General features: G+C 37.6%; 14 protein-coding genes across 29 annotated transcripts; 6 read left to right on the top strand and 8 right to left on the bottom strand.

The window, feature by feature from the left end:
* Positions 1–1730: 1730 nt before the first annotated feature.
* On the bottom strand, positions 1731–3793 carry LOC137580059 (uncharacterized). The gene is made up of 2 exons (XM_068293974.1): positions 3770–3793; positions 1731–2414 (listed from the first exon to the last, which is right to left on the bottom strand). The coding sequence occupies exons 1-2, from the start codon at positions 3791–3793 to the stop codon at positions 1731–1733; spliced, it is 708 nt and encodes a 235-aa protein (XP_068150075.1).
* Positions 3794–15252: 11459 nt separating this feature from the next.
* On the bottom strand, positions 15253–27979 carry slif (slimfast). Of its 3 annotated transcripts, XM_068293881.1 has the most exons (4): positions 27816–27979; positions 27564–27723; positions 17308–17926; positions 15253–17242 (listed from the first exon to the last, which is right to left on the bottom strand). In XM_068293881.1, the coding sequence occupies exons 3-4, from the start codon at positions 17921–17923 to the stop codon at positions 16029–16031; spliced, it is 1830 nt and encodes a 609-aa protein (XP_068149982.1). In that variant the 5' UTR covers positions 17924–17926; positions 27564–27723; positions 27816–27979; the 3' UTR covers positions 15253–16028. The 3 variants fall into 3 exon arrangements, with proteins under 3 accessions (XP_068149982.1, XP_068149981.1, XP_068149983.1); XM_068293880.1 differs by lacking the exon at positions 27564–27723 and having other exon boundaries at positions 27816–27978; XM_068293882.1 differs by lacking the exons at positions 27564–27723; positions 27816–27979 and adding an exon at positions 21304–21458.
* Positions 27980–37874: 9895 nt separating this feature from the next.
* Positions 37875–39370, bottom strand: Ssl1 (general transcription factor IIH subunit 2 Ssl1). Its single transcript, XM_068293802.1, has 2 exons — positions 38922–39370; positions 37875–38861 (listed from the first exon to the last, which is right to left on the bottom strand). Exons 1-2 carry the CDS (start codon positions 39317–39319, stop codon positions 37928–37930), a joined length of 1332 nt encoding a protein of 443 aa, XP_068149903.1. The 5' UTR covers positions 39320–39370; the 3' UTR covers positions 37875–37927.
* Positions 39371–44691: 5321 nt separating this feature from the next.
* mas (masquerade) lies at positions 44692–48453 on the top strand. The gene is made up of 8 exons (XM_068293975.1): positions 44692–44800; positions 44858–45007; positions 45064–45387; positions 45442–45597; positions 45670–46593; positions 46660–47617; positions 47686–47963; positions 48035–48453. The coding sequence occupies exons 1-8, from the start codon at positions 44692–44694 to the stop codon at positions 48355–48357; spliced, it is 3222 nt and encodes a 1073-aa protein (XP_068150076.1). The 3' UTR covers positions 48358–48453.
* A 1341-nt stretch (positions 48454–49794) lies between these two features.
* On the top strand, positions 49795–57250 carry nab (NGFI-A-binding protein homolog). The gene is made up of 6 exons (XM_068293976.1): positions 49795–50191; positions 54624–54896; positions 54963–55873; positions 56658–56749; positions 56822–56897; positions 57002–57250. The coding sequence occupies exons 1-6, from the start codon at positions 49795–49797 to the stop codon at positions 57248–57250; spliced, it is 1998 nt and encodes a 665-aa protein (XP_068150077.1).
* A 3273-nt stretch (positions 57251–60523) lies between these two features.
* On the bottom strand, positions 60524–71432 carry LOC137580063 (ovochymase). Its single transcript, XM_068293977.1, has 12 exons — positions 71320–71432; positions 69481–69686; positions 68813–69416; positions 68537–68748; positions 68388–68459; positions 68061–68182; positions 64552–64781; positions 62196–62365; positions 61847–62135; positions 61382–61775; positions 61238–61313; positions 60524–61163 (listed from the first exon to the last, which is right to left on the bottom strand). Exons 1-12 carry the CDS (start codon positions 71423–71425, stop codon positions 60636–60638), a joined length of 3009 nt encoding a protein of 1002 aa, XP_068150078.1. The 5' UTR covers positions 71426–71432; the 3' UTR covers positions 60524–60635.
* Positions 69959–70573, bottom strand: LOC137580039 (uncharacterized). The gene has a single exon (XM_068293957.1). The coding sequence runs from the start codon at positions 70571–70573 to the stop codon at positions 69959–69961; it is 615 nt and encodes a 204-aa protein (XP_068150058.1).
* A 273-nt stretch (positions 71433–71705) lies between the features above and the next one.
* Akh (Adipokinetic hormone) lies at positions 71706–72277 on the bottom strand. Its single transcript, XM_068293822.1, has 2 exons — positions 72182–72277; positions 71706–72118 (listed from the first exon to the last, which is right to left on the bottom strand). The coding sequence occupies exons 1-2, from the start codon at positions 72251–72253 to the stop codon at positions 71942–71944; spliced, it is 249 nt and encodes an 82-aa protein (XP_068149923.1). The 5' UTR covers positions 72254–72277; the 3' UTR covers positions 71706–71941.
* Positions 72278–72436: 159 nt separating this feature from the next.
* Positions 72437–75968, bottom strand: Ras64B (ras-like protein 2). The gene is made up of 3 exons (XM_068293655.1): positions 75744–75968; positions 74713–74800; positions 72437–74378 (listed from the first exon to the last, which is right to left on the bottom strand). The coding sequence occupies exons 1-3, from the start codon at positions 75822–75824 to the stop codon at positions 73969–73971; spliced, it is 579 nt and encodes a 192-aa protein (XP_068149756.1). The 5' UTR covers positions 75825–75968; the 3' UTR covers positions 72437–73968.
* A 123-nt stretch (positions 75969–76091) lies between these two features.
* On the top strand, positions 76092–77323 carry RfC4 (replication factor C subunit RfC4). The gene is made up of 2 exons (XM_068293821.1): positions 76092–76372; positions 76441–77323. The coding sequence occupies exons 1-2, from the start codon at positions 76202–76204 to the stop codon at positions 77269–77271; spliced, it is 1002 nt and encodes a 333-aa protein (XP_068149922.1). The 5' UTR covers positions 76092–76201; the 3' UTR covers positions 77272–77323.
* Positions 77324–77397: 74 nt separating this feature from the next.
* On the top strand, positions 77398–91063 carry ens (ensconsin). Of its 12 annotated transcripts, none has more exons than XM_068293809.1 (15): positions 77398–77477; positions 78289–78345; positions 79898–80154; positions 80249–80391; positions 80867–80985; positions 81633–81899; positions 82978–83118; positions 83804–84151; positions 85881–86054; positions 86110–86279; positions 86338–87261; positions 87324–87554; positions 87621–88006; positions 88085–88248; positions 88340–91063. In XM_068293809.1, exons 1-15 carry the CDS (start codon positions 77429–77431, stop codon positions 88354–88356), a joined length of 3447 nt encoding a protein of 1148 aa, XP_068149910.1. In that variant the 5' UTR covers positions 77398–77428; the 3' UTR covers positions 88357–91063. The 12 variants fall into 12 exon arrangements, with proteins under 12 accessions (XP_068149910.1, XP_068149909.1, XP_068149911.1 ...); XM_068293808.1 differs by having other exon boundaries at positions 80252–80391; positions 83804–84469; XM_068293810.1 differs by having other exon boundaries at positions 80252–80391.
* A 631-nt stretch (positions 91064–91694) lies between these two features.
* On the top strand, positions 91695–101759 carry Chd64 (calponin 3). 2 transcript variants are annotated; one of them, XM_068293651.1, is made up of 3 exons: positions 91695–92022; positions 100379–100720; positions 100825–101759. In XM_068293651.1, the coding sequence occupies exons 1-3, from the start codon at positions 91969–91971 to the stop codon at positions 100993–100995; spliced, it is 567 nt and encodes a 188-aa protein (XP_068149752.1). In that variant the 5' UTR covers positions 91695–91968; the 3' UTR covers positions 100996–101759. The 2 variants fall into 2 exon arrangements, with proteins under 2 accessions (XP_068149752.1, XP_068149753.1); XM_068293652.1 differs by lacking the exon at positions 91695–92022 and adding an exon at positions 100248–100285.
* A 470-nt stretch (positions 101760–102229) lies between these two features.
* On the bottom strand, positions 102230–109308 carry Sms (spermine synthase). 2 transcript variants are annotated; one of them, XM_068293649.1, is made up of 4 exons: positions 108884–109308; positions 107413–107524; positions 104012–104134; positions 102230–103941 (listed from the first exon to the last, which is right to left on the bottom strand). In XM_068293649.1, exons 1-4 carry the CDS (start codon positions 109166–109168, stop codon positions 103358–103360), a joined length of 1104 nt encoding a protein of 367 aa, XP_068149750.1. In that variant the 5' UTR covers positions 109169–109308; the 3' UTR covers positions 102230–103357. The 2 variants fall into 2 exon arrangements, with proteins under 2 accessions (XP_068149750.1, XP_068149751.1); XM_068293650.1 differs by lacking the exon at positions 107413–107524 and adding an exon at positions 104586–104694 and having other exon boundaries at positions 108884–109304.
* A 283-nt stretch (positions 109309–109591) lies between these two features.
* INPP5E (Inositol-3-phosphate synthase) lies at positions 109592–113614 on the top strand. The gene is given in 6 exon segments (XM_068293898.1): positions 109592–109947; positions 110246–110291; positions 110350–111237; positions 111239–111990; positions 112061–112975; positions 113489–113614. Coding segments are annotated over 4 exon segments (2253 nt in total). The 5' UTR covers positions 109592–109947; positions 110246–110291; positions 110350–110760; the 3' UTR covers positions 113598–113614.
* The last annotated feature ends 294 nt before the right edge of the window (positions 113615–113908 follow it).

Raw genomic sequence — 113908 nt, forward strand, 5'->3', positions numbered from 1 at the left:
TTTGTATTTACTTTTTTCGCTACTTCTGGGATACAATATTGTAATTTTGGCTGCCTTTTCCACCGCCAAAGTCAAAAGCAAACGAAAGAAAACACAACACAAAAAAAATGCTGCAAAAAAAAGTGCACAGCGGAGGGTTAATGGGTGGAGGGGCAGGTGGTGCGGTCGGGTGTGGGGCGGTGACTGCAAACTCGAATCAGAGCAAAGCAAAAAAAAAAAAAAAACTTTAAGCAAATAAATGCAAAATAATATAATGAAAAGTTGACCGTAAAAAGATGGCCCCTGTGCCCGGCCAGCCTTAGACTATTCCTGGTTCAGGATCTCTGGGCCTGGAATATCAAAGGAGGCAAGTCGTTGCACTTCGAGTGCGCCTGCCATGGGCGTAACACCAAAAGGGAAAACGGAAAATTCGATTCAAAAACAAGAAAGTCCTTCGATCCTGATACAAGAAACAATTGTATATAGTTTACTAGCAAACCTCGTCTCAATAAAATGTGTGAGTCTAAGGCCATCAGTAGCATTTGTTTATCTTTAGGAGAAACCATTTTCAAATCTCCTTAAACACACACCAAAGTAATATTGGACATATTCAGGTTGAAGAAACTGTGAAGCAACTTGTTAATCTTGCGTCTTCATTCAAATGTGATTGCGAGACAAAACACAGGCCCAATTGATACTTACTTGAAGGCCAAGCTGGCTACGTTGATACTTCATAATTTGCAATGGTTGCACCAAAAGACCGCCCGATTGTGCAGCCTATTGAAGGATCAACTTTATCCCATTTTAGATACGCCCAAAAGCTGTTCGATTGTTAACATATTTACTTAACTAAGTACCTACTTTTAAGACTTGACAGAGTTAAGATGATCAAGAATCCAACGATTATCTATAGTAACATTCTGTCCTTTTAGCTTAACAACTACCGATCGAACATTATCCCCCATGGATTTGCTTATTATCAATTTAAATTTTATTGCAAATAAAAAAATTTAAAAAATTATGTTTATCACTTTAAGTCATTTTTCTGGAGAATCGTATTTATATGTGGAAAATTAAGGGCCTGATAGTTGCAGAGTATTAGTTCCCCTTCTTATGACTACGCTCATGTTTTGCTAGTGCGCCTAAGAGCACACACTTCATTTCTAAATAGAATTTTGCAATTCGCCAAAAGTTTTTTTTCCCCTTTTCTTTTTGCCTTTTATGCCCTTGCTTGCCTTATTCCGTTTTCTTCTTTTTTGTTCCATTTGCCCATTACTTGGCCATTGATTTCAATTGCATTTTTTTGTTTTTTGCCTTTTTAGCCATTGATAAATTTTTTGTTATTTTGGTTGTTTTTTTTTTTTTTTTTTGCCCTTTTTGTTTAGGTTTCCTTGGCTCTTTCATTTACCAATAATTTAATGTGCAATTTAACAAGAACAAAAATTGCAAATTTCACTTGAATATTTTCGTTTTGTTTTTGATCACTAATGATAATTGAGATGGATCTGATGCTTTTTAGAGTCTGTTCAGACCCTGTTTAGCCCTTGTAATCAGTTAACGGAGTGTGTTTTGTTTTTTGTGAATAAACTTTTATTATTCCATATGCTGGGTGGGAGAGTAAAAAAAAAAGAATTAAATTAAGTGCAGAGTTGACTTTAACTCTTTAACTTAATGTGTGTACTATCAGGATCAATTTGGTTCAATATTCCTAAGAGGTTTTGTGGAGATTCGGATCGGACTGACTGACTGACTTAATGGCGATAACGATAACGGATGCGGCGCACGGTCTTGTAACGGTAACCATCCTTGGCCAACTCAGTGCCCTCGGGCTCAGCAGCCTTAACCTCGGCCACAGCAGACTCGGCAGCAGGTGCCTCAACTGGGGGCAAGTATTCACCATTGGTGGCAGCGGCTGCGGCCTCATCGGCAGCAACAGCCTCAGCTTCACGACGATGACGACGGAGCTTAAGGCGACGCACAGTCTTGTAACGATAACCATCATCACCCAACACGGTCTTCAGCTCAGGGGCCAATTCAACCTCAACTGGGGGCAGATATTCGTTGCTAGGCTCAGCGATCTCAGATACATCACGACGATGACGGGCACGGAACTTCAACTTGCGGACAGTCTTGTAACGGTAGCCATCATCGGCAACTTTAGTATCACCAATGGCGGCAGCATCGACTGGTGGCAAATATTCCTGGCTGGGGCTATTGTCCACAGGTGGCAAGTATTCCTGGTTGGGTACCTCACGACGATGACGCAGTTTCAGGCGGCGGACAGTCTTGTAGCGATAACCGTCGTCGGACAATTGAGCTGCCTCAGCCTCGCCAACGGGTGGCAGATATTCGGCAGATGGTTCAGCAGGATCGGCAGATTGAGCAGCAGCAAAAGCCACCACCAAGCAGATGGACAGGACGCCAATGAAAAGTTTCTAATCAAATAGAGCAAATTAATAAAAGAAAAGGAAAACATGATTAGATATTTTTTATAGGCTTACCATTATTTTGGTAGTTTTTCTTTAAGGTAAACTATTCGTAGATGTTTCTATGTCGAAGGTATTGAACCCAATGATGTCTTGTTCCAATTTGCTTTGCTTATTTATAGGAGGCAAATCATATCGAAATGGATCAAAATCATCGTGGACTATCTCATACAGGTTTTCATTACCAATCTCCAAATAATAAATGTGAGAGAGAAAAACAACAAAACGCAAAAAATACAAAAAATAGCAGAAACATAACATATATGAAGTGAAGTGCGCATCAAAACCAACGATGACGACTATGATGTTGACGGGGTCTCTCTATTAACCACTTAAGCCGATGACGATGGCTCGAACACGAACTTAAAACTCAAATGTGTCCGCCTCCGTCTTTGGTCTTTGGTTTTGGTCTCTACGCACTTGAGTACAATTATTTTTGGATCAGGTTTTCAAACCAACAAGAATTCAAGTGTCTTAACAATTTGACAACAAATTTGCAAGTTAAACTGATTTTTATCCCCCCCCCATTTGGAAATGCTTTTCTTATGCCCATTAATTGAATTTTCATTGGCATTTTGGCAGTTTTTGCGCTAATTTTGATTATTTGGTCGGCACTTAAAGAGAACCACTCAAGAGAACCAACCACTTGAAACAAAAGAAAAGAAAAAGAAAACAAAAAAAAAAAAAAAAACAAAACTGTTCTGACTTCTTCTGACCTTGAAATGTTGCCACATTTTACTTGTTTTGTGTTTCCTGGTCCAAGCTAAGAGCCACTTGTGGTTATTAAGTAATTAAAATTATTATTATTTAACGAGATCGTTTTGTTAACAATGCTTTTGCATTTAGATCGAAACTAAACCAACCATTAACTTACCTCTATCTCTCTCCCTCATTCTCACTTGAATCTATTTTTGTGGCCCCCCGAGAGCACTTTACATTTTGAGTTTCAGCTTTGATTTATAAATAAATAATTCGTATATACTTATTAAAAGATCTTCGATATCAAAGAGCAACATAGCCCATCATTTAAGAAACTAGGGGTTTCTTTCTTTAAAACAATTTTTTTTTAAGGACAATTGTTAATTGAATTATATAAAAAGTGTAAAAAACAACAAAAAAGTAGTTCAGTTGAAGTACTATTTTCCAATAGGTTATCATAGAACTCCCCTGTCGTATTAAACTGATCTTTTCAATTATTGTTACTCTAATGGGAAAGTAAAAGCCTTTCGTTTGATTGGTTTCAATTTGGTAACTTGAACATAAATAAAAACATCAATAATTATTGAATTCGCCCAGATACATACATTCGAAAAGACCAAACGACTCATTCGGTTACGAGTTCATAGAACAAGGTAAAAAAAAAGTTTAAAAACAAATAGAATAAGATATGTCTCTAAATTGAAATTAAAAATTAGTTAAACAAGCTTATCACCGTAATATTTTCCTATTAAACTACTTAAAGTAGGAATTTTAATTACTTGAAACTAGAACTCATATTCCTGAACACAAATGAAAGTTTTGTTGAAGTTTGAACTGTATTCGTGCACTTGATTCATTGGTTCACAGTACTTTTTGCCTCGGTTCACAGTACTTTAACTTCGGGTTTCATGGAGTAATTCGTGTTCTTATTTGATTAGTGAACTTTTTCAATACCTTTTTTTGTTGATTAAATAGTCGTAAATGAGCTCGATCTCTGATTATTATTGACTCCTTTCACGGAAGAGAGTGTTAAGCGTATCATTGGCTAAGGAGCCATGTTTATTTTTTATGAGTTGCTTATACCCCTAGCATAACTAACTGTAGATTCATTTTTAATATTTTTCTCACAAACACGATTAGTTTTATCGATCTAGGTTCATAGGTTCATATTTATGAACCGTATGTGTCTCGTTTAAGAATCATACTTTGATTCATGAACGATTCTTTTCAAGACCTAGTTTAATCAACAAGAGGGTTCAAAATTGACTTATCAAAGTGATAAAAGAATATTTCCTATGCTGGCGGTGGATTTGTGACAAATGGTGGTAACTATTAACGAACCAATTAAGCAAAAAACTTTAACTCGTCATCCAAATTAGCAAATGATTTTTTAACTTTGACAAATTTATTGAGAATCCAATATGAGAAGAGGTCTGATTTAATATTAATTCAATTCTTTTGCCCTTTTCGCTTAATTTAGTTGTTATTCCTAATTTACAAATGTTTATGGCAATCTGCAAATTGTCAGCCGCTTACCAATTTGATAAAGGTCTAAAAACGGAGATCCAACAGATGATTCTTTAAGAACCGCAAATATATTGTGTGGACCGTTGCCCAGATATGTCAAATATCTTGCCTTTTGCTACTCGAGATGTTCATATTGAATCTTGATACTTGGACTAAAATTTCTGCCCCCGCCAGCCACTTTAGAAAATGAAACACTGTAAAACAATATTGATAGGCATTAGTTTCATATGTATTTTATCTGTAAACTTGAGTCTGACAATTGAAATAGTATAGAGAGCTAAATAATAATAGCAGACAGAAGAAAAAATCAAAGGCCAGTCTATGCCTCTTCTCTTTGTATACATGTATGTGTATATAGTGACGGCTATATCTGTTGCTGCATCTATATCGCAGCTCCTCATCAATTCCATAAATTCCAACCAATTTATTTTTGACAAACAAAAACGCACAAATGCAAAATATGTCGATCAGCAGCACTCGACAAACACAGACGAGAGAGTAAATACAAATACAAAGACAAACATAAACACATACATATATACACCATAAATGCGGCCAAATGATGACAGCCCAGGCCATAATAAAGCAAATAATATGCAGCAACCGGACCAAGTGGACAGACAACGAGCCGAAAAATTATGCATTAAACACACTTTCGGTATTTAATTGCCGCACCTATACAGCTTTCCCACATCTAGCGAGGATATCCACCTATGTATGATGCCCTAGCCAATGCGGTGCGCCAGCCGTTTGTTTGCACTCGCTTGGCATAAGGACAATGCCAGGATAATGCCTTCTCGTGCATTAAAATGAAATTAAATGGATGCTCTGGCAATTTATTGTATGTACATACATATATGTGGATACATCCATACACACATATATATGTACATCCATACATACATATATATGTAGTATGTTACTCAGACCTTTGCCTATAATTGTTGTTGTTGTTGTTGCTGCTGCTGTTGTTATTATTATTGTTGTAAAAGCATTGCTGCTGTTGCATATTTTATAAAGGCAGAGGGCAGTAGTAGAAGTAAGAGCGGGACATGTGGGAGCGGCTGCATTTCATTTTGTTTGCATTTCCGTTCGTGTCGGTCGTATTCCTCTTATTCTCTCTTTTTCTGCAACTATCTCCAAACCCCGCTCCTTCCGTGCATTTTTTGTTGCTAGTCAATTTAAATCGCAATTTTGGCCATGCCAGCGACAGGTCGTATGCGTAATATGTGTAACAGAAATAAATGCAATCAGAACAGCAATCGAAAGAGAAAGAGCATTTAATGAAATCAATTGCAATACAACTCTTTACCTAGTCATCAGAAAAATAAATAATATTAAATGATACTAGACAGCTTTCGTTTCGATTTGCAAGTGTAAACGGTAGCCAAAAGTGTTCACATTGATCTCTCCCTTGAGAGAGAGAGAGTCTCTCTATCATATGAAATCTGTTTCTTCTTGGCATTTTGAAAGCATACTTTGGATTTGAGAGAACAATTAAATAATATCAATTAAATTAACCATTTAGCACCACAATAAACAAAGGTGTCAAATTTACATTCAACAAATAACACAAAGTTTCCAAAATTGTCTAAATTTGGTTTAAAACATAAGATCCGGATATCTCTCTATGATATTTATGATATCGATATTGATATTAATTCATATAAAAAAAACTTTGATCGCTGATTAGTTTAGAGTTTTCTTATCTCAGCCGATTTTCAAGTCTACTTTTGTATTCAACACATTTGAATAAGATGAAATAGGGACACTTTATTTGATGGCGTTACATTTATAATTATGTAATATAATATGAGCGATTGTCAAGGTCGGCCTAAATGGTTTTACCACTAGATGAATATTTAGATATATTTCGACTAGCAAAACTATGTGCTTATTTTTAGCATACCCTTAAAATCTATGTGAATCGGAGCCAATCTTATGTACCTCTCCTGAATGCGAGAATTGCGACTGAAAAGCATTTTCGATTCATAAAGTGATTGTTGTCATTTTGTTAGAGTAACAAAATGCGAGTTCTGTGTTCTGTGTGGCTCTGGCTGTAGGCTCTGCATATGTTTGCCTTTATCTGATTATCCTGCTTATGCGTGGTCTCAGTTCTTGTGCTCCTTTCTCACTCACTCTCTCTCTCTCTCTATGGCTGCCTTTTGCCTTTGACATTGCCCATGATAATGTGTCATTATATTAAAAGCCTTGCAAATATGTACATATGTATGTATGTACAAGCATGTACATGTACGCCACCTACCGGCCAGAGGTTGCAATAGCAAACTTTCAACTCCCTTGACTACCATCTACCCTTGGAAATTTCATTAGCGTGTTTCTGCCGATGCTTTTGTGGCCTCTATCATCTCTCTCTCTCTCTCTCTCTCTCTCTCTCTCTCTCTCTCTGTCTTCGACGTTCTTCCCTTGGTCTGTTGTATTTGGTCGTAAAACTAAGACGCCAATGGGAATATGCTTTAGTGTATATGTATTCTTATGCTTTGTGTACGTGAGTGTGTGTGTATGTGTGTGTGTCAAGTGCAGCCTCAAAGTAGGCAATTAATTTGTTAATTGGCGTGAATATTGTTAGCCAAATTGATGGCAGTTGTCGACATACTATAGCTAACGGAATCGTTGAAAAGAGAAGCATCTCTTCGGCTGAGTAAATTGAGTTTTCGCACTACTCACCATAGAGCCTAAGACACAAAACTAATTGGGTCTGATAAGTGGATTTCGGCGTATAGAACTTGAAATGAAATTGATTGATAGATAGATAGACAAATAGATAGAGATGTATGTATGGCCCTAGGTGTGGTATATATGTAGGTAAAAGACACAATTAATAGAGTGCCACCAAAGAGTTGACCAAAATTATGTGATTAAACTTCAACAGTTGTTGGAATCTTAATTAAGACCCAATATTCGCTCTCCTTCTCTATCTCTTACTCTCTTTGTCTCTAATGATTGACAAATTCAGTGTGACTCACAAATTTCAAAGAAAATGACTTTATTTGATCTTAATTTAACCTAATCATTTCTTTACAAGATGTAAAATGGAAATTTGTTAACTGCATACCTTAGGGAGCTAATGTTCCCCATTTCACATCTCTACAGCTGGCACTGGAAATTTCATCTAATAAATAAAAAAAAAATAGTATATTTTTTGTAGTTTGTAGCACAATTAAACTGTTTCTCATTGATATCAAAAGAACTAGACAAATGGACTAAATGAAATATAATTTAACGTTGCCTGCAATGGAAGAATGTTGCTTAATTTAGAATCAAATCAGATGATTAAATCACACGCTAAAGCTGAATGCGGGCCCATAAAATCTCAGTTTAAGTCAGCTTCAGTTGTCAATTTTATGATCCCAAAAGGACATTCGTCCTTATCTGGCCAGTTTAAGTGCTCAGACATGCAAACGAGGGTAGGCCAAAAAAGATGTCACTCATTTTTGAAGTAAAAACCTAATTTCTAACGATTCGTTTTTCTCCTAAGTGAATGAAAAAAATTGACAACTGAATATGTTAATGGTTATGGTTAAGGCTACCCTCGTATGTGCTGTTAAATGTACACACAATCCTATTTATTTTAAGGCTTTACAAATCCCTATATATACAAATATACTTATATGCGTTTTACAGAAAAAAAAAAGTTATCTTTATTTCCCTTGTTATGTTTATAATACATATTTTTGTTTGTTGTTTTGGCCATTTCTCTTATTGTTGTTGTACCTTTATGTTTTATTTATTTATTTATTTTTGTTTATATTGTTCATGTTGATGCTGCTGTTGTTGTTGTTGTTGTTGTTGTCACTGTTAATGGCATTTTGCAACTTAAAATTGTATTGCAGCATTTTTTTGTCAAATGCCTTTTCATTGTTTTTATTTGCCTCAATCCTTACCCCAAAATACACAACAAATACCGCTTCATGTCATATATAGCTGGCCATTTTATGGCCTTTTGATCTTTTCATTATGGTCATCAAAATACATAAACCCCAAAAAAAAAAAAAAAAAACATACACACACACACAAAAGCTACAGCAACAACAACCGAAACCGACCCCGCCTACATTCATTCTGATGATTTGATTACACGCAAAATGGGGTAAATGCGATTTTATAGCTTGTTAAGGAAAGCATCGAGGGGGAGTTAGGTGAGGTGCAACAGTGCGTATGATGAATTTGGTTAAATGGCTCGATGCGTAGTCAAAAACTAAAATGCGCTTTAACCACATTTCCATACATACATACATATACAAATATATATATGTATATATATATACTTAGATATTTGTATATATATATTTATTGCTATTTATTTATATACTTATTTATGTATATCATTTAGGTTTTAGCATTTATTTAGCCTAGCTGCCACCTGATATGCCTGAATAAATATGGAAAATTGTTGATTTATTTGGTTTTGTGCATCAAGCAAAAGGCGTGCGCACCAAAATGCAATTAGTAGCAATGACTGCTAAGTGTTTTTTCTCAAATATGTATGTTTACCGTACATCGTCATTGACTCGAAAATGATGTCAAAATCCAAATCAGCAAAGAGAAACAGAAAGCATATTAGATTTGTGGACTTGCTTTTAGTTTAACGATTTTCATGATTAGTTGTGATCGATTGGTTTTTCGGTTACAAATATCTAATAAATATATTTATCTATTTTCTTACATTTTAAGGCAAACACGAAATATTATTGTTATTGGTTGGGTACTTATGAAGCCAGAGTGAAAAGACTGAGGTCCTTTATAAAATAATTTGTATTGTTTGATCTATATTTGTATACTCTATTATGTTGCAATAGTTACAGGGTGGCAACTTGGCATATGTCCTTGTCGTTGCCATTGCTCTCTGTCTGCCTCTCTCGCTCTCTTTCTCTCAGTATATAAATGTCATGTACTTGCCTCGAGCACCTGTCATCATCATCGCCATCATCAGTATCAGTATCAGCAGGTAGATGCAACATCATTACCACCGCATGACATGCCACACGATGAGTTTTCACTGAGCCTTGCTATCCCTTTCTAGCCACATATGTTGTCGGTTTGAAGGGAATGAGATAAAAAAAAAAAATTGTTTGTGTAATGGTACTTAATTCACCAAATCCCTGACCCGCTGACAGTTTTTCATGCCTTTTATTTATTTACTATTTTTTTGCATTTTTCTTTTAACTTTTTTTCTTTTTTTGTGTTGTTTATCCGCCATGAATGTCAAATAATGTTTTATATACTATTTTGTCGACCCCATAATGCGCGGATTATTTTCTTAATTGATGTTGATCAGCCTATTATATGCACATCTCCTGACATTGCCCAATATCTCCCCTGTCCCGTTTATGCATCTACATACATACATACATACATATCTATTGTAAATTTTCCTATGTAAAAATATATTTAGTATGTGTCTCTTTCGCTTGTTGTCGCATTGTTGAAAATTAAATTTACAAAAAAACACAAAAAAAATTACCTAGTCCCGCAAGTTGCGGTTTGTGGGCAAAAATTTTCAACGCGCTAAAAGTTAATTTGATTTTGCCAACCGCATGTACAAATTTTTCAAACTATCTGACTTTGTAATATTGTTAACTTTTTGCCAAACATACATAAAATGCAAAATTTTAATTCATTTCATTTGAATGGTGTCAAAGTGGAATAAAATAAACATACATAGAGCAAACACACAGCATTAATTGTGGCTCAAAAGGCCCTTAACGGGTTGCGGTTGGGAAGAAAGCTAACGGACAAGGAGTATGATGTGGTATTAATCTAATCGTTGAACGGATCTAGAAAACTTTTAAAAAACAAAATCTAATAAGCAAACAGTTAACGGTCATTTTTAAATCAGGAATCCATTCAGCTCCCAAATGTATACAGTAAGCAGGTCAAGAATTCAATTTTTAAAACATATAAAGAAGTTTTGAGATATTTTGTGGATAAAAAAATCTCTAGAGCAAACATTGCTTGTAGATATTTTTTAAGTCATTAGGCTAACAAAAAGTTATAAATTTATTGCAAACAATGAGTACTTTTCCGGACCATGGCATACTCAACTGGGCAAAGTTCTCCCCTTTAGATCCGCGGTCATGATAATGTAATGTGATGTAATAGTAGGACTGTACTTGCAATATTTCATTGTATAATATAAACATAACAATGTACTAAAACTGGATTATTTTAACCTATTTAAATATAAACATTCTTTAAGATTCCTTTGCTAATTTGGAAAGCAAATCACTAGATATCAAAATGTTTAAAATTTGCACCCAAAAGTAGGCTAAAAGATTGTGGTTGAGTTTAAAGAATTTTTCATCTCTAACATACTTTTCTTGGTTGATCTTAACTCAATTCAAAGAAGTTTTGGTATAAACTTGTGTCAGTAGATGAAATTTGGTAAAAAAATCCCAATTTGGATTTCAGAAAATGAAAATTTTTGGTACTAGAGAGTTTTGTCAATATTTCATCACTTCTAACTCACTAAATTTGATGATTGGATTCGATGGTTTAATGGTTTATGCAACTTGGCAACGTTTCCTGTTGCTTATTTTCCGGATGGCCAATGCGTGTTGTGTCCAGTGCATACATTTTACAGGATTAAGCACTTAACAGCAATTTTACGCACGCATTTTAAATTAATTATACATTATTTTATAAATAAATGAAATGCATACGCACACGCAGAGCAAAACTTTTCCAAATGATGTGGTGTGCACCCTTTGCACACTCACACACAGGGCCACCACACATACGCACACTAATACCTTACCTCGTATTGGTATTGCAGCAAATCGTTGCATCCGTTGCCCGAGCGAAGAGGATTCAAACAACAACAACAACAAACAAAAAATAAAAAGGGAGAAAAAAAACCACAAAACGAACATGTTGCGCTTAAAATACTTTGCTAATTTTTCGCTAATATTTACCAGGTTGGCCCCTGGATGTCAGAGACGAGCTGCAACTACTACACCAACACCATAGCGCCAGTAGCACACCTTCTACTTGGTTTCAGTTTCCTCTATGCATCTCGTTATCAATGTTGTTGTTGTTGTTGTCGGTCGTTTGGTTTGTCTGCCTGTCGGAAATAACAAATATTTAAACGTATTTAATTAAAACTCACAAATGAAACCGCAAACGCAGAGCGAGCGTCCCAATGAGTGAATGTCCCCCCGTCCGCCCTCTTCCCTCTCCCATTCCCCAGGCGCTGCGTGACTCTAGTCTCTTCAGTGTTACATTCCCTCTCCGGTCATCCCTTTTTTTGACCAAATGCTCAAATTATTGTTTATTTATTTACCGTTACAGTCAGTCATGAGAAGGGAGAAGGGGATGACCTCCCAAAACCGCCTTCCCCCTTTATTCCCCATTTGCCATCCATTTGGGTTTTCAGACATCTACGGCTCTTCTATGTATGTTGTATAACTCCCACACACCCCTCCCCACTCTCTTCCACAATTCTTTTTTGAACATGTTGGTGATTTTTGGCATTGCATACTGTTGGGCTGGCATTTTTATTGGATTGTAACACAAATTTTATTGCATTCTCAAAAGAGTGCGTAAATAACAGGTAGAAAACATTCGGAGTATCTAAAAAAATTATAGCTAAGCTTTAGCTTTCTTCTATCTTAATTTTAATTTGAATAAATCTAGCATTACCTTTAAAATATTTTTAGTATTCAACGCTTTTCCATAATTAAAATTATTTTTAATTCTCTTTTTTGTTGCAGGTGAGTTCAAAGTAAAAATGAATCTGATGGGTGTGTTAAGAAGCGAAGAATCTCTAAAGCACGGCCCGGATACCTAACATGTTGTTTACATTCCACGTCCACTTGGTTTAACCTGATTTGACTTTCTGACAAATATACATGAAAAAACATTCTAAAATTGTTTTTTTCATTTGAAAAATGTTTGCGTTTTTTAAACTTATAACTTAAATATTTCATATACTCGTCCTAAGGCTTATTGCATTCTGACAATGTTTTATCTGAAAATGTTTTATCTTAAATGGAATTTCAGAAGATATTGACGACATACACAATGAATTTACTGTAAAGTAAATTTTTGTTCCAAAAAATAGGCAACGAAATATTTTTTAATTTTTGAATCTTAAACAACTTTGATGAAAAAGTAATAAATAAATGGTAAATAGTTATTAAAAATCTTATGAATCTTCAAATTTAAAATTGAAATCTATTTCGAAATCAAATCTTGATATCTTGTCAAAATTCAATAAATATTGCCCAATTTAAAGGGCTTACATATTCAAATTGTCAATATGTATGTATGTATTTAAAGAGTAAAAAAAACTTCGTTATTTTTAAAAATATTTAGCCTGACCCTTTCGATGTATTTTCTTCTCTCTAAATTGCTAAAATGGCACCGTGTGAAAAATTGCTTCATTCCGCATATGTGCACTGGCAAAGACTCGGAAAAGTCAAAGTCCCTTTTATACTCGTCCTCCCTCTTAAGCATTTGATATGCTTTTAAAATGCATAAATTAATGCTGGCAAAAAAAAAAAAAAAAAAAAAAACACACACACACAGAAACGACTAAGAGTAAAGCAACAAAGCGAAAAGTAGAAGAGAGGAGAAAAACACAAACTAGAAATGAAAGAAAAAAATAAAAAACCAGAGGGCCGGGGCTAACTTCGACCGCGTCAAAGTTTGTATACCCTTGCAACTTTTTTGGTAACTCTTTCCTTACCTATTAGCCATCAATGTGGAAGAACGTTTTATCTAAAAGGCTTATGCTTGCGAAATCATAGGAAATAACGAAGATATTGATCAAAGTCACTGTTTTCCACCGATCGTTCCTATGGGAGCTATATGATATAGTCACCCGATCTTTATCAAATTCGGCACAGTCATTAACATATATATTAAATTAAGAAATGTTTAATTTAAAAGCAATCGCGTTAAAAGTAACGAAAGTGTTTACAAAAGTCACTGTTTTCGACCAATCGTTCCTATGGGAGCTATATGATATAGTCACCCGATCTTGATCAAATTTGGCATAGTCGCTTATAGGCGTAGTAAACTCTCTAATATTAAGTTTCACGACAATAGCTCAGAAAATAACGAAGGTATTGAGAAAGTCACTGTTCGTGACTTGGCCGTTTGTATGGGAGCTATATGATATAGTCACCCGATCTTGATCAAATTTGGCATAGTCGCTTATAGGCATAGTAAACTCTCTAATATTAAGTTTCACGACAATAGCTCAGAAAATAACGAAGTTATTGAGAAAGTCACTGTTCGTGACTTGGCCGTTTGTATGGGAGCTATATGATATAGTCACCCGATCTTGATCGAATTTGGCATAGTCGCTTATAGGCGTAGTAAACTCTCTAATATTAAGTTTCACGATAATAGCATAGAAAATAACGAAGTTATTGAGAAAAGTCACTGTTCGTGACTTTGGGGTTTGTATGGGAGCTATATGATATAGTGGTCCGATCCGGCTGAATCCGAGATATACAACGCCTGCAGTATACACAAGCCTACGTGCAAAATTTCAGCTCTGTAGCTCTTACGGTCTAGGAGGAGTTTGCGTTGATCCAGACGGACGGACGGACGGACGGACGGACGGACGGACATGGCTAGTTGAACTCGTCTCGTCGTGCTGATCAAGAATATATATACTTTGTATGGTCGGAGATGCTTCGTTCTATGCGTTGCACACTTCTGACCAAAATTAATATATCCTTTTTGCAAGGGTATAAAAAAGAAAAAGAAAAAGCAAAGTGCATATATGCAGTAAGGAGAGTGTATATCTGTTTGTATGTACATATGAAGCTAAATCCAGGCCAAAACAATTTTATTTTCTCAGTGACCATTTGGCACCAGACAAGATCCTTTTTCTCTGTGCCTTATGTCCATGTGTGTCTGCATATGTATGTATGTGTGTGTCTGTATGTTTGCTTTAGTCAAGCAACTATTGTCTGGCTTTTTGGCTACGAGTTGAAAATTCGCCAGTTGGTTCCGTCTTAGCATTTGAAGATGCCAACTTAGCCAGTTCTTTTATCATGTCTATTTTTAAACTTATGAAAGTTAATTTTTTTTCCCACTACTTTCTCTCTTATTAAAGCTAAAACTAATTATAGTTTACTCTCTTAATTATATGAGAATAAATCTCTCGTTCCTCTCTGTCCTTGGCACAAAATGTCGCTAACTATTCTAGTCTATTTCATTCCTCTAAGAATCAAGCTGTGTCTTTCTAGCTGAATTCAATTGGCATCACTGTGAAAGTGATTTTATATAGCTCGTTTTGTCGTTGGCAACTAAGCTGAGGGGCAAGGATGCTGCTTATTTGCCACTTAACTAAGCTGAATGGAAAACTGGATATCAAAACGAAATGAAGTTCCTTCAGTTCTCATAGCACTTGGCCCTGAGATTTTCAAATTTAGAGTTTTGTTTTATTTTAATTCTTTTTGCTCCTGGTCTCTTTCTTCTTCTCTGAAGATTCCTTGAAAACTTTATTCCTAATTGGCCTATCGTTGATAGATAAAAACAGATAGAACTGATACGGATAGAATCAAAATCAACAATACTGCAATTCATTATACAACATTTGATTTTTATTAAAAAGACAAAAAAAAAAACAAGCAATTTTTATAATGAGGAAAAGGATATAGGGGAAAAATTCGTTTACATGGGAACACTTATTGCCTAACTGTTGTAGGGATTGCTTTAAAGGAGGGGGGAGGGGTTGGGACTAATACTAAAATGTATCTTATGATTGTACAGATATAATTATTATTATCATTATTATAAAACTCTATGACATTATAAAATATTATACAAATAAATTGTGACAAAATATAAAATTCTATATACATACATATAAGTGTATTTACAAATATCACAACAAAATCGGGGGAAATGAGGAAAATTCAAGGAAAGGAAGAAATATAATATGTTAAATCATCGAAATCATCATATATATGTATGTATGTATGTACACACTTGTAGATTGGATATAACGAATAAAAAAAAAAAAAAACAAATTGAAAATTATAAAACATAGCTAAAAGTAGTTTTGGGTGAATAATAGAATGAAAATATTTTGGAGGGGAGTTTTCATGTTTTTCTTTTGGTTTCTTGGGGCGGATGGTGAAAAGGAAGGGTATAGGGTGGGGGGGCGTATAAAAATAATGGTTCTGGCATCGGAACCATTTAATTTTTAATACGCAATCTATTCATCTCTCTCACAAACACAAACTAGCTGAATGTCAAAGATTTTAGCTGGAGTAAAGGTTTAAGGGGGTGTTGGTTAGGGAAGGGGGTTGCTTGGGGTGGGGAGAGGTCGAATGGTCTCTCATTTGATAATACTTAAAGTTTCTCAGAATATTCATAGACTGTCGGTATTTCGTGGCTCTTGCCATTCTCCGACTGCGGCTTCCAGTCCGGCTCGAAGGCGCGATTCTCATGCTGCTGCTGCATGGCCGTGGCAGATGCCTCGGCATGATTCCGAGAGCGCTCTATTTGTGTGGAGTGACGCAAACCGTAGGTGAAATAGATGACATAACCGATAAATATCCAAATAAGGAAACGTATCCAGGTATACAAATCCAATTGGAACATCAAATACAAATTGATAAAGACACTGAGACATGGCACAAATGGCACCAATGGCACCTTGAATGTCAGCTCAATGGTGGACACCGGTTGCATGCCAATCACAATGCAAATAAGTATCAAAACGGCACCGACCAAGCTAAGTGAGACAATGCCCCCGGTGCTGCTTATTTCCAGGGCTTTGGCAAAGGAACACCAAACCAAACACGTTATGGCAAACACGACAATGCCAATTTTCGTTATGGACGAGGTCATTTCGGTGGGCTCCTTGTATGAGTTGCCATTGTACAATTGACGGAATACATTAGGTGCTTTCACAGTAACCTCACGGGTCATATCTTCATCTTGATAGCGCAACACCAGGACACAAATCGCCACTATAGTGTAGGCCAAGAGAGTGCCAATTGACATCATGTCGACCAATTGATCCAAATTGAAAAGTAATGCCATAATTGCTGCAAATATTCCCGACACAATGGTGGCCAAAAGAGGTGTTTGCGTATATGGATGAACCTTGGACAGACGTTTGAATAATATGCCATCCTTGCCCATAGCATAGAGAATACGTGGCAATGGGAACATGGCACCCAAGAGACTTGTACACAATGCAAATACAGCGCCAATGGTGACAATCCATTTGATAGTATGCCAGCCGACTTCATCAAAGGCATGTGGGAATGGGGCATCCTTGTTTTGTAAATAATATGGCAACATCATGGTCAATACCGTCGAGACACCAAAATAGGCCAAAAATATAATTATCAATGAGATGACAATGGCCAGCGGTATATTACGCTTTGGATTGATTGCCTCCTCGCCTGTGGTGGCAATGCAATCGAATCCCACAAAACCAAAAAAACATTTCGCCGCACCAGCCATAACACCGGCAATACCAAAGGGCATAAATCCGCCAGTACCAAATCCTTCGGGCACTTCATCAGCCGGTTTACGCCAGTTATCAGGATTGGCTAAAAGTTATAAAAAAAACCATAAGAATCGGTTTTTTTTTTCGTTGAAACTTTATTATACTTACAATTCATGGCTCCAGCGACAAGAACAATGCCAATGGTCACCAAATTGACCAAAGTGAAAATATTATTGAGAAAACTTGACTCTTTGGCTCCAAATGCCAGCAATGCGGCCAATAGCAATATCATGCCAAAGGATAGAAAATCCGGATAGTCACCCAGGAAACTCACATTGATGTGCATCGATTCATTAAGAGCATGCGACATACTGTTATTGATAAGAGAATCAAAATAGCCACTCAGACCGCGGGACACCGATGCTGTGCCGATAACATATTCCAATATCAAATTCCAGCCAATGGTAAAGGCCACAAATTCACCAATTGTCACATAACTATAGACATAAGCACTTCCAGCCTTTGGTACACGAGCGGCAAATTCAGCATAACAGATGCCAGCAAAAGCCGATGCAACGGCCGCAATTAGAAAGGATATTGTCACAGCCGGGCCGGCAATATCATAGGCCACCTGACCGGCCAACACATAGACACCCAGACCCAAGGTGCTGCCCACTCCCAGTGCCGTCAGATCGAAAAGGTTGAGGACACGAGCCAATGGCGATTCACCTTCGTTGACATCGTCCGTCCTGCGGCGGGTTAAAGAGTTCCAGATTTTTGACATCGCCTTCAAATAGAAAAGACAAATATGTAAATTTAGAACAACCAAAGTGTGTATTTCTTAAACGATAGCATATCTAATCTTCTTATGTATGTATGCCCCAAAGTCTAGCGATAAACGACCGGCAACAGTTACGACTATGACAACCAAAAATCACTTGAGCTCAACAACATTCTTTTGTGGTATGAACATACACAAATTGTATACAGCATTCTCATTGGCATTGGCAAGGCCAAACACGGCTAAGAAAACAAAATGATAAAAACAAAGCCAACTACGAAAATCAACTAAGAAAACAGAATTCTATTTGCTGTTTTGTTGCAATCGGCAATTGATCTTTGTTTTAACAAAAGCTTTAAACTAAACTATTTATATATTAAAACAAGTAGAAAGAAATAATTACTATTCAAAACCAAAAATTGCAGTTTTAAGAATAAATCAAAAGTAAAGACGAACTTTTAATTGCCTTCAAAGCCTTTTGATTGTTAAATATTATTATTGAGTATATGTAAGTATAATTAATTAATTAGATATTGTTTAGATATGTATACATATATCATTGTAAATTGGTTTTTTGTATGCCTTTCAGAGCTTCTAAGTATAATAGATATGTTTTTTGGATTAATGATGAATTAAAGTCTCAACGAGATTCGGCCAACGAACCTCAACCGGGTGGGTATATATTATGTATTTGTATAGGTATTTACATATACATATGTATGTATAATATATATGTATATATGGCACCAAAAGCTTGTTAGAGTTTTACTTTCAGCGCTGTTTACTTAGTTGTTGAACTTGATGGTGGCGGCATGTGAAGTGCATTAACTTTTAACTGAATGACAGCAAGAAAAAATAATAACAAAACAGAAGAGAACATAAACACATTGAAACGAGATTGAGAAATTGAAATGATTATTGCATTTGTTATGCACGAGATAGAATATGCAATATAATTTTAATGTAATTGGTGGCAATGATGATGGGAATTTTCAAACTGGCATATCAGTTATAATAGCAAGAAATTATTTACAATATGCTTCATGATCGAGGCCTTTATAAAATTGCTAATCAAATTAACAATTTTATTTAATATTTTTGTTGTTTTTTTCGTCTTTCGTTTATTAGTACCCATGTCAGAATTTACAATGTGCCTACTACTACTTTGACATATTTCGAATATACTTAGTTATTTTGTAGATAAACATCGATAAGCTCCTCAATAACTAGCCCCCACGCGCCAACTTACTACACATACATGTATACATACATATATCCCTTATCTTATCAATAAACGCATTTTTATGTTGTTGTTGTTTTTCTTCTTGTAGTTAGATGGATTAACCCACTTGGACTTAACACTTGAATTAAATGTAATTGCAAGGGTAACACCCAATTGAAGTGATCCAGATTTATGTACATACATACATATGTTGTCTGTCAGTCGAAAGAATATATATGCTGACATTGAATAAATATATCTATATACCTATTAATATCGTCAACAAGCTAATTTTTGGTTTCTCTCATATCTTATTTGTACATGAAAACCTAAAACCTGTTGCCCCCTTATCAATCAGACGATTAATGAAGGTTGCAGCAGCGTTTCCAACCATTTTTGGGAACACATACATATAACACAAACACACACACACATCTATATATTTTATTTCAAATCATCATGAACAAGGTCAGCTAACTGTTTGGCTAATATATCCATCATTTCATTTAATTAATGAAATCAATTTTCAACTATGCACATATCCAGTTAGATCGAGGTCATAGTCTAAGATGATTTTGTTTTGGCATGACCTTTGTTTGGCCAATTTCAGAAGTAGAAGTCTTTAAAACAAAACTCATCTCTATCTATGGGTTAGAGAATATGCATATTTTTTAGATTTATGACTTAATTAATACTGAATGAAATATTATGACTGAATTGTCATTTGTTTGTTGTGTGCTGTTACGTTTATTGTTATTGATTTTTTATGTCTTTTCTTTCCATTTGATTTAGCAATAAACTTTTGTTACACAAACAACGAAAGGGGGCAGAAACTATTTTGTTATTGTTAAACAAATTCTAAAATTTGATTTATAATGTCGTTAAATTAAGTCTAAATTTTTAACTTAGGGGTTAACGAGTCCTGCCTAACTTTACTCATATCCTTTAACTTCCAAAGAAAACTTTTAGATTCATAAATAATTGTTTTAATTTTTATAAGTTTCTTGTAATTATAGAAAAACTATATGTTTTATACCCCTCCCAATGTTTGATAGTTAGTTATTCCAAAAATCATTTTCAAAATAAGTTTTTGAGAATATTGCCAATATATTTTTTTTGTACAGTTTTCTATAGTATACAAATTTGGGCTAACAAAGGACTCTTTTTTTTACAAAGGGGAAGCCCATTAACGATTGATAATGACATGAAGGAAGTGTAGATTATAATTATTAGAAAGAAATGGAAATAGTTGGTGTCAATTTGAAGCATTTCACATTCATCAATGCCCAAGAAGATAATCTAATCACAGCTCAAAGTTTATAGCCAACATTTTTCAATATCTTGTCGAGTTGTTGTTGTCGCACTTAAGTAATTGCAATCAATATCGATAGTGCCAACTCTGCTGAAGGTGTGGCCAAAAGGAAATGATGAAGAATGAAAAAAAAGTAATAAGCTAACAAAAAAAAAAAAAAAAAACTATGGCTAAATCTAGTTAAACTAATGCGAATCTCATGCCATAGTTGCATGACATTTCATTATATTTTGATAATTTTTCTCTTTTTATTATTTTCAAACTGTTCTTTGTCATAAAAAAAAAAAAACAAAAACGAAAACGAAAAAAAAAAACATGAGTAACACACACACAAGAAAAAAAAAAAAGAAAGACTGGCTGAAAAGAAGAAGAAGAAGTATAAAAAAAGAAAACTTGGTACATTTCACCATTTTGTAGATTGTAAATTGCACAATTTTATGAGCCGTAGGCCATTAAGTTTTATAATTATTCTCTTTGCTTTTCGGTTTAATTAAAGGTGTTAGGCAGAAAATTTATAATTATTCTCTTTACTTAAGATTTTAGACGGAACATTTATCATTATTCTCTTTACTTTAGAGTTTAGACAAAACGAACACATTTATAATTATTCTCTTTGCTTTGGGTTTAGACAAGAAATTATTTGACTGGCTGTTTTTAAGCTTATTTTTTTCTATTTTTTTTTCTTTCTTCTTCTTTTTCGCCCTGACTGTCGTCTCCTCTATCTTTTGTTTTGTAGCCAAGCTAAGTTGTTGTTTTCTTTCTATCTCTGTTTTTTTTTTTGTGATCCTTTGGAATCCCTTAAGATCCCTTTAGATTCGTTTTGTTTAAATTTTGGATTATCACACATACGTTTTGGGTTTTGTTTTTGAGATGTTTTTTTTTTCACTTGTACAAATTAGTTATTGTTAACCGAATGTTGGTTGCTAGACTCTTGTTGGATATCGAAATCGGTTTTAAGTTTTAACTGTAGCGCTGCTCAATATCATCGACCGCGCGCGTAGCGCTCCAAAGTCGTTCTGATCGTGCGTCTGTTGGCAGTGGAACGCTTAAAGCTTTATTATTATTTTTTTTTTTCACTGTTTTTGTTTTTTTGCCAACAACAACAACAACAACAGCAGCAGCAGCAACAGCGGCAAATTGTTAACAACTTTTTCTTAACGAAAGCAACACAACACAACACTAACATCGACATCGTTTTGGATTTCCGGTTCAAACCGATTTCAACGCGGTATGTGTATATATACATATATATGAGAGAGGGAAAGAGAGAGAGATATCTCTGTGTGAAGGGATTTGATTAGGGATTTTTGCATTTGTTAATCCAACTCCCACCTCTTTTGCTACGAAGACCTCTCTGACGTCACAAGGATAAGTTGTGCCATTGTACTTTGTCTCTGTTTTTTTTGTTTTTGGTTATTACTCCATCTCACTCTCCTCGCTCTCGAACATTTTTACTCTCACTATCTTTCTCTCCAGAGTGATGACAAGCTCGTGCCATTGATTAGTTATAGTCTCACATGGAGGCCCCCACCTACATACATGTGGGTATATACATACATATATAAATATCAATGTTAGGTGGGTGATTTTACAGCCCACTTGTTGTAACCCGTCGTCTACATACTATTAAGAGCGTGGAGTCTTCTGATAACCAATGCATTTGGCTTTGAGGCATTCAGACACGTTCGTTAACTGGAAACGATTTGGGCAACAACAACCCAAGAAATTAACTTTACATATCTGTTCCTTGTATTATTGATTCGTCAAATGTAATAAATGTAAACAAAATTCTTTTGTATATACATATAACAAGTAAAGAAAACCTTGACCCACTCTTGCCATGAAAAATCGTAAAAGTATTAATTTTATTTATTATAGATGATCATTGATCGTATATCATGTAATACACTTGAAGAAAATACTGACTTTTAAAGAAATAAATAGAAGGTTACCAATTTTAAGGTCTGCCCTTGTTTTCTGCCAGTGTAACATGAAATTTCACTTAAAAAGCGCAGAGAAAAAGAATCAGTCATGGAAAATTTCCATTAAGTCCAACTCGAATTCTGGCTTAAACCATGGCATTCCACCTCCTCTTCCTTCCCCATCCTCACCACAACTACCATTACGACTGGGCTACTAACGACTCTTTGGGACAAATTAAATTGCCTGACCGGGCCAAAATCAAAAGCAGCAACAAAAAATTCAAAGTTCAGCCTCAGCCTCGAGCAAGATCAATGACTCTCTCTGCCCAAAAAATAAAACAGAAAAATATATATAAAAAAAAAATTCTCGAATGCAGAGCCAAACTTGAAAAACAAATCACGATGTGGCCCGCAAGTCGGTGTAAAAAATAAAAATAAAATAAAATATGTACATTGCCAAAGCGAGTTTTGTGGACGGTCGTCTCTCTAACCATCTATCTATCCAACTCTTTCTCTCTCTTGCTTTGTCACTCTTATTTGATATAGTTAAGTAGGCCTAGTTATTTTCCGAAACCAAATCCAAATCCAAAATGAAATTGAAATTGTAATGCGACACCTGCGATTACACATAGCCATCTAAACACACACTCACACACACACACATATATAGGCATGGCTCATTGATTTCTCGGTTTTATTTGAACTTTGATTAACACCCAATCAAAGAGCAATTCAGATCAAAAATTTTATTGTTGTTGTCGCTGCTGCTGTCGATGTCGATGATGGTCTTTTTGACGTCAGTTGGCTAAATGATTGTGACGTCACATTGGCCATAGATCGATTGAGCTATCGATTAAGCCGACTAATTTAATGCTTGATTATTTCTAAATATTTAATCTACTGATTGCCACCTTTCCACCACACAACACACTCTCGAAACCAATTTAAGTTTTCACACCTTTTTACAAGGTGTCTGTCTGCGTCTGCCTCTGACTCTTTGTCTGTCTATGTGTCTGTATTGTGTTGTCATTATAGATTAATGTATGTTAGGCAGATAAAGCATGAAAAAAAAAAGAAACACCATTATTAAGAACTTTAAATACCCTTACCATGTAAATAAATAAGTCAAAGAATCAACGAGTTTTCTTCACAAATTGTGCCATATAGAATTCAAATCATTTTCAGTTCAACTGAGTTTCGATTCGACTGCATTTAATGTTCTCCATGGCTCAATGTTTGCTTAGTGGTTAGGGTATAACAATAATATTTAGTTAGTTGTACCATAGACAAATGTGGTACAAAATGTACACATATTAACTATATAGTACATGCATCAATATCGCTTGAATATACATGTGTAAATATGTATGTGGGAAGAATGTGTCGATGTTGTCGTTGTTGCCGATTGAAATTTATGAGCCAAAGTCATCATCATCATCATCGATATTGTGTATTTGCATTTGAATTTACGATTTCGCAGCAATTGAACTGTACACAGCTTGGAATTTATGATTTCCCATGAAGATATTAACAGAAAAATGATAAGGGCATGTAAGGATACGCAATGTATCCCCACAATAAGCATTGAGTGGGGGTTCACCCCGTCCCCTCATGTTTGTTAGCGATCATTTTATCAGGTCGCACGTTTTTTAATTACCACAGCTCAAACATTTTTTTTTTTTTAGTTTGGTTCTCTAATTTTTATTATTATTACAAGTATGGGTCGTAAATATATTTCATATGACTTCATTTCTGTCTCATTGGCATCCGTTTAACTTTGCTTCTCTCCACCTTTCATTTATTGGCTCTTCTATTGCGGCCGACATGAGTGCGGATCATAAAAATATATGTATGTACATATATAAGATTGTGCGTCTTGAATGTAGTTCAATTGGTGGTTTTTGTGAATTATATGCAGATAAGTGTTTAAGAGTATATTCTATTTCTATTCTCAGCCAGACAAGCAAAGTTTAATCACTTGAGAAATTCCTTGCAAAAAAAAAAAAAAAAAAAAAAGAGGGGGAAAAAAAAACAACATGCGTTGGCTTAGTGCAAAGTCGGCCTCTGCCTATGGAGCGTATGGGGCTGTATAATTTTTCATACGTCTAATATCTGATGCAATTAAAGTAGGCCCCTTCATCCATATGGCAATGCTTGAAGTTAAAGGAAGATAAGCCGATAATTTTCATGTTGGCCCCAGACTCGTGAGGTGGCCCCACTTGATAGCAAAAGAGAAGAAAAAAAAATAACGGAGTAACTACTTATAGTATTCACATTATCTGCAAACTTATCTAAGGTGTCCCTTTCGTAAAATACTTACTATCTACAAATGTCTCTATATATATTTATACATATGTACATACATACATATATTTATGAATAGATGCGATATATATATGAAATGGAAATCGATCGATAATACTGAAATGCTAAATTGAATTACTTTTGGATTACTCAAGTTGCCATTTTAATTACTAAAAGTCACTGAACTCATTACACAACCCTTACAAAAAGAAACAACAACGTGCCTAGAAAGACGTTTACACTAGTCTACAAAATTAATCAACATTATTGTAATCTACTATGATATTTGACAACAAGGAATTAATTGATATTAATAATTCACTTAATTAAACCGTAAATTAACATTATTATTTGTAGTAGATTTTAAAAGAATTTTTAAGGCTAAAAGATTTGGCGTTCAGTTTCATAGGCATTTCAATACCGAATCGAATTGGTAACGGTAATACTTAGTGATGGGCCAAAGATTATGTTTGATAAATTAGTTCACTGAATCGTCTTTTGTCGAGTGAACAAGTTTATTTACCCAACTACTCATTTATTCACTTATTTTGCAAATTATTCACTTGTTCAGTTAGCTTAAGCATAACCAGCTCTTACAGTCAGTGATCTAGTAAAGTGTTCTCTTATTAAATAGTTAATTTATTCACTCACTAAGTTGATTTGGTATTAGGCTGATTCTTTAATTAAAAATAAGAAAGGAATACATGAAAAAATACGAGAAAATGGTTTTTTCATGTACTTCAGAGGCAGTGAACCAGTACGTGAATGAACTGAGCCACCGAGTCGGTGAGAAATTGAGTTACTGGGTGAACATGTGAGTGAGTCGTTCATTTTTGCTCACTTACTTATCTAGTTTCAGTGTGTAATGAAAATTGAACAAGTGAGTCAGTGAACTAGTAAGTCACTAAACAACTGAGTCAAGTGAATCAGTAAGTCACTGAATCATTGAGTAAACAAGTAAGGGAATCAATCTTATTCACTCACGAGGGTCACTCACAAGTGACCCAACGGTAATTGGTTACCTTATTTTTAAAGATTATCATCAAGTCTATTAAATTAAATAATTTTAAGTGATTTTCATTTTCTTTAATTGGGAAGTGTAATCCAGCCATTTGTTGTCTGACCTTTTGAAGCTGTTCCTTCATTTGCAATCTTGAAATAAACTGAACTTTTGTTGCTCAGTGTTGAAGCCATGTGAACCAGCCATTTAACAACTAAACCTTTTAGATTTACATTTCGTTTTGTCCATTTTGGGTTGTGATTTTTTTAATGTTCTTTCTTATTTTTTCCTGTGTTTTTTAATGTTGATTGTTCTGTGGCTCTCGTAAAGTTTCAATTTGGTTAGAGTAGAATGTTTTTGCATACTTTACGTTATTAACAATTTTTCATTAACTGACGTCTGTCAGGTGGGGAATTGCTTGCCGCGGTAGCATTGATGATGATGATGGAGCCCGGGAGCAGTAGACGCGTTTGCGTCACCATATTAAGATTGAATGCGGGAAAGCGGATGGGAGGAGTGGTGAGAGGGTTCTTCTTCTACATATATATAACAATGGTTTGTATTTTAATGCGGCTTGTTGAGTGCTCAGTGCGGCTTGCAAATTGTTTGTGACTTTGAAGCAGCGCGTTCCATGGGAGTGCTTGCGAAGGGGTAAGTATATATGTATGTATGTGTATGGAGAAGAAAGAAGGACTTCTCTTAAACAAATTCGCAAACAAAAAAAGAAAAAAGGCACAAGCCAGTTGCGAGGGTTACTCAAGCGAGCTAATTATGTAAATGGGAAAATTCTGACAAGTGAAATGGAATGAGTTGGCCTCCGCCTTAAAGAAATTAGAAATTAGAAAGCAGGTAAGCTCATAACTACTGCAATATACATCCATAGACTTTCCTTGATGATATCCCTGATATCTGTCCATTACCCCATTTAAAATATCTTTGACAAGTGCCTATCAGCATTTACATTGTATTAACCGCAATCATAGGCGTCACGAGTCAAGTTTTTGTTTATGTGTTATACCTGATAAGATATTATTGCAAGATTATGATCTTTCCCACGGGGGTAAAATTTTATTATATTAGTCCGCGCGCCGTCTTATCATCATCATCATCATCATAATCATTGTCGGACCTTCGTCATTTAAAGAGCATTGTTTTTGCTTTCCCCAGAAATGTTTTTCAAGTATTAACAAATTATATAGATTTTGATTTCAATCTTTTTTTTCCCCCACTTCTTTTGTTCTATTGCTGCTTCCTACATTTAATCCATGACCACAAGAAAAAAGGTTCTGTTACCAAGTGATTTTTCCTTTCAATACCTGAACGCAGCATTATGGTTATCAATTCTCGAGTGTGCCGCCTTGAAGTGATAACACGAGTTATTTCTTTTTTTCATTCTATAAATCGCCTGCATGTAGTAAATCAAATCAACGTGTTGCGGGAATTACATAGATTTGGCGCAAAAACAAAAAAACCCTTCCGCCACCCCTCATAAAACACCTGGAGGGGAAACTTTTCGTTCTTATTGTTAGACTAAACACTCCCGCTCAAAGTAATAAGGACGAAATTGTCATATGATCTTTTCATTATGCTCTTTAGACATTTATAATTAGCCACTATCTAACATTATCGATTATGATCTTCATATAATAGATTTTTACAGGACTTGAGAAAATTCAAAACTCACAAGACTATAATTTTGTTGACTGAATGTTAGTCATAACTTAATACACACCCTAAATATATAATATATATCACAACTTCACCATCTATGACGTCATTAAGGTGTGCGAATAGCGTGAAGCAAACACAACACTTAAAACGGTTAATTTAAAAAAATTATATATCACAGAACCGGCCAAAGATAATTAAAACCAAACACAAACCTTCTTTTAATATTCTAATGATTTATGTGTGTCTCGTTATGGATTGTATGGAAAACCTTTTTTTGTTTGTTTTTCTGTGTCCTTCACTTGATGGCACTTGACTTCAAATATTTCCCGTAAGACACAATCACTTTGATTTTATACGTTTTATGTCTCGAGACTTGATGAAATCAGCAAACAAAACCCAATAAATACATGTAAAAGTTGTTGAAAACAAAAAATACGAAAAAACAAAAAATATAATGTACATACAAACGTTTCGTCATACGCTAAATGTTTAAACAATAAAACAAGAACGAAAACCGAATATTAAAAAAAATCAACAACAATATAATGAAGTAAAGAAACAATTTTAACGTATGAAAATAAAACAAAAGCTGCAAGCCAAAGCTAAGCAAAGCACACGGGGCAAAGAAACTGTGTGAAAGATATTTGCCAAGAAAGTCGAGAGAAAGACTATCAAAAGAGAAGACAAGAGTCAAGTGGAAGTCGCCAAAAGAAATAGAAACCAAAGAGAGTTACAGTTTAACTAAAGGCAAAGAGGTTGCCAGATCTTAATATATACATAGAGACTCGAGGGGTTGTGTTAGTGGTTCTTCTTGAGAAAGAATTCCAATAAACTATAGGTTTTAGTTTCAACCTCTATCTATGAATTTCTATGGTTGATCGTTAAAACTTTTTTGGAAAGGCATATTGCTTACAATCTACACGCAGCATTTGGAAAATTGTTTTATTAGAATTAACCTTGATGATTATATTATATATAATAAATTTATTACCGAATTCGCAAAAGGTTATGGAATAAAATGACTAATATTTGATATTGATAGATTTTTTTCTATATGAACTTTATAAATATTTCGTTTCACACGGAAAGTAATAGATTTTGGGGCGAGTTGTAAACAGTTTCAAGTAAAAATGGGAAAGTTGGCTGAATCTTGCCTTTACAGACGAAACTAAATTTCAATCCGCACTCTCAAAATGGTTTCGGTTTTCCAACATTGAGATACCCTAGGATGCCAAGATGAAATGCAACTTTTTCTTTTAGTCTTTGGTAATTTTTGATCTAATTGGAAATATCTTTATATCAGAACATTGATAAAACAATATAGATCCAGAGGGCAGCGGTTAAGTCTATGTAGCTTTGCAAGTCTTTTGTCAGTTGTTTACTATAAATAGTTATCCAATTTTAAATAACATTACAAATCAATCGCAAACAAGTTTTTCTGACCAATATTAGTTTTTCACCAATTTTTTCCATGGAAGCTGTATGATATACATAGTCATCTGATCTTTTCGAAATTTGGCACAGTCAGTAATAGCTATGACTGATAAATATTCATTTTTATAACAATTATTAAGTAAAAAACTAAAGTCAATTGATGAAATGGGGGAGCTATAAAATATAGTCAACCGATCTTGATGAAAAAAAAAAAAACAAAATTGAGAAAAGTCGCTGTTGGTGACTTCGTAAGATGTAAGATATAATATAGAACTTGATTCCATTGAAAATTAATTATATTTAGCAATATAATTTTAACTGATATATGATTAATACATATCTAGTAATCATTGTTCTATGGTTAGTCACAAGTACATATAAAGTCGGCTGAGATAAACCTACATATGTGCATACATACATATGTATATTTTGTTCTGATGATCTTTTTATAGTTCGTAGTCTTTGGGACTTGCTGCTACACACCTATGATTCAACTCAATTAATAATGAGTACGACTATAACTGTATACAAAAGTTCTACGATGACACAATTTCAGTTCTAGGAATCCGACATTATTGCATTTATATATAAGTCGAGGTGACTTTTATATATTAATTATCGCTTATCGTATGCAGAAAACGTGTTTAGTTTTACATATTTCCCTGATTTCAATTCCGTTAGTGGGAACAACCTTGCACTAATGGCGACTCTCACTGCATCTGTGTTTGGGAGCTACTAAATGCCGTGAGGGGAATTTTATATGAACATCTACATACATAAATATACATAAGTACTGAAGGTAAACGGGTTAAGGTTATCACGTGCCAGCTGCAATTAAAAAAACAACAAAAAGTAACTAACTTTAGCTTTCAACTTTAACTTGATCCCCTCCCCTCACCCTTCCCCATTGCAATCCCCCTTATCTACCATCATACTGCAGATTACAACAAATAGATGAACAAGAGATAGAGAAAGAGGGAAAGAGATGCAGTTAGACAGACAGAGACAGAGGAGTGCAAGTTTTTCATAGCTCTTCATTGGATTTGCATTTTCTCCCCAGAGTTTTCACATTGCAAATTATCAATTAACCAATAATAATTAACAAACTTGTTCGCACACATTTTCAAATATTAATATAATTTCAAAGAGATGTTTTTTTTTTTCTCTCACTAATTGGTGGGTGGGTCAAAAAGGGGGTTGAGAGAACGGACGGTAAATGGGTGAAGGAAAAGAGGATTATTAATTTCAATTTCAATTTGAATTTTGCCGGAAGTTATTTGCCTGCCGTCTGTTTTTATTGTTTACTTCTGTCGACTTTTATTTTTTTTTTTTGTTTTTAATGTTGATCATATATAAAAATGTTATATTTGTTTGCCTTTTTGTTTTTTTTTTTTTTTTTTTGTTTTTTGCGGTTTTTCTCTTTTGTAGCCAGCAAACAAAAACGTACAAAAAAAGATGGGAAATCAGCTTATTTAATTTGTACAATCTATACATAATTAAATTATAATACTATCTAATTATTTAAATATATTTTTGTTATCTGGTTTTAATTTTATTTTTGTGTTACGCCACAAAAGAGCCAATATATATTCCACTCCATACATATTCGTGTTCGATATCACGATTTCTCTTTCAAAAATCGTCCGAAAAGTCACTAATTGAAGAATTTACGAAATATGAAAACGATAAAATTGCATTTTCAACGCCTCTTTTTCTCCTGCAGTTAAATTTAAATTCAATTTAACATATTGGAGAGGTAAAAATAATGCGATAACCCAAAATCAGAGTTTGGCACACAAGAGCTCTGGTCAAAATGCTAATTCAAGCTGCTCCTTTAACGCCTGCCACCTTTTTTGTTTGCCCTATACAGAGAGGAGTATATTGACTATTTGTCAATACTTAATCCTTTTACTTAACACTTCTTAAGGCGTCAGCTCCTTTACATTTGATCAATTGTTAAAGAATAGTTATCAATCTCCCATATACGTACCATTTAAGTTACATTGAGAACACTTTCAATTATAATCACGTTTAGTTTTGGTTTCACTAGAAAACTTTTCCACCTCAATTTTCGTTAATAAATCTACACACTTTTTCAACCATTTGAAATTAAACACAAGGCCAAGCCGACTTTACTGAAAATGTTACTATTCCTCAGCTATTCACTTTTCCAACAAAACACTAAAAATGTGACATGAAATTTGAGAAGCGCCTTGCACTTTTTGAGATTTGATAACTTGAAGGATGATTCATTGTTCATTCATTAGTCAAAGTACATGAATGAGCAAAATAGGTAAACTTTACCCAGTTTACCATATCCGAGATTCCGTCTTTAGTATTTCTTGAACTGATATCTGCCAATGACGGGCAGTAACTCCTATATTACTAGCTTTTATTTATATTGGTTCGACAGATTTGACTTTAATTTGAAATTCAACTTGTTGAAATCTAAAGAAGGTAATGCTTTCATGTAAAACTAAGTTCAATCAAAGCCTTAAAATGTCCTACTTAAAATAGTTGACCATCCTCTGGAACGAACTCATGAAAAATATGTTAAAAATCGGTTTACCATAAGTCAGAACCGCAGTGAACCGCAGTAATATATGTACCTATAATATATAGTTATATATATGTACATACATTACTGGCAAATCAGTTTCTGTCACTTTATTGAAACAAGTGGTCATATGAACTGGTTATTGAAAATTAAACCGGTTTAGGTCACATTCATTGATATCGCTTTATATATAGAAATATATTTGTGTGTATTTGTCATATTATGCGTACTTCTAAGATGGCTGCATAATTTATTTTGAAATTAAATTTTAATGACTGATTACAAATCAACCACTTTAATATGCATAACAACAATTTTGGCCCAAAAACTTCCTCTATATAATGCAAATAACTTTATCATAGACCAGCTAACAAGCCAAAAGGCAGCAACAATCAATGGCATCCGCATCCGTCTCCTTTCCGTCTATGCCTTTGCCTCCATCATATCAACCAGCCAGCCAGGCCGTCCTCTGTATTCTCCCCAACTCCTTGGTAGCCTCAAATATGCCTCAAACAAATAACTTAACAAGTGATTAGCCGCACACAAAACTTTTGCCAGCATCAAAGTCGAGCTGAGTCGTCGCCACCCTTCAAGTGTATATAGCCTCTTCCTTTCCTATTATCCCGATTGGCCCTACCTACCGCCATTCTATTCAACAATTTTTGGTCCTTTTTCAGCATAAATTATTATTACGGCAAAATTTTGTGTGTTAGTTTCTTCTTAACGCCTAAGGGGGAAGAGGTACAGGAGGCGGCAAGTAGAAAAGACGAAGCTAATGAAAATTTTTGTCTGCATTCATTTTCACCAAAACAGCAAAAATCAAGAAGAACAAAAAAAAAAACCGGAATACAAGCAATTTTGGCAGGAACAAGCCCACGAATTCCTCAATTAGCAGACTCGACTCCGAATCAGAATGTTGTTAATTACTTTCAATTGTCAGTTGATGTATATATATATATAAGGTATATTTGTATATATGTACATATAATACACGTGATATTAACTAATTCATTTGCACTTTCACACACCGAAACGAAATTGGCGAAATTTGTGGGGCTCGATGCGGAAATGCATCTTTTCATTTCGTAGTAGGTAATTAACTGGTCAGACGATTCAGATTTGTTGCTCCGACTATTTTGTCATTCATTTATTCATTCGGTCGGACAGAGATCGGTCTAATTTAGAATGCACTTAATGAATGTGCATGCTAGTTACGAGATCTACTTAATGATGAATTGGCTCAAGGTTGGCAAAAGAAAGAAAGATAGAAGCAAGGCATCAAGGAAGTCAAAGCCAAGTCAATTTATGCATATCATCCCTTTCCGATTCCAGTTTCAGTCTAGTCTAGTCTCGTCTAGTCCCATCCATGTATGTATGTACATATGTCAGTCTAGACATCATTAATTTTAAATATTATTTGACAAATCTTAATTATTGAATGGCAACAACAACAACGAGGAGAACAACTCAGAACATTTGGAATATCATAAAGGGTTTAATTTAGCTAAAACCAGTTTGCTACTAGTTTAAAGCAGTGCCATTGATTTAGCTTTAGATTTTTATGGTTCTTATATGTATGTATATACTATATAGTATATATATGTATATATAGACAACCTCAACCTACCTGCGATGACTTCAAAATATGAAACAATAAACTCTAAACTCTCCAGGCACGCACTTGAAAATTCACACACCAACGCACACTCATACGTATCTACTATATATATCGTAAAACCACCTGTAGTAGCACCTCGAGAGCACAAGTTAAAAAAAAAAAAACAACCACAACAAAAAAATGGCAAAATTTTTCAACGTACACACAAAAACTCAACGGACCGAAAGCTATGAATGTTGGCGATGAATGAACGAACTCTCGTGAACGATCAGCAGCAGCAACAGACAAAAGTCCGCCAAGTTGGCATAGAAAAAAATTAACTGTGACAGGCAGCAACAACAACAACAACAACAATAGCCACAACAATTATTTGGTGGGGGCTGGAAAACAAAAGAGAAACAACACACAAAAATACCTATCATAATTAGTAAGCATAAAAAAAGTTCTAAAACTAGTCAAAGCTGACTTCAGTTGGAAAGCACTGGGAATATTCTCAACCAAATTGTTCAAACATTTTATCGATTGATCAAGAAGATCTGAAAGAATCTCGAAGGCTTCCACAATGAACAATAACCATATACATACACACAGTTATAATTTATAGAGTTCAGTTGATCAATCTATTGAGAAAATTTTGTGGGAGTATCTCCAACGGTTTATTTTAAAATGATTTTTGATACAAAGCCCCGAATGCAGACCTGTGGAAAAAAGACACCTTTTTAAATTTTTATACCATACACCCATAGGGTGAAATGGTATATTAAAGTCGCCAAAATGTATGTAACAGGCAAAAGGAAGCTTCTCCGACCCTATAAAGTATATATATTCTTGATCAGCATCAACAGCCGAGTCGATCTAGCCATGTCCGTCTGTCCGTCCGTACGTCCGTCCGTCCGTCCGTCCGTCCGTCCGTCCGTCCGTCCGTATGAACACGCAGATCTCGGAGACTATAAGAGCTAGAGCCACCAAATTTGGTATGTATACTCGTGTAGTATGCACATGTTCAGAGTTAATTGGAATTTCGGCCACGCCCCCTTACGCCCCCAGGAATCACATAAAACTGTTTTTCTTAAAAAGTATGACAGCTAGAGACATCAAATTTAGTTTGTACACCCGATTAGTTAGTGCGCAGAAATTAACTGTTCAAACTTTTTGCCACGCCCCCTTACGCCCCCCGGAATCACACAAAACTGTTTTTCTCAAAAAGTATAATAGCTAGAGACATCAAATTTGGTTTATATGCTCGTTTAGTTAGCGCGCAGAAACTAATTGTTTAAACTTTTTGCCACGCCCCCTTCCGCCCCCGGAATTTACATAAAAGTGATTTCCTTAAAAACTATGATAGCTACCGACAGCAAATTTAGTATGTAGACTAGCTTAATAGACGCGCAGATATTGGCTATTTAAACATTTTGCCACGCCCACTTCCGCCCCCGCAAATTAAACAAAACTGATTTTATCAAAAACTAACAAAGCTAAAGTCACCAAATTTAGTATGTATACTGGCATAGTATGCGCGGAGAATTTATATATTTTCACATTTTGCCACGCCCACTTCCGCCTCCATAATTTAGAAAAAAACGATTTCCTCCTTTAGTTTTTTGACTATCGCATTTAAATTTGGCAGACTAATTTATCCTTTCTATTTCTACCAAACTACCAAATTTTATTGAAATCGGACTAGAAACATGTAAAATATGCGTATGAATGTATTTTACTACGCGGTCCACAAGGCCAGAATTGGACGTTGGCTAGTAGCGGCGCTAGAGTGCTCGTGTGTTTGTAGAGTGAGCGAGATAGCACATAGTATAAGACATGTAAAAACAATTTAATAGACATACATTTGGTCTTCGAAATTTGAAATATTTGTTTCACCAGGTGTATGGTATACCCAAGTCGACGAGTCGACTTACTTGCTTCATTTTTAATTGATCATACACCTTTGGACCCTAAAAAGTTTTAGGTCTAGTAAAACTAAGATAAACTGCATACCACAAATTGTTAATTTGTCCCCAGGATCATATTTGGAGCCAATTAAAAAACTCAAATTTTCAAAACTCGTTATAATAAATCAGCGGCATAAATAAACATGAAACAAAGTGACAAAATAAGGGCATAAACGATAGAATCGACATGACACACCCTAGCATCATTTATTTTTATTTTTTAAAAAAAAGCAAAAAGCTTCCAGCAGGATACCTTTTTATTTTTAGTTTACTTTGGAGACCGTGAACTCTTTGAACAGCCCTCTTATCAAAAAAAAGGTTTTGTTTTTTAACTTTATTTTGTTCTTAATTAAAAAAAAAGAAACATAATTTGAATAGCTCTTTCCGTTTTTAAATGATTCTTGTTTTTAGGAAAAGGTTCGAAAAACAAGCTTCCAACAAACAATACAACAATAAGACACAACTGGAAATCAGAGTTAAAGTCCAAAAGTTAAATCAAAACAAAGCTAACATTGATAAATCTGACCAGTATTGACTTCTTATCTAAGGATCACATTTTAGAAGAGGGAATTACACATTCTCAGGCAGCAAAGAAAATTTCACTATTTTTGTAATGTGGGAATGTTGTGTCATTGGCAAATCGGGTTCTGGGTTATTACCTATTTTCTAAAAGCCATTTAAGTCGAAATTGAATTTTCATTTCATTTTCACTTCCAATTCTAATAAATGTCTTATGATAAATGAAAATCCAATACTTTAAAGTTAGAACCTTCTTAAGAAAACTACAAAAAAATGAAGCAAGTAAGTCGACTCGTCGACTTGGGTATACCATACACCAGGTGAAACAAATTTTTTTAAATTTCGAAAACCAAATGTACATATGTATGTCTATTAAATTGTTTTTACATGTCTTATACTATGTGCTATCTCGCTCACTCTACTAACACACGAGCACTCTAGCGCCGCCACTAGCCAACGTCCAATTCTGGCCTTGTGGACCGCTTAGTAAAATACGTTCATACGCATATTTTACATGTTTCTAGTCCGATTTCAATAAAATTTGATAGTTTGGTAGAAATAGATAAGATTAATTATTGTGCCGAATTTGAATGCGATAGTCAAAAAACTACAGGAGGAAATCGGTTTTTTCTTAATTATGGAGGCGGAAGTGGGCGTGGCAAAATGTTTAAATAGCCAGTTTCTGCGCGTCTATTAAGCTAGTCTACATACTAAATTTGATGTCGGTAGCTATCATAGTTTTTAAGGAAATCACTTTTATGTAAATTCCGGGGGCGGAAGGGGGCGTGGCAAAAAGTTTAAACAATTAGTTTCTGCGCGCTAACTAACCAAGCATATAAACCAAATTTGATGTCTCTAGCTATTATACTTTTTAAGAAAAACAGTTTTGTGTGATTCCTGGGGGCGTAAGGGGGCGTGGCAAAAAGTTTGAACAGTTAATTTCTGCGCACTAACTAATCGGGTATACAAACTAAATTTGATGTCTCTAGCTGTCATACTTTTTAAGAAAAACAGTTTTATGTGATTCCTGGGGGCGTAAGGGGGCGTGGCCGAAATTCCAATTAATGCTGAACATGTGCATACTACACGAGTATACATACCAAATTTGGTGGCTCTAGCTCTTATAGTCTCCGAGATCTGCGTGTTCATACAGACGGACGGACGGACGGACGGACGGACGGACGGACGGACGGACGGACGGACGGACGGACAGACGGACATGGCTAGATCGACTCGGCTGTTGATCCTGATCAAGAATATATATACTTTATAGGGTCGGAGAAGCTTCCTTCTGCCTGTTACATACATTTTGGCGACTTTAATATACCATTTCACCCTATGGGTGTATGGTATAAAAAAAAAAAAAAAAACACTGAGTCAGTTTTGACCAAAAAAGAGTGGGTTTTTATAAAATGTTCTTCAAATTGATGCAAAATATTGTATTTCTCAATCTTTTTAAATATATAGTCATAAAGATAACAATGCTTATTTCGATATCAGAATCGTGACCCTTTTTTTTTGCCATGACCTACTGCAATATAAAAAAAAAGCTACAAAAATCAACCCCTAATCAACTAAAACTGATTTGAATATATTAAATATTATTGTTTTAATTTTTTTGTTAATGTATTACAAGCAAACGCCAATTAAAAATACAAAAATGGAAGAAAAGTGCCCCTTAAAGTGTGCAATAATGCAGCCAAAGTGATGTTTAAGAAGCTTTGCATACTTTAGAGGGCAATATGTATCCCTATGTGAGCTATTGATTAGGCTTGAGTAGCTCATGAGTAAGTGAGTCAAAATGAATGGCTCACTGAGCTGAGCCACTCACTTGCTCATTCACTCTTATGGCTAATTTTGCGTTCAATGAATAGATCTCAAAGATTGTTCATTTTGTTTTTAATTTTCTGTTATATTTTATCTTATAATTTTGTTAAATTCCCAATGAAGGGTAGCTACCTCCCAAAATATATTTCAAGTTCAATATATTTTCAAGTTCAAAGAAAACAAATTTTTAAATATGTTTTATTTTTAAATGGCTTAAAATGTAGCTTATTTTACTATAGGGTCATGAGCTATCAGCAAGTGAGCCAAATGAGTGAGTTGGCTTACTTCGGAAAAAAGAATGAGTGAGCCAATTCACCTCGATGAGCTGCTTTTACCCAAGTCTACCATTGATTCTAAAAAGCAACCGTAATAGTACATTGCTTAGATACAATTGTAAATAAAGATCTGCTAGAGTTTCGAATCAATCCCCTTTTTTGGCTAACTTTATTACCACAAAGTTCAAAGTGGTCTAATCTAAAATCTTGATTTTCTGATCGGATTCCCATGAATTATCGATTTCAATTTTAAAAACTAATAGTTAATGAGTTAACAAATCTCTGATGGTTTTTTAAGAGCATAAAACACAGAGTTTTTGACCGCAATTAGTATAATTTGAATGTGATTCAAGTTTAAGATGGTTTTATTTTATTTAAAAATGTTTTTGTTTTTGTAATGTTACATGTTAAATTGACGCCGCTTCGAGGTGGGTGGTGCAGATTCGTCCATTTGTTGTTGTTGTTGCTGCTGCTGCTGCTGTTGATGAGCCTGCGTTTCGCCATCTTTGCTGGAGCCATGCTGCTGCGCCTGATAGACCAGACCGGCTACACCCTGAGTGCTATTACAACCAACACAGGCATGCAGGGTTTCGTGTATGAATATATCACAATCGAGGCAGAAGACCTCCTTACAATGGATGCACTTGTATACAGTCTTGTCTGCCACTGCAGCAAGGAGCTTGGCACAGGAGAAGCATTCCGTTGGACCTGGCAGTTGATCGTGGGGCATCTCTTGGAAATTTGGCACCGGAAATATATGATGATAGGAGCGCGCCAAATGGGGAGCAGATACCAATGTGAGATCGCAGGCCTGGCATTCCACAGGCAGTTCACAGTATTTGCTATGGCATTGCGGGCAATAGTGACCTGTTGTGCTTAGCTCGCTGGGCTCGTCCGCATTCTCGATATGGCACATGCACATGGACAGGGGGGCATCTTTGCCATCTGCCTCGTTGCTTGTGCTATGCGGAAAGCCCATGCGAATGAGGGAATTGTGTTGTGTCTTGGCAGCGGGTGGAGGATCTACTTGCGAGAGCAATTGATCCCGGAAATGGGCATCATCCAGTACGGCTCCGTATGAGCCCATTGTCTCTTTGGCCAGATAGCGGGCCACATGGATTTCCGCCGACAATGATATGACAGAGCAGCGTATGCCCTCCTTTTTCAGTTCATTAATGGTTGAATTGATGTCCACTGGGTCACACGTAGTCAGGGAGCCCATTATGATGACAATCTCTCGCGAAGCGTGCGATGGCACCACTTTGAGCGTCTTCAGAGCCAAATCCAAGCCATTCTGTAGTGATGGTTCGCTAGTCAGCACAACATTTGCAAGGCTGCAAAGTGGAAAACCCGAAATGCCATTATAGATTCGAATTGGAGTTGTACAGACTCACCTCTCAAGAGCCTTGAGATGAACACGCGAGGTGCCAGTCAGTTCTGTGATTTTCTCCGCCCGCTTAGCCTTTAGGGCTATAATGCCCAGCTGACTGATGGGATTCTGATCGAAGAACTCATCAATGAAAATTTCCAATAGCTTGAGAGTGCAACGCAGGCGTGTTGGCTTCAGATCTGGGACACTCATAGATTCGGAGCAATCTATGACTAGGAAAACGTGCCTCATCATTCCAAGGCGATTTTGTTTGGTCTTCTCGACCTGCCTTTGGCGTTTGGCCTTTTGTATAATGTCCGCGATGGCGCTATCCAGCATGCCATCGTCGTCCTCCTTGATGGCCTCCCATGTCTTCTCATAGCCAGTTTCCCAACGGTATTCTTTTTGGTCATCTTCTTCCATGTCGAAACTCAACTTCAATAAATAAAACAAACACCGGCAGCGGTAGAGCAACAACTAGCATTGCCAGACTGACAAAACGATAACTTATCGAATGCAAGTTGTTTATCGATGCGTGCGGACATTTTTCTTCACATATAGAGGGCGCTTTATATACTTGTGCAGTGCTGCCAGATTAATTGTTTTAACATAACGGCGGGTAAATTTGAAAACTATTTTGGATTCTTTTGAACGAATTATGAAGTGTTGAATGCCAAAAGAGTAAACTAAAATTTCAGATGTACCTCAAAATTTGAATTTAAGCATCAGCTTATGACTAATATTTTTCATGGAAACTATATTTTTCCTAAATTATGTAATAGAAATTTCTTATATTCTTGCCCATAGATCAATGCATTTTAGATTTTCAATTTTAAATATATTTTAAGCATTAGATGAAACAATCAATATGACGATAATATTGAATTGTCAATCAATTGATTGCTAAGTGCGATCGCTGTTGGTTTATTGTTGATGCTGTTAATTAATTACCTCAAATATTGATTTCCATCTATTCTTCAATTCAGAATGCGTCCTTTGTTCCCATGACAAACCCTTGCTCTGCCCCTCATGAACATGACCCTCAATATGCAAATTGAACACAAGAAAACGAAAAAAAACACAAGCTACATCAGCATCAGATCACATCACATCAAATCAGATCCGATCAGATCAGACATGACCTTTTGGGGTGGCGAATTGTAACATAGAATATGAGGGTTAAGGGCAGACAGTTCAATGATTTAAGGAATAAGCTGAGGTTTCTCTTTCTCTCTCTCTCTCTCTCCCCCTCCTCTTTCTCGCCATATGTGTCAAAGGTAAGTGAAATCTACTTATTGTTAGTCAAAAACGAAACACACACTAACCACAACAAAAGTCGATATTTTGAATAATGCATTTGGTTTAAATAAACAATTTATTTATAATCAACTTGACGAGAGATTTTTCTTTAAATTTTCTTAAGGAACTCACTTGTCTCCATGCTGACTGACTAATACGATGTTTTTTAAATGATCCCAACCGATTTGACTATATTTTTCATATGATCCTGTCGCCCATAATTCATTCTATCCCATTTTACTCATCATTTATCTAAAGTTCTCACGATAAAAGTGAAATTTACAGCAAAACGGGATGAGCAGAAAAAAAGACTAGAAACCTCCGTTTAAAAATGAGGAAAAATCGAAAGAAAAAAAAAACGCAGATACCGAAAAAGGGTTTAATCAATTTTTTTTAAATAGGACGATTAATGTATAAAAAAAGAGAAGAAAAAACGCAGACACAAACATGGACAGGGCGACCCTCGGCTTTGTTCAGAATTGAAAAGGAATCATCACGGACTCGGGCGAGTAATTTGCATACGCAGGACGTGGAATCACGGCGACCAAAAACAGCAACAACCACCACCACCAACACACACACACAGACACAGTCTCTGTAGGACCTATCCTTGCTGCTTGTTCCTTATCTATTTGCCTTGGCCAGGTATAAAATATACACACACACATACACTCACACACAGAGAGCTCTTTGGTCTCACACACGCATGCAAAGAATGATAAATAATTTTTTTTTCTCATTTTTTTCTGAACTTTTTTCACTTTTTTTTACCACTTTCGGTTTTTTTTCTGTTGTTTTTTTTTTTTTTTGTGAGGATCGTCAGGATTTTATTCAAATTTCGATTTGAGACTGTCGTGTGAAGATTTTTGCCGGCTGTTGTCTGTCTCTATCACAGAGCCTGGGAACATCCGATTCAAGTAAATACGCACAAACTGCGCCTAGAGGCTAATTATCCTAAGTTATCTTAGAAAAAGAAAGAGTTGGAGGATATCTTTTAACTACTACGAGTCCATGGCATTACGCCTAAGGATTATGCAAATTGGTCGAAGCATGCAAAAATTTCCATCTTAGTTTCTCATTAGGGTTAGGTTGCTGTTCATAAACAATAATTGCAATTTTACAATGTTTGGCCAACAGGCCAATGTCAACAGCTCTCAGGTAAAGGGGGGGGATAATCTTCTAGCAAAAATATATTAGCATATGTGTATATGTGTGTGTGTAACTGATGTGTTTTACATTCGCGAAAACCAAACCACTTGAAATTTGCATAACTAAACCTCATTCTCTTGGAGTGAGTGCCAAAATGTGGATGGCAAATGATCCTAATCCTATAAATGGGCACACTCCGGGTGGTGGTGAGCAGATTGGCAAAAATCCTTAAGGGTTGTTGCCAAATCGCAGCACTCAACGATCGAAGGTGTGATCCGCAATTCGAAAGCAATTCGATCCTTATTTATTGCCTGGCCAATGGAGCAGGTAAAGCCAGCCAATCAGTCAAGGCAGAAGGCAATAACCAACAGGTGGCCGAGAGAGAGATAGCGAGAGAGACGAACGACGAACGAAGAGAGTCAGGTACTTCTCTTTAATGGCTCTTGGCTTCATGTTCTCTCTCTCTCTCTGTCTCTTCATTTTGTTTTGCTCACTTTCTCCTCGTGGTCCAAGAGTCCAGAATTAGTTGGGCTAGCCTGTGTATGGTCTTTGGGGTCTGACTTGGTCTGCCAGCAGCAGCTTACCAAGCAATGAGAACCTTGAGCGTTTGGTCAGTTTGTTTTTGGCTTTCGCAAGGTGCAGTCGCCCTCATCCTCAACGGTTAGTTACTTTCCCCCGGGACACTTTGTTCTTTCTTTTTTTTTTTTTTTTTTGAGTGCTTTGAGTTTTTTTTTTTTTAGTTGTTTAGTTTATATTCTTTTAACTTCTCTGTGTGTGTGTGCGAGTGTGTATGTGTGCGAGTGTGAATGTGGTTCAAATGAGAGAAGAATCTAATAGTTGTCGTCTTCTGAGTAGTTCTTCTGGCTCTTGCAAAAGTTAACTCCTGCATCACCTGTCACAAGCAGCTTTCCGAGCTGTTAGAAGTGTGTTCTGCCGATCTTACCGTTATAACAAACAAACAAACAACAACAACAACAAAAAGTCGCATAACTTGTTCATGTGAGAAGTAGAGCCTTAGGCCAAAAAACTATGACAACTTTTGTCGGTCTATTTGTCTATGAATTTGTCTCGGGACTTTTTTTTTTTTTGTTATTTTATGGAAGTGCTAAAAACGAAAGAAGCCAAAAACACAAATGAGACGTTCTTTTTTTAATTTTTTTTATTTTTTTGCAACTACAACTAAACAGAAATATATATAGAGAAAAGTAGCCAAGCCAAATATGCGTATACGTATCTACATAAATGCGTGTGTCTCTCTCCATCTGTGTGTGTGTGTGTGTGTGTGTGTGTGTATATATAGTATTTACCGTTAAACTGAAACCGTACGATCAACAGATACATTTCTATCTAACCATCTCCATCTCTATCTATGTATGTTTGTTTGTTTTTCCTAAAAAGAATTTCTTTCATACGGGGTTTTGGTTCTCGTCTGAGACTCGATTTGGCTTTGGCTTTGACTTTGACTCTGACTTGGCATGGCTTGGACTGGCCCAATGTGAAATTCAAATTCAGCAACTGGAATTTCAAGGCATAATTCACATGCCAAGAACTTAACACCGTCGCGCCTTATGCATCTGACCTAGTTTTACCGTTCTTTTTATTTTTTATTTTTCTTCTGTTTCTCATTTCTGTGTGTTCGGGCTGGTTCGGGCTTCATTCTTTCAGTTTATTTTCTTTTTGGTGTCGGACTTGGTATTCATGATGGCGTAGGCGGGGGTAAGATACAACACAACACGTTGACAGCCAAACCAAACTGACCAAAATGAAGTGGGGAGAAACGTCGAGAGTGGGTCTGACCCCAAATCCATTTGAATATATAGGTAGCGTTTCTTCCTCTTCAAATCGAGAGTTACGTGCCAGAAGCAAAAAGGTTCTTGGTCGTTTTGTTTCGTTTTAGGGAGCGGTTTGTGGAATCTATGTATATATGTAGAACTATGTATGTATATATGTAGATATCAGATATCTATTGCAACTCTTGCAACTTTATTCATGTCACTTTCTAATGAGAGAACAACACTTGAACTAAGTCATGCTTTTTAGGTTTTAATTGTTGTTGGTTTGTTTAGGAAATTTCCGGTTCATTGTAGAAAGCTTTTGACTTGGCACGTGATCCATCCATCCATCCAGCCATCCATCCATCCATCTATCTAGTCATTTGTAGTCAGGAGTTTACGGGCTGCCGGCCGGGTCTGCACTTTCGCTAAAGATCTCGATCTTTAAGGTTTCATTTCGCTTCGTTTCGTTGTGTGTGTGTTTCTGTGTGTACTTACTTTCTATTTCATTCATAAATGGTTGTTAATTGTGCGATCTAACAAGAATGCCATTACTTTTACCCCATTGTAAATGACAACACTTAAAAGTTAGTTACTTTTACTGTAGGTAAAGTAAGATCCAAGATCTCTCATGACCTTGTCTTGGGTCGATATTCAAATGAATGATAACCTTCAAAATTATAACTTAATCTAACATCTTTCTACTTGAATAATGAACTTGTCATAGGGTATTATAAAGTCGTATTTAATCTTGAGGATTTAAATGTTTTGTTTTTATCACTATATCTATATATGTATGTTAGTACCATATACCTACCATAATTATTTTGCATTGAGCGGAACCAGTTTATGTTTTCATTTCCATTTCCATTCTTCTTCTGGTCAACCTAAATACATAAATTTATGAAGAAAGAATTTTTGGCTTTGGGTACAAAGGGGGTTCTTAGTATTCAGTTCTCATATTCGTATGTAATAATAAAACAAAGTTGGTATTGGAATTGGAATCGGGAACTAAGAACGGGGATTGTTGATATTGAATATTGGAAATGGTAATGATGGATGTATAGAAGCACCTGCCGCAGAAGAAGCGAAATAAGAAAGAACCAAGAACCAGCTCTACCACCAGCCATACCCATAGCCATACATACATATATGATATCAGAGAAACTGGTTTTCTTTTTCGAAGTTAACCAGAGCTCCTCTTATCAATTGCCAAACAAGAAGAGAATAAAGATCATTTACAGCTTTAGCAGAGCTCTTTCTAGGCCAATGCTCTTAGCTTGTGGCAGAAGGTCCATCCAAGGTGCATCCATCCATTCCACCATTACCAGTCACAAAGATGCAATGATTATGCTTAATTACGTCACCGCCCTCCACCTAGAGTGGGGTTACATGGGCAGATGATTCATTCTGTCTGGACTTTCACTTGACAAAAACATTAATTATCACACAATGTGAATCTTCTCTTCTCCTCTATCTACTTTGTGTTTCTCTATGTGTGTGTGTGTGTATACATATATACAGATTCTTGTAAAAGCGATGAACACATGTTGACAAGTTCAAAATAATTGTGCAATGACAAAGTTTTCAAGTGTCCTACTAACATTGTGTCTCAGCCTGTGGTTAAGCCAACTGCCATTGGCTCAGGCTCAGGATGATTCTCTTGCTGGAAGCTTCCTCTCGGGTAAGTTGAATGCAATAAGCCACAAAAGAAGATGTAATCAATGGTGTTATTTGCTAGGCCTTCTGGATACCATAACTAGCACAGCCGATGCCAAGGATTGTCCTGGCGTTTGTGTTCATACCTTGGCCACTCTCATCTGCTATGAAGTACTTGACGATGTGCCCTGCCCATCGCCCAGCATGAAGTGTTGCATTGAGAATGCACCAGGTGAATACGCGAACGTTTCAAATTGATTATGGAAATAACATATGTACGTGTTTAAGGTAAAAATGTGACTGCTGTAAGGGGAACAACCACACCGAAAACCATTACCACTAGCCCCACTAAAGCCACGCCGAGTAGTACAACTACGCATAGAACCACGCAAAAGACAACACAAAGGACGACCCAAAGAACTACTTCAGCAACTAGCACTAGTACGACAGCCAAGCCCAAGCCGAAGCCACAGACTAAGCGACCGTCTAGCACCACTTTGGCTCCAACGACAACAACACCAACCACCAAGAAGATAAGCACCACCAAAAAGTCCACGAATAGCAAACCTAACAAGGATAAAGATGACAGCACCAAGGCAGATGACGAGAATAGTAAGTTCCAAGGGACACTTTTTAAAGTAAATCTAATTTAAATCTATGCCACAGAGGATTGTACGGGTGTTTGCGTGGCCGATCGTATTGCGGAATATTGTGAGGCCTATTTGACCAGTGATGGTTTGTGTAAAGAAGGCACCAAATGCTGTGTCTCCCTGGATGAATACTCCAACGGCAAGTTGCCGAAAGATATCTATATACCAGCCAGTAAGTCGAGAAATTGAACAAGAAATAGCAAAAGAAATTTCATTCTTTCTTCTCCTCCACTCCCACTTATAGAACACATGGGAAATTTGAAGACCAATCAGACAATTGCAGAGAAATCCGCTCCACCATCGAAATCCAGTTCAAGCAGCAGCAGCACAAGCTCATCCACAAGCACCAGCAGCACGACGAGCACAACTCCAGAGCCAGCACGGACAAATAATAATACTCAGAAACCCACAAAACACAAGAAGCATCCGCCAACAACAACGACAACGACAACGACCACAGAGGCGGCTGCTGAAAAGGAAGAGGATGATGATGGGGAGCAGGAAGATGATGAGGAGGAAACCACATATGAGAAGACACGGCCAGGCCAAGGACAAGGCCAGGGGCAAGTTCTAAAGGAATGCGAAGGTGAATGCATGAATGGCATTTTTGCCATTTTTTGCGATGACATCGATTCGGAAGCCTTCTGTCCCGGCGAGGGCAGTTGTTGTGTAACTGGCAGTGCCTCGGAGGCCTCACCATCGAAATCTCCCGTGACCACAACGAAACCGGCTACCAAAATAGCCAAGAAACCAAGTCGACCAGCCTCGCCAGCACCGCAACCAGCGCCAACCACGTCTCTGGGTGGTGGAGACTTGCTACAGACAATCATATCCTTTGCCGAGAACACACTAAATTCACCAGCACCACCTGCACCGCCACCACAGAGTCCACCACGTTGTCAGGGCTTCTGTCTGCTTAACATAATGGCGGCATTCTGTGAGCGTCCCTCCATTCTGGTTTCGACCCCAACGAATTGCGCCAAGGGCTCAGTGTGTTGTGATAACTCAAGAGCAGGGGCACCAAAGCCAAAGTTACCGCCACCCACACCATCGCCTACAGCACCACCCACAGCGCCACCCTATGTGCTGCCCAATACACCGAGTCCCGATCTGCGAGAGGAATGCCCAGGCTCGTGTATAGTCAGTTTGCTGAGCTTCACCTGCTTCAGTGAGTAGTTCAAAATCCAGTCTAATCCTCTTCAATGGTGACATTTTGACATTTGTATTTCTTTAGAAAACGCCGAGATGACCGATCTATTCAGATGCAAGCGATCGGGACAGATTTGCTGTGCACCAAAGAGTAAGATACTGGAAAAGCAACAATTCCAGACACGCAACGATACGGCCTCCTACTATCCGCCACCACCACCACCGCCGCCCATGGGTCCACCACAGGCATATCCACCACAGGCACCGCCACCACCAGCATATCCCTACATGACCAATCAGCCACCGCCGCCGCTACCACAGCAACAACAACAACAGCAGCAACAGGGACTATCTGGTCACTTGCCGCCACATCATCCGAACCCTTATCCACCAGGACCTCCGCCTTCATTGCCCAACTATGGAGACTACTATGGATCTGGACCTGGCTTGCCACCCCAACCGCAGCCACCGACCACAACGCCACCGACGACAACAAGCACATCGACCACACCACGTCCACATGTCTATTCCAAGTATGTTTGCGGGGTCAAGGGAACCCTGCGAACAGGCCGCCGTCTAGCTCGATCCCCGGCTCTCTCACTGGTGTCGTATGCCCGAGCCAAGTACGGAGTGCAGCGAACTGCTCGTCAATCAATGGCCACATCGCCATCGTATGCCAGCAGTTTCAATAAATCCAATGAACGCCTTATTCTCGGTTCGGCCATTGTGCCCATTCAAATACACAACGACAAACTGGGCGATCTGGTTGAGACGGGCAGTGTCCAAAGTAATCAACTGCGCTCCTATCACGATGATGCCGAACCCACTGATCTTGTCTATCCGGATTACTATCAGCAATCGATCTATATGAACTACAACAACACCAGCAATCGACGTCGGGCTCGTGTTGTAGGTGGCGAAGACGGTGAGAATGGTGAATGGTGCTGGCAAGTGGCCCTGATCAATTCCCTCAACCAATATCTATGCGGTGCAGCACTCATTGGTACCCAATGGGTCCTCACGGCTGCCCACTGTGTGACCAAGTATGTGGAATTCCTGGCTAATCCAATTGCCCTAAGAAATATTAATGAAATCACTCTCTATCTCTTAGCATTGTGCGTTCCGGCGATGCGATCTATGTCCGTGTGGGTGACTACGATTTGACACGTAAATACGGAAGTCCGGGAGCTCAAACTTTGCGTGTGGCCACCACTTACATACATCATAATCACAACAGCCAAACTCTGGACAATGATATTGCCCTGCTGAAGCTACATGGACAGGCTGAATTGAGAGATGGCGTCTGCTTGGTCTGTTTGCCAGCACGTGGAGTTAGTCATGCGGCTGGCAAGCGATGCACTGTGACCGGCTACGGTTACATGGGCGAGGGTAAAACCACATTTATTGGACTCTCTCTCTAGCTGATCTCTATGTAAATCACTTTTGTTTTGCTTTTGCAGCTGGTCCCATTCCTTTGCGAGTACGCGAAGCGGAAATTCCAATTGTCAGTGATACGGAATGTATACGTAAAGTGAATGCTGTTACGGAGAAAATCTTTATATTGCCCGCATCGAGTTTTTGTGCTGGCGGCGAGGAGGGACACGATGCCTGTCAAGGCGATGGCGGTGGTCCATTGGTATGCCAGGATGATGGCTTCTATGAGCTTGCTGGCCTTGTATCCTGGGGCTTTGGTTGCGGACGTGTCGATGTTCCCGGTGTCTATGTGAAGACATCATCGTTTATCGGCTGGATTAATCAGATTATTAGCGTGAATAATTTATAATAGGTGTCTATATAACTAACAAACCATTCCCCTTTAAGCCTTTTCCCCCAACCCCCAACAAACACACACAAACACACACACACACTTTCCACACTCTACGACTGTTAAAGTTAAAATCCCATCCTAGTGTAATCTATTCATACTTAATTCTAAATGAAACGAATAATAAAATAACAAAATTATATAAAAATTAACCCTTTAATATATACGATTAATCGATAAAATCTTTAAAAGTATTTCCCCCTTCCTCTTACTTAGAGTAGATTAAAAGAAAAAGAAAACATAAAACATATTGTACACTTTTTGTATATACCATAAATATATAAAATACAGAAGAAAACAAAAAAATTGTTTTGCATATCCATGATTTCTAGAACGTTAAAAAATTTCAATTTTAACGGAAAAAGAGAAAAAAAAATATTATAATTTCGAAAATGAGAAAAATAAGCTACAAGGATCTTGAGAAATACTCCCGGGCAATGAAAAATTTGAGAATTTGAGTTATTCTCAGTAGGCGGAGCACACACACAAAAAAAAAAAAAAGCCAAAAAAAAAACTCACTCAAAGGAAAGCAAGAAATGAACTTGAGGAACCCAAAGACTTTTAAAGTCTCTGACTTGCTTCTAACAGGAGACCGAGACGCAGAGGCTCGGGTTGTTGCTTCCTTTGGTGGAATCTGTGTAGAAAAACTTACCCTCATGATCAACTAGAAGCGCCAATGTCTTGGCATTTCTCTCTCTCCCTCTCCCTCGCTCTGTCTCTCTCTCTCTCTCTCTCTCTCTGTCTCAGTGTCTCTTCTTGGTCTTTCTCCCTCTCTTGGCATGGACATCGGGTCTGTCCTTTTGAGTGTATGTATGTGTGTGTGTGTGTTTTTTTAACCCTTTCGTCTGCTGCTGCGTGATTTTATGTACATGTTTTTCTTCTCTTTTGAAAGTATCTCAAAGATGTTTCCCTTGAAGAAAACGAAAGCGGTCTGTGGCTTGGTCCGTCGTCGTCGTCTTTGTCGTTGTCGTCGCCGTCGTCGTCGTCATCGTCAAAAAAGGGTTCCCGAGCTGTCCACGCGGTGGCTCAACAACAGAAGTTCGTCTGGCCTCGAGCTAAGCGGATGACAAAGATCAAAATCCTAGAGCGCGCTCTCGTGAATTTCTGTGCTTATCAAAAACTATCTTCAGCGACAAGAAATTTGTTTAACTTAGTCAATTAGTAGATTCTCTTCTTCTTGGTAGTTCGATTTAGTGCATCCCAAAACAAAAAGTCTTTGTTTGTTTTTCTTTTTTTTTTTTGTTCTTTGGTTTATTTTTTTTTTTTTAATATTTTATTTGAAATTTTTGCATGCATTTTGTTTTGATTGTTTGTGTTTGTGCCTGGTTCTTGTTTGCATCCCGTTCCCGTTTTCGTTCACGTCGTCAGCAATTTGTTCAGAATTTGTTCTTAAAAATGGAGGCAAACTCTCCAACCACAGTGACAGCAACAACACCAACATCAGCAGTAACCACATCCATGACCATGGTGGTGGCCTCAACAACGCCCTCGCCAGCTGCCAGTACCAGCAGCAGCAGCAAATGTCACAGTCAATCCCAGACGGCAGCTGCCTCAAGTTGCTCTGGAACGCCCACAAATGTTGTTGCCACATCGCAATGCCAATCCCAATCCCAATCCCAGTCACTGTTAACCACCAGCATTGAAGCCTGCAAGCAGGAGGATGTCAATAACTTATCCATGGCCAGCGGACTATCGGAGGGTCAACGTTCACTTTCGGGTGCTCCGTCGGCATCGTCCAGTCCCATTTTAAGCCCACAGGGCAAGATCTTTGGACGCAATGCAAATGGAACAAGTGAGTATTGATTAAAAATGCATAAATTAAGTTTAAATTAATTAATAATCTGGGCCCCAAAGAGTTTTTTGTTTATATGGTTTGATTTTAATTGAACTTTAGTCTATTATATGTATTAAGGACAATGGAAACTATTTCATATACATATATAGTTGCCTGATCCCTAACATACTAGATATTGATTTTAACTCAAATCAACGGTTAAAATTTTAACAATGTTTTTGGTATTCAAACATTTTCATATCATTTAATTTTTCTTGGGAATTTCACTTAAAGTTAGTCAAATTATTAAAGAAATTATAATTTGACTTTCAAAATAGAATTTCAAAATTTGGTTAGAATTTTCACTCAAAACTAAAATGTAATTATTCAGTTTTTAAACTACTTAATCCTAAACTGTTCAGGTGAGACGGACCTTGACAGATTGAGGACAAGGGTGTAGCCAAAAATGGGCAGGGGTGGGCAGATGACCCCCCCTTAAATTGTCTTCATTCAATTCAAGATGGAATTTTGTTAAATTTTTGTTTTTCAATAATTATATAACTTCATTTATTTAAAGATAATAATATACATAAGATACAAAAATCGCCTAATTAAAATATTGCCTACATCCTTCGTAGGAGTTAAAGTTGATGATCATTTGTGAGGGTTTTCATTTTAAATCTTTACTTTCAACGACCAAAAACAAAATATATATATATACATATGTGTCTAATAAATATATATATATACATACATACATATATAGAGTTCGATCACAAATTCCCGATTTTCCGTTCAGCAATTTGAGTAATTTTGAAAGAAGGCATTTTGTCGGTATAGGGAACTGAATAGTTGGGGCCTTAAAAAGATTTACTCGAGACTCCCCCGTGGATCCGTCCACATAGCAGATGCTTCTAGTGCTTTCCCGCGCATTTTTCCGTTTTCAAAATGTCCAAAATGTTTTTATTGAGCGCTTTTTGTAACGGAATTTGGACTTCCTGATGACAATAGCGAGAATAGAAAAGGGAGAACTATAAAAAAAAAAGTTACCTTTATCAAATTGTTTTGTTTGTTTGTGTGTGTTTTTGGCGCAATTATAGTTCTTTTGCGGATTGAGTTCCGGTTTCCATTTCCTTGGTGCTGCAAAAAAAAAAAAAGCTACAGACTTTGAGAAAGACACCCGAAAGACCCGAAGGGCAGGACATAGGGCAACTGTTTTGCATATTTGAAATGAAGTTCAGGTAGGCAAATGGCAAAATATTATCCAATGAAATGTGTCTGTGAAGCAGGTATAACGGTTATTCCTTACAGCCGTTAGATTACCTTCAAGATGATAGGCTACTTTTCTTAGGGGTAACGAAGGACCGAAAATAAAAATATAAAAGAAAAAACACTCACCCCAGACGCTTAGGGGAGAAATGAAGGTAGAAGACGAACCCCTCAGCCAACTTAGGACTGCCTTTTACCTATACACCTCCCTCTCTCTGCTCTCTCTCTCTCTCTCTCTCGTTCGCACTCTCTCTAGTTGTTGTGCCTTGAAAATTCTCAGCATCATCAGCTCAATTCTTGATGTTGTTGCCTTCTGTCAGAAAATGTCGCCACATTATGGTTATGGATGTTGTTCTTCTGGCCCTGTCCTGGCATGGCATAGCATTTGCCTGGTCCTGGACCTGGACCTGTGCTGCTGGTGCTGATGCTGGTGCCAGAGCCATTGGCACGTACAACCAAGTTATTGCCACCAATGGAATTTTGATCGACAAGAATTTGGTCGTTTAAAAACTTGGCTTTTAATTTATCGTTGTATATGAGAAATAGTTTCGGTTACTTGGCCACCATTGCCATCTAAAGAAAGATGAGAATGAACATCCAGAAACAGTGTGAGGAGAAGAGGTGATGCTTGTGGTGGAGGTGGAGGCGCAGCTTGTCCGGCGTCTGTTTTTTTTTTCTTCTCTCTCTCTCTTCTCTTCATCATCATCTTGGCATTGCCCATAATCGAAGCGATCGCACGATTGACTGTTCCAAACACACACACACACACACACACATAGAAATATACGCACACCCAGACTCAATTTCTGTCTGCCTGATCTTAGTCCTTGGTCTTGGTCTTGGTCTTGGTCCTGGTCCATTCCCTGTTGGTCGCCTGGGCAGCTGCTTGGTATGTGGCGTCGAATGTCATTATTGCTTTCAAGTGCCAACTAAAAAGCTACTGCAGTTAATTTTTTGTCCATTTGCCATTCGCATAAAAACAACATATTTAGCAAATGACAACAACAACAACAACAGCAAGAACAACAAAAAAAAAAAAAAACATTGAAAATGAAAAGAAGGAGAGAACAAAAAAAGTAAAGAAACCCCAACCCGCAAATTAAATAAATAAAAAATGAAGCACAATCAGTAGACGAGGCAGGAGTAGGACCGATACCCGGACCAGAAGGCAGCAAAAGAAAACTAAACGACTGCAGACTAAACTTGGCCGAGTGACGATCAGGCCAAGAAATTGTCCCCAAGTTGGTGGCAAGAAAACTTCCGCGACCTCCTTCCCCTCTCCCCACCCACATCCCTTCTCCACCCATTTGCCATTATGTGTATTTGTGTATTGAAATCACGTCTCATTTATTTATTGCTGCAAATGCATTCCCCCCCTTCCTCCCTCTTCTTGCGTAAAAGATCGGATTCTGCGTTAAACACCCGGCCCCCGTTTAGAATGCTCAGACCCCTTTAGAAGACGGGAAGTCCAGCTATAAATGTTATTAACCCTAGAAATAACTAATACTACACAAAGATAGAAACAACATTTGAAAAGAAACAATTGCATAATTTTCTGTAATATGGCCTTAAATGTCTTCCTGAATTCCTCGAGGAATGTTCAGTTCCTTAAAGAACGGTTTGAAGTTTGCAAATGATCAGTATTATTTATTGGCAGCTCCGTAAAGTGAATCTCTATAGTGATCTCTATAACTATTTCAAATACCATCAAGTTGTATCATCAGCAGAAGAATTCTAAGCAATTCCTAAACACTTAAACTAGTTGAGAATTACAAAGAAAATTGAACATGATTTTCGATATGAAAATGAAAACTAATTAAAAGTACTTCAAAAGTTCTTATCTCAAGGTTATCTTGCATAAGATTTTTTTATTTAAACCAATCGAAAAGTTTTGACAATTAGTTAGAGCTTGATATTGATAGGAAATATCTTTTGAAGAAATCTCTTAAAACTTAATGATAAATAAGAAAACAAAACTTTTGACTATATCGAACCTAAGATCCAAAATGAATAATCAAGAATGATAAGAAATATGAGAAGAAATTTTATAATATTGACTGACAATGGTCTGTCATGGGTTAATTCCAACTTGTCGCAACTCTCTGAGTGAGTACCACCAAGTGCAACATAGTATTTTTTGTTGTTGTTGTCGCTGTTGTTGTTGTTGGTGGATGCGCCTGTTGTACCTTTTAAAGAAAAGAAAATAAAAAAAAAAGTAAATGAAATCAAGAATCGATGTTATAATTTAGTTGGCCAGCTCGTTTTTCTATTAATTAAAGTTGAACTCGTCTTGCGCCATTTTCTACCCATCGTACCCAATACCCAGCAGCTCGTCATCGTCTTTGTCGTCATCATCGTTCTTGTCGCCATCGTGAAATATTCTCACATAATTATTTACGATTTGACATAATCATCATGATGATCGTCAGTCCGCAGACCATGGCGAGTACTATCGCCCGTCATTAGGATGGGTAATAAATTGCAAAAGGCCAAGCCCAAGATCGAAACCAACAGCAATTCGGTCTAAACAGATGCACAGGAATTGAAGGCTTCTTCTTTCACACGGCCAGAAATTAATTCAAATTAATTTTTTTTTTTTTTTTTTGGGTTTTCTTCTTATTTTTAAACGCAAAAAAAAAAAAAAACGAAAAGATTGAAACCGAAAGTGATAAAACCCAAGAAAAAAGTGAAAAAAAAGATTAAAATGATCCTGGCAATCCTTGGACGATCTACGAGCATGCGTGAAGAATTTCTAACGAGTTTGCCGACGCCGCGCCGTGAAGCCGATATCCTTGAAGGACACAAAACGCCAAGAAAGGGTTGCTCTCGCTTATGCAGATGAGATCGTTCCCAAATGCTTTGCCTAGTCCTTTTTTTTGAGTTCTTTTTTTCGATTGGGTTTCGTTTTCTCATTCTTGTGTGTGTCTGCGTGTGTGTGTGTGTGTGTGCTGAGAAAGGGTTAGGGTCCAGACGTCCGTCGAGTTTTTTTTTCTTTTTCGTATAAAAAAAGCGAATTTAATTAAAATTTTTTCTTATAGTCTCGCAACATTGTGAGAACAACGACTCGGCGGGGCCAGAACTCTATAAATATCATTTTTTTGCTTTCGTTTTTTTTATCATGTTTTTTGGTTATGAACTTGGTTGATTTTTTTTTTTCGTTTTTAACTTTTCTTCTCCATAGTGATCACCACATCGAGACCGAGCAATGAGGCTGAGGTGCAGCTGTATCGTGTGCTCCAGCGTGCCAGTTTGTTGGCCTACTATGACACACTCTTGGAGATGGGCGGCGATGATGTGCAGCAGCTGTACGATGCCGGCGAGGAGGAGTTCCTGGAGATAATGGCATTGGTGGGCATGGCATCGAAGCCATTGCACGTTCGTCGCCTGCAGAAGGCCCTGCATGAGTGGGCGAACAATCCATCCATTTTCCAGGGACCCATGCTGCCACATTTGGGTATGCCCAGCCGCCGTCAGGAAGGAAGCAAAATGATGGCAATGTCTAAACTTATGAATCTTTCAGGTCTCTGCGAGACGCCACCAAAACCGGCATTGGTCTTCAATCCGGACACAACACCAGCATTGCCACGTCAAAAGTTTCCCTCGTTCAATCCGTCGGGTTCGGCTGCTGGTTTTCAGGGATCAAGTGCTGGTGCTGCAGCTGCTGCTGCTTCCATAGCAGCGGCTGCCCATCTGATTGGAGGACCAGCAGTCATCTGTCCAACAGTTAATCCCGCCACAGTCATACAGAGTCATTCCCATTCGCCCCTTGTTCTGCCCGCCAGCAATCCATCTAGCAATTCGAGCAGTGCTCCTCCAGTCGTGGTGGCCACTCCCTGCGGCAACGCCAGCACCGCTCATCAGGTATCCTCCAGTTCCCCGCAATTGACGCCTGTGCTGACTGAGATGCAGGTTCAGCGCATTACCATGTGCGCCGAGAAGATTGCCCGCCAGTTGCCACAGCGTGAGCCACGTGCCCAGACAACCAAAAAGCGGACCACACGCGAACTGGAGCAGGTGATAGCCATGAGTGAGCACGATCCGCGCCGCATGGACGAGATACGTAAGTATTCTGCCATTTATGGCCGCTTCGATTGCAAACGTCGGCCAGAGAAACCACTGACCCTGCACGAGGTGTGCGTCAATGAGGCGGCTGCCCAGTTGTGCCGCAATCCGCAGACCATTTGGCTGCTTACTAGACGCGATGAACTCTTTCCCCTGGCCCGCCAGATAGTCAAAGATGCCGGTTTCGGTCATTCGGCCAGCATTGCCCGCTACGGGGGTCTGCTCACCCAGATGCCAGTGCAGGGGGCACAGCATAGGCACAGTGTGGCCATCGATGTCGATTGTGAGTCCAGTGATGCGGCAATGCCCATTAAACGTCAACGACTCTCCTCCACGGAAGCGGCCCAGCTGCCCGTGGACATGAATCGGGTAAGAAAGATGCCGCTTGATAATGTAGAGCAGTAAATACCGGGCCATTCTGATCTTGATGATCGGCTGGTGAAGTGCTTCAGCTTCAGCTACAACTACAGCTTCTTAATCCATTAATATGCTTTTGCAGCTTTCTCCCCCTCAAAAATCAGCACAAAATCCTAATACTAATCTCTTGCCGTGAGGTTCTTTTTAGAATATCTGGGCAAATGTTATCATGGGGTATCATTGGGTTTGGATCTGGGTTGGATGGGAATTCTTAGTCCTTGTAGACTTCTCTCGCTTAGTGAGAGAATTTGTGTATTATTGTATAAAGTTGCTTTTTGTTTTATGTGTTTTTTTTTTTCTTTTTAAAACTAACCCAAACAGTATTTGACTTGATTAACTTTTTTTTTTTAGTTGTTGATACTTTTTACTATGATAATATTTTATTTACCTATACATACTTAGTTAGTAGCCTATCTAACGTAATTCTCTTAGAACTGTTTAAATGTATCTTCAAGTTATTTAGTGGTTAAACGTTTGCAATATTTCTGTTGACTTTAATTGTACATTTATTACATATATATTTATAAAATAAATCCCAGAACATTTTTTTGAGAACCAACGAACCTCGTGTATTCCTTCAAAATTTGCCAAATCGCTTATCGCTATCAGCCTCGCTTTGAAAACAAAACAAAAAAGAAAAGACAAAATGATTCCCCTTTAGTGCAATTAATCTTCATTTACAAATATATATATAAATATATATATATAAATATAAATATCGATTAAATCCAAAAAGGAAACTGTGGAGGACTCACGCTATAACCTATTTGCCATGTACCAGAAGTTTGCCAAGCCGCCATTTGATCTAACTGAAATAGCCAAGTTCTCGTGAGTGAAGTTCAAATAATATCTGTTCAGTTATCGATTACTATATATCATTATGATTTTTGTCTCCAGTAGCTTGGGCAAAACGGCTGATTTCGAGGACAACGATTCACGCTTCTCGTTTAGCAACTCCAGTTCGCCGCCCATGCCAGTGAGTATGTGTTGGAGCGCTAAGCGTTTAGACTCTATTCAATTCGAAACTCTAAAAAGTAAAGTGAATATCCATCCTCCACCCCCTCCTACCCATATACACAGGCCACCCACCATTGCAATGGTATGGAAAGTGAAAGATCACCCGTTTCGGCAAAAATGGAAACAACGCAGAGTGACCTAACCGTGGAATCGGTGGATCTAAGTGGCTCAACAACGGCTCTAACGGGTGTCCATGTTATATCCGCATCCGGTGATAATATCATTGCTGTGGCAAATCCTGCTCTTGCCCTCAGTCCAACACTGAATGAAGTTTTGGCCCTGAAGAGGAATGCAGCTTCGCCTGAAGCTTAGTTTAAAATGAAAATTTAATCATTTAAGAAATTATATTTATACAACATTCCAAGTGCAATTAAAATAAATTATTCAATTTCGTTGTATAAAAATTTAAATTCTAAACAAGAGTTAAGCAAATCAAGAATATTTAGTTTTTGTAATCTCTGTGATCTACTCTAAATTTTTTTTTTTATATTAATAAAACTATATTCCAATATAAATACATGTCATACTAATTTTGAAAACAAATCGAAGAAGACATAACTTATCCACCAATTATTATTAACATATCCTAATTTCATATCTAAGATGAAACTAAAACGTTATCCCAGAATACAAGCAATTCTAAGGACCACTACATAAGTATCTACTTATACATATATACATATAAGTATATAATTTTAGACAAAATTCCATTAGCAGGTTCTCTTAACCCTCTAACCGGACAATTCATGGCTTTTACCAACAAAATCTGGAATATGATGATGCTGAATATGAGGCAAATAAGCCAAAAACTGAAGTTAGACTTCTTTGCTGTTTACGGATAAAAATTAAATATTTTTGTTCATTTATTGTTTAAACGATTTGATTTTAAAAGCGTTTCGTCGTATCGTTTTCCAAATATTTCTGTGTTTGATAAGAATTTTCTATACCATGATAAATTTCCCACTAATCCTACTTTGAAAGAACTTTTCTATATTTCTCATGAGTTATTTTTCAATCAAGTAATCTTCGATCACTAGTTTCTATGGCAGTTAAATGTTATAGTGGTTCGATCCGACGAATTGTTAAACTTTTTAAACATCTGACCAAAAGTGTATAAAAAAAAAACACGGATAAACATTTTTTTAAAACTTTGATCAATGGATATTCTAGGGTTCATTTAAGTACAACAGAGTACATCATCTATTATGAAACGAAGATCGGTCAGATTATGGAGCTCTTATTGAATTGTTCAATTCAATAAGGGAGAAGGGGTAATTTTCAAACGCATATGTAGATTTAGCCCCCGGCTCCTTTACCATAGTCGATGCTTCTGGATTGCCTGTTATCTACTTTTGTATGTCCCCAATTTTTATGGCTTCAGTTTTTGAGATATAGGTAGCAACTTGAATTTTGATGAATAAGTTAATTACATTAAGGCCTATAAGATCGATAGTCCTATCTTATGAAAAATTCTCTATTTTGCTTATTTCTCTAAAACCAAAACTGCCGAAACGACTCATAATGAAACTTAAAAAACTTAATAATTTAATGAATTTATATCAATATCATTTATAAACTACAATTTCAACACCAAATAAGAAGAAAATTTTGCAAAATAATAAGCAAGTCTGTCTTTAAGCGAAATATTAGCCCTGTACGACTAATAAAAATCGCATTTGATTAGTATTTTCTAATATATCGATCGTAAAAGAAGGATTTATTTATTTCTCGTTTTTAGAACTTTCTACTATGTATGTTGAAGGTTATTGAATGCCATGATCGGTTATTAAGGTAATATAGACACACAATATAAGATCATTTTTGAAAAACTGTTTCATATTGATCATAAAGGTTTTATTCAATGGAAAGTACACATGTAAATACAAATGTTTGTTATTTTTGATTAATTTTTTACTAAGGAATAGGAAAGATAGCCGTGCTCAATAATTAAGAAACTTATCCTTAGAAATTCTGCTATATTTCCGAACATTTTTATCAGATTTGCTGGAAATTTTCGCAAAGTATATCAAAATTTATATTGACAACCTAAAAATCCAAAATCGAATAAATATACTCAAATTGTCCAGGCGTAAATAGCCCCTTAAATACATAAATCATACTTAAAACAAAGCAAAGATCATTTGAAGACTCAATCAACATTTGGTTATAAATTTGCATTTCTATTATTTCACCGACTATGAAATAATTTAATAAAATATTTCAAATACTTGTGAGCTATTGAATGGTTGTTAAATGTCTTTTTATGTAGATTATATGCTTTGATTGGCTCTTTATTCCCACAAAGAGCACAATTGCTTGTATGGAATTGGCCATGCGATCCCGCAAAATCAATAAACGAGTAGAGTAAAGATCATGTTGACATTGTGTTTATATTTGCAATTATGGGTTATCCTTTTGTGTAGCTCTTGACTGCACCGCAAAAGACAAAACCTGAATAAATTCAACCCGAGCAACCCTTGTAAACCTTTCCGATCCCTAACACCCATAAGAGAGAACGGTTTGCGAAAAGTAGGGTCATCCCTCTTTGCCAATATTCGCAATTGCAATTGATGAAGACATCTCGTTTTCACTTCTCTTCTGGCTGGGAATTAGCTAATGATGAAATTAACACCCTTCTTAGGTATTAGGTATGCAAATTTTCGTCATTCTTACCTCGTTTCTTTTTTATAGCTGGCGAAAATCCTTTTCGCATGCAAATTTTTAAGGTTTTTTTCTGTTGGCTCAGATGACCTTCTTGTTGATAAATGAACGATCGATCGTTCGATCGAACATGATGATAAGGAGCAGTTGTTATGATTGAATAATAATTGAATGGAAAAGAGGTTTTTCGAAAAACAGAAAATGCAGTTTAATGAACTCGGCAGAGGCACTGAATCATCTGCCAGATGATCCCGATTTGAATCACAATGGGAGGTTGTTTGATGTGGCGGGGGGCAATTCAAAGAAAGGCAACCACATGCCATGTGGTAAAATGTGAGCGTTGAGGGCGTTGTTCGAGTCGAAAAAAGGATTCGTTTTACTTGAATCTTGATCTTGGCCTGGGGTTTGTGGGCGTACAAGGGGAGAAAGTGAATAAGTGAGTTCAAACCCTTTCTTTGCTTGCTTCTCTGATGGCGCCAACTGATGCCCGAAAATGTAGAAAAAAAGAAAGTTGAATAGGGAAAATCTTTAGCTCAGTCACGCGTTTCATACTACATAGCTATGTAAATCCCTCTTGGGGTGAATCGCAGCTTTTGTGGCTTGGCGATGCAATTAGAATGCAGTCCTTGTCCTTGCGCTAGTCCTGCATATTTACATATGCTACCTTCCCTAGGGTTGCTTACCTAAACCTCCAAGACTGCAAGACGTTCTTCATTACTAGCGCAATGATTGATGAAGCGTCCTGCCATCAATTTGCATAAGTCTTAAAGGGTATCATGCAGTCAGCCAGGCATGCGATTTGAGGATTAGGAGACCGAAGAGTGTCATGAGAACAAAGACCAAACGACAAAGAGAACTCACGCACAGTCAATGTCAATATTTGCACTTCTAAGTGGAATTTCTTTCGTTTTTTTATCCTTTTTTATTTGTTATATTATGATTTTGTATATTTTAAATTATGGCTTAACCTTAGGGACTAGGTCTACATAGAGCTTAGAATGGCAATTAGCATTTACATTACATATTTTTATTTCTTTCATTGCGTATTCTGTACCATCTCGGTAATCCAGGGCATAAAGTATTGGATGCTGGTGTACACTCCTGGTACTTCGGGTCGCGCACATCCAATGCCATAGGATACAACACCAATTAGATAGAATCGTACAGCCTTCTGATAGTCCTCCGGCACCATCAATGGTCCGCCAGAGTCACCCTGGCATGTATCCTTGCCGCCAGTTAAAACGCCAGCACAAATGATAGCCGGATCGAATTGATCCAATGTGAAGCTACGATTTTGTTTCTTATAACTTTCACGGCACTGTTCGTTCGGAAGGACAGGTATCTGCAATTCGTTCAAAACAAGTGCCGAATCACCGCCCTCCAAGGTCCTGCCCCAGCCGGCGACAAATGGCTGATAGCCTACATATGATTTGCGCAGCAAACTGGGAGCGTTGGGCATACAAATGGGTCTGATCTTGTTCGTAAACTGAACATTCCTCTCCAAAAAGAGTATGGCTATATCACTGCGTCCATTGCGACGATTATATTCCGCATGGGCCTTGTACTAAAGATGTGGGTGTCAAGAGAAACCAATTTAGATGGAGATACATAGGTAAAAGGTCATTAGTTGAAACTTACACTGGCTACTGGTATATCCACATGGGTTGTCTCTGTTTCCGTGCTCAAATCATGTTCTCCCAAACGTACAAATGATCTGCAAATTAATTACTTGTATTACTTATGGGTATTCTAATTGCTAATTTGTCGGTTCATTTTGCTTACAGACTCTCTATGATGCAATGGGCCGCTGTGATCACATGACGAGCTGTTATTAAGGTGCCACCGCACTTGAATGGTGTCACGGAGGCATCATCATAGCCAATAAGAGCTATCCAGGGCCAGGCGCCTTTGCGACTGACCTCGCCACCGACAATCTTCTTGTACGAATTCAAAGTATAGCCGCAACCCTCTTCCAAAGTGACAAAACGTCGTGGTACCTCATTCGTATTAACTGGCCGAGGCGGTGGCGTCGTTACCTCCACCTGGCCATTTGGACAGCAAACCATGGATCCAATGCCACCGCATATCCTATTCAAACCTTGCAGATAACTGGCAAAAGTTGGATCCGTTTGTTTGACACGCAATTCATTTAACAAAGAACTGCAGCTCTTAATATCTGTGGGTATACCATAAATATCATCCTATACTAAATCATTCGGGTAAATCAGAGAAAGACACGAAACTTACCTACACAGTCGCCAATTTCTGTCTTGGGTGTACGACAGGCTTTACCACGAGGCTCCACTATTTGTGCCGAGGTAGTTGGCGCTTGGGTTGTTGTTGTGGTTGTAGTTCTTGTTGGCAAGAATGGATTCGGCTGCGGCTGTGGCTGTGGCTGTGGCTGAGGCTGTGGCTGAGGCTCAGGATCCGGTAGCGGCTGCGGATTTGGCCAAACAAATGTGCCCTCTGTGGTAAAGAAAGGATTGGTGGTGGGTCGCGCTGTGACCGGATTATTTATCGGTCTAGTACAGCAAACCTATAACAATAACTTATATAATATGACCCAAGCAGATGAAAAATTAAAGAGTCACCCTACCACCGGATCCCCATTAAAGTTGCGTGTGCCGCAACTTCGTTGCAAGGCAATCACATAACGTTGGGCCGTATTTCTATCGGTGATCTGGAAGACATTTGCCACCTGGGGACAATAGCTGAGGGTCACACAACTGCCATAGTAATTTTCTGGAGTAATGCAGTTCTGACGAACTGTAAGAAAGTATTTTGTAATGACATTAAATACAAGATAGAAGAAAACAGAAAGTAGGTAATGTTAGTTTAGCATCTCGATATCTGGTGTTAGTTAAAAAAGTTAATAAAAGAAACATTAAAACTAACGTTAGATTGTTAATAAAAAAAAAAATCCATTCATTGCCTTTTGGCATAAACAAACTATAAAATGGCACAGTTCACTAGATTATGATGAAACGTTTGTTAAATGAAATTTAAATTTATTCTTAACAAACGATTTCATTTTGGAAGTGATCAAACATCAGAAGAGAAACAAATTAAAACTATTGTTTAAGTTTATAAATATGTTCATCTGAATTCTTAAAATCAATTATAATTTATCAAAATGAAATGATTCACTATGCTTAACAGGACTTTATATTATTTTGATAGAGATGCAGCTTTGATTGGGCAATATTGTCAATATTTGTTTCGAATATTTCTTATTTTGGCTTCCTTTTTGATCCTGGAAATTCATAAAATCATCGGCTTTATCCGATAATAATCTCAGTCTTTATTTAATGTTCTAGAGCATTGCATGAATAATTTTAAGACTCCAAAGAGCTTTCACTCATTTGAACGAGTTCATGAAACAAAGTATTTGGTATTCGAAAAAAGTATTTGTCATTTGATTTTGTGAGTTGTGAGTCCAGGAAGTCTTTACCTGTCAAATTACCTAAAGTAAGAACTTGAATTACTTGGAATGAGAATAAGAGTACATTTTGAATTCATTTATGTATGAGTTGGACTCTATTCTATTCGTTTTTGTTTGACTAAGATTTACTAGGGACTTTGTCTAAAAGCATTCGTTCAAGCGTCAAATGTATACAACTTTGGACCTAAAAGAGTTATTAATATTATGCATTATTATGTACTTGGTATAAGCATTAAGAACTATGGCCATTAGCTTAGAAGATAACTACAACCAGGGACTCGAAGCCGGGCTAATGAGACAAATCATAGAACTATTTTTCTTATAAAATGTATTAAGTTCATTTTATCAATTTCTCATAAGAATATGCTTTAAATTTTCGTTTTCTATTGAGTTCAAATAATTTGTGTATTTATAAACACAATTAAAGCATTACTTAATTACAATAGAAGTCTGAATTCAATGTTCTTAATGTTTTTGGTATTTTTGTTGTGGTTGACATAAATCTGAGAGTAAATGGCTCTAAGTAGTAGGTTCTTTGTTTCACATGTTCATATGAGGTACTGACTCAATGTGAAACATTCTACAGACATTCGAAAAAAATATCTTACTAACGAGGGGTTCTAATTGAGTAATCTAATAAACTACCGAAAATTATGGGCTAGCTGCCGCTTTGGCTTATATACTTTGGCTACTCCTCCTCCTGCTATTTGCATGGACGCACTTAAAATACATACAATAATGTGCCACTCAACACAGACACAGGCACAGATGAAAACCTAGAGCCAGCCGTAAATTTAGATCTCTAAGGAAACGCCTTTCTGGTCATACAACACCTGTCCGCATCCACTGCTCCTGACCTTGGCTGGCCAATCGCAATGACAGTGATGGCAATGACTGGTTTTTATTTAATTTTTTCGTTTACGAACTGATACCGAAAACTGAACTCGACTTGGAGCAAGCAAAGCAAAAGCGGGATGGGGGAAAAACCTTTCAAAAAAACAAAATAACAATTTATAATAAATGGCTTAAATTTTTGTTTTTCGCCAAATTCAAGACGAGTTTACTTAGCCAGACAACAATAGCAGCAGAGACTACAGTATGTATGGGTGTGTGTGTGTGCGAATGCGTGTGTATGTGTGCAATTCATGTAAGACAAAACGAAAGACTGAGGCAACGAACTTGCTTATGAATATACATATAAATAAATATCGCTTATAAATTCATAATCAAAACTATTATTTAGTTTGATTTAATTTCATATTTTGTCATTTGGTTATAATGTTAATTGATAAAACTGGTTTTGGGTTTTCGTTTCGTTGCTGCTTGTTTACTTAATTAAGATGCCGGATTAGTCGTAAAAACACAGAAATAAAAAAAAAGAGCATTTCAAAAACCTTCTAATTAACTAAGAAAAAAAAAAAACCAAAAACAAAACAAAAATCACATCCAAAAACACAAAAACATCAAATAAATAATAAAAAATAAAATATAAATGTATATATGTATATACCTTGCCTACGATCAAACTGGGCAAAGGCTCGATTTGCTAAGAGCAACAATTGAAGACTGACGACGACTATTGTTAGCACAACACTGTTTCGCGGCGCTAATTGCATGTTGGATGATGAGATCGGATCGTAAATCGATATCAGATTTTGCCGTATACTTGTGTGTTTGTATTCTAAACTCTCGCGACGACGTTTACACTGTTTGACGAACGTTATCAGACTAAAGCCGAATTATATATGGTGAGCAGCTTAGCTAGCCGACTGACTTTACTTGACTTGACTTGACTTGACCGTTTCCCGTTTCGTTTTGCAAAAAAAAAAAAGGTCTCTTCGAGCTTTGGACGAAATTGAGACTCGATTGCCGACCGTGGAGAGATTGAGCTGAGCCATTTGGCCGCCTGAGCTGGCCTTTATATGTGTGCCGAACTGACTGAAACCGAGACGTTTTGCTCAGCCAGCAACATTCGGCTGGAAAGATGATTCCCATTCTCATTCCCATTCCCATTCGCGTTCTCAATCTCAATCTGAATCTCATGCTCAGTGTCAGCCTTAGTCTCAGTTTTGATTTGCATACGAATTGAGAGCACTTCATTTCTAATTGATACGCTTTCTAAGCATATCAATTAAAGCTCTATAAATATGAAATAAAAAACTAAAAAAAAGCACCGTTGAATTTTGTGATTTTTTTTGCAAGTTTTCTATAGGATAATCATTAAGTTTCTCCTTCACCCACACGCCGGGGGAGCGGGGGCAGTTGGTACTATTATACAATACTATTTTTGCTGTACCCCTAATTAAGTGGCTTATGGCAATGTCTAATGGATCTAATGATATGGCACAACTAAAAATTATCATGGCAAATTTATAATCAAGTTGTAAATAAAACTTAACCTTGGCCAGCAAAAACTCAAAAAAAAAAAAAAAGCGACTAAATGTGAGAACTTGTACTAATTTATACAATTTGTCATTGAGACAATTTGAAGAATTTCAGATGAGTCAATTAATTGCAGCATATGAAAAAGGCAAAAAAGGCGGATTCAATCTATATTTGTCAGACAGACAGAATTATGGCTCCACTTAGTTGGGAATCACTGTAAGCCTGGCGACATTCTATCGAGATTAGAAGAGTCGACTGATTGAATGATTACACATATGTACATACGGTTTCTCTTCTAACTAAATTAAGGTGCTAAGTGACTGTCAACTAAGTTTTTTTTTCTGTTTGCTTTACGTTGAAGGGGACAGCATAGACGTACAGACAGACTGATCAGTTGGCAAGCGGCCTGTTTGGAATTCAGAATAGCCCGAAAAAAAATAGCCAATTGAAATGCGAATAATGCAGTCGAGAAAGGCAAAAAAAAAAAAAAAACAGTATAAAAACGACATATAAAATTAAATCTATGATGAGTAATAATAATTCAGAACGCGCTTGACATTGCCATACACAAAACACAGCAGGAGTCCTAAAGCCAAGGGAAATTCCAGTCATCAAGCATCGCGAATCACTCCTTTTTGTTTTTGGTTCCGGTTCGAAAGGCAATAGGCTTCAAGTGAGATATCAAAGTAGCAGCATATTTTGAGCAATATACATTTATAGTTGTGAATTGTAACTATAAGTTATATAATTATATACATCAAAGGTGGGAAAGCGGGACAGAGAGAGAGAGAGACAGAGAGAGAGAGAGGAGAGAGATAGAGCGAGGGGGAGTTTTAAAATGAAACGATTTAATCGTTCATTCCGGTTTTTGAGTCGGGGAAGTCATTTGCCTTAACTAACAATAAACAATCACTTGTTGAGAGATTACAAAATTCTCTCATCTTCATTTTTTATGTCGATTATATGGGTGTTATACTATATTCTTACACACAAAATCTACATACATATATAAAGCTAATAAATACTCGCAAAAGGGTAATCTTGTCAAACAAAACAAAACTGATACAATAACCAGTTGATTGTTTTTTGGAAATTCCAGTTTTCAACTTGTCAGCATGTAAATATTTGTTTTATTCATGTCATATCAAATTAGAATACTTCCGATTTTTCGATACTTTTGTTTATACAAATTTTGTAAGTCCCCTCCAGCTCGCTCAGACCTTTTGTTTTCCCCAATTTTAATGGCTGTGTGCATCAAGTTAATTCGTTTATTAACTATTTACCAAAAAGTTGTAATTTTTTCATCATTTTGTTTATATTATTATTTATATAAAGTAACATTACTAAAGCATGGATATTTGATAAGAGTTAACTGGCTGTGCTCCGTTTTGCTCCACTAGGTTCATCGTATTCTCCCCCTTCTTAAATCCACCAACAAAAATATGGCTTAGGATTGTCGGCAATCCTTTCAGGGACATTGTGCTGATATCCCGATGCCAGTTTTTTATTGACCATATTGAGACAATGTTTCCTATTTCGCAGCTCCTAATGAATTTGTTAGTTTCCAGTAGTTGTTTTTGAGCGTGGCCTTCAATTGGCGAGTGTCCTATAAAGACCCCCAACAGTCTTGAGATTTCCTTGATATACTGTCCTTTATAGAGCGCTAAGAGGTTCTATTCGCTTGTTGGTAATGCTCTTGTAGTGTAAAGTGTAGATGTTTTATGGTAGATACCCCTGTTTAGAAGTCTGTGGTGAGTTAGATCCTAGTCTGGCTTACTTATTCGTCGTTTCGTTGCCAAATACCTCAGAGTCGAGACCTTTAAGTCAGTGTCTGCACTCGGTATAGTTTAAGGACAGGTTGTTTAAGCTGCTTGACTGTCCGTAGGGATTGCGATGTTCCTGTTTCCATTCATGATCTCTGTCTATTGATATTAAGCAGGCTTCACGTCCGTGCCTGTTGTCGAGCTCGTCTTGGAGCCGTCTGTGTGAGATCTGTGTCCAGTTTATGAAAATGTTTTCAAAGACAATCTGTGCCATTGCCTAATCTATTACGTTTGCCATAATGTCCAGTATTCACTTGTGTTCTCCCTTACTATTCGTAGCTTTTAACCTGATCGCTTCTCATGTTTCCATGTTTGAAGCGGAGATCGACAGAAAGTTATGCATTTCCACTAAGATCGGACAACTATTTCTAATTAATATTAATAATCTAGGCAAATTGAACTCATACAGAACATTAAGCAAAGAATCTTAATACACTCTATAAAGTCGGTCTAAAGTTTGTTGTTTTCCAGCAGGTTGATGGCCAATGGGCTTATATGCTTGTCAAGACGATCAAGATGGGGCTTCGTTATCATAATTATTTCATCAGTTACTATGTTGTTAGATAATAGGAATATTATTTAATATAAAATAAATATTATACCCAACATAATTAAACTAAGAAATAACGTATAGCTGAGAATGAGACAATGAGTTGGTCTGCTTCCATCTAAATATAAATCATTTCAGCAATCAAATGTGCTCGATACACTCGATACAACTCAATCCGTAGTGAAAACTAGCGAATTTGTATAATTTTTTCTGTGGTATGCTTTTATTTTTGTATTGTTTTCATAAGTTTATGAAGTGTGTTTTTTTATCCAGGGTATGTAAGAGGCTACCCTTGTGTAGACCCCTGGAAAATTTGGTCTTGCACATTCATAGCCGAATGACACTATGCCCAGTAGATAGAATCGATAGAGATTGCCCTCCAGCTGAAGAGAAAGAGATACATTTTGGTTTTGATTATTTTTGTAGTTTTCTTTTTGCCAAGTCATTGGCAATTGGTTTTTTTTTTTGTCTTATTGGCTCTGATTCAGACGTCAGCAAATTAGCAGTTAACCACCTTGGAGGCAGCCGAAGAGTTGGAACCAAAACTGGTTGAATGATTCATCAATAACATAAATTATTGTAACTGACCTGCGGCATCATGAGTGGACCACCGGAATCCCCCTGGCAGGCATCGACACTGGAGCTGCCGGCGCAAATTAACTGGAATTGGACAGAGAGAGAGAGGAAGGAAGATGATTATACTATTCTATATTTTTGTTCTCACTCACTTGACTTACCTTATCGCTGAATTGTACAAACTGGAACACAGATTTGTAGTTCATCTCGCAAATTTGTCGTGACACAATTGGCACCTGGGCATCTCGAAGGACTTGCGAGGTGGGTCCCTGATGTTTGGCCGCACCCCAACCAGCCACAAATGGATTCATACCAACGAAATCATTTTGCAGAAATTTACTGGACTCGGGCAAACAAATTGGTGCAATGGTGGCTAGCCAAAGAGATGGATAGAGAAGTAAGATCAGGAGATTCCATGGGGGGGGCTTAGGTCTTACCACTGAAAACTGCCATGCCATCTAGTTCGATCAGGGCTATATCATTGGCTATGGAATTAAGATCGAATTGATCATGAATAACAGTTCGCTTAATATGAAAATCAAAGGCTCCTTGCTCCGAGGGTCGTGACAGATCGTGAGCACCCAAACGCACCAGAGTGAGCATGGGATTGATGCAGTGGGCCGAGGTGAGAACATAACGTCCATTGATTAGACTGGCAGCGCATAAAAACTTGAGGGCACTACGATTGATATCGTCAAAGTAACCCAAGGCGGCAATCCAGGGATAGGCAGCTCTTCGTGCCTCTTGGCCACCCACAACTCGATTCGAAGTGGCCGTACTGATTCCACACATGGGCAAGGGACTTGCATTTGTGGTTGGGAAATTCAAATTGGCATTAGGATTGGGATTATTGTTGGCTCTCTGACCCTGATTCAGCGGTGGCGTCGGCTGAAAGACCGGCACTTGGGGTCCCAATGTCGTGATCGGTCCCAGGGGTGAGAAATGAAATGAGTTCGATGCACTCGTTGCCGCTGGCGGTGGCTGTATCATAAGATCTTTGGGGCTTCTATTGCTAATGGCATGATCCGGGGCACAGCAAATCTAAATCAAAAGAGGCAATCATCCTGGCTGAGTTTGTAGAAAGGTTTGGCGAGGTTTCAATTACCAAAAAGCTGGAGCCATCATAACCACAAATGGATTGGCCCAAAAACTGTTGAAACTCATTTGATCCGGAGGACTGACTCTTGCTCTGATACTCTTCAACCAGTTGAGGGCAGGCGGTCAGGGGCAAACAGTTGCCCCACCGGGAACGTGCATCCTGGCAGCTGGACGGGGGAGTGCTCTGAATTAACTGACCCTGGGCTGCAATTGCTGCAAGTATATACGAGCAAAATCGGGGTGGAACCAGGGATGGCAGATGATCATGATGATAATTGTGTGGCTTGCGATTTTGAGGGGAAGGTCGCTAATCTATCAGTGTATTGCCAATTGATAAGGTGATTTCGTTGTGTTTTCGTTTTGTTTTTGAATTTTGCTTTTTTATGTGTTTCAATTTATTGCGCTTTTGACTATAACTAGAAATACGTGGGTAAAGGGGGTGAGGGTTGGTGGTGGAGTAGGAGGAGGAGGGGGAGATGCGTCTACTATTGAAGACTGCTGCGACGGCGCCGACGTCGACGACGACGACGCTGTGGCCCCGGATTGAGTGGCATAAAAATCATCATATCCGAACCAATTTGACCAGTCGACGCCACCAGGCGAGAATTTTGCTGTCGTGGATCTATGCAAGGGCAATTGGGCAACGGACGCATGCCTCCTGGTAGACAGACCAACGGTTGACTCGGGCAGGTCGGCAAGGGCAGAGTGGTGCCAATGGTGGTGCTGGTGCTGCTTGACGAGGTCGTTGTTGTCGTAATGGTCGTCGGCGGTGGAAACGGTGGAGTCACTGAAGTCAGTGGTGGGGTAAACGGCGGCGTTGCCGATGTCTGTGGAAACGGTGGTGTTGGCTGGAATGTCGGTATCACTACAGATGTCGAAGGCGGCATATAAGGCGGTCCAACGGGCGGCACAGGCAACGGCAATGGCGGCAATGGCGAAAATGGAGGTGGAGGAGGTGGAGTTAGTGGACCATTTGGTGGCGGCAATGGATATACGGGCAGATAACCTGTTGGATACAGCGGGCACAGTCCCTTGATGCTGGCCAAATACGATAGAAATGGCCAAAAGTAGACCTTGACGCAAAACTCATCCAGCAGCATATTGGAGAGCGAGCTAAAGTGATCCGTGCAACTGGACAAGAAGTTGACAACTGTCCAAAATGCTCAACCAACTGGACCCAAACATAATGTGTGAATGATTTATTTAATTATTTATTTGCTTTTGTGGAGCAAAATTATTATCTATCTGCAGACCAAATAGATTGTTCCAATGCCCATCACCAGGGACGGTTCCAAGTTCCCTCACCCAAATGAGGGCCAATGGAAACACAAATAAAAAACACTCGAAGTAGAAAATTCTGTCGATTCTGACAAGGCAATGAATGGAACACGAGTGGAAACAATGGGCCAAAATTGAAAATTAGCCAATAAATATCTTTCTCTATATAGAGAATGAGGTAAACTATATTTCTGTTAGATTAAGTTGAAATTTCCTATAAAATGTTGATGGTTTTATCTCCCACAAGATCCTGTTGAATTAAGCCATTTTCGCAATTTCATAGCCAAACCGTATTTCACTTTGTTCCGGCACTGAAATGCATCGTTAATTCTTGACAAATTAAAATAACTGGGCCACTGGTGCTTGTCATCCGATAATGTCCGACCTGAACGATCATTTTAGCTGTGTTAACACTATGTTCTTGTTCATCTAACCAACATTAATTGGAATAACACCCAACGAATATTCAATTAACACAAGCCTCAATGCAGCAAAACAACAACAAAAAAGAAGCACATACACGATCCTTATCTCATGGCATTATCCGAATATATAGCAAAACACTTACATTTCATCCATATGGAAGAGGAATTCGTCATCATCAGAATTAGCCACAAAATTGAAGGGAACTTTAGTATTTGATTAATAATATACCAAGACATTTTGATATTCATGTTTGTGGTGTTGGTGGTGTTGGTGGTGTTGGTGGTGTTGGTTGACAACTCTATGTGAACTGAATAAATGAGGCACTGACTCTCGACAGTCTCGTCGTCTCGACTTAAATGAACGCCATATGAAAAGGTATTCAATTGATGGGTTGAGTGGATTAATTATGGCAATTTTCCAAATTAAAACAATTTAAATGAAATCAAATGGAGAAAAACTCCATGCCGGGGTGACGCATCCCATGAACTTGGAGAGGGTGAAGTACCTCCAAAACGCTGAACGCCAAGGTTTAATTGTATTTTAGATGCTCTTATTTATTTGAACTCTCATCAAAAATTCCGCTAAATCTAAATGCCGACTACGACTACCTCGATTACGTGTGTGTGTGTTTATATAGACATTGAATGAATTTATATATCTACATGCATATATAGAGCGAGATATATAAATGTGTGTACATATATATAAAGTATGGGTTGGTGTGCGCGTATTAGCAGTCTAATCCCGATTTAATGCCATCCTCTCTATTCCCGGTGCTTGCAATCGAGAAAAAGTTGCGCCTGCGATTGGACAAAACGAAAGATTTCCAATAGCATTTCATTTGATGTCTTGCAATTGCCCTGAGAGGGTTCAAAAAAGGCTCCAGCACCGGAATTGGACCCACCAACCGAACGTTTACCCCAGTCGGGTGAGAATGTCAACTATAACGGGAAGAGAGAGGCAGTTGGGATGAGAAAATTTGACCATCTAACTCAAATACTCACTTGACATTCCACATAGGCGGCCAGGAGGATAAAAAGCACTGCTGCAAGGATGACTTGGCTTTTGGTGTTCATGTTGTCTACTGATGGTTTCCCTATGGAAGATCCCGCCTTTTATAGTCCTGGCAATTGTTAATTAATTTCACTCCCCCCACTTGAAGGGTTTCGCTTCAATATTTATTTTTAGATTCTCTATGCCCAGAGACTCAAGAGGTTTTTCCCCATTTGTGGGTCATTAAAAGACAGATTGGCCAGCAGTTTGGAAGCATTTGTGATTTGTTTTCTGGTATTTATTAGAATTGCGCATATATATTTAATATTAAACATATACACTACACATATGTATAAGACACACATATGGTATATATAGATGGGTCTCTCTAAACAGATCTGTATATCCACACATACATACATGCATATGTATATAGCATACATATGGTTATGTACATACATATTAATAATTAAATAAGTTCGTTAAATTAAGCAGTGTATAAGAGTTAAACGAGAATACAATTTTGTTTCTTTTTTTGTTGTTGTTGTTTTGTTGTTTTTTTTTTTTTTTTTTTTTTTTTGCGTATAAAAAATACAAATACGAATACAAAAAATATAATGATAATAATAACAATAATAATAATGATAAAAATACACACACGTACAAAATCTAGAATCTAGTTAAGACAATCTTGACTGAATTCGAATTTTATGAATATTATTATTATTATTATTATTATTACTATTATTAGTATTATTATTAAATATTAATATAAATATTATTGCGTTGTGCGCTTATTTTTTTCTTCTTCTTCATGTTTTGTTTGCTTAAATCGTTTCATTTTATTTTCGTTTCGAAATTATATAGATATAGCATTCGTTTTTGAGGCACTCAATTTGTTATAACAAAATTGGATTATAAGCATATATGTGTATATATATATATATAATCAAATTTGTATCCGCATGTGCAAATACCTTGTATATATTAGTAAATAACAATACAAATTACAATAACACATTACTTTTGGCTTAATCGAAACAAACGATCCGACGAATGAGACAATCTTTTGGCTCAGTTATTGCAATAATTAAAAAAAAAAAAAAAAAAAAAAATTAGAATAAATCAATTAATCAATTAATTGATTTAGTAAAAAAATATAATAATAATAAAAAACACACACATACATACACATACAAAAGTTTCGAGAAACACAAACAAGAAATTCTCCCTAATTTGATTGCAGAGTTATTGTTGTCGTGGTTATGAACAAATATAAAAAATATTTATATACCTATATATGTATGTGTATATGGTTTTAGTGTATCAGTGTGTTTTTTGTTTTTGTGTTTATGTCTAGATATTTTTTATAAATCTTTTTGTTAGCTACTCAATTAAGGGTCAAAGCATATTCGATGGCTTCGTTGGATGCCGTTGGATACCGTTGGATACTGGGCAGATAAGAAATGCACTTCATTTTGTGTTTACGGATAGACGGACTACGGACTACGGGGAACTGATTACTTTTACTGGTCTACTAGTAGCTGCAGCGTCTGGTGCGGTAAGTTTATTCCCTTATCAGTGGAATTTCATAGCTCAGTCAATGCGCAGTCAATTTGGTGTTTTCTTTTCATCTTTTAGAGATTCACTTCACTGGTTTATGGTTAATGGTTTATGGTTTATGGTTAATGGTTAATGGATATTGATATTGTTATTGGTGTTGGTATTGTTGCTGGCGTTGCTGGCGTCCGATGGTAGATTGCTGCTGTTGGGCACAGGGGCAATAAGGAGACATGCCCTACATCAGGCAACACTTCTTTTTACCCTTCTTCTTGTAGCTCTCCTCGATATAGGGACGCTCAGCTATTTGAAATTTACGTACGATACGCACTAACTCATGAAAGGCCTGATCGACATTGACACGCAGCTTGGCACTGCATTCAATATAGGGTATCATTAGACTTCTGCTTCTATTTTGCGCCTCTTCCAGTGATACTTGTCGCTGATGCTCTAAATCGCATTTATTGCCCACCATCAGCATGGGAAACTCATCGCGATCCTTGACCCGCAATATCTGACGTTGAAACTTTGGTATCTCGTCAAAGCTGGAATGATCGTTTAGCGAGAAGACAAGCAGAAATCCTTCACCTGAACGCATATACTGCTCCCGCATGGCGCTGAACTCCTCTTGGCCAGCCGTGTCCAAAACTGAAAAACAAAACGAAAGGAAATTGTCAGTTTTATGATTTTTCGAATTGCAAATACCTTAGAAACGTGTTTTTAACTTATCTTTCAATCTTTAACTCTGCTTATAGATTCAAAACTCTGTCCTTGGTTTAAGTAATTGTTTAGAAAAAGTTTGTTTAATATTCATAAAAAGGCTATAAACAGAACTTTTCTGTTTCACAAAGAATTTCATGATAAAGAGTCAAGTAAACATAAGGTGAAATAATGTATAGATAATGTTAAGCATAACACGTTTCGTTTTTAGAGATTGGCCTCGACTCGTCTTTTAAAAAACTTTTAAATGAATACAACTTACTGTCCAATTTGGCTGGCACATCGTCTATGACACATTGTTTGGTATATGAATCCTCGATGGTTGGATCGTAATCTGTGACGAAGTAGCTCTGCAGGGTAGATCAGATGAAAGATATCAGATATACATATGTACATTATATATACATAAATTAGATTAGATGATGCCACAATAAATGCCAAGTGGGTTGGCTTCTATTTTGATTTGTTTACCCGCAGAGAGACGCCACTTTTTATCATCTAAATCCACAATAACAAGAAAATCTTTGCCCATGCGTATGTGTGTGTGTGAACTAGCGAGTGAGTATGTGTGTGTGTGTGTGTGTGTGCATGCAAGCATACATACATACATACATAGAGACAGGCAGACGGACGTACAGGCGGACAGACGGACAACACTGAGATGGGGAGATGACGCAAATAACTATAAATAAATGAGAAACGGACGGGCGCGCATTGCCACATCGTAGTGAGAGATGGTTATACTTGGGACGAATGGACAAAACGCGACCATGGTCATGACCATGCCAGGCATGGCCAACCGACCGCCGCCACTACTGGCCCCTCCACCCTGCACATAAAACTGACGCTGACGGGCACACCCATAAGCAGCGCTCAACTTCAATCACAACATCGACCAACTCCCAATCCCCTCCTGCCTGCTTGCCTGCCTGCCCTTCTTTCCATTGCCCGCCGCGGTTCGGGTCACTCTTTTGGGGCAGGGCTCGACTCTTCTTCTTTTCGCTGCTTTTTTTTGGTGGTGGGGGAAGGGGGTGTGGCTCCCGATGATCTCGACTTGAAAATATTTTTGTAGCTCTGGCATGGCCAAAAGAAGCTTGTTGCTTTTACCAAAACAAGGGTCGTCTGCTGCCCACTTGTCGCATGACCACGCCCCCGCTGCCACCATTCCGCATATTATGCGCACACACAAATCCGTTTGAAGACGACGACGTCACCATTTATATTTGTTAATATATTTTCTTGGGGTAAAAGTAATAGAATACTTTTTTTCTCTCCGATGTATGGAAAGGTTACCTGTATGAATTGTATCGTTATGGCTGATTTTCCAACTCCGCCGCCTCCCACGACGACCAGTTTGTATGTTTGCATTTGCATTTTGCAATAATTATTGATGAGTTCGCGCTGTAGTACTACCGTTGTTTTGTACAATAATATAATATTCAAATAACTTATGTAGTGTACGAATACGTATACTTAATTTACATTGTTGAACTCGTTCGTCACAGTGAAGAAGATACCAAAAAATGGTCACACTGAGAGCATCTCTGTTAAGTTTAACAGCATCGTTTGGGAGCTCGTGAAGCGTTAACAGCACCATTTTCACGAACTGTTAACTCAAAGTGAGTGCAACTCATGTTAAATATCTGGCAACACTTAATTTCCCGCCTAATCCAATATTGTGTGCAAAGCATGCAAAAGTTGATATAAACAAAAATTAAATATAAGCATACTCCAACTAAAAACAAACAAAGATGCCAGAGGAACCTGAAGTTGTTATTGTTGATAAGCGGCATAATAACAGTCTGCCATGGATTGAAAAGTACAGACCTGTGAAATTCGACGAAATTGTCGGCAACGAAGATACTGTGGCGCGTCTTTCAGTGTTTGCGACTCAAGGAAATGCTCCAAACATAATCATAGCGGTAAGTGAGACAAGCTTCTTTTAATATAATTATCCTTGTAATATTTATCTGAATGAGAAAATCTTTAGGGCCCGCCTGGTGTGGGCAAGACCACCACTATCCAGTGTCTGGCACGCATTTTATTGGGCGATAGCTACAAGGAGGCGGTCTTGGAGTTGAATGCCTCCAACGAGCGTGGCATTGATGTCGTACGCAACAAGATTAAAATGTTTGCCCAACAAAAAGTTACCCTACCCAAGGGTCGGCATAAGATCGTCATTCTGGATGAGGCGGACAGCATGACGGAGGGCGCTCAACAGGCTTTGCGCCGTACCATGGAAATTTATAGTAATACCACACGGTTCGCCCTGGCCTGCAATACCAGCGAAAAGATAATCGAGCCTATACAGTCTCGCTGCGCCATGCTTCGTTTTACAAAGCTCTCCGACTCACAGGTGATGGCCAAGCTGATTGAGGTCAGCCAACTGGAGAATCTAAAGTATGAGGAGGATGGCCTGGAGGCCATTGTATTTACAGCACAAGGTGATATGCGACAGGCATTAAACAATCTTCAATCGACTGCTCAAGGATTTGGTGATATTACGGGTCCAAATGTTTTCAAAGTCTGCGATGAGCCGCATCCCATGCTGCTGCAGGACATGCTGCATCATTGTGCCGGCAATGACATACACAAGGCTTATAAAATTCTGGCCAAACTTTGGAAACTGGGTTACGCTCCAGAGGATATAATTGGCAATATTTTTCGTGTTTGCAAACGATTGAATATCGACGAACAGATGAAGTTAAACTTTATTCGTGAGATTGGCATAACGCACATGAAAATAGTCGATGGAAACAATTCGCTTCTACAGCTTTCCGGTTTGCTGGCCCGCCTTTGCCAAGTGGCCGAGGCTAACTAATTCCTAATTAGTAATTAATTTTTTTAAATAAAAATAAAAACATTTATCGATAGACCGACTCGATACATCCCTAGTCGATAATTATCAGCACTAATCGATAATTATCGCACTACATGCACTGTCATCTCTAACGTTTAGTTTTTGCAGTAAAGTGAACATGGCGAGTCTTGGGGGCCAGCACGAAAATTATTCGACTAATCCAGGAGGTAGGCATTAAATATTGTCTACCATATAACAAAACGAAACTTCAAAGTTTGACCATCTAACTCAATTGGAAGATTACAAATAACTATCCGGAACAATGTCTTCTGAAGGTGCCAAAAATTTGTCTGTCAGACTCTACTGATTGCGCAGCACACACACACTCACTCACCTCTCACACACACACACACGCACAAAGCAAACGAAGTGAAGAAAAAAAGCGAAAAAAAATTAAAAGAAGCCTTCTCTCATATGGGTGGCAAATGCTGCTGTCTACCGTGTGTTCTTTATAGCCTATGTGCATAATGTTTTCGTTTTCTATCCCCCCACCCCCACCACAAGCCGAAAAAGAAGAGGAAGAAAAAGTCAACCGGAGTTTGAGTTTATAAATAAGTTCATGTTTCCAGAGGAAAACATTATTTTCCGTTGCTGCTGTCTCGCTGCTGCTTCGTCATCGTGCAGCTGAAACTTTTGTTTGTGTATGTGTGTGTCCCCCCAGCCATAACCATCCCCGCCTCCTCCTCATTCTGGCTGCCTACTTTAGCTTTACCCTCCGCTCTCCTCGCCTAGGCAGCCGCTACCGCTGCCGCCTCCTCCAAAGCCAAATGCGTGTTTTCTTCTTCTGGCTACAAGTGCAAAACAGAAGCCCATTGATTTTCCCATTCGATACGATTCTGTGATTGAGTGAAAAGAGTCAACTATTGGTAGAAATAGGTGTTAGGGGGTAGGGAAAAGTTCAATGAAATCTTAACAAAAAACTAAAATCTAATTCAACTTATCCCTTTTTTTTTTACTTTTTTGAATTTTGCTTTGCAGTGGAAAACACACCCCAAAAGAGACCCGAAAGCCGAGAGGGGAGCGCCGAACGAAAAGGTAAGCTGACAATAATATAGTTTTAATGTTGGTCGGTCTCCACTTGTTACATAAAGTTCGACCATATGTAAATATAACTCTAAGCATCTACACACATATATACTAATGTGTGTGTATGTGTTTGTGTGTAAATATTCATTCTGAAGTAGCCCACGCATTCGCATCAGCCGGCACAACTCTGCATTGGTTTGCTCAGGTGGGCGGCGACACTCGCCCCGTCGAAGATGACTCTCAAGGTAGTTCACATTCCTTCCACCTTCAAGATATGTACATATATTCCAACTATCGCCCCGCCCCAGAGCATGATCTCACTAAAACATACTAACCGTTCATACTGAGGAAGAGACCTAGACTCAAGCTTAACGACCTTGCCATGGTCTCGATTGATTTTCCATTGCTACAATTGATGACTTTGTTACAACTCTAAGAGGAGTGGATCAGCAAAAGAGAGCTACACAAAGACTCGTTTGGTCTGTTGTTAGTAGACGGAATTTCGAAACTATCTATAACATGGCTTAAAGGGTTATATGGGTCTCTCTTATCTTAATAGTTGACAGCTCTTAAGATGTGTGTCGTAGTTTCTAAAAATACACAACACAATGTGTCGCCTCATAAATCTAAATATAAAACATAACTTACCGGTGGTGTTTAAAAAAAGGATAGTTATGCCCAATCACTACAATAATTACTTTCCAAAGAGAATGTCCGTTTGTCTGTCGATCCAATTGTTCTACAAGGTCGTCAATCACTTTTGGCGAGAGATTTTTTGTTTGTGTTTGAGGATTTCCAAATTGTTTTTCGAGAGCTTTATATTTTGCACCTTGAATCAACTGAATCATCGTACATTAAAATCTGACCCCCCCAACTCCAACTTTGAATTGCATTTTCACTAAATGTTAATTGCGTCATGAAATTCCTATTCCGAAAAACTACAATCCCAACGATAACGTCCGCCCGCAAGTGTTTTCATTCGTTCGATTACAAGTTTGGTTTGCTATCAACAAAAAAAAAGTTAACAATGTTTATTATCTTTTCTTTCGTTTTCCTTTTGCATATTTGCGAGTCCAATGTCATTTCAATGAAAAAAAAAACACACACACTAATGTGTGCTTACATTTTTTTTTTTTTCCATTTTTTTTGCACACTCTCCGCGAATTGTGAAGGGGTTAACGGGCGGGGGGCGGCTCTGGGTCGGCGGTCGCTCTCTGTTTTGTCAATTGACCCACATAGTTAGTGTACGGACGGCTGGTCGGTTGGTCTCTCAGTCTGATGATGACGTCAGCGCGTTGTAAATAACTTGCCGGCAAATGCCAAAATAAAAAAAAAAACATACACAACAACAACACCGAAACGAAAAGAGAAATGAAACTTGTTTTGTTGTTGTTGTGTTTGCTTTTATTTTTTATTGATTTTTGGCTACAGGTAGCCCAAAACAGCGAAATATGCAAAAGGAATTATCACTTTTTTTTTTTTTTTGTAAATCAATATGATGACAACGACGACTAATTCTCTTGTTCGCCATCCCGGCGATTTATTCTAAATAATTTTCCAGTGTCCAAAGATCGAGAGGAGAAACTAAAATATGCACGAGACCGACAAAATGAGGAGAGACAAAGGAAAATTGAAGAGCTGCGTGCTCAGGCCGAGGCAGCTCAAAGGTATCGCGAACAAAAGGAAGAGGAGCGACGACGTCGCATTGAGGAGATACGGGTCCGTGACACAGAGAAGCGTCATCAGGTGGAGGAGCGGAAAAAAGCCATAATTGAGGCCGAGAAAGAGCGACGCGAATATATACTGAAAAAGAATCTGGTAAGAACTTGTTGTTGTGGGCAAATTAAACAAAACACAAACAAACAAAAAAGCACAATTAAATATGTTATCTCTCTATCTATCTATATGTAAGCAGGAACGAGAATCGCGAATAGAAACAAAGAAAAGGGATAGAAACTCTATAGTGTTTGCTTTCGGTTCATCAACGCCACGTTTACTGGATGTGCCTGCGGATTATGGTTTGGTATCGCCCAGTGCCTTTTGGGGCCAGAGAAGGTAAATTTTCTATTTACGATCCATAGAGAAGAGAATGCACTCAATGCAGAAATGTCAAAAGAACGCTTTATCCAACCAAAATGCATTAATTGGTAGTAGATTACGTCTTGGCCATCGTAACGGTGTTTTCTAAATCGTTTATCAGCGCGCCCACAAGCAAATGTTGCCAAGTCCAATAAAAGTGCACAAAAGCTTGTTAAAGATTGCCGGTGAATTTTTTCTTCCACTGAGTGAAGTATGAAAAATGGTTAGCACTGAATAGAAAGTCTTTCGGTTCGTTAAACTTGTGCCCAGGTAACTAATAGTAAAGAGAAGGCTTTTGCCCCCTCTCAAAAGACAAATAGAATGTTGAAACAACAGAGTTTGAATCGGTTCAATGATTTTGAGAGTCAATGTCGTCGATGCATTCCCTTATCTATGGATCGATTTATTGTCATTATCTAATTATTGATTGGTTGATTATTTTCGTTTCCAGATCAACATCAATATCGAATGTTGCAGCGGGCGCCTCGCTCTCACGTCGAAGTTCAGAGCGTGAACTTGCCGATAGTGGTGCAAAGAAGCGTGCCTCATCATCCACGGACAGACATGATGGTGAGTCAATGAGAAATGTCGAACAAACGAGACTTGAAACTCAACTTGAACGCAACTTGACCCCCACACACGACACACGCACACACCAATACCAATACCAACATACGACAAACACACACACACACACACGAAAATGACACCACCACACCACGTAATCTTAATATATTTTATTTTGCAGTTATCGTTTGTATCTCAGTTGTTTTCTATTTTGTTAAATGTGTGTCCGCCACCCTCCTCTCCCCCTAAACCACTTTCCTCTTATCCAATGATATATCCTATATATCTTAATCAATGTACCCTAATTCTGTCTCTGTATATCTCTCCTTATATATATATATATCCTTATATATGTATAACATGCGGCACAAAATAGATTTTGTTCTAGTACAATTTTGAATACTTATTGTTAGTATAATATATGATTTCGCACACTGACACCCAATTTACACACACACACACAAACATAGAGAACAAAACAAGCTGAAATCACACCTCTGTAATATCCCACCAATTTTCTTTCTCTGTCTATCCCTTAAATATACATAAATATATATATATTGATGACAAATTGTTAATACACTCAATTTGCAAACCGAAACTCACTCACACACACACACACACACACTCAACCACACATACACACACAGATCATCGACGCAAATCTTCGTCCATGTATGAGGTGTTCAATTGGGGCTATTCCAATGATGAGCCGCCAAAGCGGTATTCGTTATCAATAGCCAGCAGTGAGATAAATATTGATGGGCCAGCTCCACCCAATTCAAATTCAAAACAAATTACAACAACTGCGCACAGACAAAATAATAATAATAATACTCCAATAACAACAACAAATGCTGCAAGCCAACACCACTACAACAACAACAACAACAGCAATCATAACTCGTATCGTAAGGGTGAGGGTTCTGTCTTCTTCTTCTTCTCGTCAACTTCTTTTAAAACTTCATTATCAAATCCAATAATATTATAATTATTATGTTCCTGTTTTTAGTAATAATCTTACCATGTTTTGTTGTATTACCCTAAAATTCCTCACCTACTACTATAAATGCCTGTTCAATCTGTTAACCTGCGCCCCCCCTGTCTCCCTTTGATGCTAATCCTTTTTGTCAAGTAATCTAACGGTCTCCTTCAGCATGTTTTTCCAAGTTTTTTGCATGATGTATAAACTCCGTCGACCCCCCCCCACACGTTATGTGGCTCCTAATATTGTGCCTGGCTCATTCTTTTTCGCTCGCTCTCTCTTTCTCTCTCCCTGTCGCGTTTTGCTGTTGAGACTTACTAACCTTGAACAGCAGCGGCGCAGAAAATCTCTTAGAAAAGGCTGTTCTCTTATTTTATTTTATATTTTTTTTTTTTAAGTAGCTTGTTTTCTTTCTCCCTTGGCATGGTTGTTATTCGAAAAGATTTTTACACATGAAATTTGGGTTATAAGATGGATATAAACTGATCTTCCATATCATTGACTGTGAAGAAATACATTTAAATTTACGTATGCATCTTATTAGAAGTAAAATTGTATAATAACTCCGAAAACTGGCGAAAGCAGGCGAAAATCTCACTGAATCTCAGTCTGTATCAATTGAAAACTCATGCGACTTATAAAATGTAGTTACAAAATAATATGTGTAGGAGCTCTCTAGAAACAAACGAATCATAGTTAATATAATTATATGTAGGTACTTCCTCTACGAAATCCAATTCTGATCCGGAAAACTTTATGCATCCATCTTATTGTAAAACCTTCAGCTAATGTGTAAATATTTTTGAAGCTATATTTTTTGGTTTTGCTTTTGGTTTCTTATTTGCTCTTAGTGAACAAGTTAAAATAGTATTTTTTTTTTTATATTTGAGTTCAATTTGCTCTCTCTCTCTCTTAACGATTTGTTATTACGCCTGTTATCAAAGATTTAAGAAAAGAAAGCAAGAAAGAAAAAACCCAAATTCCAAAAACCACTCGAACCAATATTGCAGAAGATATCGTTGACACATCACCCATCGTGTTCCGAAGCGTTTACCGTAGGAAAACGGACCTAATGCCAACAATACCCAGCCCCCGAGACGGGCATTATGGTTCGCGCAGCTCATTGAGCACCACGCCAGCCAGAACCCCAGGTAAGATTGCGACCCCCATTCAAACTATTACTACAAAGAAACAAAAAAACAAAAAAAAAAAAAAACAATTTAGTTACAGCTATCATCTAAGATCTCATTGTACTGCCATCACAATCAATCATCAATCAATCAATCTCCATTGCCTTCTCATTCAGTTAGCCCATTTTGTAGGTGCCAAGTCCTCCCGAGTGCTCCAGAGTTGCCAAACCCCCGCCTTCCCCTTTAAAGAAAAAAAAACCAAATACCTCTTACTTTTTCTCTCTTTTGTTAATTTGTGTATTAAGTATGTTGTTTTTATGAGGAAATGCTTAGGAAGAGAGTATGGAAACCATGTTACCTACTACCTAGCACTATATTTATGTAAGCACCCACCGCCACCTACACACCAAACAACCACAACAACAACAACACACCAACCACACACACACACTTTCTCGATCTCAATCTCACGCATTCTGTAGCCTAAACCACACACTTTCTGTCCTCCCCATTTGTTTCTTTTTTTTTGTGCCGTCTTCTGTATAAATATAATTAGCTAAATAAGGATCTCCTCTGCAAAACATAGCAAACGAAGCTACCAAAACTAAAAAAAAAAAAAAACAAAAACCCTCAAAACCAAAAACAAAACTGTTTCTGATTCATGAACCACTTTTTCACTTATCACTAACGTGAATCACCACCACAGGACGTGCCTACTCGATGAATCGACTGGATCAACTGGCCCAGCCAATACGACGCAATGGTGAGCATGTTCGTGCCATTCTGGAACGGGAGCGACGTGAACGTGAACTGGAGATGCTGGACGAGACGTCCTCGCTGGGCGGCGGTGTCGGTCGGCGAAATGCCGCCGGTTCACGCTCCAAGCGGGCGGGCAGTGCTGGTGGCAGTGGAACAAACAGTGCCACCGGCAACATGTCACGCAGCATGACCCATTTAGCGGGCACCACACATCGGGAGCGTGGGAAATATTCATTGGGCGGCGGCATTTCGACCAGTTTCCGGCCACTGGGCAGTTCTGGGCAACGTGACTCCAGTAAGAGCATGACACAGATTAGTTCTTCGTGGTCAACATATGGCACTACACCAACAATTTACAACCACCAATACCACAACAACCACCACCACCACCACAACCAACCACAACGCCAATCCAATCTTGGCTTACAAACTGCCGCAACTAAAAAATATCTTCAATCATCATTTGCCTCATCTTCCGCATCCTTCTACTCGAACGCGACTAGGCGTGGCGGCCAGCAACAATATGCGACTTCTACTAACCCCTATCGTTATCTCGATCTCGATCCAAACTCATTGTTGCTCATGAACTCTTCTAGTTTGTTAGTGAATGCAGGTGTGTGAGAAAACAAACAAACAACTCAAAAGCTACCAACCACCCACTCCATAAAACAAACAACACACCATTATCGAACTCCTATCCTCCTAATCGCGGCTAGTTGTAGTCACTGTAAACCATTCAAATCAATTCAAACTCCATGACAATAATTTTGTTGTAGTTCCTACGGTTATAAAGCTATAACCTAACCAAATCCCCTTCACCACCAACACCAACCCGATTAGAGTAACCACCAAAACAAAAAAGAACATTGCACACTTAATTGGCTAACTCGAAAATCACACCTTTCCCCCATAGACACACAAACACACCAACACATACACACACACATGCCTAAAGTTACTCACACATACCAAAAAGAATATATATTTAGTCCTACCAAACATTAACATTAGAAGACATACAATGAACGACCGATTTTAGATTTATCCTTTCATGTTCTCCATATGAGCAACAATTTGTTATTGAGATTACGTATCAACAAATCAATTGAGGATCTAAGTTGTCCGATCTATGCAAATGAAGAAATAACCTCTAGCTGCACCACCTGAAGCTAGAGGATTTCAAAATACCTTACCCTAGAGCTGGGCCGTGCAAGATGTGTTGCTGCAAGAGAGTAATTCAGTTCCTACGCTCTCAATTTTGTTGTTCGAGGACTTCGGCAACCCATCGGTTCACACGCAAAAGAAATGACGAACGTGTTCGTTCCCAAGCTCTTCGTTTCTATAGATCATCTTTCGAGAGACATTTCGAATGGATTAAAGGATTAAAGAACTATTGATCGATCGTCCATATTGTATGCTGAGTTTTCTACCGCCATTGATCTCTGTCGTTCGTTCGTTCGTTTCTTATGTATGATTTTCATCATCATCATCATCATCACACAGTGGAAGCGGAACATTTTCTATGGCATAGTTATCTTTTTTGTTCGTTTTTCAATTAATCATGAATGGTTTATTTTTAATTTTGGTTTCTCTACATTGCAAAACAACCCACAAGAACACACCACCCAACCCAAATACTCCCACACGCACACAGAAACAGCGGGGCATTATATACATATATCAAACGCACTTAGCCTTATTTGTCTATGATATACAGTTTGATGTCCTTATTCCCTTTGAGTATATGTATGTTGCCCGCTATCTATGTGTTTGTTCTCTTTTCTATGGTTTATGGTTAACTTTTTAGAGTATATTAATTTAGGCTTTTGGTTTTTGTCCTGTACTATGTTTTGTGTTTATCTTTGGTCTTTTGTCTTTATTTGTTATGGAAAACTCTGGTGACGGCCACAAATCACATGTGCTTTTATGTTTAAAAACAATTCCCTCCTTTTAATGCAACAAATGGAAAAATAATTATCTTTTCCATCATTCGAATTGATAATATGAATCTTTGTTATTGTTAGGCTCGCGATCGGGCAATGCCACACCAGGCGGACATTTCAATAACTCAAGGCCCGGCAGCGCCATGTCCACATCCACAACAATGTCCACATCAGGATTAGTGCCCAGACGACCGGCAACAGCGCCACGTAAACCCAGACCAGCAAGTATTGCCGGCACTGGTATGTCCCTTGAGGGTAAGTATGCTTAAATTGAGATTTTTTCTGTGCTCACATCGTTTTTTGTTTGCAGAGATAAACAAACTAAAGAAGGACCAGAAGCCGCCGGTCAAAACAACAGCCGCTTCTCCATCTGCACAAACGACCCCCAAACGAACTGCAAACCTAATGTCCACCTCCTTAATTGTGACCTCCAGCTCATCACGTTTGAGCAGCGCCGAAAAGAAGACGCCCTCAAAGCGGGTAAGTTGCTGGTAAGACTATGTCAGGCTCTTCTCTACATTTTTGTTTTTTCCTGCAGGATTCTCCAATGGTGCCGAAGGCTGCATCTGCTTCAAAAGCTCTTCCGAATCGTACAGCCAGCTCGGAGCGCATTAGCAGGCATGCCAAGGAGTCAAAAACCAAGGATACCTCTGCAATGACCAGATCCATGATTGTCACCAATAGCAATAGCAGCATTAGCAGCACCAGTACCACAACTATCACCACTACAACAACAGCAACTACTAGTAGCACTCTCACACCACCAGCTCTAGCTCCAGCTCCAGCATCAGAAACAGCTCCTTATGTTCCTGATCAAAATGGTGTGGAAAAGGTGTTAGCTGCTGAAGAGATTCCTGTAGATAATTCAGCGGATGTAACAGTTGCAGCAATTGAAGCTCCGGTTACGGCTGATAGCAAGGCAGAAAAAGAGGCTCTTAATTCGGTGAAAACTGAAGAAGTAGCTCAGCAGGTAGCACAGACTGTCGAACCGATACCAGCTTCTACTGTTTCCACAGTCACCGCTACCGCCAATGTGGAGGAGAAGGCAGATGAGGGCACTGAGAAGGAGGTGACAGCCCCCAAAGCACAGCCGCCCCAAGAGCAAACGGCTCCCAAAAAGCCATCTCGAAGCAAGGAAAACTCTGAAGTGCGAGAGCTCACGCCACCAGCACCCAATGCTGGTCCAGATGGCAACGATCTGATGACGGCATCAATGATAGCCAGAAAAATCACGACCGAGGAGGAGGCAAAGGCCGCCTTGGCCGAGAGACGACGCCTGGCCCGCGAGGAGGCCGAACGACAGGCGGAATTGGAGCGCCAACGACTCGAGGCCGAACGTCTGGCCGAACTGAAAGCCCAAGAAGAAGAGGCCGAACGACAGCGTCTATTTGAAGAGGAGTCAACACGCCTGGCAGAAGAACAGCGGCGTGGTGAGGAGGAGCGCTTACGCAAGGCCATCGAGGTAAGTAAACGGAAAGGTATTCAGATTGAACGAATTCTGATTATTGCATTCTCCACACACAGGAAGCTCAACAGAGGGAAGCGGAGGAACAGCAAAAACGCGAAGAAGAGGAACGACAGAGAGTAGAGCGTGAGGAGGCTGAAAAAAAGGCCAAAGAGGAAGCCGAGAAGCAGCGTGTAGAGGTAGCTGAACGTCTGAAGCGTGAGGAGAAGGAACGGGAAGAGCGGCGTAAACGCGTAGAAGCTATCATGTCCCGTACACGCAAGGGTGGGGCTGCAGCCACTCCTTCCAAGGTAGCAATCTATTAAATTGTGACTTAAAAGTACAAATTTGATAAATTTTCTTTGCTCATTTTTCAGGAATCCAACGACAGTTCCAAGGCAGCTCCGACAGAAGGTCCCAAAGAGGCCAATCCTACAGGTGGCAGCACCAGCAGCAGTAGCGACAGTAACAGCGGCAGCAGTAACAACTCCACTGGTGGCTCACCCAGCACTCCAGCAGTTACGCCTTCGGTGACAACTGTCTCCTCCTCGGAGCCACCCAACAGCCAGGCCATGTATGAGCAGTCGGTGGTAGATAAAGAGAACTCGCTGATCAATAGCTTCTCCACAATGATCATCGATGAAAATGCCAAGAACCTGCAGCAGCAGCAGGTGAGCAATGGCAAGCTCTTGGCGGAGTTTACCACCAACACTCCAGCAGTGGCCAATGGCAATGGCCACATTGAGAATGTGAATAACAAAAAGTAAGAGCAATTAAAACTAGCATTACCAAATCGAGGACTACTAAACCGAAATGTAACTCTATTTGGCCACCCCCACAGTGACATCAATCTGCTGCAGGATACAGTGACTCCGACCGCCACGCAGCTCATCGATCTGAGCATTGAGTCACAACAAGATCTGCACCTGAACAATAACAACAGCTTGCTGACGAGCACAGCGGCAACCACCACGCTAGTCACTGCTGATAGTCACGAGAATAAAGGTGCCAGCCCCTCCTTCCATTAATCTATCTTTGTCAATGTTACGCTAATCTGTTCTGTCAATCTGCTCTCTCTTTCTCTGTCTCTCCATAGATATATCGTTGCTGTGAATTGGAAGAGGAAACCAAACATGATTGTTTTCTAAATCTAAATCTTGATATAGCTAAATGTGTGTGGAGTATTTATTTATAGGAGCATGAGATCTATATAAGGAATATGGAGACAAACTATGGTTACTACTACAAAACAACAAAAAACAAAAAGAAAAACAGGAAAACATAAAAGCTTATATATATATGTTTATATATATATTTATGTATGTGTACACATATGAAAAACAAAGTCCCGAATATATATGTATATATATATATACATATATATATATATATGTACATATATATATTATACATACATAAACAGGAAAAAAAAAAATGAAAAGAGGCCGCAGAGAAAACAAGAGTGCATGTAATTAGTTAAGAACTAAGACAAAGATAAGAGCTAACGAGATGGATATAGGATATGATATAAGCACACACACAAACATAACAATTATATATACATATATATATCCGGTGTCTCGTAGCTCTAAGGATCGTTGCGAAGCAATTAAATATCAAAGAATGTTTGTGAAGCATCAAAAAATGCAATTTTCGATTTAATTCGATTTGCGATCTGAATGATGCATAATTTAATTACAGAAAAAACAAAAACATAAAACAAAAAACAACGCTTTAAAAGTTTAAAAGTGCATAATTACAATTGAGTATAACTTGAAACGGCGAGAATAACAAAATACACAAGCGAAGGATATAATTAAAAATTATAAATACATATATAGAAATCATATTAGGAAAAACAAATGGGTGATAAAATATCACCCCACCACGGATGGATATCAAAAGAGAACTTAACGCGAGATTCAAGCGAGGCACAAAGATATGAGCGCCCCAACGCCGCCGCCATCACCTCCGACCGCCGCCTCCCCTCTATGAAATAATATGGAAATATAAAGAGAAACACACAAAGGGAGATCCAAACGCCGAAAATCGAAAATGCATACCCCAAGAACCTTGGAGCCGCCCCCCCCCCTTTTCATAAGCATAATGTTTAGTTCGCCCGCCCCGCCCTACACGCGCCTCCTTTCCCTCAAGTATGCACAGTTCTTTTGTAAGTTAAGTTTATTACGTTGAGCCAACGAATCGTGCGGTATTATTTATTAAACAAAACAAAAAAAGAGAAAGTAAAACAAATTCAATTGAAATTATTTGCTGATACTGTTTGTTGTATGTCCAAATTAGAAAGAATTCATGAGCAGAATCAGATAATATATATATATATATATACAAATATAGGTAGCCTATAAAAAACATATACACACACACACACACACACACACTGTAATCATAGATATCAGATATCAGTGCTTGATAAAAAGAATGCCTAGGTCTAATCTAATAATGATGGAAACGGAAGGAGGGGAGAGTAATGAGTGATGATATATATACAATTGTACTATTTTGTAATAGGTATCAAAAGAAAAAAAAAACAAAACAAAAACAAATTCTGATTATGCTTATGTCATTATTATTATTATTACTATTATTATTATAAACAATTATTTTCCTTTTTTTGTCTTATTGTAGTAAAAGTTCAGTGTAAATTATTTTTGTGCGTCGTCTTCATATAATAAATATTTATACATTTATGTATATATATATATATATATGCATATCAATTTAATATTATATATATATATATTTTTTTTTGATAACAAGTACGTTTATTTTTTTTATACATGCATATATATGTATATATATGTATATATATATATATATATATATATATATATATAACTGTATTTTGTATTTATCCATGTGCAAAAAGAAACAAAACCAACAACAAATAAATTATGATTATTTTTTAAATTATTTTGAAAAATTCTAATGTTTAGTCTATCCCCACGCCTCCTTCCTTCCCCCAACCTGTGCACTAATCATAGCCTAGTAAATTGTATTAGCATGCAAGAAACAATAAGATTGTAAATTGAATTGAAATCGATCATACGCAATATATATGTATGTATATGTATACACAAACTCACATAAATGTTTACACAGACTCATCCACTTGTATCTGAGCGACAGGGCCTTAACAAATTGAATGATTTAATGATTGAGAGGAGCATAATGATAATGATGATGATGATAATGATAACGATAACGATGTTGCATGATTGAGACGAATTGAAAGAAAACCATTTTTTCCGAAAGTTTCGCATGTGAAACCCGTTAATAGTTTAATATTAATATGATATAATAATGGCAATATATGTATGCAAAACTAATAAAACTCTAACTTCTAGTTAAATAATGCTTTCCTATGTTATAAAATACCTAAAGGCGATATAATCAAAAAAAAAAAAAAAAAAAAAAAAAAAAACAACCAGCAAAAGACAAAACTCATATAAGAATGAAATGTTTACTTCAAATTCAAATCATTTGACAATTTCAATTGCAAAAAAACAACAAAAAAACCCTTCAAGATCAAGCTGAATTATGTATATTTAATATTTAATACTATTATATCACACACATGTACACAAACAAAAAAACTAAAGCAATTCCCTATATTTATTTAAAACACACACACACACAAACACACACTGAAACACTAATAAAAGTTCTCTTCTTAATGCGGAAATTAAAATGAAATGCAAACAGTATAATAATAATACATATATACAAATATCAAAAACTCTATATTTGTGTGAATAAAAATGTAACTAATTCTCAAGGCATAAAATTATTGAAAAGTGAAGTGTCCGTATTGTTTTATACATATGTATATAGGGTTCACATAACTCTCTTGGAATGTCGCAACGATTTCTCTGATAACCAAGCATGACTCTTCCTTACCTTACTCACTTTATAGTTGAACTTTATCTGCACATTGTGTTTGGAAAGTGAAATGACTTGAATCGTTATCTTGCTATGAGTACCTACTTATGTTTCTGATTTCAACAGTTAATAACCTGAAGGAGGCGATTCGAAAAAGGCCTATGACATCATTTGTATTGCAAAAACAATTAATGACGTAAGTTATTGTAATTTGGGAGTGCATTCAATGTCAATCATAAAGTGCTATCAGAATGCTACTGGATATGATATGCGAAAAGTGTATCATCTGCTACCTTTGATGGATTGATTAACCTAGCCAAACAATTACTTTGATTTTTACATAGTTATTAATTTAATCTTGCATAAAGGGTATCCTCTTATTTTGGCAGCCCCACCACTCACAATGTTAAATCGGCCCTGTGCTACGCTGTTAATTAACAGTCAACATGTGGGATTCTGTTAAACAACAGTACGCTGTTGTTTTAACATTCTGGTTTTCAACAGTCCGGTAACATGATAAGCTTAAAAAAACCTTCGTTATCGCGTAAGTTTAAAAAACTGTTTTAAACTTTTGTAACAATTCGTTGTGAACGGACGTGCTTTTGAGTTCTCATTTCTTGTCTCTCTTTTTACCTGGCGTTTCGTCAATTCGTGATAAGCATTTCATTTAGCATTTTTTGTTGAGTGTGTGTGGTGGACAGTGCAACGAGCCAAAAGACCGACCAACCTACATAATTTTTTGTTGTTTTTGTTAACAAAAAAAAAAACAAAAAAGTTCCCTGCAAACCCGTTTACCTGTAGCCCAAAAGCAACAACAACAACATTATGTCGTCCAATCGTGCACCAAAGTCTGGTTTCGCCGCCGAGGCCCAGCGTAAAGTAAGTACAATAATAAAAGCAACAACAAACGAAACACAGTAAACAAATTGCCAAAAAATAAAACGTCAGCCTGTGTATGTAAGTGTGCTAGCATGTGTGTATGTGTGAGTGTGTGTGTTGTTTGTATTTGGAAGCTGCATTGACCAAATTTGGTCATTGAGTTGAGTTTTTATCTGCTCGCGCCAAAAAAAAGACGCAAAATTTGACTGAAAATGGACTTGAAATTGCGCTTAGCTAACAAGGAATGACCTCATTTCTGTTTGATAAGTGTGACAAGTATATACATATGTATGTACATACATATATGAATTTGACATATGTACATATGTATGTACATACATAGAAAGATACTTAACATTTACATGTGTATGTGCATATGTATGCCTTTGTGTGTACGTTTAACTGTTGTGCCTAGCATTCCAAATTATTTGAATGAAATCTTATCAACATTGAGACAGACTCTCTCAAACACTGATCCCTGATCTTCCAACCCTTGAGATCCGTTCTGTAGTATGTAGGAAATGCTAGGGCAAAATGAGGGGGGATATAGCAAGAGAAGGGGAGGGAGTTATTCTCTCAATTGTTTGCCAGCCATACTTTCTGTTCTCCCCTTCAATTCGAATTGCAACTAATTTAACAACATTAGTGCCGCCTATTTGGTACACTTAATATTACAAATTTACCAAGAAATACATACATATGTACATCCATATGTATGCATTTGTTGCGTCTATGTATACATAAATTTGTTTGCATGTGTGTGTGTGTGTGTGTGTGTGTGTGTTCCCTTCAACAGTTTAGCCCTCGTCAAGTCTGGCTTACGCAATGCCCAAGCCAAAGTGAAATTGTATATGTCGCCCTGGTAAAGGGGATTAAGTGCACTCTGTGACAGCACCAGCAACAACAAAAACAACAACAACAACAAATTACAGTTACAGTTATAACATTGTCCAAACCAAACAAAAACAAAAAAAAAAACACTCAAGTCAGGAAAATTCCGCTAGGTATGAGTAACACGTACGTACAATATAACCGAAACTTCTATACTCTCTCTCGCTCTCCCTCTCCAAGAATAAGGAAAAATCTTAGCTAACTTTAGAATATATACATATGTATAAATTTATGTACATATATGGTAAAATGTATACATATGTATATATACATATGTATTTGATATGTATATCCTTTACATATCCCTGTCACTTACTGTTAATCATTTTTTGGGGTCTACTTTACAGTTAAAATGTAAATTAGCCATTGAATTTTGTGGCCCTCATGGCCTAGGCCTAAAAAATGAATCCCTGGCTATTCCAGAACTGAATCAGCACTATAAGTTATTGCCAAAGATTATATCGTTTGAACTTAATATTCTTATTAGAGGACATCGACATAATATTTGCCAATTATAACTCCCCCAGTCCTTTAAAATCTGAAGAAGAAGAAGGGAAAATTTTTTTTCAAATTTGGATTCTAAGAGGATAAACCAGAGAATAAAAAATGGGTATTTGGTGTTAGCATTATTGTGCAAATGTGTATCATATCATTATAAACGTCACCAAAGTGTGAGCTTTCACCATAATTTGTATCAAAGAGCTACTATAACTCTTGATAAAAGGCAAAATGGAATTTTATCTTGAATGAAATTAGATATCTTTGTTTAAGTTGGAGTCCCAACGAAATGGCACATTGCAGAAATACTTGAAGAATCGAATTCAAAGATCCGTTTGTTGAAAGTGCGAATAGAGTATCAAATGGCCGATACAATGGATAAGGGTAACGCCTATATTTTAGACGTTAAATTTTCCAGCTGCTGCTGGTCTCACAAACATCTTGAGCTTGAGCAAATTGTCTGATCAAATGAACATACATAGCACAGCACAGGATGATGATCAGCAAGAGAACTGGCCATGATGATGATGATGATGGGCGATGATGTCATTCTTCATTCCTTTCTCAGCTGCGGCGGCGTCTTGGTTACGACTTGAACACAAAAATGAAATAAAACAACCTACAGTACAGCAGTTTGCGTTTGTTAGTTTGGAGGGGATAAGAGATGTGGTTGGTTATAGACAGGGGGGAGGGATAGGGGATATAAGGGTAGCGATAGCACCTATTCCATCATCGTCACACACACAGCACTTAAAGTGTGTCTGTGTGTGTGGCAAAAGCAAACAAAATGTTGTTGTTTTTGTTGTATTGCTTCTCTGTCTGTGTGAGGCAACTGAAAAATTGTTGTTTGTCTGTTTCTGATATTCCCCCAAGTATGTATGTATAGTTAGTAAGTATTTTGTATACACATACATATGTATGTACATATGTATGTATATATATACATATGAAGGTAAGTAGGTAGGTTTAGGTATGAGCTTTCAATATATTATTTCCATTATTTTCAAGACTCTCAAATTTCGGGTGCAAATTACTGACAGAGTCAGCACTTCAACCCTTTTTTCTTCTTCCTATCTACCTAACATACTATATCGTTGTTCGTTAATTAGTCGATTCTACTCTTGTCAGCCCGGTTCGCTTCCACGTTGCCACAATGTTTCTTTCTATCACTCTTCTAGGGCCGCCGAGTCAGTTAGACAGCCAAACAGCCATCCAGCCAAGAGGCATTGGCATATTAGCCACGTACTAATCACCTTTGCCGCATTTGGGCACACATTGGGGGAATGGGAATCTAGACAGAGATATAAAATTCTATATCCGCGACATGCCATACAGATAGTTAGATAGACAGACATACATAGATATTCATATACATACATACATACATTCTCTATCTATGTATGAACATAGATACATAACCCTCCTATCATTGGTATCACGTAAATGAAACTTGTCGGGCACTTGGCCTACATATGTTTGTTTGTATGTATTATGTACCTAGGTGGAGAGTTCGTTAGTCTTTTTCTGTTTTTTAGATAAGCCATAAAAAGTCGAGTTGTTGGGGGGTAGCACAACAATTTTATCATAAATCAAATTGTTATTTTGGATTTCCGGTGAAAATTCCAAAACAAAGAACAAAGAGAAGCAAAACTAAAGCTTAATATAGAAAATATGTACTTAAGGCAAAAAAAATGGATCTAATATAATGTATAAAACTTCATTTTACAGACGATCATTAGTCATGCAAGCAAAGTTTTGGTTTCTAGAAAAAAAATTTTCCATTGCTTTCATTTTAAAAGATTAAAGTCTGTATAATGTCCAAAACTTATGGTAAAGTTGTTTCAAATTTCTCAGATTCCTTTGGTGTTAATCTTTACTCTCTCCGCACTGTTTCTCTCTTTACCCACTACAATTTGGTGGCAAGTATAAGTTTTTGATTCACTTAAGGTCTCTTGTCCATATTTTGCAATACAAAAAAAGTCAAAAATCACATAATTTGACCTCGTTACACATTTTGATTGTTGGCATTTTTTGTCGTAGTTTATTGTTGTTTATTTATTTTTTGGTGGAGTTTTGGTTGTATATATATATGTGTTTGTGTGTGTGTGTATCAGCGAATTGTCATGGTTCGCATGACGCATTTGTGTGGGAGGGAGGGAGTTAGCGGAAGAAAAGAAAGCGAAATTCGTATTCGGAAATCGAATTGGGAATGAATAATCCACAGATTTTTGACTGATGATTACCAACTGACAAACTGACAAATTTTTAAAACTTGTCTTACGTAACACATTTTGTGTGTGTCTGTGCTTGCCGATGCGTCAACAACTCCAGGCAAATACAAACACACACACTCACACACGCTCTAACACATCTTTTAGCTAATCATCTATGGGGCTCGAGTAATAAATTGCTAAAGTTCAAATTCATGGGACGCCTGCCAGCCGGCCGGGTTGACAGGGGGGGGAACACAAAATACATATATGACATCATCTCTAAACCGCTGGCGATCGCCGATGAAGTGCCTGGCTTTTTGGCCATGGGGAGAAACCATCAAGTCTAAAAGCTAAATGTGTATCCTACAATGGATTATTATGCAATGATCATCATCATCATTATCAACATTTACCGGCGGCGGTAAGAAATATAAAAAATGAACGTTTAGAGCGGAAATTGCCGTCAAATGTTGTTCGATTTGTGGGAAGAAGAATCGAAGCACTCAAATCTCTCTCTATCTAACTAACTCTCTGGGAGTGCAGTGAAGTCTGTGTATGCGTGTGTGTTTGTGTGTGTGTGGGTGAGCTACAGAGACAGGTTGTTCTTCTGGGTTTTCGTTTTTGCATACGTGTTTAATTTTTAAAAAAGGAAGCTTCTACCTATACATATGTATATCTACATATGCATATAATTAATATAGTATTTAACTCTACATTACGTATACGCATTGTGTGACAACTACTTTGAAAGAATGTAACCATCTCTATTGATAATGACTAAAGAATATTTTGCATTTTGATACTGTTTTAAGTGTGGTTCCTCTCCGGCTTTCGATCAACATAAACAAATATAGAAATGGCAAAATACTACATACAATATGTTCGATCTAAAGATTGTATGCGCTCTACGAAAAATGATCGTGGGTTACTCGATGAGATTTCCCACTTCAGCCTAATAGATTTTGTTACCAAATTTGGTCAATGACAAATATACACAAATCACTAATGCTTTCAGGATTAACCACATGGCCGGATTTACCGAAAATTCCGACCAGGCCAGTATGAATAATTCCGACTTTCAGTCATATGTATATATATATTTTAACCTACAACTGAAACTGTGTGCGGCAATAGTAACTCTCCTGGGGGATGTACTTACTATAAAAGCAAAACCCAAAAATCAGATTAGGTCATTCGATTTTTATGAAATTTAGCTGACTTTAACCCTAAATAGTTGTTAAAAAACAGCTGATAAATCTGACATTCTATATGTATTTGTTAAAATTGTTATTTTATCTTCATTATCGTGGACATTTTGATGTTGTTTATAACCAAGTATTTACAATTTTCGGACCGATACGATGCTTTGTGATCTATAATCTAGGACTAAGGATAAACTAGTATTTCGTATTTACTCTTTCTTCAATCGCATGACCATGAAAATGGGAAAATGTCAGTTTGGATAGAATGAAAGTTTTCAAAATGATTATGAACCTCGCGAGACCCAAACCTCTGTTTTATGATTTACGCCCATAATTTCAGTTGAGAGAATGCTTGACTTATGTGGACTCTACTTCATCTTCTTAAGGAGGTTCCGTTTTTGTGTGTGTGTGTGTGTTTTAATTTAACTAAAAGCTCTAAAAACCAGGCTTGGCCCTTGCTTCTGTGTCTGGCACACATTGCGTGTGATGTGGTTACAATTAGTCTTCATGCACTTAGTCTTAGTAAGCATCAAATTTAATTAGCTAGGTTTAAATTTAGTTGCGAATCATACGCGGGTGAGCATTAAAGTGAGGGTGAGGGGGTTAATAGGGGGAAAATCATATTTTCATTGTCATGCTTATTTTTGTAATTGCTCAAACCAAAAAGAAAAAACATTTGTAATTAATCAAAAGTACTCAAAACTCTGACCCAGAGCCCCACAAAAAAAAAAAAAAAAAAACCTGACCCTCAAAGCGAGCGTGTCATTGAAATTCTAATTCTAATTACAAAATAAAAAAAAAAAAACTGAGTTCCGCTAACGACATTTCTCTCTAACCATTTTTGGTTTTGGCGATAAACTGAACGATGTGTCGGGTGGTCGGCGGTCGGTCGGTCGGTCCCTCTGTCTAGTATGTATGTATAAAGAATACAATCTCTATGCCTGGTTCCGTTTCGTTGTTGCTCTTTTCGCTTTTGGCAACCTCCAAAAGTAGCTTAGCTTTTCATCGATAAGCGGGGGGAAACATTATACACAAAAGCTGAATGTATGTAGGACATATGTTTTCTATATACTTAATTATACTGTACTTTCAGCTATTTATTCTTCATTTTTGTTTTCCCCAACTGTTTTTGCATATACATGTATGTATGTATAAAAATGTTTTATACTTGTCGTTGAATTTCAACTTAAACTCATAGCGAAACTTAATAAAAATGAAATGCTTTGCTGGTTTGCTTGGTTTGGATTGGATTGGATCGTATCGAATTGGCTGACTCATTAAAATAGCGCTAAAAATATTTGTATAGAGCAATACCAACAACAATAAGGAGAAGAATATAGAAGAAGCTAAAGAATTGTAGAATGTGGCGGAGGGGGGGAAGGAATAATAAATTTTGTTATTATATTCCGCAGCCATTTTTCATTTACGATATTGTGTTTAGTGGTTCGGTGGTTTGTGTGGTGTTTGGTGTTTGGGAATGTGTAAGAAATTGCCAGAAATTTAGAATTCATTAGTATTTTAACGGCTTTTAATTTATGAACATAATCATCATCCCTATCATGATCATCTTTGTGTTCCTCTTCATGCATATATGTATGTATGGAGATTTTGGCTTCGAGGCTTCTTTTTTTTTCTTTTAAATATATGTATTTATAATCAAAATTTATTCATCTGCCCCCCGGAGGGTGTCAATTTATGATCATCAATAGAGATTTTTCACAACAAAAACCAAAGTGAATGTCAATCAAAATGATTTTTGATTTTTATGGTTCTTTTTTGTTTTTATTGATGGTCTCACGTTTTGGTTTTTTTTTCGGTTTGTGGTTTTCTTTTTGGACATTTTTCCCGCTTCATTCTGTCATTCTGTCATTTTGTTTAGTTGAAATGATAAATGATCATTTTTTTTTTGTTTTTTGGCAAAGCAACGTAACGGTTGCTTTCTAAACTAACTGCTCAACCGTTATGGCAATTTTTTTGTTTCTTTCTTTTTTGGCAACAAGTTGATAATAATTATCAATAATTGATATATAAAAGAGGCCATTCTAATGATAGAACAAAGAAGAAAAACCATCGTCAAAAAGAAAGGCAACTTCTTTTTTGTCTCTGGACTTTAATTGAAACGTTCAATCGATGAGACGAACATCATTAAAATATGGGCAAATCAAGTCATAAATTTTGATGTTTATCAACCGGGGATTGACTGACTGACTGACTGTCTGTCTGACTCCCCGACTACCGGTTGTTTGTGTGCCAGTTTATTCACCTTTGATTTCTGTACACAAAACAAAAAAAAAAAAAACCAACAGGGCAACATTTTTACTTTTTTTTTGCTTCATTTTCTGTTGTTTTCCCCGCAACCAATTTATGAGAGTTCTACGTATGCATTTTTCCAAGCCCAAGAGCGATAAGAAAGGCCCGCCCCCCACCTGCTCTCCCCTCTCAGCGAGTGTGTGTGTGTGTGTGTGTTGAGGGTGCACACACATATTAACAACTCAATTGGCGACAATCGTGTTCCATTTGTTCTCTGAGATCATGCATTTTAATAGACTCGCCCCGTCACACGTTCTACAACTCATTTTTTATTTCACTCTCCCTCTCTCTTGTGTATATACTATACATATATCTGATAAATATGCTTGCTAATCTAAAATCTGTTAGCTATACAAGCAATTCAATTAAATCAAACTAATCAAATAGGTGCCAAATGGTGAGAACTAATTTGACCTCAGGGGAGAGACAAAGGAGAGAACATTTCCAATTTTTTTTTATGTTTCGTGTTCTTTTTTTTATTATTATTTGTTGGTTTTGAATTGTTTTTATGGGCAAATGGAATGGAAATACAACACGCAATGTGTGTATGGTTTTTTTGTTTTTTGTTTGCGGTTTGGCTTGGCTCAACAAGTGGGCCTCGCTCTATGACCGGGCCAGGCCAAAATCGGTGCGAAGGACGCCCAAGCGGCCGGCAAAACTTAAAGCCATATATGGTCAAGTGCTGCTCCAGCTTATTGGCATTGCCAAACTTGGTTGTGTCTTTGTGTGTATGTGTGTGTGTGTCTATGGATATTGATTTTGAGAACGACGTGACTGGATTGACTTCCCCACATTGAAAAATCCAAAAATGGGGAGTGCCTAACGCCATATCTAAGAGAGGAAACTGCAAGAGTTTGTTAAAAACTCTTTCATTTTTTAATGTGGCTGTTGTTGTTGCCATTCGAAAGTGTCACGAGTTTATTTGGTATATGTTTATAACCAATTAGCGATAAGTACGTTATCAGGCGATATTTCCGCAGATAGCATTTGAAATACCCTCAAGTTTATATATATATGTACGTATATGAATTATAACTGAGCGATACTGAAACTCTGAATATGGCCAAGTCTAGGATTTCAATGTATAATTTCAATTCAGTTGAGAAACTCTAGCTGATCGAAAGAGATTAAATAATGTACCAGTCCAAGGTTAACAGTTTTTTTTTTTTTTTTGGTGCCTTTATTGCAAAAAGGATTAATTAACTCATTGGAAAATTGTTTGATTATCTTTACGTTTGGCAGATTAACTCAAAATACAGCGAAGAGCTGGCCCAGGAATCTCTGGAATGGATCAAGGCTGTTACCGCTGAGCCCATCAACACATCCGGTGATACGGACAACTTCTTTGAGGTACTGAAGGATGGTGTGATCCTTTGCAAATTGGCCAATGCCTTGCAGCCGGGCGTTATCAAGAAGATCAATGAAAGCAAAATGGCCTTCAAGTGTATGGAGAACATTTCGGCCTTTTTGGAGTGTGCCAAGAACTTTGGTGTCCCCACACAGGAGACCTTCCAGAGTGTCGATCTCTGGGAACGTCAGAATCTGAACTCTGTGGTCATTTGCTTGCAATCGTTGGGTCGCAAGGTAAGGTCACCCCTATGAGATAATCCCAATGGGGAAATAATTACCATTGTGAAATCAAGTGTAACAACAATCTATATACTTTGCATTTCAATTTTTAAATGAAGGCCTCCAACTTTAACAAGCCATCGATTGGACCCAAGGAGGCTGATAAGAATGTGCGCAACTTCAGTGAGGAGCAGCTGCGTGCCGGTCAGAATGTCATCTCTCTGCAGTATGGCTCCAACAAGGGTGCTACCCAATCGGGCATTAACTTTGGCAACACCAGACACATGTAAAAGGAAGCAACAATTGTTCAGTCTTCCGGTCATTATCTCTCACCAAACACAAACACACTCTACACCCACACACACACACACACACACACACACACACACACACACACACATTCCGCAATTGAACCAAAAGCCAAGTCTTTTACCAAGCTTTTATTTTTTATCTATTATTTTTTTTTTTATGACATTCCACACTCCGTTGAAACAAAACAAAACAAAACAAAATATCAAAAGCAACAAAAACACCGTTGACAAAAGACAATTGAAATTATGTATTTATGATACCAATTCGTATTTGTATTCAAATTTGTAATGTAATAACATATACTACATTTAATTTAATATTATTAAGTACTCGTACATACGGATTTCTTAGAATGATTTTATTCTATTTTCAACACCATTCAACACTACAACAACACACATTCAACAATAATAATGCACGATATTTTTGGTGCCATTCCAAAATGAGATAATAATTAATGTCGATTATAACAATTAACGCCTTTTGCATTCAAAAACTGTTAGAAATTAAAAATGATAAATCAAAGAAAGTGTCTTCTATCTCATAGAGTAAATGTTAATTGTTTCAAAACTACTAAACCACCTGAAATTTCAAGTTAAATATCTAAAGCATTTAAATGTATTTACAGGACAGAGGAAGTATACATATGTACATATATGTACCTATTACACTTTTAAATGAAATATTTTAAATGTTATTCCCCCCCGCCTGTTGAAAATAAATAATTATTCTTATAAATAAACGTTTTGCATTTTTAACATGTTGGATGAATTTGAATAAAGCTTTAAACAAAAAATTATTTTGAAAAATCGAATCGAAGAGGGAAATTTTTTCAATTGTGGAACCTAAACATATATTAGATTAACCTGCAAAGAATTACGATCGCATAACTTTTAAGCCATTTGTTACCGATCCCAACCATTAGCTGAATGGAAGAAAATTGATTTTTTGGAATTCCCCCGAACCGCAAATATGTAGATCAGTTCACTCTGTTAATTAACAGAATGAGCAATTGAGTAAACTGGTTCCGGAATGTCAAATTGTGAAACGTCCAACGCTTTCCAATACTAGTGGCGGGTAAATAAATGAATTCAAACAGAATTTAGTTTTACCAGCCAACTTAAAACCGATTTATCATATGGTAAGCCGTTTCCCTAAACTTGGTCAAATAATTCTTAGTGACTTTTCGATGAAAATAAGAACACATATTGCTAATTATTTCCGCGTACGACTATTTATTACTTTTTAAGTACTTTGTTTTTGTTAAAATGTGTATCTGGTGACACTTGCCCCTTCTGGTTTTGGTTTGAGTTGTTTTACAGCAGTATAAATGACGGTGCTGAATGCTACATTTCCACGCACACGCTTTTCTTTTTTCTTTTTTTCTATACAGACACACATACACAGACACAAAGGCGAGTTAGGTCCTGCTTACTATTTATGTAAAATCGTAAATGGAAAATGCACTCTATACAATATGTATGTATGTATGTACGTATATATATGTTATATGATAATACTACATATAGTCTGCAAACATTTTATGCTTAGACATAATTTAAATTAAAACATAAAACAAATACATAACACGTTTAGCTTCTTCTTTCTTTTTTTTTTTGTTTTTTTTTTTTTTTTGCTGCCTTGTAATTTCGACTTAAGTTTAGAGTTGAGTTTTTGTGTTGAAATCAATATCGGCCGAAAAATGTGAATTAATTGCTAACTTAAATTAAACAAATTGGGTTCAAATATTTGGTTTGGTTTTCTCATCAGTTGTAAGTAACAGCCATTGGAAGTGCTTTTTGTTGGTGTTCTTGGTGTTTGTGTTGGCGGTGGAAATGAAAGTGAAGGTGTTCCTGGTTTTCTTGTTGTTGTTGTTTTTGGCGGTGGTGGTTGCAGGCGATGGCAACGGCGGCGGTGGTAATGATGGCATTTGTAGGTTGTCTTTTTTGTTTGTGGTAATGGTGATAATGACGATGACGATGATGTTGATGTCCATCACTATGAAACCAGTGCATGATGATAGTGAACGCGTCTTTGACGACGACACTGCTTTGACCGCGGCGTTGGCGGCAACGGATTCGGCTCATTTCCATGAAGAGTGATGGTATAGGAGTGCAGTTTGAGCGTTTCCCTAATCGGTTCGAGTGTTGTTGTTTTTGTTACTTGTTGTGATGGTTCTAGTAGTGGTGTGCTGGAAGTAGCATTTTGGAGACACTTTGTGATACTAATTGTCGTTTTAGCTGATTGCATAATTTCTTCACTGATCTTGTTGTTGTTGTTGTTGACCCGTCGTAGTCGTCGCTCTGTTGCTGCTAATGTTTCCTCTTCTTCTTGAGCTGGTCAAGCGAAGGTTACTTGATAGAAAAGCCATTCTTCCATAAACGATGGCACAAACGCTTTAGTTGTAGAGAATTTTACTTTTGGTTTCAACAGCCCTAGCTGTTCTTCAAACAATTCCAAAGATTCAATACAGCTGGTGCCATTGCCATGAGTAAGATATTTACCATCCGGTTTCAATACTTTAAACGAATGCTCAAATATGGTACGGATGAAGTCCCAACATTCACCAATCGGTGCACCCGATATGGGGATATCAGTTAGATCACCAAAAACATAATCAAATTTACGTCCCTCCGCAATGAACTTCTTCATGTACTCAACACAATCACCGACAATAATCTCATACTGATCGGTTTTACGTTTCTCCAGGACATCGCCACAAATTGAATTGAGATATTTATTGCATGCCTGCATCACAAGTTCATCAATCTCGAGCATAACCACATGCTTGGGATTCTCTTTGAGCAGTTCATAGAGCAGGGCACCATCTCCACCGCCCAGAATGCAAATCTCTTTGCCTTCATAGTTCTCAATGCCACGGCCCATCAATGTTTCAGTATAGATCAAATCAGACTCGGCGATATCTAAAAGAATACCAAATTAAACCGCTGACTATCGAGTATTTACATATAGTGTGATGATATCTTTACTTACTTTGCAATTCATCCAGTATCAGCATATTTCCCAATGTCTTGGAGTGCATAATTTGAATCTTCTGGAACGGCGAACGTGTCTCGTAGACCAAAGTATCGATATCATATTCAATAATGCGTTCATCTGTGAATGGATGAATGGAAATTCAATTAATATCGTAGATATATGCCGTGTTCATTGTACAGTTCAAATTGATTTATAATTTTATTTCTTTTATCTTTAAATATATAGTTTTTGGCATTAGCAACAAAGCAGACTAGAAAACAAGAGGCTATAGGAAAATATATTTAAATGTGTGTTAGATACATATTATACAAAAATCAGGTTTTTAAAATACATAACAAACCCTAAAAGTGCTTCTCTCGCATGCGAAAGTTTTTAGATGGTTTTGAAAACTCATTTGGAATGATGTCAAGTCATGCTCTTAGCAAGCCACACTATGAATATGATTAGTAGTAGAACTATATTCGTTAAAAAGTTATAGAGGTGTGATAGATAGACAGATAGATAGATATATATATGAGAGAGAGAGAGAGAGAGTTAGTGATAGAGATAGGAAGGAATTTTACTTTACCTGATGATGGAAAATACCTAGCGACATCACCGCGCTTCAAGGCAGGTAGCTTCTGGCCTCTAAGTGCTTTCAATTTCAATGCTAGGGAATTTTCCAGACTTTTGCCGATCTGCGTTTGGTGGAAATTTTGTTTTTTTTTTTTTTTTTGTTTTTGATTTTGATGAGTGACGAGACGAGGCGAGGCGAACGTACGAACGAGCGATCAGTGAAGTGGTTGAAGGTGGTGTTGGTGGTGGTGGTAGTTATGGTGAGGGCGGGCAGGTGGACACATGTTGGTGGTGCATCAATCAATAGTGGAAGAAAAATTTTGATTGTTGATTGATTTGTTTGGTTGTTGTTTGTTGTTGTAATTGTTGTCCGAGTTACAAATATATATATATAGAGAGAGAAAAAGAAATAATGTTCAATGGATTGAAATGAAAATAAATTAAAAACTTGTTTTTATAAAGCAAATATATATATGTACAGTTGCGAACTTAATAATAGCACCACTTGCTGAGGTAATGTGTTCAAAGGATTCCTAGACTTATTTTAAGGTTCAAGGAACATGTGAATATGTTTTTGAACGTAGAATATTTCCTACTAATAGATGCCAAAAAAAATTCTATCAAAATCCAACGTTTTCAAAGATTTTTACAAAAATCCTTGATATACTCAAAAAATACCCGAAACTAAAAATAGCACCACTTTTCAAATATTTACTCAAAATTAAAAAATAACAGAAAAAAACCAAATTCATGAACAAGTTATGATTAGATATTAAAAATAGTATTAAATAATAAACTTAATACTTTGTTGCATTGCCATTATTGGCAATAACCGCTGCACAACGTCTTGGCATTGAGTCAACCAGGTCTTGACAGCGTTTGACCGGAATTTTCCTCCAGGACTCCTGGATTACTTTCCAAAGCGCCTCATTGTTGGTTGGTTTTGCAACAGCAACTGCCTTTTTGATGTCAGACCACAGATTTTCAATGGGGTTTAGGTCTGGTGACTGTGCCGGCCACTCCATTACATTAACAGAATTCGTTGAGAACCACTGCTTGGCTTTCTTACTGGTGTGCTTAGGGTCGTTGTCCTGTTGAAAGACCCATATTAGCGGCATATTGTCCTCAGCGTATGGTAGCATCACCGTCTCCAAGATATTCACATAAACATGCTGATCCATAATCGTTCTCACCCAGTATATTGGACCGACACCATAATAGGAGAAACAGCCCCATACCATGACACTGGATCCGCCATGTTTTACAGTCTTTAGGGTGTATTTGGAGTTGAATTCCGAGTTTGGTGGACGCCGGACGTATGCTCTAGAGCCTTTTCCACCATACATGACAACCTTACTTTCGTCAGTCCACAGTACGTTTCTCCACTTTTGGGAAGGCCAATTTTCATGCTCTTTCGCAAACTTTAGACGTTTAGCAATGTGTCTGGCGTTTAAAAGTGGAACCTTTCTGGGGCTGCAAGCTTTTAGATTGTTCTTCCGAAGGTATTTTCGAACTGTTTGGACACTGGTTGACACATTGATGTCCTTTTTCAAATCAGTTGCAGCCTTAAAAGGATCCTTATTACTCTCTCGGATTAAACGACGGACTTCATGCTGAGTCAGTTTTGGCTTTCGTCCGCGAGTTTCGGGCTTGGGTTTGAACTTTATGGCATTACGGATCATTTTGTTGGAACATCCGACCAAATTTCCAACTTCGCGATAAGATTTTCCCTCCAAAATCAGGGTTTGGATAAGTTTTCGCTTTTCAACAGAACAGTGTTTACCGCGACCCATTATTCTTAAATATTTTGGATTTTTTTTTCTAAAAGTGCTTTTAAAATTGACTTTGATCCAGGGTCGATTGAACAAGTGTTTTTTACAATGCTACCCTGGTAAATAATACGGTATTTCGCGAAATACTGCAAGTGGTGCTATTTTTAGTTTCGGGTATTTTTTGAGTATATCAAGTTTTTTTGTAAAAATCTTTGAAAACGTTGGATTTTGACAGAATTTTTTTCTGCTTCCATTAGTACAAAGTATTTTACGTTCAAAAACGTATTCACATGTTCCTAGAACCTTAAAATAAGCCTAGGGAATCCTTTGAATACATTACCTCAGCAAGTGGTGCTATTTTTAAGTTCGCAGCTGTATGTATGTATAAAGTAAATTAAAAAAATATTTTAAAAATTATTGATAGTAATTAAAACTAAAACAAGTAAAGTAAGTTCAAGTAGCTAACTAAATTTGGCATGCAAGAAGAAGAGAAGTTTGCCTAGATTAATTGGCATTTTTAACTAGGAGGAGAGTTTTAGCAGCGGCTAGAGATGTATTTGTAAAAAGGTATGTAATAACTAGCGATAACATTGGGTGAAATTTACAAAAATCCGACTATACATTGGTTTATATATATATAGTATCTTTTGTTTTGATTGTTGCTGAATGGATCATGATGGAAATTTAATAGTTAGCTGCTTCGATTCGCTAGCGCGATAGAGAGAGAGAGAGAGAGAGAAATTGGGTGAGAGAAAAAGTCGGCATGGAAGAAAAACTCTCTCTGTCTTTATATACATATATATATAAATATATAGTATATGGTAAAGGGGTATATATGTATTTATATATATATATATTTATATATGTATGAAATTAGCAAAACCAAAAGAAGAAAAATTAGAAGAAAAAAAAAAAAAACAAAGAAATATATAGAAAAATAAAAAAAAAAGTAAAGAAACGCTAAACTTTTTGTATTTTTGTATATAGTTTGTTTTTGATTGTTTGAGTTTTTTTTTTACTTGTATTTAAATAAATAAGTTAGTTAGAGTTTATATTTTGCTGACCAACCTGAGCTAGTCATGTATATATCGATATATCCACCACGTTTAATTGGAGGCAAATATTTGGATCGATCGGAATCTAATTTTTGCCGTAAAATTAGTTCCAATGTGCGTATGGTCTGCAAATTTATATTTAATATTCGTTTCTTTATTTCACATATATTTACTTATGATATGCATAAGAATTATGGAAACATTTTTGAGACGACAAGAGGAATAAATAGCTTGAAAGTGAACGAAAGTGAAGTTTGAAAATTATGATAAATCATACACGATTTATAGGGGATACATATATCTTCCAGAATGAAATAGTGTATATATACATTGTAGAATGTAGGATGATGACAAAATGATTTGGAAAGACAAGATAACAATTTCAAGTAATTGAGTTTGCATTACTTTAACTAAAAGATATACATACATATGTCTATCCTTTAAATGTTGATTAATTGCACAAATTTATTAAAGTTTGTTTTTAGAAACTTTTTAAGCTACCTCCCGCTAAGGCCAGGCCAGGCAAGCAAACAAAAACTATTTTTAGTTGAACCATTTTTGTTTTTATGCCTTTTTAAAACAGAATGACAACAGGAGGCGGCATATAAATTTAATTGTATATGTATCTAAGGGAATGTATTTTGAAATCAACATCCATACATAAATAGACGGTTGTGAAATCTCAAGAAAGACGTTTTTGCACAAAAAAAAGATTGTGAAATTTATTTCTAAGCGTATTTTTCGATCAATGAACTCGCTGTCGCCGATGTCGCCGCTGCCCACGTGCAGCGGCTGCTAGTGAGCAACAGAGATAGATATACACATGTATGTATATAATGAATTGTTTACTTTTATTTATGCATATAGTGTGATTTAACATCACACATCAAATGAAAATTGTAATTGGAGCGATTTGTAAGCTTATCGTTAGATAACACTTTAATGGGCCTTGGCCCTCAGAGAGAGAGAGAGAGAGAGAGAGAGAGAGAGAGAGAGAGAGCGGGAGCGGTTGCTGAGCTCAGATAGGGTGAGGTGTGTGGTTGTGGGCGAGCCACAATGAAGAGGCTGAAGAGACAGCGATGACACTTGACGACACTGACCCTGACCAAGTTTGCCTTTGAAGCGACAATGGCTAAGGCGAAACGGTCAAGTGCACCTCCTCCTACACATGAGAGCGTACACCACAAACACACACACACACAGACTCAGACGGACTTCGCACATGTGCGGAAAATCAATTTTCCTCGGTTTCTCCCAGGCTGCTGCCCCGACCCTGACCAGAAAAAAAAATGAAGGAACGAAAGATGTTTACCCCCTCTTCCCCATCCCTCAACACCATTAAAGTGACGTGGTGTCGTCTGCCACAGTAATAGAAGGAAATGTTGAACAACGGTAAATGCTTTATGTATGGAGGTGTGAGTCAGTGTATGTGTGTGTGTAAATGTCTGACAATTTGGTTATCTAAGAGCTATTCAAATACATACATCAAAGGATATGATCGGCTCCTTGCCATCGGGTAAATAATACTCCACGTTGACAGTCAGTAGACCATGCTGGAATATGCGACAAGTGATTATCGTATCCTTGTTCTCATGGAGAACGGAAAAGTAACCATTCTCCTCGGACTCCATGCTGTAGGCCAGCTCCAGTTGAGGAAAAACATGCTCCAATTCATTTCTTAGTATTTTCGCCACCTCCTGCCGTTGCTGGGCATCAGCTGTTTTATCCTTGTCTAGTGTGAAATCAAATAGAATGGTTTGGGCTGCCATTGTTTTTGGTAAAAAGCTAATCCTTTGATATCCGTGTGCACCGACTTTTTTCAAGTATGTTTTCGGTTTTGAGCGGACTTGACTTTTCTGTCGGTTAGTTCGTTCGTTCAGGCAAGTGTTAGTGCGCGCAACGCATGCTGGCCTATCGATGGTCCAGACGATAAGTTATCGATTTTTCTAGAGACGAGCAATAGTAATTGCTACAGAATGGATTGCAAAATGTAAATCATACTTGTTTGATATATTGTTCAATTAGTAAGTGAATTAAGTTAACGCATTTTTAGATAAAGGAAATATAATAAACATTTATATGCCACAACAAACAATTTATATTGCGTGACACGGAAATATCGCATATTAATTGTGCTGTTAGGCAACACCAACCGAGCACTCTATGTGTGGCCCTGCTCAACACTAATGTTGTGTCCGCAATTGGAATAAACAATTTAAATGTAGACGATTTGTTGACGGAGAAGGGACGCGGCACAACATTAACAATTACATAAATTAGCCGTGGAAGGAGCATAAATTACAGGTAAAAATAACAAAAACTATCAATTGTCCCAATGTCATTGGGATTTGATCGTGAACCTGAACTTGGATTTTATAGCCACACACAGAAAAAAAAATTTGCCATTGCGTCGCACCGCACGTTAATGTTGTTGTGGTTGTTGTTCTTGGTGTAGCTCGCGTTCAAGGCAATTATTTGGCGGCAACAATAGGCAATGGGCAGAGCGCGGCAGCTAATTATAAATCTCTCTAAATCAGACATAAGACGGGTAAGCGAAATAATGCCGTCGTAGCTACACAATAATGTGCGTTTGTATGTGTCTTTATGTATGTGTTTGTGTGTGTGGGATGATGTCGCCTGCGTGGGGGCCCAACAACATGCCAATGTTGTTACGTTGTCCACCCTTGCCACCCACCACCCACTTACCCCTGTTCACTTCAATTCTGAATGTGTTTGTGTATGTGTGTGTCCCCAGGCATTGCCGGAGCAACGTGAAGCGATGATTTGCGGTATTGATTTTTGTTCTCCCTTGGTCCTCACTCATTCGTATACTCTTTCTTTTACAGGACTCGTTTGTTCTGGCTGGAGACCGCTACTAACTCGGAGAAACAGGTGAGAGTTGAGTTAATTGTGAATTGTGAAAGAAGAATTGAACTAATTCCAGTTTCAGGCAGAAACGAGGATTATACCCATGGGCTGATGATTAGCACAAGAGTGCCGAAGACGTCACATCACAATCTGATGAGAAAAAACTTGGCATTTGCCTGCACCCGATAAAGATGATGATGTTGGTGATGATGGTGACGTCGTTCATCGTGTTGTAGTCCGTCGTCGCAACTATTAATATGTGCATATATAAATTGAATGCGAACAATGCCACACAAATGGCCGACAACACAATATGAACAACTCACACACACGAGCGATCCCAGTGATAATAGTTAACACAAAAAAAGAATCTCAGCAGCTTCCAGCAGTTCGTAAGGTCGTGTGATGTAAGCAGAGAATCGGCTATAGAAGGAGGGCGACGACGACATTCAATTACAATTGCATAGGAAAAAAAAAATATATAGTTGCCGCCATGAATCAGGGCAGCGAAGAACGCATTGCTGCCAGCTCCTCCAACAGTCCGAGATCCTTGTTTGGTTTGCTAACAAAAAGACCTAGCAAAGTGGAACCACATCCCGTCACACCCGACTCTCCGCACCAGCAGCAGCGACGACCCGTTTCGGCTTGTGGCCAATATGATGTCAGTTTTGCCAAATGTGCAGCTGCCCCACTTGAGATCAGTACAATTTCCCAAAACCATGTCGTGGCTGCTAATCATCATAAAAGTCAAACTCTACCGCTCGAGAAATCGCACAGTGCCCTAATAAGCTTCCATAGGCGTAGTAAACCCACGGCCAAGAGCAAAGGGCACACACATCGCTATAGTAGCGATGCTGGTTCCCAGAGCGATGGCGGAGCCGATGTGGTCATGCGTCGCAAATCACCCAAGCATCGTTCGCCCAATCATAATCGATTTAGCCATCAGTTCAGCCTATGCTGCAAGGCCGAAAAAGAAGCCCCTCACACCACCAGTGACGGTGCGTTACAATTCCATACCGGATAATGCGAATGTACTGCGTCGAGACAATCTCTCCTTAAGTTGGAGCATGGTGGATAATCAATCGGGATCGCTAAATTCCAGCGAAGGGGCAGCATCTACGTTTCAACGTCCGCGGCCCTCTAGCGAATGTGCCAGTGCACCAGAATCTCCAGTCGCCACAAAGACATTCTTCTCAACATCCGCCATGGCCGCCTCAGCCTCGCCTACAAATCTATCAACGCGAAGCGATAGCCTACATCGTGCTCCCATACGTCCGATTGCTGTTTCAGCATGCCGATCACGTTTGCGTTTGAAACTGTATCCACCAGGTAAGGAGTTGCCTCCGCTGCAACAGTCTTCGGATGAGGTGGTGGACATAAAAAGGGCAACCACTCCGCAGCACATGTCATCGCCGAATATTGCCACACAGGAGGAAGATGGGCATAGTGTGGAACAGGAAATGCCCGGCATGCGTTTCATGTCCCATGAGAATATGACACTACAACGTCAGGGTTCCGGATCCAATTTGGCTCGTCAAGCTTTGGTTGCTGCACATGCTCTCAACTTGATACCAGCTGAGAAGGCACGTGAGCGTAGCTATCTTGATGGCCGCTTGGGTTCCTCCTCGCTATTGGGTCCCAGCGAACTGAGTCGAGTGTTGCCCCAAAAGGAGGTCACCATTTTTGTTGGCACTTGGAATATGAATGGTCACAGTCCGCCCAAGTGAGTACCAAAATTGAATGGAAATTTCGCATATATCTTTGACATTTTTAAATTTTTGGCGTTTCTTTAGACAAATGAATGATTTCGTGTTGCCAGCGAATGTTGAACATGTTCCAGATATTGTGGTGGTTGGCACACAGGAATCCACTCCAGATCGTTTTGAATGGGAGGTGACATTGCAGGAGACCCTTGGACCATCCCATGTGCTATTCCATTCAACAACATTGGGCACTCTCCACTTGGCTGTCTATATGCGACGTGATCTCATTTGGTATTGCTCAGCGCCAGAAGATGCATCGATGTCGGTGCGCACGGGTTCGGCTTTTCGCACAAAAGGCGCTGTGGCAATATCCTTCTGCCTCTTCGGGACCTCTATGCTGTTTGTCACCTCCCATTTGACGGCGCACCAGCAGAAGGTGAAGGAACGTGTATCGGATGTAAAACGCATTATTAACGCCTTGGATCTGCCACGAAATTTACCCAATCTAAGGCACAAGAACAAGGATGTTACCCAAAATTTTGACAATGTCTTCTGGTGCGGTGATCTTAATTTCCGATTGAGCGAACCGCGTGAAAAACTGCTGGAATGGATACAAAACACAAAATTTCCATTACCCTCGCATTTGCCCCATGGCTATATGCATACGGATCAGCTTACGTCAGTTCTTGCAGATGGTGCAGCTTTTCGTGGCTTCATGGAGGCAAATATAACGTTTCCACCCACCTACAAATATGATCCGGGTAGCCAGAATTTTGACACCTCATCAAAGCAACGGGCTCCGGCCTATACCGATAGGATACTATATAAATATCGTCAGGTTCAAGGTCTGGTTATAAGACGACAAAGCGTCGTGCCGGGCATATCCACACCCACGCAACCTTATGTTCAATGTCTGCTGTACGATTCGGTGCCATCGATTACCACCTCAGATCACAAGCCCGTGTGGGCCCTATTTCGCACTCTCATTCGAGCTGGAACCGATGCGTGAGTATTAAACGTATTGCCACCTTCTGAATCAGAATTCAGTTTAGAAATGTCAAAAGCTCCCAAAGTACATAGTTTAGCAATCTTTCAAAGTAATTTTGAATCTATTTCATATCAGATGACCTTATGTACTACTTATTGAAGTTTAATGACCTATTTAAATATCATTTGTATATGTTCTTAATCAGTAAATCAAGTTAGCCTGAATCGGTATTGACTGTTAGCTCTTAGTCTCTTAGTGAAAATATATGTCAAATTGTTAACGTTTCAATAATTTGCCCACATTTGATAGATATTTTAAAAATTAGCTTGAAATTATATAGTACTTAGCTTCTTTTGTTTTTCTAAGTATCCTGGAAAAACAAACAAAAGTTTTCATATAATTAATTGATTTCAATCGAAAGCTATTGTACCAGAATTTATTACCTAATGCTTAATAGAATTATAGCAATTAGGTACACGATCTAATTAGGCTAATGTGTTTTTCACCTCATTATTTTCTTTTTTTCTTAGAATTCCACTGGCCGCTGGTTTATTTAGTCGTGACATTTATCTGGAAGGGATGAGACGACGCCTTAATAACCAATATACAGGGGCCTCGGCTGTATGTGCCATACAGTAAAAAAAGAGAGAGCAAGCAGAGAGAGAGAGAGAGAGACACTAGTCAAAAGCAAAACTCTAGATCGCTAACTTAATCTTGATCTGGAATAACTCATTTAAACAGATTCTGTCTGCTAGTCAGGACATTGTCTATATATATATATAAATATTATTTCCTACGGTTGTGTAATGCCTTTGTATTATACTTAGTTTAGCCTAAAGTCGAATACCAAAAACAAAAAAAGAAAACCAAAGGATAGAACAAGATACTGCAGAAATACTATAAATGAAAACTAAATAACTAAAGAATACTTTAATACTCATGCTGCTGCA

The sequence above is a fragment of the Drosophila tropicalis genome, unplaced genomic scaffold (genome assembly GCF_018151085.1).
Source record: "Drosophila tropicalis isolate 14030-0801.00 unplaced genomic scaffold, ASM1815108v1 contig_805, whole genome shotgun sequence".
NCBI classification, from domain to species: domain Eukaryota; kingdom Metazoa; phylum Arthropoda; class Insecta; order Diptera; family Drosophilidae; genus Drosophila; species Drosophila tropicalis.

What these genes read in the sequence shown, in the direction of transcription:
- LOC137580059 (XM_068293974.1), bottom strand. Translation starts at nt 3,793, where the DNA reads ATGAGTCGTTTGGTCTTTTCGAAT. An exon ending in GTCGTTTGGTCTTTTCGAAT is followed by an intron (nt 2,415 to 3,769) that starts GTATGTATCTGG and finishes CTATTTGATTAG; the next exon opens with AAACTTTTCATTGGCGTCCT.
- slif (XM_068293881.1), bottom strand. Translation starts at nt 17,923, where the DNA reads ATGTCAAAAATCTGGAACTCTTTAACCCGCCGCAGGACGGACGATGTC. An exon ending in TGTCGCTGGAGCCATGAATT is followed by an intron (nt 17,243 to 17,307) that starts GTAAGTATAATA and finishes TATAACTTTTAG; the next exon opens with CCAATCCTGATAACTGGCGT.
- Ssl1 (XM_068293802.1), bottom strand. Translation starts at nt 39,319, where the DNA reads ATGGAAGAAGATGACCAAAAAGAATACCGTTGGGAAACTGGCTATGAG. An exon ending in CATCTCAAGGCTCTTGAGAG is followed by an intron (nt 38,862 to 38,921) that starts GTGAGTCTGTAC and finishes TCCACTTTGCAG; the next exon opens with CCTTGCAAATGTTGTGCTGA.
- mas (XM_068293975.1), top strand. Translation starts at nt 44,692, where the DNA reads ATGACAAAGTTTTCAAGTGTCCTACTAACATTGTGTCTCAGCCTGTGG. An exon ending in TTGCATTGAGAATGCACCAG is followed by an intron (nt 45,008 to 45,063) that starts GTGAATACGCGA and finishes TACGTGTTTAAG; the next exon opens with GTAAAAATGTGACTGCTGTA. An exon ending in AGATATCTATATACCAGCCA is followed by an intron (nt 45,598 to 45,669) that starts GTAAGTCGAGAA and finishes TCCCACTTATAG; the next exon opens with AACACATGGGAAATTTGAAG.
- nab (XM_068293976.1), top strand. Translation starts at nt 49,795, where the DNA reads ATGGAGGCAAACTCTCCAACCACAGTGACAGCAACAACACCAACATCA. An exon ending in TGCCCGTGGACATGAATCGG is followed by an intron (nt 55,874 to 56,657) that starts GTAAGAAAGATG and finishes AAATCCAAAAAG; the next exon opens with GAAACTGTGGAGGACTCACG. An exon ending in CCAGTTCGCCGCCCATGCCA is followed by an intron (nt 56,898 to 57,001) that starts GTGAGTATGTGT and finishes CCATATACACAG; the next exon opens with GCCACCCACCATTGCAATGG.
- LOC137580039 (XM_068293957.1), bottom strand. Translation starts at nt 70,573, where the DNA reads ATGCTGCTGGATGAGTTTTGCGTCAAGGTCTACTTTTGGCCATTTCTA.
- LOC137580063 (XM_068293977.1), bottom strand. Translation starts at nt 71,425, where the DNA reads ATGAATATCAAAATGTCTTGGTATATTATTAATCAAATACTAAAGTTC. An exon ending in ACTTTAATGGGGATCCGGTG is followed by an intron (nt 62,136 to 62,195) that starts GTAGGGTGACTC and finishes TTATTGTTATAG; the next exon opens with GTTTGCTGTACTAGACCGAT. An exon ending in AGAAATTGGCGACTGTGTAG is followed by an intron (nt 61,776 to 61,846) that starts GTAAGTTTCGTG and finishes GTATACCCACAG; the next exon opens with ATATTAAGAGCTGCAGTTCT.
- Akh (XM_068293822.1), bottom strand. Translation starts at nt 72,253, where the DNA reads ATGAACACCAAAAGCCAAGTCATCCTTGCAGCAGTGCTTTTTATCCTC. An exon ending in CCGCCTATGTGGAATGTCAA is followed by an intron (nt 72,119 to 72,181) that starts GTGAGTATTTGA and finishes TTCCCGTTATAG; the next exon opens with TTGACATTCTCACCCGACTG.
- Ras64B (XM_068293655.1), bottom strand. Translation starts at nt 75,824, where the DNA reads ATGCAAATGCAAACATACAAACTGGTCGTCGTGGGAGGCGGCGGAGTT. An exon ending in TAACGATACAATTCATACAG is followed by an intron (nt 74,801 to 75,743) that starts GTAACCTTTCCA and finishes TCTACCCTGCAG; the next exon opens with AGCTACTTCGTCACAGATTA. An exon ending in TGTGCCAGCCAAATTGGACA is followed by an intron (nt 74,379 to 74,712) that starts GTAAGTTGTATT and finishes TTTGTTTTTCAG; the next exon opens with TTTTGGACACGGCTGGCCAA.
- RfC4 (XM_068293821.1), top strand. Translation starts at nt 76,202, where the DNA reads ATGCCAGAGGAACCTGAAGTTGTTATTGTTGATAAGCGGCATAATAAC. An exon ending in CTCCAAACATAATCATAGCG is followed by an intron (nt 76,373 to 76,440) that starts GTAAGTGAGACA and finishes GAAAATCTTTAG; the next exon opens with GGCCCGCCTGGTGTGGGCAA.
- ens (XM_068293808.1), top strand. Translation starts at nt 77,429, where the DNA reads ATGGCGAGTCTTGGGGGCCAGCACGAAAATTATTCGACTAATCCAGGA. An exon ending in ATCCACGGACAGACATGATG is followed by an intron (nt 80,986 to 81,632) that starts GTGAGTCAATGA and finishes ATACACACACAG; the next exon opens with ATCATCGACGCAAATCTTCG. An exon ending in AGAAGACGCCCTCAAAGCGG is followed by an intron (nt 86,280 to 86,337) that starts GTAAGTTGCTGG and finishes TTTTTCCTGCAG; the next exon opens with GATTCTCCAATGGTGCCGAA.
- Chd64 (XM_068293651.1), top strand. Translation starts at nt 91,969, where the DNA reads ATGTCGTCCAATCGTGCACCAAAGTCTGGTTTCGCCGCCGAGGCCCAG. An exon ending in CCGCCGAGGCCCAGCGTAAA is followed by an intron (nt 92,023 to 100,378) that starts GTAAGTACAATA and finishes TACGTTTGGCAG; the next exon opens with ATTAACTCAAAATACAGCGA. An exon ending in TGCAATCGTTGGGTCGCAAG is followed by an intron (nt 100,721 to 100,824) that starts GTAAGGTCACCC and finishes TTTTAAATGAAG; the next exon opens with GCCTCCAACTTTAACAAGCC.
- Sms (XM_068293649.1), bottom strand. Translation starts at nt 109,168, where the DNA reads ATGGCAGCCCAAACCATTCTATTTGATTTCACACTAGACAAGGATAAA. An exon ending in TATATACATGACTAGCTCAG is followed by an intron (nt 104,135 to 107,412) that starts GTTGGTCAGCAA and finishes ATCCATTCACAG; the next exon opens with ATGAACGCATTATTGAATAT. An exon ending in GATACTGGATGAATTGCAAA is followed by an intron (nt 103,942 to 104,011) that starts GTAAGTAAAGAT and finishes GTATTCTTTTAG; the next exon opens with ATATCGCCGAGTCTGATTTG.